General features: G+C 35.2%; 9 protein-coding genes and 1 pseudogene across 17 annotated transcripts; 8 read left to right on the top strand and 2 right to left on the bottom strand.

The window, feature by feature from the left end:
- The first annotated feature begins 12,363 nt into the window (after positions 1 to 12,363).
- LOC108988748 (xanthoxin dehydrogenase-like) lies at positions 12,364 to 16,312 on the top strand. Of its 5 annotated transcripts, none has more exons than XM_018962114.2 (4): positions 12,364 to 12,662; positions 13,110 to 13,136; positions 13,228 to 13,343; positions 15,275 to 16,312. In XM_018962114.2, the coding sequence occupies exons 2-4, from the start codon at positions 13,134 to 13,136 to the stop codon at positions 16,071 to 16,073; spliced, it is 918 nt and encodes a 305-aa protein (XP_018817659.1). In that variant the 5' UTR covers positions 12,364 to 12,662; positions 13,110 to 13,133; the 3' UTR covers positions 16,074 to 16,312. The 5 variants fall into 5 exon arrangements, with proteins under 5 accessions (XP_018817659.1, XP_018817638.1, XP_018817647.1 ...); XM_018962093.2 differs by having other exon boundaries at positions 12,483 to 12,662; positions 13,110 to 13,152; positions 15,275 to 16,307; XM_018962102.2 differs by having other exon boundaries at positions 12,551 to 12,662; positions 13,215 to 13,343; positions 15,275 to 16,307.
- Positions 12,595 to 56,439, top strand: LOC108988790 (xanthoxin dehydrogenase-like). Of its 4 annotated transcripts, none has more exons than XM_018962161.2 (4): positions 12,595 to 12,662; positions 53,444 to 53,486; positions 54,186 to 54,308; positions 55,351 to 56,439. In XM_018962161.2, the coding sequence occupies exons 3-4, from the start codon at positions 54,256 to 54,258 to the stop codon at positions 56,147 to 56,149; spliced, it is 852 nt and encodes a 283-aa protein (XP_018817706.1). In that variant the 5' UTR covers positions 12,595 to 12,662; positions 53,444 to 53,486; positions 54,186 to 54,255; the 3' UTR covers positions 56,150 to 56,439. The 4 variants fall into 4 exon arrangements, with proteins under 4 accessions (XP_018817706.1, XP_035546017.1, XP_018817699.1 ...); XM_035690124.1 differs by lacking the exon at positions 12,595 to 12,662 and adding an exon at positions 51,880 to 52,043 and having other exon boundaries at positions 54,219 to 54,308; XM_018962154.2 differs by lacking the exon at positions 12,595 to 12,662 and adding an exon at positions 51,880 to 52,043.
- LOC108988845 lies at positions 18,746 to 19,519 on the bottom strand. Its single transcript, XM_035690126.1, has 2 exons — positions 19,001 to 19,519; positions 18,746 to 18,826 (listed from the first exon to the last, which is right to left on the bottom strand). Exons 1-2 carry the CDS (start codon positions 19,453 to 19,455, stop codon positions 18,796 to 18,798), a joined length of 486 nt encoding a protein of 161 aa, XP_035546019.1. The 5' UTR covers positions 19,456 to 19,519; the 3' UTR covers positions 18,746 to 18,795.
- On the top strand, positions 19,658 to 23,983 carry LOC108987355. Its single transcript, XM_018960263.1, has 4 exons — positions 19,658 to 19,667; positions 20,295 to 20,513; positions 22,681 to 22,766; positions 23,638 to 23,983. The coding sequence occupies exons 1-4, from the start codon at positions 19,658 to 19,660 to the stop codon at positions 23,812 to 23,814; spliced, it is 492 nt and encodes a 163-aa protein (XP_018815808.1). The 3' UTR covers positions 23,815 to 23,983.
- On the top strand, positions 44,494 to 47,410 carry LOC108987339 (putative disease resistance RPP13-like protein 1). The gene is made up of 3 exons (XM_018960243.2): positions 44,494 to 45,292; positions 45,350 to 47,275; positions 47,379 to 47,410. The coding sequence occupies exons 1-3, from the start codon at positions 44,494 to 44,496 to the stop codon at positions 47,408 to 47,410; spliced, it is 2,757 nt and encodes a 918-aa protein (XP_018815788.2).
- On the top strand, positions 47,758 to 49,441 carry LOC108988741 (putative disease resistance protein At3g14460). Of its 2 annotated transcripts, XR_004801525.1 has the most exons (3): positions 47,758 to 48,409; positions 48,700 to 48,884; positions 49,008 to 49,441. XR_004801525.1 is itself a non-coding variant. In XM_035690125.1 (2 exons), exons 1-2 carry the CDS (start codon positions 47,872 to 47,874, stop codon positions 48,732 to 48,734), a joined length of 573 nt encoding a protein of 190 aa, XP_035546018.1. In that variant the 5' UTR covers positions 47,758 to 47,871; the 3' UTR covers positions 48,735 to 49,441. The 2 variants fall into 2 exon arrangements, 1 of the variants encoding a protein (XP_035546018.1); XM_035690125.1 differs by having other exon boundaries at positions 48,700 to 49,441.
- Positions 52,648 to 53,151, bottom strand: LOC108987331 (CBL-interacting serine/threonine-protein kinase 7-like). Its single transcript, XM_035690329.1, has one exon. It carries the CDS (start codon positions 53,149 to 53,151, stop codon positions 52,648 to 52,650), a length of 504 nt encoding a protein of 167 aa, XP_035546222.1.
- An 11,374-nt stretch (positions 56,440 to 67,813) lies between the features above and the next one.
- On the top strand, positions 67,814 to 72,134 carry LOC108988694 (putative disease resistance RPP13-like protein 1). The gene is made up of 2 exons (XM_018962024.2): positions 67,814 to 71,544; positions 71,856 to 72,134. Exons 1-2 carry the CDS (start codon positions 67,905 to 67,907, stop codon positions 71,942 to 71,944), a joined length of 3,729 nt encoding a protein of 1,242 aa, XP_018817569.1. The 5' UTR covers positions 67,814 to 67,904; the 3' UTR covers positions 71,945 to 72,134.
- A 32,983-nt stretch (positions 72,135 to 105,117) lies between these two features.
- Positions 105,118 to 108,797, top strand: LOC108988733 (putative disease resistance protein At3g14460). The gene is made up of 3 exons (XM_018962073.2): positions 105,118 to 107,793; positions 108,133 to 108,241; positions 108,474 to 108,797. Exons 1-2 carry the CDS (start codon positions 105,135 to 105,137, stop codon positions 108,210 to 108,212), a joined length of 2,739 nt encoding a protein of 912 aa, XP_018817618.1. The 5' UTR covers positions 105,118 to 105,134; the 3' UTR covers positions 108,213 to 108,241; positions 108,474 to 108,797.
- Positions 108,798 to 121,000: 12,203 nt separating this feature from the next.
- Positions 121,001 to 123,106, top strand: LOC108988815 (annotated as a pseudogene).
- The last annotated feature ends 6,617 nt before the right edge of the window (positions 123,107 to 129,723 follow it).

The following is a 129,723-nucleotide window of genomic DNA, read 5'->3' as shown; positions in this document are numbered from 1 at the left end:
AATAATTAATAACACTTTTTATCTTTTAAAAAATTATTTTGGTAAGAACATGCTTTTATTTCTAAGATCTAAAAATAATAATAATATTATATATAAATTCAAAAATAAATTATTGTATTTAAATTTAAAGAATAAAATTAAATTATTATACGATATTGTTTAAAAATAAAAAGTTTCTTCCTATTATTTCTCATAATAATAAATCGTACTGAATAACACTTTTTAAAGTAATATTTTTTTTAATTGAAAAATATTATACTTTCAAAATTAAAATGAATAGCCTATTTTTACATTTTATCATTCCAATAACAATTGTATCTAGTAGTTTTCTATAAAAATTAAAAATTATTATTTTATCTTTTTCATTTATAAGAACAATATTATTATTATTATTATTATTATTATTGTTATATCTAATTGGTCTTATAATGAGTGAAGCAATGCATGTCCTATTATGATTTTAATATAATGAGTTTTAAACATTTGATTTGATATGTGTTTAATAATTTTATATTTTCTATTTCTTTCATTTTCTTAAGTATAATTATAAGAGAATTATTATAAATACAAAGAAATTATACAAAAGTAAATCCGTAAACTTACGTGGCTTTATGAGATTTGTTATATCTATTTTATAATAAAAATAATTTTATCATTTGACGTATCATATCAATTTACGTCAATTTTTTATACTTTAATGTAATTATTTTGTGTCTAAAGAATTTTCCTAATTACAATCACTAGTAAAATTTATTGAATAGATTTATGATTATCTTTATATTTATCATAATACATCTTAAAATTCATACTTACCACGTTAAAAATGTTGTTGCACTTTCATTAGCAAATATGTACCTTGTAAGTGAGCTCTTACCTATATATTTATAACACATTTGTCGTCAAAATCACGATAGTGTTTAGCCATTCTTGTGGGTGTCCAAAAACCTAAAAATCGAAGCTTGGAATGGGTGGTCCAAAAACTCTAGAGTCGAGACTGATTATTCCGACAGTTCTTATTCAATTCAACCTTAACGAGAGATAAACACATATGGCAATACATGAAGGAAAATATACTACACTCTTGAGTTTGTACCTTCAATTTGATTATTTATATATTTTTTGAAAATTATTTTTTCTTCATAATTAACGAAGTTACTACTAGTGTATTGGTATATTTTTAAAAAAATTAAAGATGTTGAGAAAATATTTAAAATTAAAAAAAATACAGATTTGTACCACGGGCAAGGCCAAGAATCAAGGTTGAGCGGCATAATAGCATTACTCAAACTGGAATAATGTTGATACAATCTCAAGCTCACATACCCATTTAAAAAAATGTGATTTGTCTAAAAAAAGAATAATTTTTTCATATAAATCTCGAATGGGGTTATGCTACTCAGACCCCCACACCATATATTTGAAAATTGCTAAAGACACAAAGATATTATACAAAAGTAAACTCATAAATTGACATGGTTTTACTAAATCCGTTAAATCTACTTCACAATAAAAATAACTTTACAAACTGATACCACATCAAGTCACATCAATTTGTGGATTTATTTTTGTATAATTCTTGTGTGGCTAAAACTTAAACTCATTTCAACCTAAAAAAATTAAATACATTTTAATAAGATCCATAAAATACTATTCACAACTCATATCAACGTACAAGTTATTCTTCTCCATATCTTGTCCTAATATTTATTTATGAGCAGTGCTACATCCACTAAGAATTTAGCATGAGACCCGTCCTAATAAGAACAAAAATGTTTATTTATTTATTTATTTTTCATTCATTTTTTAATATTCTAAAACATTTTTTTTTTTAAAAAAATCACAACATCACTAAAAAAACACTTCTTTAATTACTAAAAAAAAAAATGTTGGGATCCAATCGGAACCCAACATTCGATGACTAGCATTTTTTTTTATTTACACTTTACAGAAGCACGAGTATATACGCTTTCCCCTGAATCAATATTGAAAAATGTGAAAAAAAAACACTCCCAGACGATCATGTCTGCTGCCAAATTTGGTGGTGAGTCTTCACTTACAGGCCATAGGTAACCAATAAGACATCTTTCTACCTTTCTCTTCTACTTCATTCCAAGCGATTTACCATTTTGTCTAAAACGTTATGTTTTTTTCTGGGTACAATTGATTTTCAGCTCCTTGTTATCTCCTTATTTTGTTCAATTTCTGACTGAAGCTTTTGGCTTAACCATCAAATCAATTGTGGTTTCATCTTTGTCCGTACTTTTAGATCTTGATTTATACTTGATTGAATGGCGGAACACTATTTTTCGTAGTTCTTCATTTTTTTTACATTTTATCATTCCAATCATAATTGTATCTAGTAGTTTTCTATAAAATTTTAAAAATATTATTTTATCTTTTTCATTTATAAGAACAATATTATTATTATTATTATTATTATTATTATGATGATGATCATCATCATCATCATCATCAATTATAAGAGAACTATTATAAACACAAAAAAATTATACAAAAATAAACCTGCAAACTTACGTGACTTTATGAGATCTATTAGATCTATTTTATAATAAAAATAATTTTATCATTTGATGTATTATATCATGCCACGTCAGTTTTATATTTACTTTTGTGTAATTTTTTTATGTCTAAAGTATTTTCCTAATTACAATCACTTGTAAAATAATTTATTGAATAGATTTATGATTATCTTTATATTTATCATAATACTTATTAAAATTCATACTTACCACATTAAGCACTTTCAAGAGGAAATACGTACCTTGTAAGTGAGCTCTTACTTGTCTATTTATAACACATTTGTCGTCGGAATCATGATATGTTTAAACATAATTGAGGGTGTCCAAAAATCTAAAAATCGAAGCTTGGAATGGATGGTCCAAAAACTCTAGAGTCGAGACTGATTATTCTGACAATTCTTATTCAATTCAACCTTAACGAGAGATAAACACATATAACAATATATGAAGGAAATTATACTATATACCCTTGAGTTTGTCCCTTCAATTTGATTGTTCATGTATTTTTAAAAAATTATTTTTGCTTAATGATTAATGAATAGAGTACTTTTCTTAAAAAAGATTAAAGATGTTTAGAAACTATTTAAAATAATAAAAATACAAATTTGCAATCGGGGCAAGGACAACAGTCAAAGCTTGGGGGCATAATAGCAGCACCCAAACTAGAATAATGTTTTATACAATCTTAAGCTCACGTACTCATTTTAGAAAATGTGATTAGTCTAAAAATAGAATACATTTTTCATAAATCTTGAATGGGTTATGTTATACAGATCCCACAACATATGTATTTTAAATTATTTTTTTATTTTTTTATGCTAAATCAATTGAGGTGTACTACTCATCATCTATACATTACATACTTATTATGAAAAAAATGGGGAAAAAGAAAGATGTGTAGTTTGTGGCATAAGGCTATGTTCGGTTATTGAATTATACTCAACTTATCTCAAACTAATTATTGATGAGATTCACTACTTTTTCAGTTTTTCATAAAAAAAAGTTAAATTTATCTTAACCTACTTCATACATTTCAACTTAAAATTTAAGAGAACGACTAAAGATACAAAAAAATTATACAAAAGTAAATCTATAAACTGACGTAGTTTCACAAGATTCGTTAGATCTACTTTACAATAAAAATAACTTTACAATCGGATGTACCACATCAAGCCACGCCAGTTTGTGGATTTATTTTTGTGTAATTCATGTGTGGCTAAAGTATTTTTCAAAACTTAAACTCATTTCAACCTTAAAAATTAAATCCATTTTAATAAGATCTGCAAAATATTATTACTATTCACACTTCATTTCAACGTCTAAGTTATTCTTCTCCATTTTGGAGATGCTAGGGGCCGGACATGTGAATAGAAAGAATTTACACCCTCTAATAATACGTTGACACCTTTGCATTTCAAGAGAGAGTAAAATATAACTGTCCCCATGTAAATAAAGCCCATTTTAACTGGAACAAGCTCTAACATTTTTGCTTAATTTTCAGAATCAAATATTGAAATTCTCATTTGAGTATGTATAATTGAAAAAAAAATTAAAAAAATGAGGAATAGTAATAAAGAGAGTGACTGAGGGGTGAGAGAAAGTTAGCTTTGACCGGCCACTTGAGGGGGAGAGAGAGAGAGAGCAAACATTTGGTGTTGACGAGAGAGGGAGAGATGAGAGAAAGAGAGAATAATGGGGTGAGGGATTGTATGAACGATACTTACATGAGAGTGTTTCTATTTTTTTTCCTCTTGAAATGCAAATGTGTAAATATATTATTAGTATTTGTTCGAGTCGCGCTCGACATATCGCTCGAGTAATAGACCTAATTTTCTTATCTAACTTTTCACCTAAACTATAGATGAACGAGAAATGGCAAGAAACGGAAAAAAGAAAGAAAGAGAGAGTGAGAGAGCCAAATATCCTTATAGGGACTCTTCACATATATGTGTGTAATACACAAGGAAAAAAATTTTAATAGTAAATAATACTGAGCTCTTAAAGAGCCAAGTTAATATTGAGCCCTCGAATAGCCAGTTTTGTCTTGAATATCTTGTTTTATTTCTTTAATTTCACAACAATATCCTTTAAATATTCTGAAATATTTTAAAGATCATTTTCATGAAGTAGTCACTTTCAAGATACGTGGGCACAAAAACCAACGTTCATTGATATTTAATTATCACTTAAGTTGAACATAAACGTACATTGATAAGTTGAATATAAACGTATATTGGAGTGAGTTGAGTTGAGTTGAATTGAGTTGATAAAATATTATTAAAATATTATTTTTTAATATTATTATTATTTTAGGATTTGAAAAAATTGAATTCTTTATTATATTTTGTGTTAAAATTTAAAAAAGTTATAATGATGAGTTGAGATGAGTTTGTGATCCAAACTCACACTAAGATTTGTCTGGTAATATAACTGTTATTATTAAGTATTTTTAATTTTAAATCTTGAGCTGTTTATCTAATTATTATAATTTTCATAAACTCTCAAACAAAATATAAAATAATACTATTTTTTCAAATTTTAAGATAAAAATAATATTAAAAATAATATTCAAATAATTTTTTTAATATTTTTATTGAACTTTTTTATTTCATTTACCGAAATCAATAAATCAAATTAACTTAAAAAATTTCATTACTATTTACATATAATATATATTGCCCTAAAAAGAATGCAGGTCAAATAAAACAAACCACTAATTTGGTGCCCACTTCTTGGAAAGCAAATGGGTAGGATAATTCCATTTTGTTCATATTCGTCTGGCCAAAACCCTGCAGCATCCATGACAGATCAGATCAGTTTCTTAACTTTGATATGGAAAAGTAAAACTTTTTCTTTCTCAAGTTTCCTATTTTACTTCTCTGAAATCTCGTTGTTAATTAACATTTTTTATTTTATTTTATTTGTTTATGAGTCCATCAGCTACTGCTCAAAGCGCTAAAAACTTTAGCGAAATAAACATTGAATTTGCATATGCGAGGTGCTACTACTTTTATTTAAATTGAACTATAAACTATTAAAAATGGCAATTTACATGATCATAAGCAACTAAAATCTGACAATTTCAAAGGTAATTAAATGGTGAATGATGGTAAAATTTTTTTTTTTTTTTTTTGTCTGGATTGCCATTTCTCTCATTTTCCAAGACAATGTCCACAGGAGCACGGCGTTTTCGTTTCTAATGTTACGTAAAATTTTTAAATAGATAAATTTTGTATAAATTTTTTATAAAAAAGTATATCTTATTAATAAAAAATAATTTTTTTACATTTCTTAAAAAATGTAATCCACTTTTATACAAAAATTTATATAGAACTTGTCAATTTAAAATTTATACAAGTCAGACTATGAATAGGAGAATTGCAACTTCTGGCTGGCTGCTCTGCAGCGATTGATCAAGATGGTAGAATTTAAGACGTTAAAAAATATGAACAGCTGTCATCTTGAAGCAGTGATAATTTTTTCTGAAATATATGATGAACGGATGGGTCTTTCCTTCATTTCCCAGAATGGGATGATATGTATGATGTATGTAGACATTCAATCCACAATTAGAATCAAAAGTTCGCCACAAATGAATCAATTATCCAGAGCATGTGTCAACTGAAAGATAAAAGATTATCTATCTTTATTTTCTGAGGAGGGAAAACAAAAAGGAAAACCAAAGTCGAAAAGCAGGAAAACGAAATTTCTTTGCATCCATGTTTGATTTTTCATGGCGGCTCGTGTTTTTAAATAACAAACTTTTGGGCACATGAGAAGCAAAATACTGGGTTTGCTCTGCTTCTTAGATTTATTAACCTTCATTCCTTCTTTTTCCTTTGATTTCTTTCATTCTAAAGAAAAAAATGTGGCTGAGGTACTGGCAGGAGTGGAAGTAAAATAATAAAAGACTGAATTAAGGGATTATTTTCTAATCCCCTGGCCTCCACAAATACTGAAAGAGTGTTTGAAAATGTTTCAGTTTTATCTATTTATTTATTTATTCAAAAGTCGTCTTCGGCCATGGCAGTGGTTGCTCTTTCCCTTCTTTGGAGCGTTATTTGATAAAATGGCCATAAACTGTTTTATCATTGAGATGAACGGTTTTGAATGTTTTTTTTTTTTTTTTGTCATCTTTTCAGATGTAGTTACTCTCTGCAATTTAGCAACGTGTTTTTACTTTGCTATGATAAAGTAAGTTGTTTCATTAAGTAAATTATTGTAACTAAGACTAGGTGACGTGTGATATTTTAATAAATTTAACTAAACTCCCGTAATTTGATATGGCACTTAAAATCTATCTTTAAAATAAAAAATTACAAATTGGTATACTTTAAATCAATTTGTAATCAGTTTTTTGGAATTCATTTTCTGGATAATTAATATTGTTAAAGTAAATTGTAGTTTACTATGAAGTCACTTGCAATATTGTTAGCTAATAGTTATAGGGAAGAAAGGAGGGCACCATGGATGTATTAAATGGTGAATGGTGGTAAAATGTTTTTATAGATTGCCATCTCTCTCATTTTCAAAGGCAATGTCCACAAGTTCCCATTTCTTTTGGTGGTAGGCCATCTGATCAGGACAAGCATTTTGTTTCAAAATAGGATAAGCGTCTTACATCCAAGCAATGATTCTTTTTCTGAAATTATCAGGCATTGCATAAACATTATTGATGGGTCTTTCCTTCAGTGAAATATTATGATATGCAAAGCTCACCACCAATCAATAAATGATCAGATGACCAGAGCATGTGCCAACTAAAATTTGTAATTGCCGTGATCGGATGGAAGTATCTGTTGGACCACAAATGCAAAAAGTGGTTGTGATCATAATTATCAACGTACAATGTCTTTAAAAACGGAGTAGTACTCTTCTGTAACTCCTCATTCAAAACGCACTAGTCTTCTAGTTCGCCTACAACAAAGCTCCTGATCAAGTTAAGGGCTCACAAAGAGGCGTTGAGATGGTGGGTGAAACGGCAAAGAGTGGTGGTGCTAGCGGTGATCATCGGATCCTGGCAATTCTTCTGGTGATGATTTTGCTGCACAAAGGCCATTGTGGAGCGAGTGTTGCTGCTGCTGATGCTTCAATATTCCAGGACAACGTCACCTCCCTTATTGACATGGACGAACCACACCAATGGTTTGATTCTGAAATAAGCAGAATGCTCGCAGCACATTCTCGATACTCTCTAGACGCTTTAAAGAGACCGCCTGTAGCCAAATGTAGCGGCAGGGGTAAAAAGTACATTTCGTGCGAGCCCCTGAAATCTCAAAGTCGCAGGAGAGGAGAAACGCACTGTGGCCGCTACAAACGCAATTGCTAGACCTGAATTAAGTGTAGGATATAATATGCGTTCTATTTCTTTAAATTTTCTTTTAGTTTTTGCTTTTCCTAATTTACTGAGCATTTTTGCTCAAATATTGTAAGTTTGCACAAAAACAATCTATAAATTGATGTGCTTGATGTGATTTGTCATATTATAAAGTTATTTTTATTATAAAATAAATTTAATGAATTAGATGAAACACGTCAATTATGAGATTGTTTTTGTATAATTTTTTGCGGACGTAGCAATACTCATTAGTTTAATCTTTCTTATTCATGCTATTTATTGTGAAATTGGCATTGAATGAATCATGTTATAATCCAATAGCAAGTCGGCAATTAATATTACTAACTAGCTAGCTAGCATATATGGGGGAACTTTTTTATCACACAAATTGATGAATGCGAGGAATCACTTGCATGCTCGTTCACCCTCGGTCCTGGCCCTGGAGAAGTTCCTGATCCAAGGTCGAGTTAAGAAAAAGGTTACTTCTTATAATTAATGGTACGTGTATGTTCTGGTGATGCTCATGATCATCCTGCTGAAATATGCATGCACACTCATGTATATGTATATAGTCCCTGTGGAGCTGCGCACTGCCAATTCTTCAATCCACCGTTACTTGAACGTTAAAAGCTTAAAAAGTAAAAGTTGTGTGTTAAGGATAAGGCAGTTATGGAGAAGCTGTAGGAAACTAGAGTTTCAAATTCAGTAGATTTAAGGGTACGTTTGGGTAGTGAGAAGTGTTGAGAAGTGTTGAGAATGTTTGTGAATAGTAGTAAAAAAGTAATGAAAAAATAATAATAAAATATTAAATAGTAGTAAAAAGTAGGTGAAAAGTAATAAATAGTAAAAAAATATATAAAAAGTAATAATAAAATAAAGAATAGTAGTGAGAGTACAACTCTCACTTGCCAAACATACCTAGTCATCCAGTTGTATTCTATTTTTGAAATTCCTCTTATCTGTTTGTTATGTTTCCTACTACTAGTATACTTGTATTTCTCTATTAATAAGACAATCCACAACTCTGCAAAGTGTGGAAAACATTTCCTTCAACATGGTATCAAGAGCCTAAGACTCACGTAAGCTATGGCAGATTCAACTCCACCTGTTTCCGAGACTCATGTCTCTTCTCCTTTTGTTCACCCACCCATATTTACAAACACCTTCCCTGCACCCACCACATCCCTCCCCAACTTTACACCCATCAAGCTTACGAGAGATAATTACCTGCAATGGAAAGCGCAGGTCGTCCCCTACCTCAAAGGTCAGCACCTATTTTCCTTCGTTGATGGATCCTCGGTTTGCCCTTCCCCCATGATCACAACTCCTACCAATCAAACCATACCCAACCCTGCCTTCATGCAATGGATTATGCAAGACCAGTTAATCCTTACAACTCTAAATTCATCCCTCTCCGAAACTGTTCTTACTCACGTGATTAAATGCCAAACCTCTCATCAAGTCTGGTCGACACTGGAAAGAATGTTTACCTCCACATCCCGTGCTCGATCCATGAACCTTCATTATCAATTGGCTACACTCAAGAAATGTGGTTCCTCTATCTCAGACTATTTTCACAAATTTACTACCATTGCTGATACATTAGCCGCTGCTGATCAACCACTCAATGAATTTGAGTTGGTCTCGTTCTTACTTGCGGGTCTAGGATCGGAATACGATTCCTTTGTTACCTCTGTAACAACACGAGTTGACCCACTGTCTTTGGAGGATTTATATGGGCATCTGATAGCTCATGAAATTCGGCTGGACCATCATCAATCTTCCACTGATCTCACGCTGGGCAGTGCGAATTTTGTCTCTCATTCGAGTGGGTCTCGTGGCGGACGCAGCCCTGGGCGTGCTCCTGGCTTCACTTCTGGTGCACGTAGTTATGGTCGTTTTAATCGTAACAGGGGTCGTGGTCGAAGCTCGAGTTCATCTGAATCTCGCCCTGTTTGTCAAGTATGCAATAAACCGGGACACACTGCCTTACGTTGTTATCATCGCTATGATGAAGCTTACGACCATGATCAATCCTCTATGCAAGCATATTATACTAATTCATCTTCAGAAAATGATTTGAACTAGTACCCAGACACGGGTGCTACTCATCACTTGACCTCAGATCTTTTTAATCTTAACATTAATGCTGAAGCATACACTGGCCAAGATACAGTCCGGGTTGGCAATGGCACTGGTTTGAACATTACACATCTCGGCACTTCTAAACTATCCACTCCTACCCTTTCATTTTTACTTCATAATGTATTTCATGTGCCACAAATTACCAAAAATTTAATTTCTGTTCAAAAATTCACTGCAGCTACTAATACTTTATTTGAATTTCATCCATCTTATTTTTTTGTGAAGGATCGAGTAACGGGGCAAACTCTACTGCACGGGCCGAGTAAGAACGGACTTTATCCTATCTCCATGTCAAATAAAACTTCTCCTCCATCTGCACTTATTGGTGAACGAGTCTCTCTTCCTCAATGGCATTCTTGCATGGGTCATCCAACTTTTAAAATTGTTCATCATGTTTTGTCAAAATCTTCTTTACCAGTCGCTGTGTCTAAGTCTAATCTATCTTGTTCTGCATGTTTAAGTTCTAAGAGTCATCAGTTACCATTTTTTGAGTCATGTACTCGTGCCTCGACACCACTTGAATTAATTTATAGTGATGTTTGGGGCCCATCTCCTATCCTTTCTCATAATGGTTTCAGATATTATGTTACCTTTTTAGACTCAAATAGTCGATACACGTGGTTCTACCCAATAACATGCAAAAGTGATGTCATTACTATTTTTCGCAAATTTCAACCTCATGTAGAGTGACAATTTAATTGCAAAATTAAATCTGTTCAATCTGACTGGGGTGGTGAATTTCGTTCACTGTCTGCATTATTGGACTCCCTTGGCATCTCTCATCGCAGGTCATGTCCCCACACTCATCAACAAAATGGTGCTATTGAACGTAAACACCGTCACATTGTTGAAACTGGCTTGGCTCTCTTAACTCATAGTCAAGTTCATCTCAAATATTGAGATGATGCATTTGATACAGCATGTTATTTAATTAATCGGATGCCATCACCTGTCTCTCAAAATCAATCACCTTTCACTCGCCTTTTTCACAGTGATCCAGATTATTCTTTTCTTCGTGTTTTTGGTTGTGCTTGTTGGCCTAACATTCGACCATATAATCGCCACAAGTTACAACCTCGGTCCACTCGTTGTATCTTCCTTGGGTATAGTCCTAATCACAAAGGTTACAAATGTCTCAATCAACTCATTGGAAAAATAATTATTTCTCGTAATGTTATTTTTGAAGAGTCAATCTTCCCGTGTCAAGTGCAGTCCTCCCCTCTGAGTTATCATCAATCTCCCTCACCACCTTTCATGATCCCAAATTTAATGTCCCCTAATTACTCATCCCGTGCAGCAGAGCAAGCCTCGTTGGTCTCGGGTCCTTCCAATCAAGCCCAAGCTTCTCTGGCCCGCTTCAACAATTTACAACCTCAAACCGCTTCAACATTGTGAAATATCATTTGGCATTATAATGTGTTGATGTGAGCACTGGGAATTGTTTTGCTCATGACTTAAATTGTGGACTGGCATACTTATCATCCATTCTTTATTTCCTTTTGAATTAATTCATACTTATAAAGAGGATAATAGATTGACTGATGCTTTAGCAAACTTAGGAGTTATTGGTATAGATGTTTTTTTTACTCAATTTTTTACTTACCAAAATACTTATCTTTCATATATTTTTTGGATAATGCAGGACTCCCTCACTTTAGACACTAGTTTTATACTTTTCTACAATGAAAGATATTTCGAAATAATTACTGTATGGATTAGTTTATTCTTATAATATATGATAAGATTATCTTGTATGGAATGGATGTAATAATTAATAAGGAAACGCAATGGATGTAAGAAGCTGCTGTGCTGAATTAATGTAATTAAGGGATGTAAAGGATGCTGCTGTGAGGAATGTAAAGTGAAGGCACGCAAGGTGTTTGAAGAAAAGCTCAAGTGAGCCAACCTCCTTACTGAATTCAACTTAACCAATTTCCAGATGCCCCTACGTTCTTCACCTTTTCCACTATATATTCGATTCCTTCCCAAAACAGACTCTTAACAAACTTCCAGGTTCGATAATTTGACACATGCAAAATAAAAGCTACCTCACTACCCACTAACGTAAAACCTCACAGACACTAAACGCACAGTTTTTGGTGTTTTTAAGTCCCAAAACGCTGTGCTTTACAAACACTACTAATTATTTTTATAATTGAAAAAGAGAAATGCTTGGGAGCAGCCGGCAAGCAGCCGGAAGCGGCAGCACACCGCCCAAATTTTTTTTTTCTTTTTTTTTCCCACTCAATGCACTAGTTGTGCGCCTAACTTTCACGATCAGTAGGCTTACATTTATATTTTCTCAATTGAAAAACGCTGCATACTGAATGACAACAGTCTTCTTAATTCAACTAAACTCCCCGTTTCACTTTTCTTCTCATACGGTGTGCTTTATCGTGACCCTCCACAGGGCGTCGTTTCTTGTTCAAGCCCTTCAACTACTTCACTTCTTCGAACTCAACTCAGATCACCTCCCTTCTTCTACGTCTGCACTGCTTTGTTCTTCTAGTGTTTCCCTTGCCGCCGTTGGATCTCTATCACCATCTCTCTCTCTCTTTCTCTCTCTCTCTCTCTCTCACTCAAACCCTAACTCAAATTCTGAGCCGACATCTCCGTTGTTAGTCACAGAGAAAACGCCGGTATGGTTCTCTCTCTCTCTCTGTTATTTTGAATCGGGTTCTGTGGTTTGGTTCTGATTGGTGCATGTTTCGCTCTTTTGAGTCTTTTTATCTTTTGGTGGTTGAATCTTGCCTTTGCTTGCTGATTAGTGAGATTTAGCATATTATGTTTTGTGGGGTTTTGTTTGATTTCGTATTTTCTGGGATTTTTTGAAGATTTGCTATCCATTTTACAAATCGGCTTGTTTGATTTCTGGGTATGATGATAAATGATTTTCCGGGTGTTGGTGTTATTGATTGTTTGAGAAGTATTGTATGAATCCTCACTTCTCGTGTATAGTTTGCCCTAGCTTAAATTAGAAATGCATACTATTTCCTATTCCAAAATTTCCATAATAATTAGAGTGAAAATATGACACTGTTGGTTTACTGAGTATGCTTGAAGTCTCTCTTTTATTTCTATTGCAGGACTGAAAGTGGCATGAGCTTTGGATGGTTCGTCTTTAATGCAGTAAACTTCTTGCATTTCTTCCTTAGTTTCTCTATTCATTTTGAGGATTGAAAGATATTTAGTTTCTGCTCACAGGTCCACATTGGCTTCAAAGGAAAATCTTTCACGAATGTTCTTTTCAAAGGGATTAGTCTTAACCAGGGGAGGCATCACAGCAACAAAATAGCTTTGGTGGAGAAAATATTAAATGGGTAATGATAGGCTTACTTTCCATCTACTACCTATTTACTACTTATAGTATTTTTATTTTTTTATCATTTTATTTTAAGTATTTTTTTAACATCCTTAATCATTAAGAAAAAATTAAAAAAATATATAAATTTACTAATAGTCACTTCCTTAACCATTAAGTAAAATAAAAAATAAAAAATAAATCAAATATAAAAAGAATTGTAAATGAGTAGTAAGAGGGTAGTAACCCTATCATTTTCCATATTAAATATATGTCATTGGCTTGTATTTTGTTCTTGCATTTATTTTCTCAACATTATTTATATTTATTTTCTTGTAAAAATTTGAATTGGCGATAAAGTTTTTTTAAAAAAAGAAAATCTAAAAAAAAAATTAACACAAAAGAAAGATATTTAAAAAAGGCTATGTAAAAAATTGTAAAACATCTGTACATAAAAGGCCGAGAAATAACCCACAATCATGAATTTTTCACTTGTTTTTTAAAAAATAAATAAATATAAAGACTATAAAAAAAGTCTTATTAAAAGAGTTAAAAATATTTTAAAAAAAATAAAAAAAATCAGGTATAAAACCTGCTGGATAGATATCCGGTTATAACCCGGCCCAAATTCAGATATCTGTCTGTTTTTGGACTGGTTAACCTGGGCAGATATCCTCCCGCTTTTTAAAATCCAGATCTGGATCTGGATCCGGATGCACAGCCCGATTCTCAACATCCAAGTTATTCTTATATCCTAATATTTATTTACGCATTACAAAAGCACGAGTATATACGCTCTCCAAGTGAAGGAAAAAAAACTCTCCCAAATGATCATGTCTTCTGCCAAATTTGGTGGTGAGTCTTCACTTCCAGGCCAAAGGTAACCAATAAGACATCTTTCTACCTTTCTCTTCTACTTCATTCCATGCAATTTACCATTTTGTTTAAAACCTTCTGCTTTTTTCTAGGTACAATTGATTTTCAGCTTCATGTTATCTCTTGTTTTGTTCAATTTCTGACTGAAGCTTTTGGCTTTACCGTCAAACTGATTGTGGTTTCATCTCTGTCTGTAGTTTTAGATCTTGATTTATACTTGATTGAATGGCGGAATACTATTTTTCGAAGTTCTTCCGTTTTTTTTGTAATATGAGAATTAAATCTCGATTTTGATTTCATATTGGCCCGTTGTACGATTTTTTTTTAGTTTGTAAATTGAAGAGCGATCGTGTCAACTGATGAACAACTCTCTCTCTCTCTCTCTCTCCCCTTTTTCTTGTTCCTAATGCTTGAGGTTAGGCAAAATTATGAATCGTCGAAATGCTTAATTTTGTAGCTGAGTGTTTTGCGAGTTGAATAAGTCTAGATTCTTTATGACTTTGTATGGGAGAATCTATATTATTTAAATTTACACATGTTTTACAGTGGTTGATTTTTGGTCTGAAGTTTGAACTGTTGTTTTATAGTGCCTCTACTTGTTCAACTGGTAGTTAGAAAAGGAATTGCTTCCAAATTCTTTGACAGCATATTTGTTCAATTGTATTCAGCAATTCCCTTTGCGTCTAATTCTGAAAGATCTTCGACAAGTATTTACCAGTTATAATACCAACTACCATGGCCTTGTCACAAACTTAACTTTTAGTATTTGATTTCTCCAACTGAATGATATCCTAAATATGAACGATCTACCCATCTCAGAAAACCAATTTCCCTAGGAAAGCCACACTTGTTTTCCGAAATCAAGTGAGTGAAGTAAATTCTCAAAAACAAATTGCTTCATTTCAATAATAATGTTTTTGTTTTTCACTTTACAAGGGGTGAGAGGATTCTGAGTCTTAACTCAGATCGGAAGCTCCATCAGTGGTCTTAATAGTTAATCCCTTAATATATTCTAATATATTGCATTAGATTCCTTGTAGGATATAATACCTTCATTTGTGTTTTCCCCCTCAGATTATTGGGGAAAGTGGCATTGATTACAGGAGGAGCCACTGGTATTGGAGAGAGCATTGCGCGCCTATTCCACAAACATGGTGCAAAAGTTTGTATAGTTGACTTACAGGACAACCTTGGCCAGCATGTCTGTGATACACTTGGTGGTGAACCAAACTCTTGTTATTTCCATTGTGATGTCGCCAAAGAAGATGATGTTTGCCGTGCAGTTGACTTCACTGTCAGTAGATTTGGTACACTTGACATCATGGTCAATAATGCTGGTTTGTCAGGTTCACCGTGTCCCGATATATGCAGTGCAGACATATCGGAGTTTGAGAAGTTATTTGATGTAAATGTGAAGGGAGTCTTCCTTGGAATGAAACATGCAGCTCGGATTATGATCCCATTGAAGAAGGGCTCTATAGTTTCTCTGTGCAGTGTTGCAAGTGCCATAGGGGGGCTCGGTCCACATGCCTACACAGGGTCCAAGCATGCTGTTTTAGGGCTCACCAAGAATGTTGCAGCTGAGCTTGGACTACATGGGATACGTGTCAACTGTGTTTCTCCTTATGCTGTTCTAACAGGCTTGGCTTTAGCTCACTTGCCGGAGGAGGAGAGAACTGAGGATGCCATGGCAGGTTTTCGTGATTTTACTGGGAGTAATGCTAACCTGCAGGGTGTAGAATTGACCACTGATGATGTGGCTAATGCTGTGCTATTCTTAGCAAGCGATGAAGCAAGGTATGTAAGCGGAGCTAATCTCATGGTTGATGGGGGCTTCACATGCTCAAATCACTCACTTCGGGTGTTTAGATGAAATGACAATCAAGAGGCTCATGCCTTGCTTTGGTGTTAGTTGGAGTCGTGTTAACTATGGTCTTTTTGGTGGGCAGAGGGCTGTAGAGTAGAATGGGTTGAGTTGGGTAAGTTCATGATAGAATGTAGCTTTTTGTTTTATCATGTTTATAAGTTGCACTTGGATCAAATGATCTTCACTGATTAAGCAATAGAAATATGGAACTTTTTGTTCAGAGTATAGCTTTTTGTTTCATTCTAGATTAATGGATTCCAGAGTCAAGACCCTTCATCATGTGGAACTTGAAGAGCATAAAGAAAAAAAAATATGGAACTTGAAGAGATTTGTACACTCATTAACATATTGCCAATATGATCAATAGAAATAACAACGGGGGCCAATGCATTAAATGGTGAATGGTGGTAAAATGTTTAATTTACATGGATTGCCATATTCTCTCATTTTAAAAAAAAAAATATACACGAGGTTTTCCTTTGCTTTGGTGGTAGGCCGTCTCATCAGGATAAGCATGCTTCAATCCACAAACAGAACTCAAAGCACACCACCAATCAATCAATTATCAAATGATCTTTGCCACATAAAAGATTATCTGTTTTCATTTTCTAAAGAGAGGGAAAAGCAAAATGGACAAAAAAAGAACAAAACAAAAATAGAAAAGCACGAAAACGAAATTTCTTTGCATCTATGTTTGATTTCATGTCATGACTTATGTTTTTGAATAATAAACTTCATCCATGTTTCATAACCGAACATGGCCTAATCTTTGGGCACATGGGAAGCAAAATATAGCTTGCAACCTGGTTTTGCTCTGCTTCTTACATTATTAACCTTCCTTCCTTCTTTTTCCTTTGATTTCTTTCATTCTTAAGAAAAAAACATGGGGCTGAGGTGGGAGTGGAAATAAAATAGCAGTAGATAGAAAAATAAGGGATTATTTTCTCTCCCTCCGTAAATATTGAAAGAGAGTGTTATCTATTTATTTATTTATTCAAAGGTCATCTTTGATGTGAAGTTGAATGGATGCACATTATTTCATGTTTGTGAAGTGCAGCCCACCTCTAATGACCACATTGATCAGTGGTCCCAAAAGGAATCAAACTAAGCTTTCTTGACTATTCTTTGCCAATGTCTACCTCACAGTTGGAGTAGTACTTATCTAATTAACATTTTTTTGTTTTTATTTATGAGCTCATGTATTTCAATTTTCCTAATTCTTTTCTCCTCAAATTTTAGGGGTGCAAAAAAAAAAGCAGAAAACGAGATTGGACTAAACCGAACCGGTCAAATGGGTCTGATTTTAGGCTGGTCTGATCCAGAACTGGTTTCCGTAATGACAAAACTGGCTAGTAATATATTTAGATAAGGATTTTGTGGAGGATGTTCATCAAGTAAAGAAACTTTTGACTGTCCTTTCTTTCCCTGGGTTATGTTATATAGATCCCACAACATATGTATTTTAAATTCTTTATTTATTTTTTATGCTAAATCAATTAAGTTGTACTACTCGTTATCTATACATTACATACTTATTATGGAAAAAGGGGGCAAAAAAAAGATGTGTAGTTTGTGGCATTGTGTTCAGTTATTAAATCCAACTCGACTTATCTCAAACTAATTATTGATGAGATTCACTACTTTTTCAATTTTTCTTAAAAAAAAGTTAGATTCATCTCAATCTACTTCATACATTTCAACTTAAAAATTTAAGAGAACGGCTGAAGACACAAAGAAATTATACAAAAGTAAATTTATAAACTAACGTAGCTTTACGAGATCTGTTAGATCTACTTTACAATAAAAATAACTTTACAATCGGATGTATTACATCAAGCCACACCAGTTTGTGGATTTATTTTTGTATAATTCCTATGTGGCTGAAGTATTTTTCAAAACTTAAACTCATTTCAACCTTAAAAATTAAATCCATTTTAATAAGATCTACAAAATTTTACTATTCACAATTCATCTCAACATCTAAATTATTCTTCTCCATTTGGGAGAGGCTAGGGCCCAGACATGTGAATAGAAAGAATTTACACCCTCTAATAATGCATTGACACCTTTGCATTTCAAGAGAAAGTAAAATAGAACTGTCCCCATGTAAATAAAGCCCATTCTAACAAGCACAAGCTCTAACATTTTTGCTTAGTTTTCATAATCAAGTATTGAAATTAAATGAGTACGTAGAATTGAAAAAAAATTAAAAAAATGAGGAACAATAACAAAGAGGAACTGAGGAGTGAGAGAAAGTGAGTTTCGACCGGCCACTTGAGGGGGGAGAGAGAGAGAGAGCAAACATTTGGTGTTGGAGAGAGGAAAAATGCTGAATACAAACGCCCAGCGTAACCGCTGGGGAGTCGGTTGCCAGCGTGGAAAAATGGAAACGCTGCGTTTCATTATACATCAAAACGACAAACGAACATAAAGTCCTCCCTCCCAAAGTTGCCCTCCCTTCCTTCGTCTTCCCACAGACGAACACAGTCCTTCGAAGCCTCCCTCCCAAACAGAGTCCTGCGTTTCGCAGCTTAGGGTTCGCAGCTTCTTCTTCTCAGCTTCTTCTTCACATCTTTCAAACAGAGTCCTTCATCTTTGCAGCATCGTCTTCGCATCGTCTTCATAGTTTCGTTTTCTTATCTTCTTCTTTGCATCTTCTTCTTGCATTTACAAATGTCTTTTTTTTTTTTTGTTGTTTCAGGTTGAAAGTATTGTTTTGAGTATAATATCAATGCTTTCCAGTCCTAATGACGAATCCCCTACAAATGTTGAAGCAGCAGTGAGTGATCATTGGCTATTGATTTTTTTCTTTTGACTGCATCTCCTGCACCCATTATTGCCAGAACATCATTTTGAATGAGATACAGACAGCAAAAAGGATTTATTATAAGTGTTGTCATAAATGATTCGGTACTAAAAGTTAATTTGTCGACCTGTGCTCTAAGATCCATGTTTGCATTTTGTATTTGCAGAAGGAATGGAGAGATAGGAGAGATGATTTCAAGAAGAAGGTCAGCAAGTGTGTAAGAAAATCACAAGAAATGTTATAATCCATCTTATGACCTCTCTGGCACCCATAAACAGCATAGAACCAGGAATCGAGTGTGTCGTTGGTAGCACAGGACAAGCACAGATCTGAAGCCACTTCAACGACCCGCGAAGAATGCCAAAAGCCTCTGCTTTTTCTCCTCCCACGAAGACCCACGCGATTTGCTCCCTCCTCCCACGAAGATGACCACTCGAAATCCATGAAGACCCACTCGGTTTGCTCCCTCCTCCCACGAAGAGGACAATAGAAACCAAAGCTCTGCTTTTCTCTTCCCACAAAGACGACAAAAACAAACGTTCTCCCTCTGCCTCTCTCTCCCACAAAGACGTGCTCATCCATTTACCTCTTTTTTTTTTTTTTTAATATATCGACTGACGTGGCTTTAGCCACGTCATCCGATTACCCGGCGGTTCCCCACCGCCGGTTGTACGTAGAAGAACTGTGGAGAGAGAGAGAAAGAGAGGAGAAAGAGAGAACAATGGGGTGGGGGATTATATGAGCAATACTTATATGAGAGTGTTTCTATTTGTTTTCTCTTGAAATGCAAACGTGTAAATATATTATTAGTATTTGCTCGAGTTGCGTTTGACATACCGCTCAAGTAATGGGACCTAATTTTCCTATCTAACTTTTCACCTAAACTATAGATGAACGAGGAATAGGAAGAAAGATAAAAAAAGAAAGAAAGAGAGAGAGTGAGAGAGCCGAATATCCTTACAGAGACTCTTCACATATGTGTGTGTAATACACTGGGAAGAAATTTTTAATAGTAAATAATACTGAGCTCTTGAAGAGCCAAGTTAATACTGAGCCCTTGAATAGCCAATTTTGTCTTGAATATCTTGTTTTATTTCTTTAATTTTACAACAATATCCTTTAAATATTTTGAAATATTTTAAAGATCATTTTCCTGAAGTATTCACTTTCAAGATACGTGGGCACAAAAACTAACGTACATTGATATAGGAGATGTTTGGATTTAAAGATGACTTGAGATGAGTTGAGATGAATTGTAAATAGTAGTGAGATGAGTTGTGAATAGTAATGAGATTTGTGAGTTAAAGTTGCTGAATAGTAGTGAGATGAATTAAGATGAACTGAGATGAGCTGTGAATACAAACGTCTCCTTAATTAGAGTTTTTCTACGGATCAGTTTACTGTTCACAACTAATCCGCAGCATACCTGAGCTGGCGTCTTTTTTTTTTTTTTTTTTATTCCTCTAAACGCTCGTTTTACCCAAACAACAGAACGCCCGTTTCGAAATCCTACGAAGAAGCACATCCCGCGTCTGCAGAACCCGCGTCGCCTGCCCAGCGCCACCCCGCGACGGCCATCACTCAGTCCAGCGACACCCACCGACGGCTCATCTCCACCTGTTGCGATTTCGCAAGTGTTGGTTGGTTCATATATATTTACTTGGTTCTCGGTTCTCGAAAGCAACGTTTAAAGTTGTAGATCGTAAAGTTAAGGTCTTTATGGTTTTATTTGTTTGAATATTAGTTAAATAGTTAGTATCCGAGCTCAAAAGCCTCAGAAACACAAAATTTCAGAACCAGCTTTTGGTACTCTTATATCATACATTGAACTCTGTCTCCAGTAAATTGGTCTCTTTTTTTCTATTTTCATTACTCTTAGCTACAGATGTAGTTCCTAAAGCTAAAGATTTCGAATGCTGATGTTTTTTAAGCCACTGTGATTTTTAGTTTTGTGTTGTTCATGGATAAACTTGAGCTGAAACAGCCTCAAAAACCTCAAAATTATAGCACAAATGGATAATTCGTTTAACTTAGTTTTCTATGAGATATCCGTAAGCCAAATATTGTAAAGTTCAATACTCTTTCACAAGTTTTCAAACACTGTTCGTTAAAGACAAGTATTATGTCTCCCATCTATAACTTGGGTAAAGATCCAGATTTAAGGGACTACGGCATATAAGTTTATGTGCTTATCTATAGAATTGAGCTCATGCAACTTAAGAATTCAAAATCAATTCATCTTACCTACATTAGAGTTTGAATTATGTTGTCGGGAAGTGGAATTGAGTTAATCGTACTAGAAGTTCTCTGTAGTTTTTAAAGTTGAGTTTTTTTGACCCACATCATTTTTTTAACCAAGTAGTAATAATCTTAGCAACGCACAGGGTCAGCGTGTTCTTTCTTGAAGTGTTTTTACTTTTTATTTTTTAGCTTTGTTTACTCTTTAGGAAAATTGAAGACTTTCACCGGTCGGTGATGAAAGCTAATAGAGATAAAACAATTTGAGTTTGTTTTAAAATTATCTGTTGCACCTGAAACAATATGATCATCTTCAAACATAGGTAAAATGATAATGTTTTTGCTAATGGAGTTTGGTATTTCACTCTTTCAAAACAAAAGAAGAAGACATCCATATCTGAGTTACTCTATCCTCAATTTCCTCTGTAGTCTAGGCAGCCAAGCGGAGACTCAGATTATTAGTCCATCAGCAAGTATCAACCCTATGGGAAGTTTCACTTTGGAAACTGCCTCATCAATTATTTTTGCAAGGAACTTTTCTTGTTTTTGTTTTTGCCATATTCCCTTAAAAAGAATGCAATTTTTTTTTTGCAAGTAACTTTTTTTGTTTTTGTTCTTATGAAAATCTTGACTATGGAAAATTTGAGGAAGCGTGGGTCTATTGTAATGTATTGGTGCCATACGTGTAAAATAAAGTGGTGAAGCTTTAGCTTATTTCTTACTTAACCGTGCGGTGGCAAGAATCTTATGGGATGAGATTTTTAGCTGGACCAATCTTGCATGGGTGACATTTAGGAGGGTGGTGGATCTTTTTGTTTGCTGGAGAGGCCTTCATGGCAAACCCCAACTTGGTTGGGCTTAGAAGTTTCTTTTCCACACCTTATTTTTTTGGGTTTCTGCTACTGCATTCAATGGGGCTAGCTGTCATGACTTTCTTATATCAATTTCTTGCTCCTTTAGGCTACATCTATTTACTTGATTCAATAAAAAAGTTTGTGCTTTCTCTTTAAAATCCTTCAAGAACAGCTTTGTTTATCTTTTTTCACTTAATAATGTTTTCATTGCATGACCATTTTAGGACATGGTAGTTTTCATTCTTAACTTATCTGATCTAGAGTTCCCATAGCACTTTTATTTTCTCATGTCACTTCATTTAGTAACTCTAGTTTACAAACTATGTACTAATATTGCTAGACTTTTATACATGGTCTAAGCAGCAAATTTTTTTTTTTTTTTTTGATAAGTTGGTCTAAGCATCAAATATGGTACCACTCTTGGAAAAGTTGCTCTAGGAGAAGACGTCAATCTTGGCTGCTAAATAATCTCCATAAGATATTTGCTCCCTCCAATGTGGCAGACTGCTGTTAAACCCATATTGCGTATTTATAGCAACTATAAAGGAAAGAGCCAAACAAAAGAAAAAAGAATAAAAAGGGCCTCCAAAGATAAGGTGGCTCTCCAGGTGTCACAGTCCATAAGAATCTTGTAATGGTAACCATGTTATCCTGTTTTTCTTGACATCACTGATTTCTTCTGTTGGAACTTGGAACCTCCTTTGCTTGATTGTAGGTTGGATAAGCTTTATAGTAGAGGCTATTACCAATTTAAAGGAACTGAGGGGTTCTGACAGGGCTGCAATTGCTTTGTACATAGAGGTATTTCCACTATTGTGTCTTTCCTTTCGGTTGTGACTTCTTGAAACTATCATGCTTGCAGAAATAAAAACTTGAAGCTGTCAAACTTCATAACATTTAGTGCTTTTAATGAGCGTTTAGAATTATTCAAGTTTTTTTCTTGAGCATATCTCTTTTCAGCCTTTACTTCTTTCTAATAAATTGGTCTTGCTGCTGATAGAAGTGAGATTTAAATGCCTCTTAAGCACAATTCTTTTAACAGAACAAAAACATTATCACAAAATGATCGCTGCTGCTATTTGTGCGGAAATTTAATAATTCATGGAATCACATCAATCAATGATAAATTAATGCTTATTTCTTTTAGATCTGAGGCTGCAGTCTTTCTTTTCAATTTGTTGTCAATTACAATTAGCTGGTATCTAGCAGACTTAATAATATTTCTATTTTTATCAGGCTGCTTACAATTTTCTGTGTTTGCCCTTTAACTTGGCTGTCCATTGTGTGTAGTCTTGGGATACTATGGTTAGGATGATGCATTGGATCCCTAATGCCTCTATTACACCACTCTATCGTGTTCCCTTCCTGAATTTTTTTTCAGAGAATGTTACAATCCCAACAACCCCCCCCCCCCCCCCCCCCCCCCCTTCTCCAAAAAAAGTAACTAATAACTTATTCTGAGTACTAAAATTCACACGAACCCTGTATATAACCCCGACATCCACGATTTACAACTTGGTGGATGTTGTCATACTATCATAGAGAGGTTCTTGTTGACCAATAAGAAAACTTTGTTTTGATTGCCTGTATCTAAGCTGCAATATTTCTACACATTATAGTTTAGTGCCCTTGATGGCTGTTAATCCTAGTTGTATCTTTGCAAATTTTGCAGATGATGGAATTTCATGTAGCAAGAGTATCGAACGTGCATTGGGTCCATCACTGTACTGGTGCAGCTCCATCTTCAGCCAAAATGTCTATAACTGTAAATATGGCTAGGCTTGTAAATGTGGGAAATGGGAGATTGATATGTGAATTGTGTTTGCTATTTTTGGGATCATTTTGTTAAAAGTTCATAGATTTTTCCAAATTTTAGAACTGAAGTGAGAGAAGTAAAAGGCCACCAAAATAATTACATATAGGGACTTCAGTTGCCAAGTTAAATATGTATTTCAGATGTCCTTGCGACTGTCATTTTAACCAATGGAAGAGTAAATGAAGAAAAGAATCATTTTCAAGGGATGTGTGTTTGAATGCTTGGCAGTTATGGCTTACCAAATAGAAGTCCCGTGTTTATCAACTACTGTGTGCATGCATTCACATTTGCGCTTCCTTTTCACCCAATCCCTTGCTATCGCGTGGTTGTTTTCTCACAATGCAATAAGAGATGATCCACAGATTCTCCATTCTTCTTGCACATGTAGCACCAATCCAACACTACACATTCTTTCTTCCTCAGGTTGTCCGTGGTCAATATCTTCCCAAGAGCAGCACTCCAAACAAAAAAAGCTACTTTAGAAGGCACCCGAGAGCTCCAAATATTCTTTCAGGGGAATGGCGTAATATCAAGTTGTGTTGTCAGCATACTATAAAACGCCTTAACTGTACATAACTTGTGGTTATTAGACCTCCACTTCAAACTATCTCGCTGTGCCAAATGAATCTCCATGGAATATAGCAAGCTGAAAAATTCTGAGATAATAGGTAATTCCCAATCATGTAAATCCCTGTTAAAAAGAATATTCCATTGATGCGCACCATAAGAAAATAAACGCACATTTGCCACTGAAGCCAGCTTGTTCACTGCAATACGATATCAGGCTAGAAAAATCCTTTCCAAAGCATGGTCTCCACACCAATGTTTTTAATTTCGTACCGTACCGGCCGGTACGGCTGAAATTTTTCGTTTCGGCCGTCCGGCCGGTACAGGTACTATATATGTTCCGTACCGGCCAAAATAGCGGCCTTACCGAAAGGTACCGGCCGTTTCGGCCGGTACCGGCCGATATTTCGGCCTGTGTTTTTTTTTTTTTCGTTTTTTCAAACTACAAGTTCATTTTTTGACCCCCAATTTAAACTAGACTATTTATAATTTATATGTATGTATGTATTTATATATAATTTATTCATATATAAATTATTATTTTAGAATATAATTGTTATATATATTTATATATATAATTTATTCATATATCGACTATCCCGAAACGGTACACGAAACGGTACCGGTACCGAAATATTTCGTTCCAGCGTCTTGACCGGTACACCATCCGGTACGGTATTCAAAACATTGCTCCACACCACACATCCCTCCAAAATCTAATTCGAATGCCCTCACCAACTACAAAGCGAATTTGGTTTGCAAAACATGGCCATCCTTTCCTGATATACTTCCACAAACCCACCCCATACGCCCCTCTCACTTCCTTAGAGCACCAACCACCTCAAGCGACACCATGTCTAGCGTCAATAATATTTTTCCACAAAGATCCCCCCTCCAACTAATATCTCCAAAGCCACTTACCCAATAATGCTTTATTAAAAGTTCTCAGGTTACACACACCCAAACCCCCATTTACAAGTGTTGCACATACCGTCTTCCATCTAACCAAATGGAATTTCTTCTCCTCCCCCGTACCTCCCCATAAGAATGCCTTAAAAAGTTTATCTATTTTGTTCGCTACCCCTACAGGCAAAGGAAACAACGATAAAAAGTATGTTAGGAGATTAGTGAGAGTACTCTTGATAAGAGTGAGGCGACCTCCTTTTGATAAATACATCCGTTTCCACCCAGCCAACCTTTTCTCCATCTTCTCCACTACCCCCTCCTATATAGCTCTATTCTTAAAAGTTGCTCCCAACGGAAGTCCCAGGTATTTCATAGGGAAATAGGACGCCTTACAATCCAGAAGACTTGCTAAGCTGATGATATTAGAAACTGCACCCACGGGAACCATCTCAGACTTGCCCAGATTCACCTTTAATCCTGACACAGCTTCAAAGCAAAGTAACAATGCTCGTAAAGTTTGGATCTGGCTTCTATTCGCTTCACAAAATACTAACGTCTCATCTGCAAATAGAAGGTGTGAAATGATAATAGGGCCACCAGAACCATTGCCCACTTGAAAGCCCGATAAGAAACCTCCTCCAACTACAGCTTGTACCATCCTACTTAAGGCCTCCATAACTATAACAAAAAGAAGAGGAGGTAAGGGATCTCCCTGCTACAATCTCCACGAACTATCAAAAAAACCAGCAGGTGTGCCATTAACCAATACTGAAAACCGGGCTGTTGAGATACAATGACGCATCCATGCAATCCACCTATCCCCAAAACCACACCTCTCAAGCACATATAAAAGAAATTCTCAATTCACATGATCATATGCCTTCTCCATGTCAAGTTTGCACAGAACACCTGAACCTCCCTCCCGTACTCTATAATCCAAGCACTCATTTGCAATGAGTACTGAATCAAGGATCTGTCTCCCTCGAATAAATGCATTATGGGACTTGGATATAATGTGTTCCAACACCGGGCTAAGTTGGTTAGCAAGAACCTTCGAGATAATCTTATATACACTACTAACCAAACTTATAGGCCGAAAGTCTTCAATAGTCAACGCCCCGTGTTTCTTGGGGATGAGAGTAATAAAGGTCACATTAAGAGATTTTTCAAACTTTTGAAAAGCGTGAAATTCACTGAAAACCTGCATAACTTCACCTTTCACAATGTCCCAACAAGTTTGGAAGAAACCCATTGAAAAACCATTGGGCCCCGGCGCTTTATCCTTTGCCATGCCAACTATGACCTTGTAAATTTCTTCTTCAACAAAAGGTCTCTCCAGCACACTCACACTCTGCGAGTTAATTGCCTCAAAATGCAAGGCATCAAGCTTCGGCCTCCAAGGGGCTGATTCTGTGAGTAGGGTCTCATAGTACTGTACAATACGATTTTCTAACTCGAGAGAAGAAGATAGGACCTGATTACCCGATTGCAATGACTCGATAGCATTATTACACCGATGTGAATTAGCCACTTTGTGAAAGAATTTGGTACACCTATCACCTTCTTTCAACCAAAGGGCCCTGGATTTTTGACGCCATGAAATCTCTTCTGACAACAAAACCCTTTCCAAGTTTGCCATAACCGTGCCCTTCCTCAATAACACATCCTCCGAGTTTTCACCCATTAACTCTTTATCCTCTAAGTCTTGCAATTCCTCCAACAATGTAGTCTTCTGATTGTCAATGTGACCAAAAATCGCCAAGTTCCACTTCTTCAAGTCTTGTTTTAGTGCTTTCAACTTTCTTGCAAGAACGTAACTTGGAGTACCAACGAATTGATAAGAAGACCACCAATCACGCACCATTTCTACAAAACCCTCCACTATTAGCCACATGTTTTCAAACTTAAAATACCGGCGCCCCCTATGCATACCCCCACAATCCAAAAGGATAGGAAAATGATCTGAACTAACTCGAGCTAGTCGTTTCTGTCTTACTTCCGGATATTTAGCTTCCCAAGAAGGAGAAACAAGGAATCTATCCAATCTTGACCAAACTCTCCCATTTGACCAAGTGTACTCACCCCCTGCCAGAGGGAGATCCATGAGATCCAGATCAAAGATGAACTCGCTAAATTCTTCCATAGCCCAAGAATGTCGACATTGCCTTGAGCGCTCACTAGGAAAGCGAATAATGTTAAAATCTCCCCCCATGCACCACGATAACTCCCATAAGGCATACAGACCCGCTAACTCCTCCCACAACCTTCTCCTATCCCTATCCACATTAGGACCATAGGATCCTGCAAATGCCCATTCCCATCCATCAACCACATTTTTTAAACGGGTTGCAACCGAGAACTCTCCAATACACTCCTCGGTCAACTCAACCACTCTTTTATCCCACATAAGTAATACTCCACCTTAGGCTCCCAATGAGGCCAAATAGGTCCAATCCACGTACGAGCACCCCCATAAACTTCGCACTATTTTCCTATCAATAAGTCATAGCTTTGTTTCTTGAAGACACACCACATCACCCTTCCACATCCGCAATATTGATTTAATACAAAGATGTTTATTACGATCATTGAGCCCCTGTACATTCCATGATAAAATCTTAGGCTTCATGATACAACTTTATTGCCCCTCCCTTTCGTTCTATCTCTTCCGCCACTCCCTTCTTTCACATCATAATTAATAGAACATGTTAACTTTTTAAGTTCTCTATCCCTCTTAGAGGCTGACTTCGAATGGTTAGCCTCAAGTGCTACAAGTAGGGCCTTAAACTGTTCTTCATAACCTCCAAATGAAATCCCAATGACAGCTTGAATCTCTTCTAATTTTTTGAAAACCCACTTTGACGAACAACTCCCATAATTAGCGCTGGGATGGAGTGTACGCAACGGAGTTAGAAAATCCCCCTCCTTTCCAGCAGGAGTAAAAATAGTCAATTCCGAAACACACACTGAATCTGGTTCCCCACTGATAGGAGCAAAAGATTTTAATTCTTCAACCCCATCTCCACACTTTTCACATTTTTTCTCCTCCAAGAAAACCATATCCAGTGGAAAAGACTCTGTCGAACACCCCATTACTGAAAAATCTTGCTCCAACTCATCTGACTGCATTGGAATCACCTCAGGGCCTTCTTCCACCTTGCACAGGTGAGTCTGTGCCATCTCCCAATTCAAGCCGCAAGCCGGAGACATTAGACTCAAAGAAACCTCCTCTGCCAGAGAGAGAACATGCACGGGAACAACCTCAAGAGCAACATGCGCCCCTTCGACCACCACACACGAGTCAGGTTGTCCAATTTCTAGCCCCAAGACAGGTGGCAGCGACGCAAAATCTTCTCCAGAGATCTCCACCCCATTCGGCTCCACCACGATCTCTCCCTCCTTCGTTTCTTCTCGTCGGCGTAACCCTACCTGCTTGCCAGCATTGGCGACGGAGACCGGCGGTTTTTTCTGTGCCGGTGGGGGTGCTGACAACCAGTTTATCGGCTCCGTAGGAGTCCGATACGGTGCCTGGCCGGATATCTCGGCAGACACCCGAGATGCAGGCCTCCAAATCTTTTTTGGGCCTGCGGCCTGGCCCATCCCAAGGCCCATCTCACCAGATTTCTGGCCCGTAACACTCGGCACTTCTGGCTTGCATTTCACGCCCATTTCAGGCCCAAACTCTCTGCAATTCTGGCCCATCAAAGCCTTGCCCTTGACGCAGCGTTTCAGGTAAGTAATTTCTTCTAAAACAGCTTCCACTTGTTCCTCTAGACAGACAATTACCCTCAGAGTTAATTCCTCATTTGACCCCAACAGCCTGCTCCCCTCTCCCTCCTGCCTCTGCACGATGGGCACGTCTGGCAGCACGGCCCTCACGTCTCGAGACAGTCCCTTCCTCATTTGGAGCACCTTGTTGTACGACCTTGCACCTCCTACTCTCGACGTTGTACGTCTAGCAGCATGATGCACCTCGCTGTAACCTGCCTGAGCTTCATGAATAACTCTGTTTCCCAAGCTCAAAGCAGAGGGTGAATGGAACTCCATTAAAGCATCTCCGAAGTTCTTCCACCCCTCTCCCTTCCACCCTTCCAGTACCACTATCAAACCTCTCCTCTTATTATGACCAAACTCTGAGATAATGAGAAAACTACCATTGCTGTTATGCCCTTTCCGCACCATTAACATCGTGTCTCCATTTCTATGAGTTCTCAGAAACTCATAAGCTCCCCTTGACACTACACATTCCTTCACTGTAGAGCCCAGCTAGCCCAATGCTTCATGGTCTAATGATATATATTTCACCAAACGGCGACTACTTTCTATGATATTCCACCATCTATCATTCACCTTCCTAAACTCAAATAACTTCTGATCACTAAGCACCTCGTTGCACAGCCCCATCTTATCCAACCCACTATGTTAAACCAATGCTGCTGTGATACGCTAATCTCCACAAAAAGCCATTAACAAATCACCACCAACAGAACACAAAAAGAAAAGAAACCAGGAAAGTGTACAGAGAAAAAATCGCACTGTACGGAGAGAAAAATTGCAACACAAAATTTGAATTGGTCACAAATTCATCCAAATCCCACTGTAAACCCACGCGATAGCAAGGGATTGGGTGAAAAGGAAGCGCAAATGCGAATGCATGCACACAGTAGTTGATAAACACGGGGCTTCTATTTGTTGGGTAGATATTGCTTGGGTTATGCCTATGAGGGTGGTGGACTTGTTGGGTTGTTGGTCCAAGATGCAAGGATGCCATCAAGTGGCAGCAGGGTGGAAAATTATTCCGTTGTGCATAATGTGGTGTATTTGGATAGAAAGGAATGGACAATGCTTTTAAGATAAGGAACGCACTACGACTGAGCTGAATAATTTTTTTCTCCACACTTTAATGCGTTGGTTTTCCACTATTGTATTACATGGAGATAATGTTCAGGAATTCTTGTCTTTAATTTATCGTCCTTAGAATGTAATTAGGAGTTCTTATGTATACTTCCTGTGTACAAGGGCTATGCCTATTTCATTTATATATATAATATCTATCTTTTACTGATAAAAAAAAAAAATGGATGAGGAGATGAGATGAAATGATTTTAGTTGAAAGTTAAAAGTTATATAAAATATTGTTAGAATATTTTTTTTAATATTATTCCAATGTTGCGAATATTGGAATGCCATTCTTAGGCATGCACTGCTTCCCTGTTTCTTCCGCCACAGGAGAGTGAGGGAGGAGGGAGCTTCCATTTTCTTTTGACGAATAATAAATCTCATTCAAAAGGTAAAAACTAAAGCAAAATGCTTTATAATACAATACAATATACAGTATATGACTTCCCTTATTATGAAGAATCTTCCTCCAACCCCATGCAGTATCAAACTCCATAGCCTTCCTAATCTTTTTCAGACAGTGCAATATATTTATTTAGTCCACAAGAGCTTTACCACATATTATGTACAACGGAGAATCTTGCTTTTGGGCAAGCAAGAACATGTCTCTATCACCTTTCTATGGTTTTGCCTTCATATTGCCCCTTATTCGTGACAAAAGAATGGCACAAGAAAAGGAATAATATTTTGAGTAATTGTACATGTTTGACTATCAAGGCAGGCAAAAAGAAGGTAACCTTGGTTCTATTTCTTCCTAAAAAATGTTGATGTAGCACCAAAATCCTATCTCAGCAAGCTTTGAGCAAGCTAGCAGTAAACCTTACAAACACAAAAGTAGCAAACAATTTCACGTCTCAAAGAACTAAATGCCTCAACACCATAATCTCCTAGCCTATCAACATTTGTAAACTGTTCATAGCCTTTATATTCCTTTCTATTTTCCTAGTTAATTGACTCAAAAATCTATAAGTGCAAATAGCACAGCAAATGGTGTCCTCAATCATAAGCCAATAAGCCCCCTATCCTTTAACCGTAAACACCAATGTGAATTTTTCTTAATCAACACCAAGAGCAAAAACTTTCTCATCTTACTTTAAACCCATGCTAGCCTCAAAGAAATAAGAGGATAAAGCCTAAAAAAACTGCCTTGAATGGAGTTTTATCCGGTGGAAAAATAAACAAACCATGGTGAATGAAATTTGACAATGATCGTGAATGAAAATACGGGCCAATAGGTAACCAATACATCAACATAAGATTCTGGGGGTTTTGGTTTGTACAAGACAAGACATGTAACATACCAAACCAGATCGTATTTGTGATATGCTCAAACAAACGAAGAATTGAGATTTTTCACTTTCAATATAGCACGACAAGCACAAATTTGGAGAGAATCATTCTCAGTAAAACTGGGATCATATAAAAGCACCCGATAACAGTTCCCACTAACAAAATTCTCATTTCCCATTAATCTAAGACGCCATTATTCTACATCAAAAGACTAAATCCGAAAAGTTCAAAATAATAATAATTGTCATTCCAATACCACAGTAGAACCCAAGTCCTTGAACTTGGCAACAATGGAATCGGCCTCCTCTTTGGTGAGTCCCTTCTTCAACACCACGGGCGCTTTCTCCACCAACTCCTTGGCCTCCTTCAGACCCAAATCCGTGAACGTCCTCACCTCCTTTATTATCTTAATCTTGGACGCCACGTCAAACTTCTCAAGCTTGATATCGAACACCGTCTTCTCGACAGACTTGGCCTCATCGGCAGACGCTGTACCGTTTCCAGCAGGATCGTACTTGTTGAGGCCCATCCGGAAGCCCCCACGTGAAACCCGAAATGGGTTCTCCTAATGGTTTGCCGCTGCTACCGCCGCCGTCGTCAGCCTCCAGCCCCACCGTCGAGCACCACCGAGCCCCTTGACCTCCCCCTTAGACTCTTTGAGCATGGCAGCTCTCTCCCTCTCTTTCCCAAAAATGGGTTTCACCCATACGAGTTCTGCAGTGCCACCGAGCCGTACGCCACCACCCACGGCTCCAGCCGCCACCTCAAGCCTCCCTCAGCCACCAGCAGCTCCACCACACCTCCCTTAGCCCTCCATGCTCAGCCATGCCTCTCATTTGGCCTACAGGGGGTACTGGTGGGGGAGAGGATGGCGACACTGGGTGGGGGTGGAGGTGGGGGAGAGGATACCGACGCCGGCTGGGAGAGAGGATGCCAACGCGGGCAGGTGGTGGGGGTGGGGGGAGAGGATGGGCGAGGGGCGGGGATGGCGGGGCTCGGACGACACGAGGTAGAGGGAGCAAGAAGAAACGTAAAATGAGAGGGAAGTTGGTTTTGTTGTGGGGTTTTTGGTCATTTTACTTGGGACACGTAAGGTGTGTCTCGGCTGATCCAAAATAGGGGCTGATACGAAGATTTATTCATTTAATTATCACTTAAGTTGAACATAAACACTTAGACATTAAGATTTGTCTGGTAATATAACTGTTATAAAGTATTCTTAGATATATTTAGATATTTTATCCATAAATATCATTTAAATATAAAATATTTTTAATTTTAAATCTTTAATTGTTTATCTAATTATTATAACTTTCACAAACTCTCAAACAAAACATAAAATAATACTATTTTTTCAAATTTTAAGATAAAAATAATATTAAAAATAATATTAATTAATATAATTTTTTACTTTATAATATTTTTATTTAACTTCTTTATTTCATTTACTGAAATCAATAAATCAAATTAACTCAAAAATTTTTATTGCTATTTACATATATACTATTACGAGATATTGCCCTAAAAAGAATGTTTGTCAAATAAAACAAACTAGGGCTGAGCACCGACCCTTTCGGAGTCGGAGGGCCCAACCTCCGACTCCGACTTTGTCAGAATCCGACCTCCGACTCCAACTTGTCAGAGCGGAGTCGGATTTTTTTATTTTTGTCTTTTTTAACTTCTTATTTGACCCACTTTTTTTATTAAGAAGAAGAAGAAGAAGAAGAAGATTGGAAGGCTTTCAATTTTCTCAACATTATAATCTAAAGTAATTAAACTTTTGATTATAACAAAAAATACAACTAAATAAAACAAGTAACATACTAACATGCATTCAAAAATAAAACAAGTAATACACTAATGTCTAATACTAGTATATCACTATAGTTAATAGTACCCTATAGTAATATAACTATATTAGTATTAGTTATAGTGATTTAAATTTTAGTATAACTATATTATTATAAGTTATAGTGATTTAGTATAGTTATAATACTATAAGTTATAACTATAGTCTATATTAATATTACTATTAGTTATAGTGATTTTAAGTTAGTATAACTGTATAATAGTATTAGTATAAATATTATACTAACTATTTCACTGATTGTATTAGACTATTAGTACACTAATGTCTAATACTAGTATATCACTATAGTTAATAGTACCTTATAGTAATATAACTATATTAGTATTAGTTATGGTGATTTAAATTTTAGTATAACTATATTAGTATAAGTTATAGTGATTTAGTATAGTTATAATACTATAAGTTATAACTATAGTCTATATTAGTATTAGTATTAGTTATAGTGATTAGTATAATTATATATTAGTATTTGCTATAGTGATTTTAATTTAGTATAACTATATAATAGTATTAGTATAAATATTATACTAACTATATCACTGATTGTATTAGTACACTAATGTCTAATACTAGTATATCACTATAGTTAATAGTATCATATAGTAATATAGTATTAGTAATTAATACTATAGTGATTTATATAGTAATTTATATATAGGCTTAAAGTGGTTTACTAATTTATATATAGTAATTAATACTATTAGTAATTTATATGAATAATACTTTAGTTATTATACATTAGTATTATATGTTATTATAAATTTATAGATTAGTGTTTATTCATTAGTATTACAATATTACATGTTGATGTTATTATGCATCTTAGTGTTTATAGTAGTATATTATAGTCATATACTAAACTATTATTAGTCAATTTAGTCTATATATTATACTATAAATATATTATTTAACTAGTATATTATTGAGTTTAACTAACTATATAAGATATAGTTGTATAAAATTTAAATAATTAATATATAAAAAAACATATCTTTTTATAGAATATGTATAAAATCGGAGGCGGAGGCAGAGTCGGAGGTGGAGGGTCAGAGGCGGATCGGAGCGGAGCCAAAGTCAGTTCATCAGTGACTCCGAATCCGACTCCGACTTCCAAGGGGAAAAAACCTTCGACTCTGCTCCGACAAGTCGGAGTAGAAGCCGGAGCGGAGTCGGAGCGGAACCGGTGCGGAGTCGGATTCGGAGTCGGATTGTCGGATTTTTACTCAGTCCTAAAACAAACCACTAATTTGGTGCCCGCTGCTTGGAAAGCAAATTGGTAGGATAATTCCATTTTGCTCATATTCATCTGGCAAAACCCTGCAGCATCCATGACAGATCATACAATGATCAGTTCCTTAGCTTTGATATGAAAAAGTAAAACTTTTTCTTTCTCAAGTTTCCTATTTTACTTCTCTGAAATCTCGTTGTTAATTAGTACGTAGTTATCTAATTAACACTTTTTATTTTATTTTATTTATTTATGCGTCCATCAGCTACTGCTCAAAGCTCTAAGAACTTTAGCTAAATAAACATTGAATTTGCATATGCGAGGTGCTGCTACTTTTATTTAAATTGTCCTATAAACTACTAAAAATGGCAATTTACATGATCATAACCAACTAAAATCTGACAATTTCAAAGGCAATTAAATGGTGAATGGTGGTAAATTAAATGGTGAATGGTGGTAAAATGTTTTTTTATTTTATTTTCGATTGCCATCTCTCTCATTTTTCAAGGCAATGTCCACGGGACCACGAAGTTCCCTTTCTAATGTTGCATACAATCTTTATATAGATAAATTTTGTACAAATTTTTTATAAAAAATAGATTTCACTAATAAAAAATAATTATTTATACTTTATTTAAAATGTAGTCCACTTTTATACATAAACTTATATAGAATTTATCTATTTAAAATTTGTACAAATCAATCATCTTCTTGGTGGTAGGCCATCTGATCAGGACAAGTATTTTGAAAAAGCAACTATGAATATGGGAATTGCAACTTCTGGCTGGCTGCTCTGCAGCGATTGATCAAGACGGTAGAATTTAAGACGTTTAACAATATGAACAGCTGTCATCTTGGAGCAATGGTAATTTTTTTCTGAAATATATGATGAATGATGGGTCTTTCCTTCATTTCCCACAATGGGATGATATGTATGATGTATGTAGACATTCAATCCACAATTAGAATCCAAAGTTCGCCACAAATGAATCAATTATCCAGAGCAGGTGCCAACCGACAGATAAAAGATAATCTCTTATGTAGACATTGATCAGCTCACGTAGCTTGTCGTGCACGGGAGCTCCCATCCCCCCGCCAGACGGTGCCGATTGGATCGCTGACAGATTCTGCAGGCCCTGAGGTGGTCTCCGACCACCATGGCGGTGACGGTAATGGTGGAGACGGACAGAGACAAAGAGGGAAAGGGGGAGGAGGGGAGGGGAGGGAAATTGCACGGGTGGAGAAAGAAAAGTAAGGAAAAAAAAGGGGAGGAAACGTGGCGCACTCACATTAGTGTGTAGTGATGTGAGTGGGATCCCTTTGTATCTATAGTGTTTTTCTTTATTTATTCAAAGGTCATCTTTACTGTGAAGTTGAATGGATGCACATTATTTCATGAGTGTGAAGTGCAGCCCACCTCTAATGACCATATTGATCAGTTGTCCCAAAAGGAATCAAACTAAGCTTTCTTGACTATTCTTTGCACCATTTCTACCGCACAGATCTAGTAGTAGTTATCTAATCAACAGTTTTTGTTTTAATTTATGCGCTCATTAACTCAGACGTTCTTTCGGCCATGGCAGAGGTTGGAGTGGCATTGCTCTTTCCCTTCTTTGGAGCGTTATTTGATAAAATGGCCATCAACTGTTTTCTCAGCCCTTATTATGAGTACAAATGTTTCAACAATATGCCATGATTCATTGAGATGAACGGTTTTGATTTTTTTTTTGGTCATCTTTTCAGATGTAGTTACTCTCTGCAATTTAGCAACGTGTTTTTACTTTTTCCTTTTTCTTTGCTATGATAAAATAAGTTGTTTAATTAAGTAAATTATTGTAACTAAGACTAGGTGACATCTGCAAATTTAACAAATTTAACTAAACTCCCGTAATTTGATATGGCACTTTAAATCTATCTTTAAAATCAAAATTACAAATTGATATACTTTAAATCAATTTGTAATCAGTTTTTTTGAAATTCATTTTCTGGATAATTAATATTGTTAAAGTAAATTGTAGTTTAGTATGAAGTCACTTGCAATATTGTTACTAATAGTTATAGGGAAGGAAGGAGGGGCCCGTTGGGGCCGTTGATATTAATATTTAATTAACGTTGTGAAAGAAAGGGCAGAGATAAAACTTTGTGGAGGAGGTTCATCTATGTCAGACACTTTCTGACTCTTCTTAGATATTTAGCTACAGTTTAGAGGTTGATATAAGTTGATTTTAGATAAAAAATTAAAAATAAAATAAAATATTATTTTTTAATATTATTATTATTTTAAAATTTAAAAAAATTGAATTATTTATTATATTTTATATAAAAATTTAAAATAATTATAATAATGAGATGAGATGAATTGATATATTTCTCAATGCAAACGAGACCTTAATAAGGGTCATGCATGCATCAAGACAGGGTAGAATTGAAAACGTCTTACATGAACAGCTCTCATCTCCGAGCAATGATTCTTTTTCTGAAATTATCAAACATTACATAAACATTATTAACGGATCTTTCCTTCAGTGAAATGTTATGATATGCATAAATTCAATCAACAATCAGAATTCAAAGTTCACACCAATCAATAAATGATCAGATGACCAGAGCATGTGCCAACTAATAGATAAAATAATAAAAGACAGAGAAACAAGGGATTATTTTCTACCCCTCTATAAATACTGAAAGACTGTTTGAAATATTGGCTGTGTTCACTCCACCGACGCAGAAACAATGGTAAATGTTTTCTTTGAGAGCTGCCAGATGTGAAAAGGTTAATGTAATGAAGCAGTGAGCAGATGATTTTCTCATGGGGAAATGCTTTTTGAATCGATGAATTGGATCGATGATTTTTATCGACTTTCTTTTTATAACAGTTAAATAAATGAATATTATTGAATTTATATATATTTTTAAAACTTTTTTAAACAAGATATTCATGATTTTTCTCAACTCAATATCTTTTTATACGCGAGACTTAAAATATTTTTCAACTTCACATATATACATCTAAACACATCTTAAATGAGTCCCACAAAACTCAATCTATCTTTTTTTAACTCAATGCCCACCGCCTCAATCACTGCTAGTTATCTAATAAATAATTTTGATTTATTTATGCCTTGATCATCATCTCCAGTTGTATTCCACTTGTCTAACTCTTGTAACTCTATTCATTCGTGTTGGCTTCTTTGGCTGTGATGGGAGGCTGTGAGGTGGTGGAACTAGCTACGGCCTCATGGCTTTCCAATGTGAACCTCTGTGCATGTACTCCTTCAATGCAATGACTAGGTGGTGATGGTGGCTTTTTGGCATAGACTGAGGTGTTGGCAGCGGTGTGAAGCTTGGCATCACAAGAGGGTCGGCGACAAAACTAGATTGAGGAAGAAAAAATGAGGTTTGCATGAATATATGGGTATATATATATATATATGCCCTGTCGTGAACCCTAGCGGGATGGAGAGATGCATGGAGAGGCAACGTGCACCGGCGTGGAAACGTGCATGAGGTGGAAACCGATCCCTGGGTTCTCACAGGCTTGGGTTTTGGGTAGTTTGGACTTTTTTCGTGAGTTATGGCCCCCGACTTAGCCTCTAAAAATTATACAATTTGTCCCATAAATCTTTCAACCAATTCCCACTTGGTCCATTAAAATATTTTAACCCAATTATCAAGTCCAATAAAACTCATACTCTATCAAATTAAATTTTGCACCAATATAGCCTACTCCAAAATTTACTCGTTAAATACCAAGTGAGCTTTTCATACATATTAATCCAAAAGAAAACTTTTATAAAACCTACGATAATTTATTACTTAGTAAGTAGCATAATTTAGGCTTAATACAAATCTTTAAATAAGTCTTTGAACTCAATTTATAAAACAGGTCTAGCCATAATTTATTACTTAGTAATATATATTAAATACTTAATTGTGATAGGGAACAAAGGGTAGGGAACCGCCACCGGGGGGGTGGGCGTTGTGGCCGTTGATAATGTTTAATGTTGTGAAAAAATGGGTTGAGATAAAAATTTTGTGGAGGAGATTCATCTAAGTGAGACACTTTTGAATAAGAGTGTGCATCTCGACCTTTTTTTTTTGGGTCTAGTCCGGAACTCAAAAATTCAGGTGAATTTAGATGGTTATCCATCCGATTTGGATTTAGGTGCGTCCGGATCCGGTTATGGATATTGGGTAAAGATCCGGATATCCATGCCCCATTTTTTTTTTTAAATAAAAAAAAAATCTGTTGATTTTAATATGAGCCAAACAAATAGAGGAACTCTCCAAGTTCGGCCTTCCCAATTTCATTTTCCCATTTCTCTCTCTTTCAAACCCTAACTCAAATCCTGAGTTGACATTGCCGTTGTTCTTCATAGAGAAAATTGCGCCATCCCAATTTCATTTTCCCATCTGATAAGATTATCTTGTATGGAATGGATGTCATAACTAATAAGGAAACGCAATGGATGTAAGAAGCTGTTGTGTTGAATGAATGTAATTAAGGGATGTAATGGATGTAAAGGAAGCTGCTGTGAAGAATGTAAAGTGTAGGCACACAAGGTGTTTGAAGAAAAGCTCAAGTGACCCACAGGTATATTGATACGGGTTCTTTGAGGGATACCCTTCACTGCATCCCGCCCTGCACTATGCGGGGTGGTGTTTTTTCCCATGCACCCCGCCCTAGTGTCGGGGGGCAGGGGAAAAAATCTCATCCGCCCCGCCTCCTACCTAGACCAACACATTGGGTTTAAGGATGACTATTGTATTATCTTGACCTCCTATATAAAGGTTGGTATAGGAGGCCAAAACAATCTAATGATTTGAATACAATTTCAAGTCTTTAATAAATTGTCTATATATATACACAATATATTTATTTGCCAATGTCTACCTCACAGATCGAGTAGTAGTGGTTATCTAATTAACATTTTTTTTTTGTTTTTATTTATGCGCTCATGTATTCCAATTCCCTAATTCTTGTCTCCTCAATATTGTAGCTGCCCAGTTCTTTTAGCCAAGAAAACATGGCTAAGGTTGGAGTTGCATTACTCTTTGCCTTCCTTGGAGCTAGCGTTATTTGACAAAATGACAGACATCTCGCAAGGTCATTGTCTTCTTGTAGGGATGGAAATTTGTTAGACAAGGTCGTTGACGCGGTTGATTATTTGTTTCTTTAATTCTTGAGGAATATAGAAATATTATCTAATGTTATCACAAAGTCAGTTCATTGATGTTAATATTTGTGTTGTCAAAAGCTCTCAAAACTTTCACTAAATAAACATTTAGACCCTGTTTGGTTTCACAGATGGTCTCACTACAAGAAATCAGGCCTTTTCCAGCGATTTTAAAATCGTCACAAAAAAATTCGCTGCAAATAAAGGTTATTTCCGGCGATTTTAAAGTCGCTGCTTAATTTTCGTTGCAAAATTGAAAAATCACTGAGGGAAAATATATAATTTGCTTTTGCGGCGACTTTTGTCGTCACAATAAAATTATAAAACTGTAGCGGTATTATTTTACGTCGATTAAAGAAAATCGCCGCGGTATTAACTATTTGCGGCGAAAATTGTCGCTGTAAAAACACATGCTCCCATTTTAACTTATTAGCGGCGAGTCAAAAGCGCCGCAAAAGCTCATTAAATTAAATCCCCCGCGTTAGGTTTTCAATTCTCATTTCGTTCCCTCCAGCCATCTCTCCCCCTTCCCCCTTTCTCTCTGCAGTCCCTCTTCTCCCTCAACCCTCCGCCGCGCACAGCCCGTCGCCAACGGCCCCAGCAGGCCACCGCGAACTCACCTCGACGGCCACCCCCTCCTTCTCACCCCCATCACCAACCCACTTACTCTCTGGTTCCCACTTCCGCCAAAGCGTACGACGCCAAGCCCCTGATCACTCGCATCTCGGCTGTCCATGCTGCAGAGCCCTCGACCAAGCAGATCGGCTCCATTTGAGGAGAGGGATGGTGTGAAACTGCCGAGTTACAAAGGAGACAACATAAATGGAGATGCTTTTAATGAGAAATCAAGGATTCCGGACCCCTAGAGATTGATAAGGGCTTATTGCCAATCCGCGGCGACTCTGAACCTTCTTAGGGCCTTCGCCACTGGAGGATATGCTGCAATCAGAGGATTAGCGAATGGAATCTTGATTTTGCTGAGCACAGTGAGCAGGGAGATAGGATATGCTTTCTTAAACCTATCTTGGTTTAATTTCTCCACACTAAACGTGAGCTTGTCAAGTTTTAGCTTTTGGTACTTTACAATATTCAACGAGCCTGGATCATTGCGTGAAAATTTGAAGCATAGCCTAGAACGTGTGTACCCAAAAAACAGGAGAAAAGATATCATTGTGCTTGTTCATAGTCTGGTGTTTTGTGAGTACCATGCCTATTAGATAGAAACAGGAGAAAAGATATCAATTCAGTACTGAATTGATCATTTTCTTAGTAATTTAGAGGTTACTTAATTTTATTGCGCTCTAGAAGGAAATAGATTGCTATTTTCACAGGGATTTTCTCAGTTGATTCATAAGCACTAAATTAGCATGGATTTTCTTCTAAATACAATCTCATTTGATTAGAATTGGTGATTGGCTTATATTTATAACGTGAGCACGTGCACGTGCGCGCACACACCTTTTATTTGTTCTCTGGCTTAGATGAGATGTGCATATCTTGTTTTGAACCATGTATTAATCTGAATCTCTTAATTGTTCATAAGACATTACTCTTACATTTTTCGTTTGCACTATTCTTTTTTGGTATTAGACCTGAGTCATCTTCTTAGTAATGAAAAAGAAGTTGGTCCTTTTGGTATTCACAAAATTTTTTCTGGTCAGCTTGCAATTTGCCTATTAATTATTAAATTGTTCCTATACTATATAGTATATATCTTAAACTATTTTTTGTTTTTCTTTCTTTGTCTACAATTTGCATGTGGTCCTATCACTCGAACCAATCAACCATGCATATACTATTAATTTACATGTATTAATATTTATTATTTTGTTTCTTTCAAGTCTAAGAGGAAATTCATGTGCAATTAATATATATTAATGTTCTATATATAATATGTTAGAGTAGTATTACTTTTGCAAGTAGCTTTTAGTTTAAATATTATAGGTAACATATATGAGGACGATTACAAAGACTAAGACTCCAGCTTGCACTTCTTGACCACGAGTTTGATGACCTAAGTATTTTCATTTTTGTTGAAATGTATTTGTTAGATTTTTATAACGGGGTCACCTCTTGGAAATTGATGGTCCACATGCACATAGCAAGGCTATGTTTGTGTTCCAGTTTAGGTTGAATTTCAATATGTGATTTTTTCTGTGGATGAAAAGTTCTGTTCATTTTGGTTTAGATTATGATACTCTCAGAGCACTGGACTCTGATAATACTTCCACAACTCCTTCGATGAGTGATGAAGATATAAATGCATTACCAGTTCACAAATACCAGGCTGCTGGCTCTCAGAAGTAAGTTCATTTATGAGCGGGAATGCGTCTTTAAGCATATGGCAACTCCTTTTTAGTCTGCAGTTATCTATAAATTGATGGATCTAAAGACTGATATCAACAATTCAGAACTGAACCTAAGCTTAGTATGTTCACCTAGTGGAAAGTTACTAACTGCTTGTTACAATGACTATGTTTATGGTGAAGAAAGGAATGAACATCTAATCCCAGTTGATCCCAGTTGATCCCAGTTGGTAATGGATGAAGGGGTATTGAATGAACATTAATGACTGCTGATTGGTTATAACTTACCAAGAAAATCCTTAGAAAATCTTCTCTTTTATTTGCATCACTTAACATTGGAGTTTGATTAAATTGGATGGGTGGAGGAATGCATTCTTCCACAAATGCACAGGGAATATTCCTGTCTAAACTGCTGTCTATTATAATTTATGTTAGGTTTTTGTGAATTAACTTTGAATTTGACTGCTACTTTGCAAAAGTTATTTATAAAATTTGTGCCAACCTGGATGAGTGTAGGAATCTTCTCTTTTATTTGCATCACTTGACATTGGAGTTTGATTAAACTGGATGGGTGGAGGAATGCATTCTTCCACAAATTTGGCTACATCACATTTCAATATGAGATGAGATGATCTCATCTCATATTAACATCCAAAAACTATCAAATGCAAACACTTTTCAAGTTCAAATTTTCAAATTTTTTATCTAATCAATTACCGAATCATTACAATTTTTTAAAACTTTTAAATATAAAAAATAAATCAACTTTTTCAAAATTTAAAACAAAAATAATATTAAGAAATAACATTTTAACAATATTTTAACTTTATAATATTTGTATTCAACTTTTTCTCTTTTATTTTTCAAAATCTCATAAAACATCTTAATTCAAACTATTTTACTACTATTTACAAATTTTTCATTTCATCTCATCTCTTCTATATAACTAAACGTGGCCTTAATTTGCATTTGCGAGGTGCTACTACGTTTCTTTAAATTGCACTATAAACTGTTAAAATTGGCAATTTACATCATAACCAACTAAAACCTGACATTGTTAACCTATTGCCCATATGAGCAATAGAAATAATAATTTATGGATTGACATCTTTGTTTTTTCGAAGGCAATGTCCGCGAAGTTTCCCTTTCTTTTGGTGGTAGACCATCTGATCAGGACAGCTTATTACATCTTACATGAACAGCTCTCATCTCCAAGGAATGATTCTTTTTCTGAAATTATCAACATTGCATAAACATTATTAACGGGTCTTTCCTTCAGTGAAATGTTATGATATGCATATATTCAATCCACAATCACAACTCAAAGTTCACACCAATCAATAAGTAGAGCATGTGCCAACTGTTAGTATTTTTTAATAAAATTTATTTCTATCCGTTTTTTTTTACGTTTTCATTCTCTCATAATTTGTTGGTAGTTTAATAGCTTTTTCGTTGGAGATCGTACCGTTTTGAGTTTCAAGCAATCTCATAATTTTTTTTTTTTTGGACGTTGGTTTTAACGGCTTGTAATAAAGCTTCCGTTTCTCTATGGTTTAACATGGCATTGATGGGTCGTTAGCTACTTTATTTCATTTTATTCTTTTTACCGGTTACGTCTATCAACTATATATATGTATATATTTGTGTAGTCTTGCGGTTTGGTACGTAGAGAGGAATATACTTTGGAGAAAGTGTGATAAGAATAACAAGCTTCGTGAATATATATTTTTGAAAGTATTTTCAGATAAAAGAGAAGTGTTCTTTTGAGTCGAGCTTTGGGCTCAACCACTTGTGCAGATTAGGCTTGAGTTATACGACGATGAGTCGGGCTGTTGTATCCTGGAGGAGTTAAATCAAGAGGAGTTCTGTTGCACCTATTAAATTTGAAATTTTGTACACCGTAGAGGGCTTGAATATCCTTAAAGAGAGTAATATTCCTGTGTCTCAGTCTAAACTGGTTTCGTTTTAATTTTATTTTAATTGTAATTTTTATTATATTATCGTGTATTTCACCAACATCAACTGATAGATAAAATAATAAAAGACAGAAATAAGGGATTATTTTCTACCCCTCTGTAGCCCATTTTACTTGTATAAAACCTGGTTGTATTTACTTTCTACGCAATTACCAAGCTTTTATTTCCAAACTAAGCTTTCTTGACTATTCTTTCTTTCCTTGGAGCGTTATTTGAAAAAAATGGCATCTCACGAGGTAATTGACTTCTTGCGGAAGAAAATTAAACGGCGTCAGCCATTTTTCCCATTTAATTTAATTTTAATAAGATGATCTCTTTTCATGTTCGACATATATAAAATGCAACATACAGCTTGCAATCTAGTCTTGCTTTGCTGTTTGCTAAAAAAACCTTCCTTTCATTTCCCTTGATTTCTTTCATTCCGAAGAAGAAAAGCATGGCTGAGGTGGGCTTGGCATTTCTCTCTGCCCTCCTTGGAGTCGTATTTAATAAAATGGCTTCTCCAGGGGTCGGTGATTTCATTTGCAAACAAAAATCAGCCAAAAAACTCTTAGAGAAGATGGAGAGCGCATTGCAGTCAATGAATATGGTGCTGGAAGACGCAGAAGAAAAGCAAGTTATGGATTCTAATGTGAAAAGGTGGATTGATAAGCTGAAAGATGTTGCCTATGATGCAGAAGACATATTGGATGAGATTGCTACTGAAGCCCTCCAACGCCAGTTGCGTGCTCAATTCAAACCCGTTGTAGGAAAGGTACGAAACTTTATCTCTAGTACTTCCCTTGATCCTTTTATTCATCGCCTAGAGCCAAAGATTCAAGAGGTACTTGATACACTACAAGATCTAAAAACACAAAAGAATTTTTTGGGTCTACAAGCTGCAGGAGTTGGAGGAAACCAATATCCTGAAAGGTTGACCACTTCTTACGTCTCAGAGTCAGACACTTTTGGTAGGGATGAGGACAAGAAAAAAGTCATTGACTTTTTGCTCTCTTCTGATGCGAGAGGAAATGAAATGTGCGTGATTGCCATCGTTGGCATGGGGGGAATTGGCAAGACTACCCTTGCTCAACTGGCATACAATGACATGAGTAGGGTGAAACAACATTTCGACCTTAAAATGTGGTTTTGTGTTTCAGAAGAATTTGATAGGCTCAAGATAATGAAATCAATTATAGATCAGGCTGCAACTTCGTCAACTCGTTCTATTGAGGATCCAGAGCAGCTTCGAGTTATACTAGAGAATAATTTGACGGGGAAGAAATTTCTCCTTGTTTTGGATGATGTCTGGAGTGAGAACCCCATTCATCGGGAGTTCTTAAGCCAACTCTTGCACTATGGGACTTGAGGAAGTAAGATCCTTGTCACCACAAGGAATGAAAGCGTTGCATTGGCAATGAAGGCAATTGAAACTCATCATCTAAAGCTATTACCAAAGGATGATTGTTGGTCACTTTTTGAAAAGCATGCATTTCGTAATGGTAGCTCTAACGTTGATCCAAAGATAAAAGAAATAGGTATTCAAATTGTGGAAAAGTGCAAAGGTCTACCTTTAGCAATCAAAGCCACTGGCAATCTTTTGTGGTCTAAGTCAGATCATGATGAGAGATATTGGACGACTATATTGAAGAGCAATTTATGGGATCTTCCCATGAAGGGGACATACATTCTTCCGGCTTTGAGGTTAAGTTATAAGTATCTCCCCTCATATTTAAAAAGATGCTTTGCTTATTGTTCAATATTCCCAAAAGATTATATTTTTAAGAAAGATGAATTAGTTTTGTTATGGATGGCGGAAGGCTTCTTGCAACAATCCGAAATAGAAACAATGGAAGAAGTTGGCAAGCGTTACTTCAATGCTCTTGTATCAAGATCATTATTTCAACAATCAAGTGAAACTAACTTGGGTTTTGTAATGCATAATCTTGTTAATGACTTGGCAAAATTTGTGTCTGGGCAATTTGCCTTAGAGGGTGATGGTTCAAAAGAGATTGTGAAGATGACTCGCTATTTATCATATTTCGGTGGAAGTTTTGATAACTTTAAGAAGATTGACAAGGATCTTTACAATGCCAAGCGGTTACGCACTTTCCTGACATTAGATTCGTCAGGATGGGATGGTGAAATCAAAATGCCAAGGGCATGGTGCTTAAGAACTCTCTCTCTATCCGGCAGACAGGGGATAACTAACTTGCTTGATTCAATTTGCAAATTGAAACATCTACGTTATTTGGATTGTTCTTCCACAAATATTATGAGGTTACCCGATTCTCTGTGTAATTTGTGCAATTTACAAACGTTGAACTTATCAAAATGTCAGAATTTGGATAGATTGCCAAGAGATACAAGGAAACTCGTTAATTTACATCATCTTGAAATTGATGAAACTAACCAACTAAAGGAGATGCCGGTACAAATGGGTAGACTAACATGTCTTCAGACATTGACCAAATTCATCGTCAGCAAACACAGTGGGTCTCACATTGGAGAATTGGGAAAACTAATAAAGCTTGGGGGAAAGCTTTTAATTTGGGAGCTCCAAAATGTCAGATCAGCCAAGGATGCTTTGGATGCAAGCTTGAAGGATAAGGGTTACCTCGAGGAGTTGGCGTTACAATGGAATCCTTCAAACGAAGTTGGTATTTTGCAAAGTCTAAGAAATGTACTCGAAAATCTGCAGCCCCATGAAAATTTGAAAAGTCTCACCATCAACAACTACAGCGGGAAAGGTTTTCCAGATTGGATAGGAGGGCTTCCTTCAATGTCTAAGATATCACATGTGGAATTAAGAAATTGCAAGTATTGTAGTGCCTTGCCACCACTTGGGCAGCTACCCTCTCTTAGTGAACTCTATATTGATGGGTTGGATGAAGTTGTTACTGTGGGTCCAGAATTTTATGGAAATTGTTGTAATTCTTCAATGAAGCCATTTGGAAGTTTGAAATTTCTAAGGTTGGAAAATATGTTGAATTGGGAAAACTGGTCTCATTTGGGTGCCGAAAATGAGGTTGAAACTTTTTCACAACTTGAAGAGTTGTATATTAAGAACTGCCCCAAGCTGAGAGGACGATTGCCTGTACATCTTCCTTCGTTAGCCAAGCTTCAGATTAGCAAATGTCAACAACTCGAGGCTTCGCTCCCCGTAGACTTGTTTGCAAAATTTACCCGTCTGGATATAACCGGGTGTGATAATTTGGAATCTCTTGCACTTCCAGAACAACATAAGCGTGATGGAATAATGGACTTCAATAATTGTCTTCAAGAGCTACGAATCCGTAAGTGTTTCTCGCTCGTGTCCCTTCCCAAGGCCGGTTTGCTCTCAAAAGTGAAAATACTTCTGATCTATGATTGTAAGAAGTGTGAGCTCCCTATGCACAGGCAATATTCTTCCCTTGAAGAATTGTACTTGAAGGATTGTTGTGATTCCCTAACGTCCTTTCCATTAGACCTATTCCCAAATCTAAAGAGTATTCGAATCGAAGGGTGCAGGAATTTGCAATCTATAGAACAACATGAAGTTGATTTAGGCCTTGTTTGTTTTCCAAAAACATCTCATCTCATCTCATCTCATCTCACCTCATCATTACAACTTTCTCAAATCTCCACACAAAATAAAACAAACAATTCAACTTTTTCAAATCCCAAAACAACAATAATATTAAAAAATATATTTTAACAATATTTTATTCAACTTTTTAACTTTAATCTCAACTAATCTCATCTCATCTCATCTCTAAAAACAAACGGGCACTTAGTGATATCAAATATAGGAATACGAAGATGTCCTAATTTTGTATCTTTTCCAAAAGGAGGATTGCGTGCCCCTAACCTTGCAACCTTTTCCCTCGAAGATTGTGAGAGTCTGAGGTCAATGCCTGATAAGATGCACCTCTTCATTCCGTCTCTTCATTATTTGGAGATAAAAGATTGTCCAGAAATTGAGTCGTTTCCAGAAGGTAGATTGCCTTCCGATCTGAAGGAAATTGAGATCCACGGCTGTAAGAAACTCATTGAAAACTGGACGGGATGGGGTTTGCAAATGCTCCACTCTCTACAATTATTGAGAATAGGTGGCGATTCAGAAAAAGTGGAGTCTTTTCCTGGGGTATTGTTGTTGCCCAGCACTCTTACCTATCTTTACATATATTCATTTAAAAATTTGAAATCTTTGGACAAAGAGGGGTTTCAACACCTCACCTCCCTTGTACAATTGTTGATCAAAGACTGCCCCAAGCTCAAGAACATGCCAGAAGAGGGCTTCCCTGCCTCCCTTCGTTTTTTACAGATGAGAAAGTGTCTCGCGTTGGAGAAACAGTTGAAAAGGAAAGAGGGAAAAGAATGGCTCAAGGTGGCCCGCGTCCGCAACATAGTTATTGATGACGGACAAATTCAAGGAATTGAAAGGACAGGTGAGAGCCCCAACATCATTTACCATTATATGCTCATCATGTGAGCATTGCGAATTGTTTTGCTCACGAAATATCCAAAATCGATGCCTTTTTTTATTGCCGAATGTTTTTCAGTAATTAAACCTATCAACCATTTGGAAAACAATGGAAAGCCAAGAAGTTAAATTTCATATATGCTTTCCTACCATTTTTTCTTGTAATCGGTTTGTCTTTCTTTGTTTTCTAACTGTCCCATTTTTTTTTCCTTTTCTGTTTGATTAATCGTATTGAGAATTAATTTTCTATAACAGCTCCCCAAATGTCGTGGATGACATGTAGCCTTTGAGCTCCAGATGGTTAGCACCAATAACCCGATGGATTTTCTCCGTGTAGTCAGTTTCTCTTTGTTTGTACGTAATTTGGTCAGTTCATCGATCTTCCCCAACATTTGCAACTAATTCTGGCTTGCTACACAAAAGGGAATGATCAAGACAAGGTACGTATAATGTGAGATTGCCATCCACTTTCTGATTCGTAAAAAATTGCATGGCAATGTTCCTTATTCCTTTCTTCAACATTTGGAGCGAGTGTTGTTGCTGCTGATGCTTCAATATTCCAGGACAACGTCACCTCCCTTAACTACCAATGCCACATTATTGACATGGACGAACCACACCTGTGGTTCGATTCTGAAATAAGCAGAATCCTCGCTGCAAAACCTCGATACACTGAAGGCACTTCTAAAAGAACGCCAGTATCCAACTGTGGCAGGGGTAAAAAGTACATTTCGTGCAGGCCCCTGAAATCTCAAAGTGGCAGCATAGGAGAAATGTGTGGCAGCTACTACAAACGCAATTGCTAGACCTGAATTAAGTGTAGGATATAATATGCGTTCTATTTCTTTAAATTTTCTCTTAGTTTTTGCTTTCCCTTTACTGAGCATTTTTGCTCAAATATTGATGTGGCTTGATGTGATTCATCAGATTCTAAAATTATTTTTGTTATAAATGAGAACTAACGAATAAGATAAAACTACGGATTGTTTTTATGTAATTCCTTTGTGGACGTAGCAATATTCATTAGTTTAATCTTTCTTATTCCTGCTAGTTATTGTGAAATTGGCATTGAATGAATCATGTTATAATCCAATTGCAAGTCAGCAATTAATATTACTAACTAGCTAGCTAGCATATATGGGTGAACTTTTTTATCACACAAATTGATGAATGCGAGGAATCACTTGCATGCTCGTTCACCCTCGGTCCTAGCCCAGGAGAAGTTCCTGATCCAAGGTTGAGTTAAGAAAAAGGTTACTTCTTATAATTAATTAATGGTACGTGTATGTTCTGGTGATGCTCATGATCATCCTGCTGCAATATGCGTGCACACTCATGCATATGTAATTATGTATATAGTCCCTGTGGAGCTGCGCACTGCTAATTCTTCAATCCACCGTTACTTGAACGTTAAAAACTTAAAAAAGTAAAAGTTGTGAAATATCATTTGGCATTACAATGTGTTGATGTGAGCATTTGGTATTCTGTTTCATCGTAGACACCTCCACTCTGCCTTCTCACTGCTAACCTGGCCACCTAGAGGCACCTGACTGTCACTAGCACTAGTTCAAGCAAGGAGTTCGCTCCCATCCCGTTCACATGTTCTTTAGGACCCATGATTCCTTCCTTTTTTGCCCTTGTGACCAAGTGATCTGCATCCACCAATGAGCAGTTATCCTTCACATTCTCCTTAACACCCTCTGACCCTCCCATTTCCCTTCCCTTCCCTTCCAGCTCCCTCCCTTCCCGAATGCTGGCCAACTCTTCTCCTCACTCACATAGCTGCTTTTGAATTTCTTCCCCCCTCTTCTCTGGCTATCTTGGGCCCATATTGATAAGATTTCCTTCTTGTAGCTGTATCTGTGAGGTACTACTATTTTTCTTTAAATCGCACCATAAACAATTTATAAAACTTGACAATTTGTACTCTCAGTACTTAACATATTACCATATGATCAATATGTTTATCACGTACGTAATGTATGTTAGTAATTAGTGATTGGAATATTAAACAGAATGGGATTTAACAAATTGACTTTTAATGCAAAAGTTCATTTACTTATTGGTACTGAATGATCTGGTAAATCTTGATTTTTAAATGCTATATGTGTGTGTGTGTGATGAAATTGGGGTTCGTATTTGAATCTGAATTGATAATTGATTTGTTTTTATTTAGGTTCAAGTTGATTTGATTCATGCGAAGTGAAGATAAATATTTGTTTAAATCTTGTGTACTTTTTTTTTTTGTTTATAATTTTATACACAGTTTTTATTGTCAGTACTTGCACTATTGTAAAACGAATGTTTTTGCATGCTAAGTTATGATCGATCATGTGCTGATCTATCTAAAAGCACTTGGCTTGCTTTTTATATATATGCTATCCGCTAGATGAACTTTCTGTTTTGAAATGTGGTTAATTTATTATTATGGTATCATATGCAAACTTTAGAATTAATCGTGGAGACAGATTCTTTACTTGCCGTGAACTAATCTTGTTTAACAAAATACAAGAGCCTCCTTGGAAGTATTTTAAAATGTGGACTGACATACTTAATATCCATTCTTTATTTCCTTTTGAATTAATTCATACTTAAGAGAAGATAATAGATTGACTGATGCTTTAGCAAACTTAGGAGTTATTGGTATAGATGCTTCTTTTTTCTCAATTTTTTACTTACCAAAATACTTATCTTTCATATATTTTTTGGATAATGCTGGACTCCCTCAATTTAGACACTAGTTTTATACTTTTCTATTATGAAAGATAGTTCGAAATAATTACTTTATGGATTAGTTTCTTATTATATATGATAAGATTACCTTGTATGGAATGGATGTAATAATTAATAAGGAAACGCAATGGATGTAAGAAGAAGCTGCTGTGTTGAATGAATGTAATTAAGGGATGTAATGGATGTAAAGGAAGCTGCTGCGAGGAATGTAAAGTGTAGGCACGCAAGGTGTTTGAAGAAAAGCTCAAGTGAGCCACAGGTATATTGATACGGGTTCTTCGAGGGACCCAACCTCCTTACTGAATTCAACTTAACCAATTTCCAGATGCCCCAACGTTCTTCCCCTTTTCCTTCCACCATATATTCGATTCCTTCCCAAAACAGACTAACAAACTTCCAGGTTTGATAATTTGACGCGCGCAAAATAAAAGCTACCTCACTGCCCACTAACGTAAAACCTCACAGACACTAAACGCACAGTTTTTGGTGTTTTTAAGTCGCAAAACGCTGTGCTTTACAAACACTACTAATTATTTCTATAATTGAAAAACGCTGCGTACTGAATGACAACAGTCTTCTTAATTCAACTAAACTCCCCGTTTCACTTTTCTTCTCATACGGTGCGCTTCATCATGACCCTCCACACGGCGTCGTTTCTTGTTCAAGCCTTTCAACTACTTCACTTCTTCGAACTCAACTCAGATCACTTCCCTTCTTCTGCGTCCGCACTGCTTTGTTCTTCTAGTGTTTCCCTTGCTGCCGTTGGATCTCTATCACCATCTCTCTCTCTCTCTGACTCTCACACTCAAACCCTAACTCAAATTCTGAGCTGACATCTCCGTTGTTCGTCACAGAGAAAATCGCCAGTATGGTTCTCTCTCTCTCTCTGTTATTTTGAATCGGGTTCTGTGGTTTGGTTCTGATTGGTGCATGTTTCGCGCTTTTGAGTCTTTTTATCTTTTGGTGGTTGAATCTTGCCGTTGCTTGCTGATTAGTGAGATTTTGCATATTATGTTTTGTGGGTTTTTGTTTGATTTCGTATTTTCTGGGATTTTTTGAAGATTTGTTATCCATTTTGAAAATCGGTTTGCTTGATTTCTGGGTATGATGATAAATGATTTTCCGGGTGTTGGTGTTATTGATTGTTTGAGAAGTTTTGTATGGATCCTCACTTCTCGTGTATAGTCTGCCCTAGCTTAAATTAGAACAAAAAAGCTACTTGCACTCTAGATGGTGGACACGCCGAGTACCCGAGTTACAAGTCAACATTATTTAAACGGTGCATTTGCACCCTAAGTTAAACGCATCGTTTCTCTGCTTAGTCTTGTTTCTAAAATCAACACTTATAAAATCAAACTGACCCCACGATTCACGAAGATGAGACAATATCTTCAGACTGAACCAGGAGGTTCTGTGGCTTCACGTCGCGGTGGGTGACGCCGTTTTGGTGGCAGAAATGCAGCGCCGGCTTCATGTCGCTGTGGGCGACGCTGTGCCATTTTGGTGGCAGAAATGCAGCGCCGGCTTCACGTCGTTGTGGGCGACGCCGTTTTGGTGGCAGAAATGCAGCGCCGATACCAGCTGCTGGAAGTACCGCCGCGCGGACGGCCCAGCCAGCTTGCCGCTGCGCGAGATCTTGGAGAACAGCTCATCGCCCGTGGCGAGCTCCATGACAAGATTGATCTTGGTCTTGGTGGCCATGACCTTGAGGATTTTGAGAATGTTGGGGTGAACCTGGAGGCGACGCATGGCCATGATCTCTCGGATTCTTCGTGGTTCCATGGCGGCGTCGACGATTTTGGACTTGTCGATGATCTTCACGGCCACAACTGTGTCATCAACTATTGACAGTGCTTGGTACACCTTGGCGAAGCTGCCTCGTCCCAGTAACCACCCCAATTGGTACTTCCCCAGTAGGGTAGTGGTGTTGGATGCTGGTGATGGTGTTTGGGTAGGCGCAACCCCTGGTTCCATGGCTCAAGAGGTCGAGAGAGAGAGATAGAGATGGAAAAGAATCCAAGAGATGCACGGAACGGGTTTGAAGAATCGCGATATTTTTTTTTTAAATAATAATATAAAGCTGACGTGGCTAATACCACGTCAGACGATTCCGCTACGGGTTCCCATGACGGGTACCTGTAGCAGAATTGAAATTAGAAATGCATAATATTTCCTATTCCAAAATTTCCATAATAATTAAGAGTGAAAATATGACACTGTTGGTTTACTGAGTATGCTTGAAGTCTCTCTTTTATTTCTCTTGCAGGACTGAAAGTGGCATGAGCTTTGGATGGTTCATCTTTAATGCAGTAAACTTCTTGCATTTCTTCCTTAGTTTCTCTATTCATTTTGAGGATTGAAAGATATTTAATTTCTGCTCACTGGTCCACATTGGCTTCAAAGGAAAATCTTTTACAAATGTTCTTTTCAAAGGGATTAGTCATAACCAGGGGAGGCATCACAGCAACAAAATAGCTTTGGTGGAGAAAATATTAAATATATGCCATTGGCTTGTATTTTGTTCTTGCATTTATTTTCTCGACATTATTTATATTTATTTTCTTGTAAAAATTTGAATTGGCGATAAAGTTTTTTTTAAAAAATGAAAATTTTAAAAAAAAGGTAACACAAAAGAACTATAGAAAGATATTTAAAAAAGGCTATGTAAAAAATTGTAAAACATCTGTACATGAAAGGCCGAGAAAAAACCCACAATCATGAATTTTTCACTTGTTTAAAAAAATAAATAAACATAAAGACTATAAAAAGAAGTCTTTTTAAAAGAGTTAAAAATATTTTTAAAAAAATAAAAAAATCAGGTATAAAACCTGCAGGATATATATCCCGGTTATAACCCGGCCCAAATTCAGATATCCGCCTGTTTTTAGACCAGATTAACCTGGGTGGTTACCCGCCCGCTTTTTAAAATCTGGATCCAGATCCGGATGCACAGCCCTAATCTCAACGTCCAAGTTATTCTTATCCTAATATTTATTTGCGCATTACAGAAGCATGAGTATATACGCTCTCCCCTGAATCAGATATTGAAAAAAGTGAAGGAAGAAAAAACTCTCCCAAATGATCATGTCTGCTGCCAAATTTGGTGGCGAGTCTTCACTTCCAGGCCAAAGGTAACCAATAAGACATCTTTCTACCTTTCTCTTCTACTTCATTCCATGGGATTTACCATTTTGCCTAAAACATTCTGCTTTTTTCTGGGTACAATTGATTTTCAGCTCCATGTTATCTCTTGTTTTGTTCAATTTCTGACTGAAGGTTTTGGCTTTACCGTCAAACCAATTGTGGTTTGATCTCAGTCTGTAGTTTTAGATCTTGATTTATACTTGATTGAATGGCGGAATACTATTTTTCAAAGTTCTTCCTTCTTTTTGTAATATGAGAATTAAATCTCGATTTTGATTTCATATTGGCCGGCTCTACGATTTTTTTTTTTTTAGTTTGTAAATTGAAGAGCGATCATGTCAACTGATGAACAACTCTCTCTCCTGTTCCTAATGCTTGAGGTTAGGCAAAATTACGAATCGTCGAAATGCTTAATTTTGTAGCTGAATGTTTTGCGAGTTGAATAAATCTAGATTCTTTATGACTTTGTATGGGAGAATCTATATTCTTTAAATTTACACATGTTTTACAGTGGTTGATTTTTGGTGTGAACTTTTGTTTTATATTGCCTCTACTTGTTCAACTGGTAGCGAGAAAAGGAATTGCTTCCAAATTCTTTGACAGCATATTTGTTCAATTGTATTCCGCAATTTCCTTTGCGTCTAATTCTGAAAGATCTTCGACAAGTATTTACCAGTTATAATACCAACTACCATGGCCTTGTCACAAACTTAACTTTTAGTATTTGATTTCTCCAACTGAATGATATCCTAAATTTGAACGATCTACCCATCTCAGAAAACCAATTTCCCTTGGAAAGCCACACTTGTTTTCTGAAATCAAGTGAGTGAAGTAAATTCTCAAAAACAAATTGCTTCATTTCAATGATAATTTTTTGTTTTTCACTTTACAAGGGGTGAGAGGATTCTGAGTCTTAACTCAGATCGGAAGCTCCATCAGTGGTCTAATAGTTCATCTCTTAGTAGATTCTAACATATTGCATTAGATTCCTTGTAGGATATAATACCTTCATTGTGTTTTCCCCCTCAGATTATTGGGGAAAGTGGCATTGATTACAGGAGGAGCCACTGGTATTGGAGAGAGCATTGCTCGCCTATTTCACAAACATGGTGCAAAAGTTTGTATAGTTGACTTACAGGACAACCTTGGCCAGCATGTCTGTGATACCCTTGGTGGTGAACCAAACTCTTGTTATTTCCATTGTGATGTCGCCAAAGAAGATGATGTTTGCCGTGCAGTTGACTTCACTGTCAGTAGATTTGGTACACTTGACATCATGGTCAATAATGCTGGTTTGTCAGGTTCACCATGTCCCGATATCCGCAGTGCAGACATATCGGAGTTTGAAAAGTTATTTGATGTAAATGTGAAGGGAGTCTTCCTTGGAATGAAACATGCAGCTCGGATTATGATCCCATTGAAGAAGGGCTCTATAGTTTCTCTGTGCAGTGTTGCAAGTGCCATAGGGGGGCTCGGTCCACATGCCTACACAGGGTCCAAGCATGCTGTTTTAGGGCTCACCAAGAATGTTGCAGCTGAACTTGGACTACATGGGATACGTGTCAACTGTGTTTCTCCTTATGCTGTTCTAACAGGCTTGGCTTTAGCTTACTTGCCAGAGGAGGAGAGAACTGAGGATGCTATGGCAGGTTTTCGTGATTTTACTGGGAGGAATGCTAACCTGCAGGGAGTAGAATTGACCACTGATGATGTGGCTAATGCTGTGCTATTCTTAGCAAGCGATGAAGCAAGGTATGTAAGCGGAGCTAATCTCATGGTTGATGGGGGTTTCACATGCTCAAATCACTCACTTCGGGTGTTTAGATGAAATGACAATCAAGAGGCTCATGCCTTGCTTTGGTGTTAGTTGGAGTCGTGTTAACTATGGTCTTTTTGGTGGGCAGAGGGCTGTAGAGTAGAATGGGTTGAGTTGGGTAAGTTCATGATAGAATGTAGCTTTTTGTTTTATCATGTTTATAAGTTGCACCTGGATCAAATGATCTTCACTGATTAAGCAAGTCTTATGAATTCTGAAAGAGACAAGATTGTTCTTTCCGAATTTGCTGTTAACAACAGGTATGTACAAAGAGGTGATGCAAAGCAATTTTTGTTTTTTTATATTAGGTTTTATGATTTTTTTTTTTTTTAGAATCATTGAAACCTTTTGTCAATCATTTGGGCTTTGCTAATGAGCATTTCTACTTAGTTTCTCCCAAAATCATGATCCCAAATGATGAAATAATGGAGTAGCTAGAAAACTTTAGGGAATGCTGCATAAATGGAAGCCATCTATCTAATCTCTACGATCATGCTTATTAATCTGAGCGTTAAAAGTCGGTAATGATTGATAAAGTTTCCCAGATTTCTACAGAAATGTACAATCTGGATCATTCTTCACATAGCAGTTGAACAATCTCATGTACCAAATCCTTGTTTTTTGGGATTTGTGTCCTAAATCCAAGCACAAAAATGCCAATACCCGTGTCTCAAGAAGCAGCGTGTTTTAAATCAAGGCGTTTATTTCTTCTTTTTTTTGTTTGTTTCTTTTCTAAAACCAAATGCATTTTTCGTTCTATTCTCATTTCTCACTGAACTTTGAAAAAAAAAATTGCTGTACAATTTGATTTTCTGTGCTCTACGAATTTATGGGTGTAGAAGGCCTTTTCCCAAATTTTTCTTGTCTATTTTCTTACAGAAGACTTTTCAACATTACCCACTTGTAATTAGTGGATGGGCTGAAAGTTTGTAATTCTATTTTTTACATTTCCCACTTGTATGTTCTCATAAGTCATAATTGTGATTATAAAATTCGTACCAATTCAACTACTGAAGTGTATATATATTGCTGCTTAGTATTTTTATTTTATAAGATTATTGTACTTAATTTATCAAGAAGGGGACTGCATTAAGCGGTTTAATGTCGTCCAATAAGCGGACTGAAAGATTATCGTTCAACAGTTTAAAAAGAAAGGCATTCTGGTTCTATGTAAAAATAGTAAGGAGAGTTGAAGTATCAGCAGCATGTTTACTTCTAGCACATGGTATAAAGATCCCAATGACACAAGCTTGGAAATCAACGTATCTTTTTGGTTCATTACATCCTATACGCGGATGAGAGCATTATAATCAAATTAAATAATTACATTTTATTTTTTTCATTCTAGATTAATGGATTCCAGAGTCCAGACCCTTCATCATGTGGAACTTGAAGAACATAAAGAAAAAAAAAATGGAACTTGAAGAGATTTGTAGTCATTAACGTATTGCCAATATGATCAATAGAAATAGCTACATGGAGCATGCATTACATGGTGAATGGTGGTAAAATGTTTAATTTACATGGATTGCCATATTCTCTCATTTTCACAGAAAATATCCACGAGGTTTCTCTTTGTTTTGGTGGTAGGCCATCTCATCAGGATAAACATGATTCAATCCATAAACAGAATTCAAAGCTCACCACCAATCAATCAATGATCAAATGACCTTTGCCACATAAAAGATTCTCTCTTTTCAATTTCTAAAGAGAGGGAAAAGCAAACCGGACAAAAGAATAACAAAACAAAAATAGAAAAGCTCGAAAACGAAATTTCTTTGCATCTATGTTTGATTTCATGTCATGACTTATGTTTTTGAATAATAAACATCATCCATGTTTCATAACCAAACATGCCAAATCTTTGGGCACATGGGAAGCAAAATATAACTTGCAACCTGGTTTTGCTCTGCTTCATACATTATTAACCTTCCTTCCTTCTTTTTCCTTTGATTTCTTTCATTCTAAAGAAAAAAATGTGGCTGAGGTGGGGGTGAAGTAAAATAACAAAAGATAGAAAAATACTGAAAGAGAGTGTTATCTGTCCATTTATTTATTCAAAGGTCGTCTTCACTGTGAAGTTGAATGGATGACCACATTGATCAGTTGTCCCAAAAGGAATCAAACTAAGCTTTCTTGACTATTCTTTGCCAAATTCTTTCGGCCAATTAGAAAACATGATATGGCTGAGGGTTGGAGTTGCATTGCTCTTTGCCTCCCTTAATTAATTGCAGCGTTGTTATTTGACAAAATGGCATCTCACGAGGGAGGTCTTTCATTCACTTCTTGCAAGAAATGGTGAATGCTGGTAAAATGTTTTTATGGATTGCCATCTTTCTTTTTTAAAGGCAATGTCCACGAAGTTTCCTTTCTTTTGTTGTAGGCCATCTGATCAGGACAAACACTTTGAAAAAGTAGGATAATTGCAACTTCTGGCTGGCTACTCTGCATCAAGACATTAATTTCTTGCCCACCGGACTTTGTGGTCCACTTAGCACCACAAGGGATGATTTCCTTTGAGATATTTAATAAGGGGACCATGCATGCATGCATTAAATGGTGAATGCTAGTAAAATGTTTTTATCTTTCTTTTTCAAAGGCAATGTCTACGAAGTTTCCCTTTCTTTTGGTAGTAGGCCATCTGATCAGGACAAGCATTTTGAAAGAGCAACTATGAGTAGGATAACCACCAGTCAATAAATGATCAAATGACCAAAGCATGTGCCAACTCACAGATAAAATAATAAAAGATAAAGAAACAAGAGATTATTTTATTTTTTACCCCTCTTTATAAAATACTGAAAGAGACTGGTTCACTCCATATACAGCAGGATATTCAATGAAATTCAAAGTAAAAATTAAAATAAAATTAAGTTTGTAAGCTATTTCTTCCTTCTGATCTATATATAATGATATATGGATTTTGTGGACATTTTGAAAAGTCGAAAAGAAAAACTAAATAATTATTTCATTTTTTTTATCTCATTTTTTGGTCTAAATAATTTCCCATTTTCTTACTCCCCCACAATTTGTTTTCCCCAATTCGAATGTGGTTTAGTTTTAACAATGAATAATGATATATACAAACTCAAAATATATAAGATTCCCGTAGATCTTTTATAAAATAATAGACCTTATCATAAAAAATGTAAAAAAAAAAAATCACTTTTTATGGTAATGTCTACTTTTTTATCAAAGTCTTGCACAATGTTTGTGTATATAAGACTTATACCTTATATTACTCTTTAAAAATTAATGTAACACCACTACCCAGTCTTCTTTCAATTAATATATCCCAACAGAGGCGAAAAACCAAAACAAATAATTAAAAAAACATTCGTAATTAAATGAAAAAATCTATTATTATATTGTACTTCACTAAGTTGTGTGCAAAAGTAATGGTTTTTAAAGGTTTAAACATCATATCCTTTAAATTATTCTCAAATATTTTAAAGATCCTTTTTCTGAAGTCTTCACTTTTAAAGATACATACGCACAAAAACCAACTTTGATAATATCACTTAAGCCGAACATAAACACTTTCACGTTAGCGTCCGTTTGGTATTACAATTGCTATCAATATTTTTAGATATTTTATTCTTGAAATATCACTCAAGCATAAAATATTTTTAATTTTTAATTTTTTTATTTAATAACTATTTAATAATTACAACTTTCATAAACTCTCAAATAAAATATAAAAAATAATACTACTCTTTAAATTTTAAAATAAAAATAATGATTAAAAATAATAATATTCAAATAACTTATTGCCCATAACCAACTAAAACCTGACACTAAGTTAACCTATTGCCCATATGAGCAATAGAAATAATAAATTTTATGGATTGCCATATTTCTTTTTCAAAGGCAATGTCCACGAAGTTTTCCTTTCTTTCGGTGGTTGGACAAAGCATTTTGGTTTGTCATATTCTCTCATTTTCAAAGGAAATATCCACGAGATTTCTCTTTGTTTTGGAGGTAGGCCATCTCATCAGGATAAGTATGATTCAATCCATAAACAGAACTCAAAACTCACCACCAATCAATCAATGATCAAATGACCTTTGCCATATAAAAGATTATCTCTTTTCAATTTCTAAAGAGAGGGAAAAGCAAAATGGACAAAAGAATAACGAAACAAAAATATTAAAGCACGAAAATGAAATTTCTTTGCATCCATGTTTGATTTGTCATGACTTGTGTTTTTGAATAATAAACTTCATCCATGTTTCATAACCAAACATGGCCAAATCTTTGGGCACATGGGAAGCAAAAGATAGCTTGCAACCTGGTTTTGCTCTGCTTCATACTTTATTAACCTTCTTTCCTTCTTTTTCCTTTGATTTCTTTCATTCTAAAGAAAAAAATATGGCTGAGGTGGGAGTGAAGTAAAATAACAAAAGATATAAAAATAAGAGATTATTTTTCTCCCCCTCCATAAATACTGAAAGAGAGTGTTATCTATCCATTTATTTATTCAAAGGTCATCTTCACTGTGAAGTTTAATGGGATTTTGGCCATGATTGATTTTGGCCACCAAACTATTTTGTTGGCATCATTATGAGTACAAAAGTTTCAACCATATGCCATGATTCATTGACATTAATGGTTTTGAAGAGAAACAATGGAAGATGGTTAGGGGAGCTCATTATCGAAGATCAAAATGGCATCTGAGCAGCAAATTCGGCGGATAGTGTCATCACCAACCATCTTAAAATTAGTCATCTTTTTACTCTTAAACAACTTTGGCTCGAATGCCTTCCATTTGGTTGATTTTTTTGAAATCTATTGATGTTGATATTGGACTCTGTTGATTATTTGTTTCTTGAGGAATATAGAAATATTATATAATGTTATCACATAGTCAGTCCATAGATGTTAACATTTGTGTTGCCAAAAGCTCTCAAAACTTTCACTAAATAAACATTTAGGCTTCGTTTGGTTTTACAGATGGTCTCATCTCATCTCATATCAACATCTAAAAACTATCAAATGCAAACACTTTTCAAGTTTAAATTTTTAAATTTTTTATCTAATCATTATCGAATCATTACAACTTTTTCAAACTTTAAATAAAATACAAAAAATAATTCAAATTTTTTAAATTTCAAAACAAAAATTATATTCTAACAATATTTTAATTTTATAATATTTATATTCAACTTTTTCTTTTTTATTTTCTAAAATATCATAAAACATCTTAATTTGCATTTGCGAGGTGCTACTACTTTTCTTTAAATTGCACTATAAACTATTAAAATTTACAATTTACATCATAACCAACTAAAACATGACAATTTGTACACTCAGCTAACCTATTGCCCATATAAGCAATAGAAATAATAATTTATGGATTGCCATCTTTCTTTTCTAAAGGCAATGTCTACGAAGTTTCCCTTTCTTTTGGTAGTAGGCCATCTGATCAAGACAGGCATTTTGAAAGAGCAACTATGAGTAGGATAATTGCAACTTCTGGCTGGCTGGCTACTCTGCATCAAGACAGGGTAGAATTGAAGGTGTTTGAAATATTAGCCACGTTCACTCCATTGACAGCAGGATATTCAATGAAATTTAAAGTAAAAATTAAAATAAAATAAAATAAAACAAAAGAGGGGAGTAGAATAAAACGAGACACGCAAACAAGGCATGCTTTCCTCGAATTTGTCGAGTACACAAAATTTCTTTGAATCCTGTATGATTTGTCCACGCAAATATGTTAAAGAACAGTAAGTTAGACGCTGACTTGACAAAATCCTGATTTTAATAAATAATTTAGAAACCAACCATGCTAAAGTCATCTTGGTATAGTTAAAAGAATTGCTAAAAACAAAAACCAAATACATTCTACAATCTATATAATTATAAATTTAACCTACAAGATTGCTAAAAGAAACAATCTATTGTAAATTCTTTTTTATTTGTCTCATAAAATAAGTTTGATCCTATTGAGTTGTTTTTGTCCAACTCATTATTTTATAGATTTTGTGTTTGTAAATGCAACATTTTGGTTAGGACTAGGTGACTAGATGGATAAAGATTATTTGATTTTTTGTAAGTTGGATGAATGTAAAGCACCTTGATTTTATCTATAAACATTTGTAGTGTATCTAAAAGTTATTAGATAATGTTTTAGATAAGTCAAGAATTTGAATGGAAACTACATCTGTGGAGGAGACTTAGGGCAGGTTTGGGAGGTGAGATGAGAATTTTGTGTTTTGTTTTAGTGTTTAAAATATTATGTTTTGATATTATTATTGTATTGGGATTTAAAAAATGTGTATTGGGATTTGAAAAAGTTGAATTATTTATTATATTTTGTATGTGGATTTGAAAAAGGTGTAATGATGAGATGAGATGAGATGAGAATTTTGTGTTTTGATTTTGGCCCCAAATATTGCAAATCAGCAGAGTCATTCCATCAGCATAGTCCTATTGCAAATCAAATTCCTACCAGACTCATTCGTTCAACAGAGTCTTACTGCAGATCAAATACCGATCGGAATATTTATAATTGGGATTCCGATTGGAAGATTAATTTTTTGATGATTATTCTTAGAAGTTGGAAGAGTGATCCAAGTGCTTGAGTGTGAGAAAATGAAGAGAATTTTCTAGTTCCTTGTTACTCATTCTCTCATTGAGTGCGTGCTTACTCCATGTTGGAGATTGACTGATCGAGTTTAGCCGCTAGAGGTTCAGTAGAGAAGTCAATATTTGAAGATCGTCAGAGATTTTGGCTGCTACTGAGGTAAAGACAAATGGGTCATTTGTCGGGTCATGTAAGAGAGTCAATTAGCAAGAAATTTTGTAATTGAGAATTACTTGTAACTAAACTTCAAATAATAAAATTGATTTTTCTAGACTTAATTGTCCCGTAGGGTTTTACTTTTGAGGAGTTTTTCAAAAGCTTTTCCTTTGTAAACAAATTTAGTGTAACACACTTTTTTTACTCTATGTATTTGATTGATTACCAAATTATTTCATTATTGATCATTAACTAATTTGTTGAGTGAATTGGTAGCACGTGATAATATAATATAGGAGTACTTGGATAATTTTAGTGTTTATGATCTTGATTGTTTAATTAGCTTATACATATTCAGATTTCTTCCTTCTCTATAATGATATATGGATTTTTTGGACATTTTGAAAAGTCGAAAAAAAATCTCGTCTGTATAAGTAAATATTCGATAAAATTCGATTGGGCTAAGTCTCTTTAAGACCCGCTCATTTATGTTTGAGTTGACTTATTAGCTCGACTCAATTAAAGATCATTTATATATTGATAAATAGATACATACACCAATATATATATATTCATGTACATATATATGTATTAGTTAATAATATAAATATAACACTTTTATAATTGAATATGTAATATGTAATCTAATTAGTTATGCTTATATATTGAATAGATATTTTATAATTTATAAAGTAATTAGTTGATAAGATTTAATAATTTCATATACTAGTATATAAGAACTATATATAAAATAGATATATGATATCATAATATGTGTATGTATTAATAATTTATGTAAAACATATAATTTATTGTTATTATGGATAAATATCAATTAGTTGATATTAATTATTTATAAAACTTATCAAAAAAAAGGTATTTATAAATTTATAAAATTTTATAATTTAATAGAAGTTGTACTTGCTAGTTGTACAAATTCAATATTAATTTTTTTATCTAATTTATTAATTATTAAATTTTATTCAAAAAATAAACAATTCGAGCCAAGCTGGAGTTGAAAGTTTGACTTATTTAGTCGAGTTTGAACACAGATTTAATAAAAATTTTGAATTCGAGCTTGAATTTTTTGAGTCGAGCCGAGCTTTGCAAGTCAAAGACTAGCTAAACTCGGCTCGATTACAGCCCTACAGGAGACTACAAAAACTTCTTGATGGCTTTGCTTGGATTTGAAGAGATTTGTACACTCGGTTAACATATTGCCAATATGATCAATAAAAATAATAACGGGCGCAAGCATTACATGGTGAATGGCTGTAAAATGTTTTTCTTGGATTTCCATCTCTCATTTTCGATGGAAATATCTTGCCTTCCTTGGAGCTAGCGTTATTTGACAAAATGACAGACATCTCGCAAGGCCATTGATTTATTGCACGGATGAAAATTTGTTAGCCCAAGTATCATTGAAAATCTTAAAAAAATAAAAAAAACCTGCAACAAATTCTTGTTAAACCGGGCCATGATTGATTTTGGCCATCAAACTATTTTATCGGCATCGTGCAAAAGTTTCAACAATATGCCATGAATATGATTCATTGACATTAATGGTTTTGAAGAGAAACAGTAGAAGATGGTTGGGGGAGCTCATTATTGAAGAAAGAAAATGGCATCTGAGCAGCAAATTCGGCAGATACGGTCGTCACCAACCATCTTAAAACTTATCTTTTTACTCTTAAATAACTTTGGCTCGATTGCCCTTTCATTTGGTTGATTTTTTCGAAATCTATAGATACCCTTTAGATTATTTGTTTCTTTAATTCTTGAGGAATATAGAAATATTATATAATATTATATAGATGTTAATATTTTTGTTGTCAAAAGCTCTCAAAACTTTCACTAAATAAACATTTAGGTTCTATTTGGTTTTACAGATAGTCTCGTTTCGTCTCATCTCATCTCATTTCATTTCATATCAACATCCAAAAATCATCAAATATTACAAACACTTTTCTAGTTCAAATTTTCAATTTTTTTATCTACTCATTACCGAATCATTAAAATTCTTATAAACTTTCAAACAAAATATAAAAATTAATTCAACTTTATCAAATTTCAAAATAAAAATAATATTAAAATATTATTATATTCTAATAATATTTTAATTTTATAATATCTTTATTCAATTTTTTTCTCTTATTTTCTAAAATCTTATAAAATATATTAAATTATTTCATTAATATTTATAAATTTATCATTTTATCTTATCTTATTTGTATAATCAAACGGGATCATATTTGCTTTTGCGAGGTGCTACTACTTTTCTTTAAACTGCACTATAAGAGCATTAACATTGAATTGGTCATCCTATTATTCAAATTTTGATTAATATGTAATTTTTTTACTTTTAACTAATCATTCAAAATTTGAAATTTACATTGATTTAGTTATCACATTCTTTATAATAATAAAATTTTTTTATTTTTTATTTTTTAATTATTTATTTATTTTATTTTCATCATTTTCAATAACCTTCAATAATCATATTCATTTTTATTTCTATAATATAATAATCTATAATATAATAATTTCATATAATAGAATTTATTTTCTTACGATACAATCTATTTTTTTTATAAAAATTTATATAAGATTTATTTATTTAAAATTTATATAAATTATTTCTCTGAAAATAATAATTTATGGACTGCCATCTTTCTTTTACGGAAAAGTAAGTTCTGGCTGGCGAGTCTGCATCAAGACAGAGTAGAATTGAAATCGTCTAACATGAACAGTCATCTCTCCTTTTTATGATATGCAGAGAGTCAATCCACAAACAAAATCCTTCACGAGCAATGAATAAAAGATCAACTGACAGATAAAAAGGACAAAAGAGGAATAAAACAAAAATAAATAAAAAAAGCGGGAAAGAGAAATTTGTCATCCATGTTTTTGATTTGTCATGAGGTGTGTTCAGTTAGTAACAAATCGAGTTATAAGTAGTTATCTATTAATTAAAAAATTTATAATTATTATTATTTATGCGTCAGTCCATCACCTACAGCTCATCTTGTATTCCAATTTCCCTAATTCTTGTCTGCTCATGAATATTCATGTAGCTGGGTAATCTGCATCAAGATAGGGTAGAATTGAAAACGTCTTACGTAAATACTTGCCATCTCTCTTTTTAAATTATCAACTGTGCATAGACATTATTGACGGGTCTTGAGCATGCGCCAACTGACAGATAAAATAATAATAAAAGAAAAGTAGAAAAGCAGGAGAAAAATATATTTTCCAGGCAAAAAAAGATACTGGTGTCGGTTTAAAAGAGATTGGCAATAATGTTGACCAGAGCTCTACTATCTAAAGTCTATGTGGTTTTTATTTTATTTTATCTCTCTTTCTCCTGCCTTGACCAGAGCATTTGCCAAATGACAGATAAAAAACAATCCATCAATAAATGACCAGAACATGTGCCAACCGACAGATAAAAGCACAAAGTAAAAAGAAAAAAAAAAAGAACGAAACAAAAGTAGAAAAGCAGTCATGAGGAGAAGAAAAAAGTAAATGACTTATTGCTCTGGTGGGGGCAATGAAATGTGTGTGATTGCCATCTTTGAGAATTGGTAAGACTACCCTTGTTCTATTTTATATCGTCCAATAATAATCGGACACATATGAAATCTATATATTATTTACAGTAGAATCAATCTGAAGAAATAATTTCTCAACCTTTCAGTTTCTTTCTCTTGAAGCCTTTTCTCTCTCTTATGCAGAGAGTCAATCACAAACAAAATCCAAAGTTCACGAGCAATCAATAAATGACCAGAACATGTGTCAACTGACAGATAAAAGGATAAAAGTAAAAAAATATATCAGAACATGTGCCAAGTGACAGATAAAAAGACAAAAAAAAAAACCCATCAATAAATGACGAGCATGTGCCAACTGACAGATAAAAGGACAAAGTAAAAAAGAAAAGAAAAAGAAGAAGAAAACAAAAGTAGAAAAGCAGTCATGAGGTGTAAAGTTGATTGGATGCACATTATTTCACGTTATCATGGGTCCCCGAAAGGAATCGAAATTAGCTTTCTTGACTATTCTTTGTATTAATATTGTCTCCCGCACAGATCGAGTTATCTATTAATTAACAATTATTATTATTATTATTTATGCGTCAGTCCATCAGCTACAGCTCATCATGTATTTCAATTTCCCTAATTCTTGTCTCCTTATGAATATTGTAGCTCCTAGAAAACATTATGAATCGTGCTACAGCCCCCGCTCCCTCTTCCGCTCTCAGTTCCGTTCAGTGTAAAATATAGTATTTTTTTATTTTATTTTTATATATATATTTTTTTAACACTATAAAATATTTTTTAAAAAAATAAAAAAAATTATAATATCATTAAAAAATATTTACTTAATTATTAAGTAAAAAAAATATATATTAAAAAATTAAAAAAAATATAGTAGAATCGAGAGTGGTGAGAGTAGCATTATTCAAACATTATATGGCTGAGGGTTGGAGTTGTATTACTCTTTGCCTCCCTTAATTAAATTGGAGCGTTGTTATTTGACAAAATGGCATCTGATCACGAGGGATTGCCATCTCTCATTTTCAAAGGCAATGTCCACCAAGTTCCCTTTCTTTTGGTGGTAGCCCATCTGATTAGGACAAATATTTTTAAAAGAAAAATTCTTCTGCTCACACTACTGTGAGAAGAAGCCCCAGCACACTTAACGTGCTGGGGTAAAAATAAAAAATAAAAAAATATTTTACAAGGAGATGGTGCGGCTTCCAGCTGTTCCCCAGAAATGCTCTTTTTAAAAAGAGAATGATAGAGTTATTAAATAATTAATTTTGATAAGGTTATTGCCTAATTAATTAAACCACGTCAGCCATTTTTCCCATTTAATTTTATTTTAGTAAGATGATCTCTTTTCATCTTCAACGTATATAAAAAGCAATATAGCTTGCAACCTGATCTTACCTTGCTGTTTGCAAAAAAAAAAAACATTCCTTTATTTCCCTTGATTTCTTTCATTCCAAAAGAAGAAAACATGGCCGAGGTGGGAGTGGCATTTCTCTCTGCCATCCTTGGAGTGGTCTTCGATAAAATGGTATCTCCCGAAGTTGTTGACTTTATGCAGGGAAGAAAGTTAACCGAAGGACTCCTAAGGAAATTGAAGACAGCGGTGTTGTCCGTGAATGTAGTGCTCGAAGATGCAGAGGAAAAGCAACTTACGAAGCCTTTTGTGAGAGATTGGATTGATGAGCTGAAAGATACTCTCTATGAAGCAGAGGACATCTTGGATGAGATTGCTACCAAAGCCTTGCGACGCAAGTTGGATGCTGAATTCCAAACCACTGCAGGAAAGGTTAGAAACTCCGTCTCTGTTTTCCTTAATCCTTTTATCCATCGCCTAGAGCCAAAGATTCAAGAGGTACTTGATAGACTAGAACATCTAGCAAAACAAAAGGATTTTATGGGTCTACAAGTAGGAGTACTTGGAGGAAAACAATATCCAGAAAGGTTGTCCGATTCTTTTGTCAGAGAGTCCGACACTTTTGGTAGGGATGAGGAAAAGAAAAAAGTAATTGACTTATTGCTCTCGTCTGATGCGAGTGGCAATGAAATGTGCGTGATTGCCATCGTTGGCATGGGGGGAATCGGCAAGACTACCCTCGCTCAATTGGTATACAATGATAGTAGTGTGGAACAACATTTCAACCTTAAAATATGGTTTTGTGTTTCAGAAGAATTTGTTGTGCTCAATGTAATGAAATCAATTATAGATCAGTCTGCAACTTCGTCAGCAGGTGACACTAAGGGTCCAGAGAATCTTCGAGAGAGACTACAGAAGAATTTGAACGGGAAGAAATTTCTCCTTGTTTTAGATGATGTTTGGAGTGAGAAACCCATTCATCATGAGTTCCTAGGCCAACTCTTGCAATATGGGGCTCAAGGAAGTAAGATCCTTGTCACCACAAGGAATGAAAGCGTTGCATTGGCCATGCACGCGATTCCACCTCATTATCTAAACCATTTACCAAATAATGATTGCTGGTCCCTTTTTGAAAAACATGCATTTCGTGATGGTAGCTCCAACGCAGATCCAAAGATAAAAGAAATAGGTACACAAATTGTGAAAAAATGCAAAGGTCTACCTTTAGCAATCAAAGCCATTGGCGATCTCTTGTGGTCTGAATCAAATGTCGAGAGATGGACGAATATATTGAAAAGCAATTTATGGGATCTTCCCATGGAGGGGACAAACATTCTTCCAGCTTTGATGTTAAGTTATAAGTATCTTCCTTCATATTTAAAAAGATGCTTTGCTTATTGTTCGATATTCCCAAAAGATCATATTTTTGAGAAAGATCAATTAGTTTTGTTATGGATGGCGGAAGGCTTCCTGCAACAATCCAAAATAGAAACTATGGAAGATGTTGGCAAGCGTTACTTTGATGCTCTTGTATCAAGATCAATATTTCAACAAACAAGTCGTGTAACTAACTCAGGTTTTGTAATGCATGATCTTGTCAACGACTTGGCAAATTTCGTGACTGGGCAATTTGGCGTTACGCACTTGGTGGGTGATAGTTCAAACGAAATTGGGAAGAGGACTCGCTATTTGCTATTCAGTGGAATTTTGAATAACTTTAGGATTGAAGAGGATCTTTTCAAGGCAAAACAATTGCGCACTTTCCTTGCATTGGGATTGGTGAGGAAAATCAAAATGCCAAGGACAATATTGTGCTTAAGAGTTCTCTCCCTAATTGGCCAAGAGATTACTAAGTTGCCTGATTCAATTTGCAAGATGAAATATCTACGTTATTTGGATGTTTCTGGGGCAACATTTAACAGGTTGCCCAATTCCATATGTAATTTGTGCAATTTGCAAACGTTGAAGTTAGCAGGGTGTTGGAATTTGGATAGATTGCCAAGAGATATGTGGAAACTCATTAATTTACGTCATCTTCAAATTGATCAAACCAGCAAAATTAAGGAGATGCCGATAAAAATGGGTAAATTAAATTATCTCCAGACGTTGTCAAAATTTGTTGTCAGTAAACATGACAGTGGGTCTAGCATTGTAGAATTGGGAAAACTAAATCTTCGGGGAAAGCTTTTAATTGAAAATCTCCAAAATATTAGATCAACCAAATATGCCTTGGAAATCTTGAAGGGTAAGGCTTACCTAGAGGAGTTGGAGTTAAAATGGAATGCTCCAATTGGTATTTCGGAAAGTCAAAGCGGTGTACTTCAAAATCTACAGCCGCATCAAAACTTGAAAAGTCTCTCCTTCAGGAACTACTGCGGTAGAAGTTTTCCTAATTGGATAGGAGGGCTTACTTCATTGTCTAAGTTGGCTTTAATTGATTGCAATTATTGTAGTGCCTTGCCACCCCTTGGGCAGCTATCTCTTCTTAATCAACTCTTGATTGGTGGATTGGATGGAGTTGTTACTATGGGTCCAGAGTTTTCTGGAAATATTAGTAATTCTTCAATGAGGCCATTTGGAAGATTGAAAATTCTGATTTTGGCGAATATTTCGAATTGGGAAAACTGGGTTCATTTGGGTGAAGAAAATGAAGTTGAAACTTTTTCTCAATTAAAAGGGTTGTATATTCAGAAATGCCCCAAGCTGAGAGGAAGGTTGCCTGTTTATCTTCCTTCGTTAGATAAACTTGTGATTAGTGATTGTGAACATCTCGAGTCGCTCTCCATAGACTCTTTCCCAGTACTTACCAGTATGAAAATAATTAGGTGTGATAATTTGGAATTTGTTGCACTTGCAAAACAAGATGAACATGATGGTTTACTCTCAAAATTGAAAATACTTCTGATTGATGATTGTAAGAAGTGTGAGCTTCCCATGCACCAACAATTTTCTTCCCTTGAAGTATTGTTCTTGAAGGATTGTTGTGATTCTCTGACGTCCTTTCCATTAGACCTATTCCCAAATCTGAAGAGTTTTCAAATCGAGGGGTGCAGGAATTTGCAATCTCTAGAACAACATGGAGGTGATTTAGTGATATCAAAAATAGGAATATGGAGATGTCCTAATTTTGTATCTTTTCCCAAAGGAGGATTGCGTGCCCCTAACCTTGCACTGTTTTCTCTCAAAAATTGTGAGATCTTGAGGTTAATGCCGGATAAAATGCACCTATTGCTTCCGTCTCTTCGTTATTTGAAGTTAGTAAATTGTCCAGAAGTTGAGTCGTTTCCAGAAGAGGGATTGCCTTCCAATATGAAGAAAATTAAGATCTTGACATTTAAGAAACTCATTGCAAACCCGTGGATGGAAACACTCTCCCGCATTGAATGGTTGAAAATCGGCGACTACGAATTAGAAGATCATGTGGAGTCATTTCCTGGGGAGTTGTTGCTGCCCACCACTCTAACCTATCTTTGTATCAAATCAATTGGAAATTTGAAATCATTGGACAAGGAGGGGTTTCAACACCTCACCTCTCTTGTACAATTGGACATCATCGACTGTCGAAAGCTCAGGTACATGCCAGAAGAGGGCTTTCCTGCCTGCCTTCGTTTTTTAGAGATAAGGAACTGTGATCGTGTGTTGAAGGAAGAGTTGAAAGATAAAAAAGGAGAAGAATGGCTCAAGGTGGCTCGCGTCTCCAACATAACTATTGATGGCGGATACATTCAACAAGATTATGAAGAAAGGTGGTCAGGTGAGAGCCCCATGCAACCTCAAAGCTTTTAATTGAAGTTATAAAATCAAATTTTCTTAAACAATAATAAAAGTAAAAAGAAAATGAAAAATGATTTGGCGTTATAATGTGAGCATTGGGAATTGTTTTGCTGATCGTGAATTAATTGCCTTTTTTTTTTTATTGCCAATCTAATTTCTATTTTTTATATATACAAATTCTTAGAACCCTCTCGCTCATTTATTTTCCATACATATATATACATTTTCTCGGTGTTGTCAAATTAATTCTCTTTCTTTCTTTTCTAACTGTCTCATTGTTTTCATTGACAGGTCGGTATAAATATCATGATTTGAAGTTCGAACTACTCTTCTATGATATAAAGTTAAAAAGAAGCTTATATGATTTAGAGTTCGAATGACACTTCTATGATTTTTAAACTATATACGTATTTGAATATGTAATGATAATTGAATTGTTTTTATTTAGGGTAAAGTTGATGGTTTGGAAAATTTGGGAGCTGTGGATGTGAGACCACATTTGCTTCCGTTGCACAACTTCCGGCTAAATGGTTGCTAATTCGATTACATTGATGGGCTTCTTTTTACTCAGTTTTTCACTGACCAAACACTTATATTGCATGTATGTTTTGGATTATGCAGGACTCCGCCTCACTTTAAACACTATTCTATTATGATAAATAGTTCGAAATAAGTATTGTATGGATTAATTTTTAAGATTATATATATGGTATTTGTAAGACCTTTGGTTTTGGGATTTATATAATCCTCAAAGTACTTCCTTCCTTGTAAAAGGTATTCTTCCGTCATAAGTGAGGGTTATCAATAAAATTGAAGATAACATACCTCTTATGGAATAAAAAAAAAAAAAACAATCAGGCTTATAATTGGCATCAAATTTTGACATTAGATTTTGTTATTTAGTTAGAATAATACTTATTTTTCTATATGGCTACTGCTTTGTATGGTCTTAATCATTTTAGAATGGTTATAATTTTAGAAGGCTTTACTATTGTAGGATTTAATTAATCCCTTTTTTTTTTTTTATCATTTGTGGCGTTCCTCTGTCGCAAGTTAACAATATCAATAAAATTTCTTTTATAATATCTATCGTATTTTTACACTAAAAGAGGTTATGAACTCATGAATAGAGGATTTTGTTTGTGTTTACACTATGCATAATTACATTTTTATCCTCTAATTCATCATTAAGAATATAATTAAAATTTTTATTATTATAATATTAATTAAATTATAATAATAATGAAGTATCAAATAATCTAAATTGAAAGATTTTTGTTTATTGAACTTCTGGAACAACTTAAGATTTTATTATATTTTCTCTTAGATTTAAAAATAATTGTATCTTTCATATATAATATTATTTAAAAAGAAGAACAATTATCTTCATATTATTTTTCATAGTAATTCATAGAAATAAATTATAGTCATTGGCTTAATAATATTTTCATTTTACAAAATTCAATTATTATTTTTAGGTTCTAATCTATGCATGTGCAACAATTTATAATTGGCCTTTAATTCATCATATTCACTATTATTATTTTGGCAAGAACATGCTTTTATTTCTAAGATCTGAAAAGAATAATAATATTATATTTAAATTCAAAAAAAAAAAAATATTGTCTTTAAACTTAAAGATTAAAATTTCATTATTATACGATATTGTTTAAAAATAAAACTTTTCTTCCTATTATTTCTTATAATAATGAATCGTACTGAATAACACTTTTTAAACTAATATTGTTTTTTTTAAAGAAATATTATACTTTTTCAAAATTAAAATGAATAGCCTATTTTTACATTTTATCATTCCAATAAAAATTGTATCTAGTAGTTTTCTATAAAAAGTAAAAAATATTATTTTATCTTTTTCATTTATAAGAACAATATTATTATTATTATTATTATTATTATTATTATTATTGTAGTCTTATAACGAGTGAAGTAATGCATGTCCTATTATGATTTTAATATGATGAGTTTTAAACATTTGATTTATTATGTGTTTAATAATTTTATATTTTCTGTTTCTTTCATTTTCTTAGGTATATATAATTACAAAAAATGTTCAATAATTTTACATTTTTTGTTTCCTTCGTTTTCTAAATATAATTATAAGAGAATTATTATAAACACAAATAAATTATACAAAAGTAAACCCGTAAACTTATGTGGCTTTATGAGATTTGTTAGATCTATTTTATGATAAAATAATTCTATCATTTAACGTATCACATCAAATCAAGTCAGCTTTTTTACTTTTGTGTAATTCTTTTGTGTCTAAAGTATTTTCCTAATTACAATCACTAGTAAAATTTATTGAATAGATTTATGATTATCTTTATATTTATCATAATACATCTTAAAATTCATACCTACTATATTAAAAATGTTGTTGCACTTTCAACGGCAAATACGTACCTTGTAAGTGAGCTCTTACCTATATATTTATAACACATGCATCGTGGAAATCACGATATCATTTAGCCACAATACTTGTAGGTGTCCAAAAATCTAAAAATCGAAGCTTGGAATGGGTGGTCCAAAAACTCCAGAGTCGAGATTGATTATTCCAATGGTTCTTATTTAATTCAACCTTAACGAGAGATAAACACATAACAATACATGAAGGAAAATATACTATATTCTTGAGTTTGTACCTTCAATTTGATTATTTAGATATTTTTTAAAAAATATTTTTGCTTAATAATTAACAAAGTTACTACTAATGTATTGGTATTTTTTAAAATAAAAAATTTAAAGATGTTTAGAAAATATTTAAAATAATAAAAATACAGATTTGTACTGGGGGCAAGGCCAAGAATCAAAGCTTGGCAGTATAATAGCATCACCCAAACTGGAATAATGTTTTATACAATCTCAAGCTCACATACTCATTTTTAAAAAATGTGATTCGTCTAATAAAGGAATACTTTTTTCATATAAATTTCGAAAGGGGTTATGCTACTCAGAACCCACACCATATATATTTGAGAACTGTTAAAAATACAAAGAGATTATACAAAAATAAATCCACAAATTGACGTGATTTTATGAGATCTGTTATATCTACTTTACAATAAAAATAACTTTACAATCTGATGTATCACATCAAGCCACGCTAGTTTGTGAATTTATTTTTGTATAATTCCTGTGTGGCTAAAACTTAAACTCATTTCAACCTAAAAAAATTAAATCCATTTTAATAAGATCCATAAAATACTATTCACAATTCATCTTAACGTCCAAGTTATTCTTCTCCATATCTTGTCCTAATATTTATTTACGAGCAGTGCTATATCCACCGAGGATGTAGCATGAGACCCGTCCCGATAAAAACAAATATATATATTTTTTATTTTTTATTTATTTTTTTTATATTCTTAAATTTTAAAAAAAATTTACAACATCACAAAAAAACACTTCCTTAATCACTAAAAAAAATTGTCGGACCCAATCGGAATCCAACATTCGATGACTCTAGCATTTTTTTTTATTTACGCTTTACACGCTTTACAAAAGCACGAGTATATACGCTCTCTCATGAATCAATATCGAAAAAAGTGAAGAAAAAAAAAAACACTCCCAGACAATCATGTTTGTTGCCAAATTTGGTGGTGAGTCTTCACTTCCAGGCCATAGGTAACCAATAAGACATCTTTCTACCTTTCTCTTCTACTTCATTCCATGCGATTTACCATTTTGTCTAAAATGTTATGCTTTTTTCTGGGTGCAATTGATTTTCAGCTCCTTGTTATCTCTTATTTTGTTCAATTTCTGATTGAAGCTTTTGGCTTAACCATCAAACCGATCGTGGTTTCATCTCTGTCCGTAGTTTTAGATCTTGATTTATACTTGATTGAATGGCGGAATACTATTTTTCATAGTTCTTCCTTTTTATCATTCCAATAACAATTGTATCTAGTAGTTTTCTATAAAATTTAAAAAATATTATATTATCTTTTTCATTTATAAGACCATTATTATTATTATTATTATTATTATTATTATTATTATTATTATTATATCTAATTGGTCTTATAACGAGTGAAGCAATGCATGTCCTCTTATGATTTTAATATAATGAGTTTTAAACATGTGATTTGTTATGTGTTGCTTGGCTTTTGTTTTGGGGATCCTCAAACAGAAAACAAAAGCGTAAGTGGGTTGCTTGGCATAAAGTTTGCTCCCTGATTCAGGAAGGGGGTCTGGGTCTTTGAAAATTAGAGGAAGTTCAAGATTCTTTATTTATGAAACTAGCTTGGAATTTATTGACAGACGATTCTTTATGGGCTAATTTCTTCAAGAATAAGTATGTTAAAGATAAGCATGCAACTTTGGTGGACCATCAGAAAGGAACTTTATTTTGAAAACATATTGTGGGTATGGTTCCCAAAATTTTAGGCAATTCTTAGCGGCGGGTTCGAGTTGGACATGTCTCATTTTGGCGAGATCCTTAGCTGAAATCAAGTATCCTTTTGAATTCTTGTGAGGTATCTGATCGTCCTCTTCTTAAAGGAAGGGAATGTAGGCTTCATAATGGTTGGGATGTGGATCTGTTACATAAATTGGTGAGAGATTCCAAAATGGAAGAAATTCTAACTTGTCTAGGTGAACAAAAAGATGGAGAAGACTTGTTGATTTGGATGCCATATATGAATGGAGAATAAGTCGGCTTGGGATTGTGTTTGTGTTCGTGCACCAAAATCTGAATAGGCTTCTTGGATTTGGCATTCAGCGCTTCCTAAAAAATATTCAGTTTCCACTTGGAAGGTTTTTAATTTTAGCCTTACAGTTGATAGTCGAATCAGTTCTCTGGGCATTCCTTTAGCTTCAAGATGTGAATGTTGTATTCAGGGGTGTGTGGAAGATCAAGATCATGTCCTTGCCAACGGGATGGTTGCATAGATATTTGGAGGCGTGTCTCTTTACAACTGGGGATGCCATATGACCCGATTAGATCATGGAAAGCAACTATGGAATTATGGTTTCGGCGAGCTGCTCATTCGACTCAAAAAGGTACATTGCTTGCTCTTGTTCTTATTATTGTGACTTGGTCTCTTTGTGTTTGGAGATGTAAAGCACTTATGGAAGGTAAAATGATTTCTGAGGGTTCTCTGTGGGGTTCGATTAAGGCTGCTATTGCCTGTGTGGGATTTCGCTTGCGTGCTAGTAAAAAGATGAATGATGGTGATGAAAAAGTGTTGAATTTTTTTTCTATTCCTGTTAAACTTGTTAAGAGACAAAGATCTTGTCTTGTGAAATAGATAAAATGGGTCTCAAACTGGTTTATATTAAACGTGGATGGAAGTTCTTTGAGAAATCCAGGTGGTATAGGTGCAGGTGGTTTAATTAGAGATGATGAGGGGAATCTTACTTGGGCTTTTGCCAAAGAACTGGGACATGGCTCTAATAATGAAGCTGAGCTCATTGCACTTTTCTATGGTCTTCAATATTGTAAGGATTTGGTTATTCGAAGAGTGGAGATTGAATTAGACTCTTTGTTAGTGGTTCATTGGCTAGAAAAAGGGAAATGTGGTATATGGTATCTTGAAGATTATTGGGAAAAGATACAAACTCTTCTTTCTACCATGGAAGTTAAGGTAAGACATATTTATAAAGAAGGAAATGCAAGAGTAGATTTCATAGCACGTTGGGCTTTAGATTAGAAAAATGGTACGTGGAATAATTACAATGAAGTGCCTCATTTGATAAAAGGGATTTTGAAAGTTGATAAAGCTAGTCTTCATGCTATTCGCCTATAGGTGGTCAATAAGGTGCGTATGGATAGAATAAGAGCATCAGTTTGCTTTTTCTTTTTTTAATAATTTTTTTACTCAGGCTTGTTTAGTTTTTTCGAGTATTGATGGTTATTTGTTTTAGGCTTGTTAGAATTTGATTTTTCCTAGTTTTATTATGATTTTATTGGCTTGTTTTGACACTTGATTTTGGGTTAGTCTATAGCGTTATATCTTGTAAACCCCCCAAATGTAATAATGTTACCATAGTATTCATCCGCTATAAGTGAGGGCTTATTAATAAACTTGAGACGGGATGACTATGTATGTGGCTACCAGCTCTTCTTAAAAAAAAAAGTGTTTAATAATTTTATATTTTCTATTTCTTAAGTATATATAATTATAAGAGATGTTCATTAATTTTACATTTTTTGTTTCCTTCATTTTCTTAAGTATAATTATAAGAAAATTATTATAAATACAAATAAATTATACAAAAGTAAACTCACAAACTTACGTGGCTTTATGAGATCTGTTGGATCTATTTTATAATAAAAATAATTTTATCATTTGATATATCACATCATGCCACGTTAGCTTTAGGTTTATTTTTATGTAATTCCTTTGTGTCTAAACTATTTTTTCTAATTACAATCACTTGTAAAATTTGTTTAATAGATTTATGATTATCTTTATATTTATCATAATACATCTTAAAATTCATCCTTACCACATTAAAAATGTTGTACCACTTTCAAGAGGAAATATGTACCTTGTAAGTGAGCTCTTACTTGTATATATATAACACAGTTGTCGTCGGTATCACGATATCGTTAAAACATAATTGTGTCCAAAAATCTAAAAATCGAAACTTGGAATGGATGGTCCAAAAACTCCAGAGTCAAGACTGATTATTCCGACGGTTCTTATTCAATTCAACCTTAATGAGAGATAAACAGATATAACAATACATGAAGGAAAATATACTATACCCTTGAGTTTGTCCCTTTAATTTGATTGTTTATGTATTTTTTAAAAATTATTTTTGCTTAATGATTAATGAGTCATACTTTTCTTAAAAAAAATTAAAGATGTTTAGAAAATATTTAAAATAATAAAAATACAAATTTGTACTAGGGGCAAGGCTAACGGTCAAAGCTTGGCGGCATAATAGCAACACCAAAACTAGAATAATGTTTCATACAATCTTAAGCTCATGTACTCATTTTGAAAAATGTGATTAGTCTAAAAAAAGAATACATTTTTCATAAATCTCGAATGAGTTATGCTATATAGATCCCACAACATTTGTATTTTAAATTTTTTATTTATTTTTTATGCTAAATCAATTGAATTGTACTACTTATCATCTATACATTACATATTTATTATGGAAAAAAGGAAAAAAAAAAATTAAAAAAGATGTGTAGTGTGTGGTATAAGATTGTGTTTGATTATTGAATCCAACTCAACTTCTCTCAAACTAATTATTTATGAGACTCACTACTTTTTCAATTTTCCATAAAAAAAGTTAAATTCATCTCAACCTACTTCATACAACCCCTGGGAGTGGGAGTACACCTTGCCCCACCCCCAAGCCCACACAAAACAAGAAAATTGTTTCCGTAGTTTGGTCTCATTTTACCAAACTAGAGGGTGGTGACCCCAATAACCCCTAAGCTAAATGTAATTATTGTGAAAAAATTTATGGATGTCACTGTAGGAAACATGGTACATCACAGTTAAAGGTCCATTTAGAGGAACAATGCAAGAAGAGTCCAATATTAAAATCCTTATTAGAGAAGAGTCAATCTAGACTAGAAATTGGATTGAAAAAAATGGCGGATGTGAGTAGTGGGGGTCCAACGTTGAAGGAGTTTACAAAGTATAATGCTAATGAGTGTAGAAGGAAGTTAGCTCGTATGGTTATCATAGACGAGCTACCTTTCAGTTTGTGGATGAGAGAGGGTTCCAAGAATTTGTCCAAGAATTGGAACCTAGATTTACACTCCCTTCTCGCCACACTGTGGCAAAGAATATTAAAAAGATGTACTGGAAAGATAAAGATGTTTTGAGGGGCCAATTGGCGGGTTTGGTAGTTTGTCTCACTACTGATACTTGGACTTCTATCCAAAATTTTAATTATATTTCTTTGACTGTCCATTTCATTGATTCTGATTGGATTCTTCATAAAAAGATTATTAAGTTTTGTCAAATAACTGATCACACGATTGAGAAGGCCTTAGAGGCCTCAATAAAGGAGTGGGGGTTAACACGGGTTTTGACAGTTTCGGTTGACAATGTCACGTCTAATGATGTCGCCTTGGGGTATCTAAAGATTAATCTTAAATAGGCAAATAAGACATTCTTGGGTGGTGAATATTTGCATGTTAAATGTTTTGCACATATCTTGAATCTAATTGTGACAGAGGGGTTAAAAGATGTTGATAACTCGGTTGCACGAGTTAGACTGGCTGTGAAATTTGTGAGGTCTTCTCCTTCTAGATTGGAGAAATCCAAGATTGTTTCGAAGACTGTGGACATAACATCAAAGAAGGGTCTTTGTACTGATGTTCCTATGAGATGGAACTCAACCTTCTTGATGTTGGAGGCGGCCCAAGAATATAAGGCAGCCTTTTAATTATTAGGTGATGAAGACATTCAATATATCAAATACTTTGATGAGCACGAGGGTTTAGGAATGCCTAATGATGATGATTGGGAGGTAGTTGTTACATTTGTTGATTTTCTCGGGCTTTTTTACGATGTCACGTTGAAGTTATCTGCTTCTTTGCACCCTACATCCCATGAATTTTGTCAACAAATATGTAGGGTGAAAGACAAATTAGACGACATGTGTAGGTGTTCCAATCTAAGGATGAAGGGATGTCATTGACCATGAATGTCAAATATGACAAGTATTAGGGAGATTTAATTAGACTAAATATTTTATTATATGTGGCTACTATTCTTGATCCTCATCTAAAAATTTCAGGCATGTTATATGGTTTGAAACTTGCGTATCATCAGGCATGGACTGATCTTATTGGTGAGATGGCCCGAGATACCCTTTATAGATTTTATGATGAGTTTAATGCAATTAAGAGTGGTACTGCATTTACTACACCTACACCTACACCTACACCTACACTTACCCCAACACCTCCTCCAGACACCGGGGCAACAAAGAAGCGTAGAATGACATGGCCTAAGACTCTCGTACATAATCTCACACTAGTCCATCAATCTACGAAAGTGATTTCAGAGTTAGACAATTATTTGTCAATGAATCTTATTCAAGATGATGATGATTTTGAAATATTAGGATGGTGTAAGGCAGCATCAAAGAAATATGTCATCATTTCTGAGATTGCCCGTTGTATGTTGGCCATCCCTATTAACACCATTGACTCGGAGTCTGCCTTTAGTATCGGAGGGTGTATATTAGATCATTTCCGTAATTCATTGTCTCCTACAACTGTGGAGGCATTGATATACATACAGAGTTGGACGATGGAAAATGATATTTATGTTCCAGATGTTATAGATTTTAAAGAGACCGACGAAGAGGGTGGTGATCAGTCTGGATCTGGACCATCTGGTAATTATTGTTTTTAGTTTATTATTTTGATTTATTTATATTTATTTCAATTTTATCAGTATTAATATTAGTATTGACTGTTGTAGCAACACATGAGACGACTCAGACGATGTCTACCTCCACTGCAATATGACTATGTGCTCAAGTCTCAAAAGAGTCAAAGATTACCCATCCGGCCGCCCCAAATGTCACAATCAAAGACCCAAACAGCTCGCCTCTTTTTTTAGATTATTAATTTATTAGAATATTGAAATTTGAATCAGATGTATGTTTTATGTATTTGCTTTGTAATTTTGTAATGTTGATACAATGTCTTTTGGACAGTTTTTTCTTTGCCATTTTGTAATTGTTTAGACTTTCCATTTTATTTTTGTAATAGCTTAGTTATTATTAGGGTTAATTACACTTTGCCCCCTTCAACTATCACTCAATTCACAATGTGCCCCCGAAACTATTGATTGCATCAAAGCGGACCCTCTTATTTTTATAACATCCCAATCCCCCCCTTCCGTCTACAATGAGAGTTAAATCAAACGGAATACTCACCCACGTGCTTCTCACATGCTAATCTTTTAATGCAAAGACAAAATCACCCCTCACTCCATCGGTTTCCATTTCCCCAAACTGAACTTCATATTCGAAAATCTCCAAATCCAAAATTCGAAAACCCTAACTCGGAAACCAGTGACCATCAATCGATTGTTGTTCGCATTGGTGTTCGTTCGTCTTCGCACCAATCTTAGTGGCTTCATAAAATATTTTCGTTCATCTTCATCGAGTTGGTATCTGTCTTCTTCGCGCAGTGGGTGTCGCAGAGGTGAGTCCATCTCAAAATGACTCAATCTTTGTCTTCATCGAATTTGTATATTTTTCGTGTAAAACTGAGTAATTTGGAATGTCAAAGTGTACTGTTTTTTATTATGTCCCCCTCCAATATTGCACATAGGTGGGTCCAATGTTGTATGCTTCCTAATATGACGCTAGTGCATTGCTGAGTGGCGTTAGTTGTCCCAGTTTGAGAACACAATAACATGAGTGTGTTGTTGTTATCTTTATTGTCGGGTTGTGACAGAGGGACCACAGAGGTGGTCTCTTGCATAGGAAAATGACCAAATTTATCCGTTTGGTCCAATAGTTTACTTTTGTTTACTTTATGGCTGGGCTAATAATTGACTACGGTCCATGACTAATTTAATAGACAATATTATGTAGGATGGCTATGAGGAATTTGTTATTTCAAGTCCATCATGGTGGGATAATTGATAGGCGGCAGAATGGGGAATATGTTGGGGGTAAGACTGATGTGTACCATGAACCATATGATGAGGATCAGCTATCATGGATTGAGATACAGACGATTATGGCCAAGTATGGTTACCATCCAGGTGACCTAGTCTACTATAGACACCCTAGCTTGGAGATGCACAATGGCCTTAAATTGCTTACATCTGACCATGATGTGCTGTTTATGGTGGCTGCGCTTCAGGATCAACAAGTGGCTCATTTGTATCTTGTGTCTCATTCTCGAACTTCAGTGCACCAGTCTTCTTTGCATGATCATCATGTTGAGGAGGATGTGAGTGAAGATGAGGAGGAAGCAGAAGCACGTCGCCTTGGACTTAATGATCCATTTTGGAAAGAAGTGTTGAGTAGTGAGGATGAATTGTATGACATTGATGTCAATACAGTGGGAACATCGAGGTCAAAGCCTGCACAACCAAGGAGTAAAGGTGTTGAGTCTCAAGTGACAGTTGATGATAAAGAGCCACAATCTTCCTCAGATGCTGAGGATGAGGAGGATGAAGGGAGGAATCAAGACAGAAGTGGTCTAAGGTGGCCAGAGGAGGATGACATAGGTATAAAATACCCTTCTATTTTCTTGTTTATTATTTTAGTGTTCATTTTTCAAAACTTGCTAAACAGTGCTTGCTTTCACAATTAGCAGGTAATTGTTCTGATATGACACCAAGTGACGTCCTTCAATCTCCTGTCCCTAGTGGTGACGAAGGACATCGTGATTTTAAGTTTCTCGAGTTTCAAGCTATTGACTTGGAGAAGCCAAAAATATCTGTTGGAATGAAGTTTGGAGCTACAACACAGTTTAGAGAGACAATAAGGAGGTTGAACCTAAATATAGGTAAATCAATAAAATTTGCAAAGAATGATGGGGATAGGGTTACTGTAGTCTGCAATACCCCTAAATGTCCTTACCAGGTTTATGGGTCTTGGATTAGAGGGCAACAAACTTTCCAGATAAAGTCTATGAACCCAAGACATGATTGTAGTAGGAGTTGTAAGAACCCCATTGTCACATCATCTTGGATTGCAGATAAGATGATGCCACTGTTTATAAGCCAACCTAATGTGCCTATCAATGCACTTGCTGATGAGATTAAGAGAAAGTGGAGAGTGGAAGTTCCTAAAATGAAGTTGTATCGTGCTCGAGCGAAGGCTCAGTTTACCATATTTGGTAGCCATAGAGAACAGTATGCCAAGGTATGGGACTATTGTGAGACCCTAAAACAAAGGAACCAAGGAAGTTGTTTGTTAGTTAGGGTGGAACGAATAGCTCCTAAGTTACCTCCTATTTTTCAAAGGATGTACGTAGGATTGGCAGCCTGTAGAGAGGGTTTTAACGCTGGTTGTAGACCATTGATTGGTTTGGAAGGTTGTTTCTTAAAAGGACCATTTAAGGGGCAGCTCCTATGTGCTGTTGATAGGGATGCAAATGATAACATGTACCCAATTGCAATGGCCATTGTGGAGGCAGAGTTAAAAGATAGTTGGGGATGGTTTATTGAGACACTTATATCCGATCTTGGACAGCAACCTGAAGGCGGGTGGACATTTATCAGTGATAGACAAAAGGTAATTTTGTAAATATTTCAATATATTCTATTAACTAAAACTTATTAAATGAGCCACTCATTGAATATTTTTTATAAGGTTTAAAGCCAGCAATGGAGGAGTTGGTGCCTTACAATGACAGCCGTATTTGTGTCAGGCATTTATATGCCAATTTTCGAGATGCTGGCCACAGGGGTGTGGCTTTAAAGGAGAAATTGTGATAGGCAGCCACAGCATACACGAAGAGGGACTTTGAGAGAGCTATGGAGGAACTGAAAGCCCTCAGTCAGCCTGCATATGACTACCTAAAGGTTATAGACCCATCACAATGGTCTAGAGCATGATTTAACACATTTTCAAAGTCTGACTTGGTAGTGAATAATTTTAGTGAATGTTTCAACGCGTATATTCTGCAAGCACGTGATAAGCCAATTGTGACTATGGTGGAGACCATACGGAAGAAACTAATGGGACGATATCAGTTGAAAATGGAAGCAATTGATAAATGGGAGAATACAATCACGCCTCGGATAGTTGCAAAGCTTGAACTTATGCATGACTTGTCCATCTATTGTACTCCAACGTATGCAGGATGTGGTCAGTTTGAAGTTAACAATGCTGGTGGGCAATATGTGGTTGATTTGAAAAAGAGGACCTGTTCATGTTTGAGATGGGACATCACAGGTATTTCATGCCCGCATGCATACACATGTATTGTGTATTCTGACCAAGATCCCAAGGGATATGTGCATCATTACTATAGTGTGGAGATGTGGAGGGCAGCATACGAGCCTTTAATTTACCCTATGCCAAGTGAGGATCAGTGGCTCACTACCACATACGAGAAGCCCACTGCTCCTGAGGTTAGGAAACAACCCGGGAGGCCAAAGAAACATCGAAGAAGAAATGAGGACGATCGACAAGGAGCAAACAAGTTGAGGAAAACTGGTGTGCATATGACTTGTTCGAGATGTAATCAAGTTGGTCACGACAAAAGAAAATGTCCGCGTGGGAACGCAGGCACACCCTCCTTCACTTCTGCAGCAGAATTTCAAGCTCCTTCATTTCCAGATGAACAAGTTAGTGGCTACTTCTTCTTTATTTACTATACGGTATTCATTTACATATTGATTGAAAATGTTGAAAATGTTAATTTACATTTAAATGTGATACTAGGTCATTTCACAACCTCCAATATCAGAGCCTTCACAGCCAACAACCCAATCTATGCAAACTGGGAACGCTCCACCTTCATCGCTTTCACAGGCAACATGGCAAACAAGTCCAACAGTACAGACTCCCTTGTCAGAGACTTCGCAGGCAAGCCAAAGTAATCAATTGCAAGTCAATGTGGGTCGTGTAAAGATGTTGGCCAAACGACCACCCAGGAGGCGGTCTGCAAGACTTGGGGGCCACCACTCACAGACTAGTACACGTAGACTTGTGTTTGTGGACTTAGACGTTGATACAAGCAATCCAGCACAAGGAAGACTGTGTTCTTGGGGCAATCCTGGAAGGGGAGGCATGCAATTCAGAGTTGGTTAACTGCCACCCAACACCCAAGTGCCTCCTGCCAAGGCTAATGCATCAGTGCAAAAAGGGAAGAATGTAGAGTCATCTTCACGTGTGGAGAGGATGAACGAAGATAAAAAGGGGAAACATAAGCGACCAAATTGGCAATATTGACTTGCTGTTGTAATGGTGTAGTTAGGGCTTAATGACATTACTGTTATTAAAAAACTTTTGTTGTAATGGTCTATAGTAGGGTGACATTATTAGAGTGACATTATTTGTTGGCAATATTGACTTGTTGTTCGAATTGAGAGATTTTGATATGTAGGTTGATATTATTATTAATCATTATCAACACAGTAAGTTGTTGCCACAAAATTCACTCCATAACCAAATTACATATAAGATCAACACAGTAAGTTGTTGCCACAACATCCACAGTCAATACACATCCAAAAAATTACATTAACCAATCCTACGCTATCATCAAGTAATGACGACCTTCATCAGTATAATGAGACATTTTCATGTAGATAACAGCAAGAACTAGAACAAGTACAATGACACCACACCATGTGCAATTATTGTATTTCTTGTGCAAATATTTAGATTTTTCCTTCTCCTCATACAAAAATTGTTGGATATGTTTCATGTGCTCCCTCTCCATCACTAACTTAGCCTCCAATTCCGTAGATTTTTCCTTCAACTTATTGCATAACTCTTGGATATGCTCCCTACGCTCCCTCTCCATCACTAAGTTAGCCTCCAATTCGGATTTCTTAATTTTGAACTCACGACTCCGTATCCGGAGTCTATCTCGTAGCTGGCCAACAACATCTCCGCACGTGGAGCAATGGTCATCATCTACCCAATAAAAAAATGTACAAAACCTGTCTGCACCCCCATGTTGACAACCAGGAGTCCAATATGGGCATCTCCAGAACTTCCTTTTGTAGTTATCATCCGTAGTTGACACTCTTAGACGTGCTCGTAGATTGCAACGGCAAAATGGGCCATCTAGTGGTGCTTTACCACCCCAGCTTGTGCTAGATGAACCAATAGACATCTTGCATAACCTGCTGAAATATGTCAGGATTATGAGTGTAGAAAGGAAATAGTCAAAAGAGAGGTTGATGAGCCAAAAAATTTCTACTCTATAGAATTGAATCAATATTATTCTTTATAGACTACTGCAGCTTTATACAAAAGGAGAAAAGAATCTTAACAAACTAAACTAGAACATTATCTAAGCATGGTATTGAATCAATATCATGGCAATTAAATTGGAACATTGTTGAGTTACAATGTACAATCATTTATAGCATTCTTGAGCTACAATAAACTCGAATCATTTTTTCACCTTACAACGTACAATCATTTATAGCATTCTTGAGCTACATCAAGGCGGGAGATTTGTTATCAATATTAACAATCATTGAGGTACCTGTGATGGAGAAAACAATTTGAATGAGAGCTCTACAAAAAAACTCCTCTGCAATGGAGTCACTGACAGCTCGAAGGGGACGCCGACGTCGTGGTTAGCAGCTCACACCGTGGTCAGCAACTTTGTTAGGGTTCGTCGTTGCCCACCTTCTTTGCAGTCTACCCCAGCTTATCTCTCTGTCGCTCCTAATGGCTTCAAGACAGACGTTCTTCACTTTGAAACAAAACCATTTTTCGGCATTAATAAAACGAGTCGTTGGCCATGGATTTTGGGATTTTCGAATATGAAGTTCAGTTTGGGGAAATGGAAACCGATGGAGTGAGAGATGATTTTGTCTTTGCATTGAAGGATTAGCATGTGAGAAGCACGTGGGTGAGTTTTCTGTTTGATTTAATTCTCATTGTAGACGGAAGGGGGGGATTGAGACGTTATAAAAGTAAGAGGGTCCACTTTGATGCAATCAATAGTTTCGGGGGCACATTGTGAATTGGGTGATAGTCGGAGGGGGTAAAGTGTAATTAACCCTTATTATTATTATTTATTAGGTAGTAGACTTGTAGTCTATAGTAGTACTTCATTAGAATCTTAATTATATAAAATTGTGTATGTATATATTATTTTTATTCATGTAATTTTTTTTCTTTTTTAAACTCTTTTTTTCTTTTGTCTTTTTTGAAAAAATACAATTCTATTTTTATGGGCCCAAAATGGCTTAGAAGCTGTTTCTGGGCCAAAAATGATCCAGAAACCGTTTCAGGGCCTTTGGCCCAGTAGGATGCGGGGGGGGCAGACGGAGGACCCCTCCACCCGCACCCCGCACCCCACACTCTTGGAGTGGGGGGCGGATAAGAAAATCGCCCCCCCGCCCATGCGGGGGCGCGCCCCATCAAGGGTGGGTAGCACCCCTAGCCACAACACAACTGATGCGTGGATTGACTGATTTGCTACGTCTGATGTGGTACAGTGAGTTGCATAGGTAGGTAGAGGGGAAAAACAAATGAGCGTACAGAAGAGGAAAAAAAAAAAGTCAGCTCAGGTGTGCTACATGCTACAATGGACTACTTTATAGTTTTACTTTTTTTTAATCTATAAAGGCATGTAACTTGAAAGCATCGTCAAGCGGGAAGAGGGAGTGGGACGAAGGAGCGATGGGCGTAATTTTTTTATTTAGAAAAGTTGTTTTAAAATTTGAAAAAGTTGAATTGATTATTATATTTTATATATAAATTTTAAAAAAATATAATAATTAGATTAAATGAATTAAAATGAATTAAGATTCATTTTAAGGAAAGAAAATTTGTGCTAATTGACAAATAAAACGACAAAGGATGATGCTACAGCTCTCGTTGGACTCCCGCTGGAGCTGTAGCATGTGTTTATACGTGTTTTTTTAAGTTATTTTTTATATAAATTTTTTTAATAATTTTAAAAAATAAAATAAATTTAGAATATCATTAAAAATATTTTCTTAATAAAAAAGTATAAAAACTTATTAAAAAATATTTCTTTAATTACGAAATAAAATAAAAATAATTTTTTATGATTTTTTATTTTTCTTCGTAATTAAGGAAGTATTGTTTAATAATATTTTAAATTTTTTATTTTTTTAAAAATATTAAAAAATATTAAAAAAATTTATATAAAAAAAATTAAAAAATATACATAATAAAACACACTAAAACTTCAGCGAGAGCTTCCCGCGAGAGCTCTATTATTTTTCAACGAGAAAGCAAAAAGTAGCACTTACAATTTTCGAAAAAATATCTCGAATGATTATTCTGTAAAGTATATTTTATTTATTTTTTTATATATTTTTTTAATCATTATAAATATTTATAAAAAAATAAAAAAATTTATAATATTTTTTAAAAAATATTTTTTTAATTACTAAATAATAAAGAAACACTCATTCGAGACACGAACCATCAATAAATGATCAGAGCATGTGACAACTGATAGAGAAAGGGATAAAAAGTACAAAGAAAAAGAAAAGGAAGTTGCTACGTCCACGTACCGAAATTCTCTACCGATCACTCACAATTTTTGTTTTATTTTTTTTACATTTTTTTTTACTATTTTTTTGAATTATTTAAATATTTTTTAGAAATAAAAAAAACGATAATAAATATTCATTTAAAAACACTTAATTTAAAAAAAATAAAAAAATAATTGAGTAGAAAGTTTCAATAAAAATTCTCTGTAGGCATAGTGTTTGAAAAAATAATCAATAAAAGAAAATACTACACGCCCCGTTGGGGGCTCTCGTTGGGAGCTCTCGCTGGGGCTATAACATTTATTTATCTATTTATTTTAATTTTTTTTATATAAATATTTTTAATATTTTAAAAAATAAAATAAAAGTTATAATATTATTAAAAAATATTTTTTTAATCACGAAATAGAATAAAAAATAATATTTATTCTATTTCGTGATTAAGGAAATATTTTTTAATAATTTTTTTTTTTTACTTTCTAATTAAGGAAGTGTTTTTTAATGATATTCTAAATTTATTTTATTTTTTAAAAATATTTAAAAGTATAAAAAAAATCTATATAAAAAATAAATTAAAAAAAAATATATAGAAAAGTACATGCTAAGCCTAACGGGAATTCTCAGCGAGAGCTGTAGCATGTCCATTTTAAATATTTAAAAAAAATCATAATATTATTAAAAAATAATTTCTTAATTAAAATAAAAAATTATAAAAAAATATAGGATCATGAATTAGTAACTGCATCCAATCTCCAAAAAAAATCTCAATTGTTTCGAACTTTCTATTTTTGGAATGGAATATTTACGGAATCCTCATGAATAGGATAAAACCTTATTACATGGTATTTACATGGGATTCCTCTTTCTTATTCTTAAGCAGGTCTCCGAGAGGGCTTAGTTGATACATGATTATGTTTCGTCTTTCGTTTATTTCGATAAATATATCAATCACTTTCTTTTTCTATTGATTCTTTTTCGATTGAGATGTATGGATCCATGGGTCTATATATATTTTTTTATAATTTTTTATTTTAATTCATAATTAAGAAAGTATTTTTTAATATATATTTTTTTACTTTCTGATTAGTATTTTCTTAATAATATTTTAAATTTATTTTATTTTTTTAAAATATTTTAAAATATTAAAAAATTTATATAAAAATTATTTAAACAAAATAAATATAAAATAATGCTACAGTCCAGCGAGAGCCTAGCGGTGCTGTAGCATCACCTATCAATAAATGATCAGAGCATGTGCCAACTGATAGATAAAAGGATAAAAGTAAAAAAAGGAAAAAAAAGAAAAGTAATCAATAAATGATCAACTGATCGATAAAAGGACAAAATTTAAAGGAAAAAAAATAATCAATAAATGATCATGTGCCAACGGACCTATAAAAGGATAAAAGTAAAATGAAAAAAGAAATTTATCAATAAATGATCAGAGCATGTGCCAACTGACAGATAAAAGTAAAAAGCAAAAAGAAGAAGAAAACAAAAGTAGAAAAGCAGTCATGAGGTGTAAAGTTGATTGGATGCACATTATGTGCACTGCAGCCCATGTTATAATGGGTCCCCCAAAGGAATCCAAATTAAGCTTTCTTGACTATTCTTTGTATTAATATTGTCTACCGCACAGATTGAGTTATCTATTAATTAACAAATTTATAATTTATTATTATTATTTATGCGTCAGTCCGTCAGCTACAGCTCATCATGTTTTCGAATTTCCCTAATTCTTGTCTCCTTATGAATATTGTATTGCTCCAAAAAAACATGATACGTCTGAGGTTGGAGTTTGCCTCACTTAATTAATTGGACCGTTGTTATTTGACAAAATGGCATCTGATCACGAGGTAGGTCATTCATTCACTTCTTGCAAGAAATAAGAGATTTGTTAGCCCAAGCCTCGTAATTGAAAATTCATACATCTATCTACTATATATATATATATACACGAATATTAGATGAACAGTATTTTCATCTAATATTTTTTTTTTCAATTTTATCTCTGCTTTTATATTTACTTTTCTTTACTGTCCTTCATTTCCATTTTCTATTGTCCATACTTTTACAATTTTACCCTTCTTTTGCCGACTATTGATCTTTATCCCTCATTTGTTTTATTTTATTCCTGTTTTTACGTTTATCTCCCTCGGTTTTATTGGCATATTTACGGATTTCCACTTACTTTTATTACATTCTTCACATAACCGACTTACTTTTTGGTCTTTTTCTTTGTCATGCTTAACTTCTGTTTTGTCTATTTATCCACCGTCTTTATATCCAATTTTTGGTCTTCTTAAACCTACAGCTCTATCTATTTACCAAAAAAATCTCTGAAATCTTTGTGATCTGCTTCATACGGTTTGCATCGTTTGGTATGATTTCTTATTTTCCTTCTTCTAAGTTAAATTTTTTTGATAGCTTATTACATAATTTGCTCATAAAGCACTTAGATGTAAAAAAAAAATTACATAGGAGGAACATTACAAGGCCAGGCAAGAACAAAGTCGAACAACAGGAACAATTGAAATTTTTGGTTGTTCACCGCTCTTATTTGTTATTCAAGTTTGCATTTGTCTGTCCATTTCAGTGTTATATCAGAGGATGCTTACTGTAACCTATACAATATCCCCGAAAAAACAAAGTAAAAGTAAGATCCTCATATATGAAATATTACAATGACACGTGGAAAAGAAATAAAATCAAAAAATGTTGTACTTGTGTAGATCGAAAGAGATTTGTTAAACTCGGAAAAAACTCATACTGAAAGAAAAAAGATCAAATATAGATTGGAAAAAATTATGTTTTTCAAAACCCACGAATTATACAAGTATAGATCACATCCAAACAAATATGATAAAATATCCTAAAACAAGAGAAAAGTATATATAAAAACAGAAATAAGAATGAGTTCTGCTGGGGAGCAGCCGGAAGCCGCACCATCCCCAGCAAATTTTTTTTTTTTTTTCATCCAACACATGGTGTGTTAAGGATGTTATGCACAGTAGGATGTTTTTTATATTTTCTGAATAAGAATATAAGAATATTTTCAAATCTAAAGAGAAGAACAAAGCGAAACAACAGGAACAATCGAAATTTTTTTTTGCCAAACTAAGCTCACCAGTATTATTTGTTGTTCAATCTTCGATTTCTATCTCTGTTACTGTCTCTATTACTGTGTTAGATAAGTTGTTGCTAACTGGTGACATTTTCAAAAATTAATATACAAACACAAATAATTAAAAAAAAACAAGTTTCAAATCTACAAAAAAAAAAAAAAAAAAACGTAAGAGGAAAATGCATATCGAAAGGAAGAGAAAAAACCTCAAGCAACAATCAAATAAAAATTAAACAGAAAAGTCCATGAGACATTCTTTCAGACGGCTCCACAAACAACAAATAAACATCAATCGATAAACCAAAAAATAAAACATAGATCTGAACAAGGTCTCTTCAAGTGTGCGAAGGTGTGCTCAGATCTTTAGGGAAATAAAAACAATAGCAACAAGAAATGTGAAAAATAATCTAAGTGTGTAGACTAACAAATCTAAGGCAAAACTTCGCAGATCTAGACTAGGATGTCCAGATCTGTCAAAGTTTATAAAGATAAATAAAAAATAAATTTGAACAATAGATCTAAAAAATAAATACAAAGGTTTATAGGAGAAATATTTTCAGACAATTTCAGAAACAAGAAATAAGTATCAACTGAGAAGCCAAAAAAAAAAAACCCTACAGATCTGAACATGCTCTCTTAAAGTGTATAAAGGTTTGCTCGGATCTTTACGGAAATAAGAACAATAGAAAGAGAAATGTACATCAACCGAAGAAAGTAAAAACCTAAATAAACTACAACAGAAATAGATTAAACAAACAAGAAATACCAAACCATTACATATCAAACGCAACAAAGTAGAAATTTTTTCTACATATCTGAAAAATAGAATCTCGGATTCGCGAAGTTTGAAAAAATGGATTACAAAATTAATGGACTATGATTTTACAATTCAGTATAAGCAATGACGAGAAAACAAAGTGGCTGATGCTCTTTCTCGGAGGCATGAACCATATCTGATTAAGGGGGGATTTCTAGGTATGCTTACATTTCCCCCTCCGATGTGGATAGATGAACTAAAAGCCACCTATGCAGCCTCTCCCGAGTTGAATAAGATTATACATCAGCTAACTACAGGTCAGCATGGGTCTACAAGTTATGCTCTGAGACAAGGATTACTCTTCAAAAAAGGCAGGTTGGTAATTGACCCTCAATCCTTGTTCAAGGCTAAAGTCCTAAACTATATTCACTCAGATCCACAAGCAGGCCACTCGGGCTATTTGAAGACATACCAAAGAGCAAAAAGAGACTTTTATTGGCAAGGGATGAAAAAGGATATCAAGCGTATGGTCTGCGAATGTGATACATGCCAGGTAAATAAAATGGAGACCATTTTACCCTTTGGTATGCTCCAACCCCTTCCAATTCCCTCACAAGTTTGGGAGGAAATCTCACTAGACTTTGTGGAAGGTTTACCTAAATCCCAAGGGTTCAATGTAATTTTGGTAGTCATTGATAGACTGATCAAATATGGTCATTTTGTAGCATTGGCACACCCATACACAGCTGTTGGGGTTGCCCAGTCATTTTTTAAGGAAAATTTTAAACTACATGGACTGCCAAAGGTTATCCTCTCGGATCGTAATCCTATTTTTCTAAGTACTTTTTGGAAAACATCATTTCAGTTGCAAGGAACTGTGTTACACTACAGCTCAGCCTACCATCCACAAACAGATGGTCAGACTGAAGCCCTCAACAAGTCCCTGGAAGGCTACTTACGCTGCTATGCAGGTGATAAACCTAGAAGTTGGGTACATTGGTTACCGATGGCTGAATGGTGGTATAATTCATCATACCACACTTCGACCAAAATTTCCCCATTTGAGGCCTTATATGGGTATTGCCCACCTAGACTCAACTCTTATAATCCCAGGACAGCTCGTACTGAAGTTGTGGATCAACATTTAATTACAAGAGAACAGATCAAGACTCTACTCCAACATAACTTGCAGCAATCGCAACAGAGAATGAAATACTATGCAGATAAAAAAAGATCAAAGTGTGAATTTGAGGAAGGAGATTGGGTTTACCTCCTCTTGCAGCCTTATCGACAGAGTTCCATCACTGCACGCCACAACCTCAAACTTTCCCCCCTATTTTATGGCCCGTTCCAAGTACTACAAAGGGTGGGGAAAGTGGCCTACAAACTAGATTTACCAGAGACCTCACGCATCCACCCCGTGTTTCACGTTTCTTGCTTGAAACGCAAATTGGGGAACCAAATCTATCCTCTTCCCACACTCCCTCCAGTAAATAATGAAGGTGAAATACAGCCCGAGCCTGAGAGTGTCATTGAGCGCCGTCTCAAGCGGCAGGGCAACAACGCCGTCACGAACGTCCTCATCAAATGGGTTGGGGCTTCCTCGGAGAACAATAGATGGGAATCCATCTAAAAAATGAAGGACCTTTACCCGCACCTTGTGGGCAAGGTTCTTTAATGGGGGAGGATTGTTATGAGGCCATGGAGAAGGAGATGACATACAGGAGGATTAGGGTTACACTGCTTCGAAGACAGTTGAGAGACAAGGGGGAAGTGAAGTGAAGTGGAGTTGACTTCGTATGAAAGTCAAGTGAAGAGAAATAGCTGTTACCAAAACGCACAGCAGCAGACCAGATTGAAGCTCACCTTTCGTCCACGCTGCACGCACCGTTTCATTATGTCCAAGGCGCACCGTTTCGTGGGTTATTAAAACTCACCGTTTGCCTTTAGTTCAGTATTTGAATTTCTTACTTGTATTCCTTTTAAGTGTTCTAGAACGTTGTATTTCATTTCCAGCCTTATTCTGTTAGAGTCAGGACAGGTGTCCATATGTTATTACTTTTGGTTAGTTGCTCCTACGTGGGTATTAGAATCAGTCCTGGCACAAGAAAACATTATCTGACATTTTATCCTAAAGAATATTGAATCAAGCTTTTGGGAGGTTAAGGGGCCCTCTAAGAACCCTATATCCATTACATTTTCCATTCCAGTTTCAGAAACCTTTTCACAAACAGATCACCTGCATGCATTTTTTCCATCATTTATCAACCCAGATTTACATATTTCCCATCCGTTTACAACATATACATCACAGGGACATTACAAGCCTCCCGTGCCGCACGATTGCAACCGTCGCAACATGACATTAGATGTGGGATGGCTCTGATACCATTTGTTATGAACCCACTAGGTAGAACTTATCCTTAAAAACTAGCTTACAAGGGAATGGTGTTTAGGGACTTATAAACCATCAACCAATCTCATACTTAATCAATATGGGATTGTAACAATCTCTCCCAAAATTCCTCACCCAGAAAGTCTACACCGTAAATGCTATGGTGAATTTTGGCCATCAAACAGTTTTCTCAGCCCTTATTATGAGTGCAAATGTTTCAACAACATGCCATGATTCATTGAGATTTGAATATATATATTTGGTCATCTTTTCAAATGTAGTTACTCTGTACAATTTAGCACCGTGTTTTTACTTTTTCCTTTATGATTTCCTACCCTCTGTACAAGGGATGATTTCCTTTGTGATATGTTTAATAAGGGGGCCACATTAAATGGTGAATGCTGGTAAAATGTTTTTTTATTGTCATCTTTCTTTTTCAAAGATGTCTACGAAGTTTTCCTTTCTTTTAGTGGTAGGCCTTCTGATCAGAAAGGCATTTTCTCAGCCGGAGCTCTCAGCGGTGAGAGGAGCACCGCCCTTAAAAAGAGAGATGATAACTGTTGATGTAATACGTCTGATGGGTCTTTTCTTAAGTGAAATCATCAAAGCAAACCACCAGTCAATAAATAATTAAAATGACCATAACATGTGCCAACTGACGGATAAAATAATAAAAGATAAAGAAACAAGAGATTATTTTATTTTCTGCCCCTTTATAAAATTAAAATAAAATGAAGTTTGATCCTATCGAGTTAGTTGTTTTTGTCCTACTCGATTATTATTTTATAAAGTTCGCGTCTTTATCTCGAGTTTAATTAGCTCATACATATCCAGATTTTATCCTTCTCTATATATAATGATATATGGATTTTGTGGACATTTTGAAAAGTCGAAAAGAAAAATTAAATAATAATTTCATTTTTTGTATTATTTGTTTGGTCTAAAGTGGCGGTCTTGACTACCATTCAGATACTGATGTTCTCTTTGAACAGAGCAGCCAGGTTTGAAAAGGTAAATGCATGGAAGGAAGCACTGAGCAGAGGATTTTCTCGTGGCTACTATTCTTGTGGGATATGATTTTTAAGAAACCTCTTTTTCAAGAAGGTTTTGCCTCCCATTTAAATTTTCAAAATGTCAATTAATTGCAGAAGTACAGTGTAATTGTACGTTGTTGACACAGTATAACACTGCCCTTAACTTGATATTATTCCTTAATTAATTTGATTCCTTCACATGGTTTGACTCCAATTAATTAATGAATCGATAGAAATTTCACCGTCAAGCATCGGAGCATGCATGATATGCCAACTGAAAATAAAATTATCAAAGTGTCTACAAATCGGTTTTCGCACTCTCATTTTTCTTTGATTCTGTAATTTAATTAAATAAATAATGTGCCACTTTCATTTATGTATTTAGAGTTGTAAATAGGATAGTCTTTGCTTATCTTATAATAATGGAGTTATAATTTCTTGCCCACAGCCTCGATCGATCACTACTAGTTAACTAATAAATAATTTCGATTTATTTATGCCTTCATCGTCTCCAGTTGTATTCCACTTGCCTAATTCTTCTCTCCTCATTGATGTCATTGGATTAATATTTCATCTGTTGACTGAATAAGCATGATTCAATCCACAAACAGAATTTAAAATTCACCACCAATCAATCAATGATCAAATAACTTTTACCACATAAAATGTGATCCCTTTTCATTTTCTAAAGAGAGGGAAAAGCAAAAAGACAAAAGAAGAATAAGTTCTTGTTTAGATTTAGAGATGAGTTAAAATAATTTTAAATGAGTTAAATAAAATATTATTATTATTTTAAACGATAGATGGCTATTAGGATCCTCGTTGTAATCAAAGGCTTGGGCGGACTAAACGTGCAAAGCTTTTTTCTTCTATCTTTATCCTTTTCAAGTGTCGGAAACTCGCGAGGTCGTGCTTGGGAGGTCATGCTTGGTTGAGGGCTTCGATGGCTGAGGTTCGAGAGGGCTTTGAGGGCTTGGGGTCGGGAAGGTAGAATGAGGGTTGGAACAAATTGGTTCAGTGGTGTAAGTGAACCGGTCTACACGTCATGTGTGCAACGGATGCAGCCAAATAGTGGCTGCTACCAAGACTTTTTCTTTTCTTGAAATATTGTTAGCGTTCACTACAGCAACGACGAGATATTCAATGAAATTCAAAGTAGAAATAAAAAAAATAAAACATTTGAGAGGAGAGTAGAAAAAAACGAGACACAGAAACAAGTACAGTCTTGTTTGTTTTCCAAAAACATCTCATCTCACCTCATCATTACAACTTTACCAAATTTCCACACAAAATAAAATAAACAATTCAACTTTTTCAAATCCCAAAACAACAATAATATTAAAAAATATATTCTAACAATATTTTATTCAACTTTTTAACTTTAATCTCAACTCATCTCATCTCATCTCTGAAAACAAACGACCCTAGAGACCCAGTAATAACTTATTTATTTTTATCTTCATCTTTATATTTATATAATATATCTTTAAATTCATCTATATTAATTTATGCATTTTTAAATTTTTACATAGATATGAATAGTGATTCTTCAAGTTTGAAGAAGCACTGCACTATTCACTCTCTAAATATTATTTTTAATGTCTTTCTCTCTCCTATTCATTAAAATCAATTTTGTGAAATTTGTATTAAAATGATTTTAATATATGAAATTTGTATTAAGTTGAATAATACAAAATAGTTTTTAGTACATATTAATATTTATTGATAAAATTGGTCATTTTGATATATGAAATTAATAATATTTAAATATATAGAATTTATATTTTTGAACACATGGTGTTAATTATAAAATATATAAAAAATAATAATTTTAAGAAAAAAATTAAAAATAATAATCTAATGCGAATGTTTTTCTTGATTTGCAAAACTAATTTTAAAAAAAATATGATTTTGAAGATACATGTAAAAAAAACTAATGCTAATACTCTATAACTTACAAGGGCGTGCTGATTAGGAAATGTTAAATCATTATTTGTCTCAAAAGCTTAAACTGATGGGAAGAGATATATTTTATTATTTTATATCTTAACATTCCCCTCACTTGTGGGTCAGACTTTCCCTCAATGAGTAAGCCTAACAAGTGGAATATTTAATTAAATGGGATAGAGTGTAGAGTTAGGGTTCGAACTCAGGACCTCTGCTCTGATACCATGTTAAATCATCACTTGTCCCAAAAGCTTAAGCTGATGGAAAGAAAAAAAGTTACAAGGGCATGCTTTCCTCGAATTTGTCAAATACACAAAAACGAGACACGCAAATATTAAAAAACAAAAAGTAAGTTAGAACTAGACTCTAAATTGACAGAGCAGCCAGGTTTGAAAGAGCAAGTCTTTGTTGCATGCATTCATCCATCTTTATATTCATTTTTATATTTATATAATATCTCTTTAAAATTAGGTGTTACAAATAGAAGAAGAGCACAAGAGAAATTGGAAGAAAGAAATATAGAGAATTCTTATTTCGTGTAAAAACTTGCTCTGCATATTACAAAATACGTACCCTGCATGTTACACATAACTTTCCTTTTATACAGGAAAGTAACTAAGGTTATAAAAGTAAAATCATAGCAACCATAATAACAGAATTACATTTAACTCTCTAATAACAGAATTACATTTAAAATAACAGAATTACATTTAACTCTCTAATAGTCCCCCTCAAGATGATGTGTATATATTATGCACATTCATCTTGGACAAAAGAGGAAAGAATGAACTGGAACCTAATGGCTTAGTTAAAATGTCTGCAACTTGATGAGCTGAAGAGATATGCAAAGTTTTGATTAGTCCAGCTTGTACTTTCTCCCTTACAAGATGACAATCCAACTCTATATGTTTTGTCCTTTCATGAAATACTGGATTAGAAGCTATATGCAAGGCTGCTTGATTATCACAAAAAAGTAATGATGTTTTCGAAGATGTTTGCTGAAAATCTGCAAGTAAAGAATGGATCCATGTAATTTCACAGACTGCACATGCCATAGATCTGTACTCAGCTTCAGCTGATGATCTTGAGATTGTCTTCTGTTTCTTTGATTTCCAAGACACAAGTGAATCTCCAATAAACACACAAAAACCAGAAACTGATCTTCTTGTGTCAGGGCAGCTAGCCCAATCTGAATCAGCAAATGCTTTTATGTGAATTGAAGAGGATGCTGAGAAGAAAAGTCCTTGTCCTGGAGCCCTTTTGATATATTTTAAAACTCTCAAAGCAGCTTGCAGGTGTGGCATTCGAGGTTGGTCTAGAAACTGACTTAGGTGATGAACAGAAAAGGTGATATCTGGTCTAGTGTTAGTGAGGTATATCAGCTTGCCAATAAGTCTTCTATAGATTGTAGCATCTTGCAATAATTCTCCACCTTCCTTGCTGAGTTTAGAATGAGTGTCCATAGGAAAATTTACTGGTTTAGAACCAAGTAAACCAGCCCCATCTAACAGTTCTAAGGCATATTTTCTTTGACATATTGAAATACCTTGTTTTGATCTAGCAATTTCCATCCCCAAAAAATATTTAACAGGTCCAAGATCCTTCAATTTAAATTGATTATTGAGAGCAGTTTTAATAGCCTCCACTGTTGATATATTATTACTTGCTAGGAGTATATCATCGACATATACTAACAAAGCCACAAAAACATTTCCTTCTTTCCTTGTGAATAATGAATAGTCTGACTTGGACTGCTGAAAACCAAGCTGAACTAAAGCTGCTGTGAATTTTGAATTCCATTGTCTAGACGCCTGTCTTAGACCATAGAGTGACTTCTGCAATTTACACACTCTAGTGTCCCCCTTTCGAAGATATCCAGGTGGTAACCTCATGTAAACATCCTCATCTAAATCTCCATATAAAAAGGCATTGTTGACATCAAGATGAATGAGATGCCAACCATGTATTGCAGCTAGGGACAAAATACATCTTACTGTCACCATCTTAGCAACAGGAGAAAAAGTTTCAAAAAAATCAAGACCCTCCTTTTGAGTATACCCTTTTGCTACTAATCTTGCCTTATATCTCTCAATGGAACCATCATTATTATATTTAATTTTATAAATCCACTTACAACCTATAGGGACTTTATTTGGTGGAAGGTCAGTAAGTTTCCAAGTATTGTTTGATTCAAGAGCAGCTAGTTCAAGAGACATAGCTTCTCTCCAATGACTGTGATGTACAGCTTGATGATAGAATTCAGGCTCCACTTGAGATGAAATGGAAACACTAAATGCACGATGAGAAGTTGATAGTTTGGAATATGACACAAAATCAGAAATGTTGTAAGGAGTTTTAGAATGCTTACATGGCATACCTTCAGAAGAGTTGTTAGAGGTAGAAGCTGCTATATTACAATGATAATTCTGCAAATACCCAGGGGCTTTATGCTGTCGAGTAGATTTTCTCAAACGAGGGAATTGAGTCTCATCTTGTATGTCAAGTTGAGGGGAGGAAGTGTTTGAGGAACTGTTAGGATCATTATTTAAAGGGATATTTGGTGAAGAATTAGAATGAGAAACTATTTCAGGTATGTATTGCGGTATGACAACTTGAGATGAAATAGGATTGGATTGAATGTCAGAACAGAAAGGAAATATACTTTCATGAAAAACAACATCTCTGGAAATGAAGAAGACTTTATTCTCAAGATCAAATAATTTGTATCCTTTTGTGGCAAAAGGATATCCAATGAATATACATTTTCTAGCCCTAGGTGCAAATTTAGACCTATTTTGAGTTAGAGTTGAGGCATAACACAGTGAGCCAAAAACCTTTAAATTTTTATATGATGGAGGGATTCCATTTAAAACTTCATGAGGTGATTGATTATTTAGAACAGGAGAAGGAATCCTATTGATTATATATGTAGCTGTAAGTATACACTCACCCCAGAAATTTAGAGGTACTTTTGATTGGAACCTTAAGGCCCTAGCAACATTGAGAAGATGTTGGTGTTTGCGTTCAACTATTGAATTTTGTTGTGGTGTTTCTACACAAGACTTTTGATGGATTATTCCTTTTGAAGAGAAAAATTCTATCATGTTAAATTCTGGACCATTATCAGTTCTTACATTTTTAATTTTTGTTTTGAATTGAGTAAGAACAAGATTATAGAAAGATATGAATATAGGCCTTACATCTGATTTGGATTTCATAAGATATACCCATGTTGATCGAGAGTGATCATCAACTATTGTAAGGAAGTATTGAAAGTTATCATGAGTAGAAACTGAGAAGGGCCCCCATATATCACAATGTAAGAGATGAAAAGGAAAAGTGGCAGTGTATTTATGTGTAGAAAAAGACAACCTTTTTTGTTTTGCTAAGGGACAAACAGAACAATGGTTCATATGTACATCTTTATTTTGACAAACAAGTTCTGGAATTGATTTAGAAAGAACCAGCAACCTAGCTAGAGATGGATGGCCAAGTCTACAATGCCAAAGATAAGGTTTGGAGTCTATCACTGAATTAATATTTGGCAAATTAGAAAATCTGTCAACATCATTAGCTTGTGGTTGTTGCAACAGATATAGACCAGCAATTCTTCTACCCTTCCCAATCATCCTCCATGGGGTAAGGCCCTGAATATAGCACTCATCAGCCAAAAAAATGAAGCAACATTTATGATGATTTGTTAATTTGCTAACAGAGATCAGATTATAGGAAAAAGATGGCACACAAAGTACATCCTTTAGAATTAATTTGTCAGATATTTGAATACTACCAATATGTGTAACTGGAGCACTATCACCATTTGGAAGTTTCACAGATGAATTGACCTTTTGAGTAATATTTGTAAAGAAATCGACAGAATGGATTATGTGGTCTGTGGCGCCTGTATCTATGATCCAAGTGTCTTGATTAAAGTTGTTTTGAAGACTTAAAATGGAAAGGCATGTATGTACAGAGTTTATACCTGCTGAAGAGGATAACAGGTTTGGATTTGAGAAAACAGTTGCTGCTTGATGATTTGTATTGGATGTTTGATTGTTGTGGATTAAAGCAAGTAGTTGCTGACATTCTTCTTGAGAGAAAGGCAGTGAATTTGTTGAATCAAGGGGATTATTCACAGGTTGAGTCATGACTTGATTTGCTGTAGAAAACTTTCCTCTCTGTTGCTTATAATTTGGAGGATAGCCATGAATCTTGAAGCACTTGTCCACTGTATGATTGGTCATTCCACAGTGAGTGCATAACAATTTTTCCCTTCTGCCTTGCTGCCTTACAAAGTTTTGTCTTGGATTCTCTGGTTTCTTGCTCAAGAAAGCTGCTGTTTGCGTGGTATTGATTCTTAAAGATCCAACTTCTTGTTGTTTTTCTTCTTGAATGATTAAAGAAAACACTTTTGTGATTGTTGGCATTGGATCTATAATCAGAATCTGACCTCTAATATGTGAAAAATTGTCATTCAATCCCATAAGAAATTGAATAACATGTTGCCTATGTTGATATTCTATAAAGAATTTAACAGCTCCACAACTACAAGATTTCAAAGCCCCACACGTACAATTTGGAATCTGATTGTAGTTAAGAAGTTCATCCCATAGACATTTAAATTTTCTGTAGTAAACACTTACAGACATTTGATCTTGTGATAATGAAGCCAATTCTTTTTGTAACTGAAAAATCCTTGGGCCATTGCCTTGAGAAAACTGATTCTTTAATTCTTCCCACATTTCTTTTGCAGTAGTAGCATATATGATTGTTCCAGCAATATCTTTCGATACAGCATTTAGAATCCAAGATAAGATCATACTGTTGCACCTCTCCCATGCCTCATACGAAGAACTGGAACTATCAGGTTGACTTATTGCTCCATTGATAAATCCCATCTTATTCTTTGCTTTCAACGCAATCTGCATTGATCTACTCCATGTATTGTAATTATCCCCTGTGAGGACTTGAGAAGCCAAAATAGATCCAGTCGAATCACCATTCTGCAGATGGTAAGGATTCGCTGATTGATCAGGGTTTAGAACTTGGAAAACATTCGAGTTTGGCACCTCGTCTTCCATCGCAGCAGTAACAAATGGATGAAGCCCTAAATTTACACTGATACCATGTTACAAATAGAAGAAGAGCACAAGAGAAATTAGAAGAAAGAAATATAGAGAATTCTTATTTCGTGTAAAAACTTGCTCTGCATATTATAAAATACGTACCCTGCATGTTACACATAACTTTCCTTTTATACAGGAAAGTAACTAAGGTTATAAAAGTAAAATCATAGCAACCATAATAACAGAATTACATTTAACTCTCTAATAACAGAATTACATTTAAAATAACAGAATTACATTTAACTCTCTAATATTAGGCATTTTCATAATTTTATATAGTTGTAAATAATATCTATTAAAATCAACTGTATTAAGATGCAATTCTGCAGAGAGTCAATCCACAAACAAAATCGAAAGTTCACGAGCAGTCAATAGATGATGAATGACCACCAGAGCATGTGTCACTGACAGATAAAAATACAAAAGGATAAAGGAAAAAGAAGAACAAAACAAAAGTAGAAAAGCAGTCATGAGCTGTGAAGTTGATTGGATGCACATTATTTCATGACTGTGCACTGCAGCCCATCTTATCATATCATGCGTCCCCGAAAGGAATCCAAATTAAGCTTTCTTGACTATTGTTTGTATTAATATTGTCTCCCGCACAGATAGAGTTATCTATTAATTAACAAATTTATAATTATTATTATTTATGCGTCAGTCCATCACCTACAGCTCTCCACATTTCATCTCATTTTTAAAAAGCAACAATGAGTAGTAGGATAATTGTAACTTGTGGCCGGCTACTCTGCATCAAGACAAGGTATAATTGAAAACATCTTACATGAACAATTGTCATCTCTCTTTTTCTAAATTATCAACTATGCATAAATATTATTGATGGTCTTTCCTGAAAGCTAACCACCAGTCAATAAATGCTCAAATGATCAGAGTATGTGCCAACTGACAGATAAAATAATAAAAGATAAAAGAAACAAGGCTGACATTTCTCCCTTGTGGGCCATGCCCACAGCATGTGCCACTGACATTTCTCCAATTTAATTTTATTACAGCAACAATTTTCTTGCAACCTGAGCTTGCTTTGCTGTTTGAAAAAAAAAAAAAAAACCTTCCTTCATTTTACTTGATTTCTCTCATTCCGAAGAAGAAAAACATGGCTGAGGTGGGCTTGGCATTTCTCTCTGCTTCAATCAGCGTGTTGTTTGACAGAATGATATCTCCAGAGGGAAGAAAACTACCCGTAAGACTCATAAGGAAATTGAAGACAGCAGTGCTGTCTGTGAATGCTGTGCTTGCAGATGCGGAAGAAAAGCAACTTACGAATCCTTTGGTGAAAGACTGGGTTGACGAATTGAAGGATGTTCTCTTCGACGCGGAGGACATCTTGGATGAGATTGCTACTGAAGCCTTGCAAAGAACGCTGGTCGCTCAATCTAGTACCACTGCAGTAAAGGTACTAGACAGCATCTCTCGTACTTTCCTTGATACTTTTGTCATTGAAGTAGAGCCAAAAATACAAGAGGTACTTGATAGACTAGACGATCTAGCAAAACAAAAGGATTTTATGGGTCTACAAGTAGGAGTTGGGGGAAAACAATATCCAAAAAGACTGTCCACTTCTTACGTCTCAAAGTCCGACACTTTTGGTAGGGATGAGGACAAGAAAAAGGTAATTGACTTATTGCTCTCGTCTGATGCTAGAGGAAATGAAATGTGCGTCATTGCCATCGTTGGCATGGGGGAATCGGCAAGACTACCCTTACTCAACTGGCATACAATGACAGTCGGGTGCAACAACATTTCAACCTTAAAATATGGTTTTGTGTTTCAGAAGAATTTGTTGTGCCCAATGTAATGAAATCAATTATAGATCAGGTGGGAACTTTGTCAGCTCCTTCTACTAAGGATCCAGAGCAGCTTCTAGTTATACTAAAGAAGAATTTGACGGGGAAGAAATTTCTCCTTGTTTTGGATGATGTTTAGAGTGAGAAATCCAATCATCAGGAGTTCCTAGGCCAACTCTTGCAATATGGGGCTCGAGGAAGTAAGATCCTTGTCACCACAAGGAATGAAAGCGTTGCATTGGCAATGAAGGCAATTGAAACTCATCATCTAAAGCTATTACCAAAAGGTGCTTGTTGGTCACTTTTTGAAAAGCATGCATTTCGTGATGGTAGCTCTAACGCAAATCCAAAGATAAAAAAAATAGGTACTGAAATTATGAAAAAGTGCGAAGGTCTACCTTTAGCAATCAAAGCCATTGGCGATCTCTTGTGGTTTGAATCAAATGTTGGGAGATGGACGAATATATTGAAGAGCAATTTATGGGATCTTCCCATGGAGGGGACATACATTCTTCCGGCTTTGAGGTTAAGTTATAACTATCTCCCCTCAAATTTAAAAAGATGCTTTGCTTATTGTTCGATATTCCCAATATATCATATTTTTCAAAAAGATGAATTAGTTTTGTTATGGATGGCGGAAGGCTTCTTGCAACAATCCGAAATACTAACTATGGAAGAAGTTGGCAATAATTACTTCCATTCTCTTGTATCAAGATCATTATTTCAACAATCAAGTCATGAAACTAAGTCAGGTTTTGTAATGCATGATCTTGTCAGCGACGTGGCAAAATTCGTGGCTGGGAAATTTGGCACTGATAATTTAAAAAAAATTGAGAAGATGACTCGCTATGTATCGTATTTCAGCAAAAGTTGGGGTCCATTCCATTATATTGAAGATAATCTTTTAGAGGCCAAACAATTGCGCACTTTCCTTGCATTAGGATTTTCAAGCGGATGGGTGAGGAAAAGCAAAATACCAAGGACATTATTGTGCTTAAGAGTTCTCTCCCTAGGCAGCATAGGCTATGAGATTACTAAGTTGCCTGATTCAATTGGCAAGATGAAATATCTACGTTATTTGGATGTTTCTAAGGCAATTAGATTAAACAGGTTGCCCGATTCCATACGTAATTTGTACAATTTGCAAACGTTGAAGTTATCATGGTGTAGGGAGTTGGATAGATTGCCAAGAGATATGTGGAAACTCATTAATTTACGTCATCTTGAAATTGATGGAACTTCCAATTTAAAGGAGATGCCGATAAAAATGGGTAGATTAAGTTGTCTCCAGACGTTGCCAAAATTCATTATCAGCAAACATGATAGAGCCAGTGGGTCTAGCATTGGAGAATTGGGAAAACTAAAAAATCTTCGGGGAATGCTTTTAATTCAAGAGCTCCAAAATGTTAGATCAGTCGTTGAGGCTTTGGATGCAAGCTTGAAGACGAAAGGTTATCTCAAGAAGTTGGTGTTAGAATGGAGTCCTCCAGAAGAAGGACTTGGTATTTCAGAAAGTCAGAGAGGTGTACTTGAATATCTGCAGCCCCATGAAAACTTGAAAAGTCTCTCCATTTGGCACTACGGCGGTAGAGGTTTTCCTGATTGGATAGGAGGGCTTACTTCATTGTCTGAGTTGAAATTAATTGATTGTAAATATTGTTGTGACTTGCCACCCCTTGGGCACCTACCTTGTCTTAAGAAACTCTGGATTGATGGGCTGGATGGAGTTGTTAATGTGGGTCCAGAGTTTTATGGAAATAGTAGTAATTCTTCAATGAAGCCATTTGGAAGTTTGAAATTTCTGTGGTTGGTGAATATGAGGAATTTGGAAAACTGGTTTTATTTGGGTGCAGAAAATGAAGTTGAAATTTTTTCTCAACTTGAAACATTGTCTATTGAGAAATGCCCCACGCTGACAGGAAGGTTGCCTGTATGTCTTCCTTCGTTAGACAAGCTTGAGATTATGGATTGTCAACATCTCGAGGCTTCACTCTCCATAGACTCTTTCCCAGTACTTACCAGTATGAGAATAATTGGGTGTGATAATTTGGAATTTCTTGCACCTGCAAAACAACATGGGAAGTGTGAGCTCCCCATGTACCAACATTTTTCATCTCTTGAAGAATTGTACTTGAAGGATTGTTGTGATTCCCTGACGTCCTTTCCATTAGACCTATTCCCAAATCTAAAGAGTATTCGAATCGAAGGGTGCAGGAATTTGCAATCTCTAGAACAACATGGAGGTGATTTAGTGATATCAAAAATAGGAATATGGAGATGTCCTAATTTTGTATCTTTTCCAAAAGGAGGATTGCGTGCCCCTAACCTTGCAATGTTTTCTCTCAAAAATTGTGAGAGCTTGAGGTCAATGCCCTATAAGATGCACCTATTTCTTCCGTCTCTTTTTTATTTGAAGTTAGTAAATTGTCCAGAAGTTGAGTCATTTCCGGAAGAAGGATTGCCTTCCAATCTAAAGAAAATTGCGATCTTGACTTGTAAGAAACTCATTGCAAACCGGAAGGAAACACTTCCCCGTGTTGAATGGTTGAAAATCAACAACGACAAATCAGAAGATCATGTAGAGTCCTTTCCTGGGGAGTTGTTGCTGCCCACCACTCTTACTTATCTTTGTATCAAATCAATTGGAAATTTGAAATCATTGGACAAGGAGGGGTTTCAACACCTCACCTCCCTTGTACAATTGGACATCATCGACTGTCCAAAGCTCATGTACATGCCAGAAGAGGACTTCCCTGCCTCCCTTCATTTTTTAAAGATAGAAAACTGTCCTGCATTGGAGGAAGAGTTGAAAGATCAAAAAAGAAAAGAATGGCTCAAGGTTGCTCGCGTCCCCAACATAGTTATTGATAATGTACGCATTCAAGGACGCGAATGGCCACCAGGTGAGAGCCCCCGAGCTCAATGCTTTAAATTAAGTTATATAATCAACTTTTCTTAAAACATTAATTATAAAAATAAAAGTAAATTAAATATGATTTGGCATTATAATGTGAGCATTAGGAATTGTTTTGCAGATCGTGAATTAACTGCCTTTTCTTTTTATTATTGCCAATCGAATTTCTGTTTTCCATATACAAATACTTAGATCCATCGATCCCTCTCATTTATTTTCCATATACATGTATATATATATATATATACACACACTTTACTACCATTTTCTCCGTGTTGTCAAATTAATTCTCCTTCTTTCTTTTCTGCCTCATTATTTTTATTGACAGAATGGGCAAGTCGGTATAAATATCATGATTTAAAGTTCGAACGACTAATGAATTACTACAGATATCAGAATGTGGAGTAGGATGAGTACTATTAACGAGTTCTCGATCGGTACGTACAACTTTTCTTAAATAGGGTCACTTCTATCACATTTACTTAAAATTCACACTAATGAATTACTTTTATTTTTCAAAAACAAATGCAATATATGACTTTTCTTCATGATCTTGGAAAAATCGTGATTGATGTTACTAATTAGTGATTGGAATAATTAATTCTTGATTTCTAAACTACATACGTATTTGAATCTGTATGTATTGATAATGGAATTGTTATTATTTAGGGTAAAGTTGATTTGATCCCTGAGAAGTGAAGATATTTGCTTAAATCTTGTGTGCGCGAGCGCTAGAAGCAACCTCCTACGTACCTAATTTCCACGCACATTATTGCCTTCCATTTCTATATGCATTTCCAGATCCATGAAGGGAATGGTTTGGCAGATGGTTTGAGAAATTTGGGAGCTGTGGATGTGAGACTACCTTTTTGGACGTGGCATGGCTAGTTGTGGACGTGTGATTAGAAATTATGATGCTAAGTTTGTTTATGGTTTTTCTTGTCATATATATATATATATGGTTCAAGGGACAAACATTTTTGCTCAACATTCCTGGTTTGAAATATGGTTTATTATTATTATTATTATTATGCTATCATTTGCACTGGTATATATAGATGCAGCTTCTTTTTACTCGGTTTTTCACTTACCAAAACACTTATATTGCATGTATGTTTTGGTTCATGCAGGACTCCCTCGCTTTAAACACTAGTTTTATACTTTTTTTATTATGATAAATAGTTCGAAATAAGTACTGTACGGACTAGTTTCTAAGAATATATATATATATATCTCTATATATATAAAGAACCTATGAAACGGAATTTTCTTGTTTTAACAGAAATTTATTGTTTTAACGGAATATGCTGGTTTTCATTAACTTTCCATCCGTTTGTAATAATTACAGAACACAGGGATACAATTGTATTTTCATTTACATTATATTTATGGCTACTTTTATGATTTTTGTTAGTTTCTATTCCACTATTAATATGTTTAAATATGCTAATAAAGCAGATTTATTATAATAATAATCATGGATTCAATTTCCAATTTGAAAATATGTTATAATAGGAAAACAGATTTATGTAGATTTGTCTTTTTGTATTCATTATAATAGGAAAGCATTATAATAATTTACAAATAGCCTATTTTTTAATAGTTTTTAAGATATATATTAGTAATAAAATAATAAGATATATGTACTTTATTTTTATTTTAATAAAATATATTAGTACTTTGAACTGCACATACGTGCCTCAGGCACGTAACATCTTACTAGTATATATATATATATATATATATATATATATATATATATGGTTTTTGCAAGATTGTAAAGTTTTATACAATCTTAAGCTCACATACTCATTTAAAAAAAAATTATTAGTCCAAAAAAAAAAATACATTTTTCATAAATCTCGAATGGGTTATGCTATTCAGATCCCACACTATATATATTTTAAATTTTTTAGTTATTTTTTATGCTAAATTAATTGAGTTGTACTACTCATTATCTATATATTACATACTTATTATGGGAAAAATGAAAAAAGAAATTAAAAAAGATGTGTAGCGTGTGATATAAGGCTGTGTTTGTTTGTTGAATCCAACTGATCAACTTATCTTAACCAATTATTGATCAGACTCACTACTTTTTTAATTTTTCATAAAAAAGTTAAATTCATCTCAACTTACTTCTTACATTTCAAATTAAAAACTTAAGAGAACTGCTAAAGACACAAAAAGATTATACAAAAGTAAATCTACAAACTAACATGGCTTTACGAGATCTGTTAAATCTACTTTATAATAAAAATAAATTTACAATCTGATGTACCACATCAAGTTTCACCAATTTGTGGATTTATTTTTGTGTAATTCTTGTGTGGTTAAAGTATTTTCCAAAACTTAAACTCATTTCAACTTAAAAAATTAAATCCATTTTAATAAGATTTACAAAAGATTATTATTTACAACTTATCTCAATGTCCAAATTATTTAGAAGGGGAGAAGCTAGGGGTCGGATGTGTGAATAGAAGGAATTTATACCCTTTAATAATACGTTGACACCTATGCATTTCAGAAATAAAAATAGAACTGTCTTCATGTAAATAAAGCCCATACAATCTCCCACTCGTTCTCTCTCTCTCTCCCTCTTGCTGACGACGAAAGTTTGTTCTTTCTCTCTCTCTCTCCTCAACCCCTCAATCTCTCTTCCTGCAAGCCATTGCCCATCACTTTCTCTTAGCCTTTAGTTCAGTGGTATCCTAACCTCAATAAGTTGCTAAGTGTGCCACCTAATAGAGCATTCGGTACCTAACAACTATCCAAGTTACCAAGATCCAACTCAACATACAGAAAAATAACTAGAGGCAAAGAAACATATCTATCCACCCAGTCTAGCTGGTACAAGCTCTAACATTTTTGCTTAGTTTTTAAAATCAAGTATTGAAATTCTCATTTGAGTATGTAGAATTGAAAAAAAAAAATGAGGAACAATAACAAAGAGAGGGACTGAGGGGTGAGAGAAAGTGAGCTCCAACTGGCCACTTGAGGGGAGAGAGAGAGAGAGAGAGCAAACATTTGGTGTTGGCGAGAGAGGGAAACAGGAGAGAGAGAGAATGATGGGGTGAGGGATTGTATGGGCGATACTTACATGAGAGCGTTTCTATTTTTCTTTCTCTTGAAATGCAGACGTGTAAATTTATTATTAGAGGGTGTAAATCTCTTCTATTCACCACGTCCAGTTTGAAGTTAAACTCTTATTGTCCTAATATTTATTTACACTTTACATAAGCACGAGTATATACTGTCAACATAGGCACAAATCCTGTTACAAGGAGAATAATAAAAGAATAAAATCTGAGTATAGAAAAATATTAAAGTGTCCTTAGTGTATTTACAACAGAATGATCTAGGTTAATATATCAATAATTCTAAATACAATCGAGTTTTACACCAGCAGCGAAACCGGCTGACACGTCAGCGTGTAATATTATAATTAAAAAAATGCGGAAGAAATGAGGGAAAACCAAAAACAGAAAGAAAGTAGAGAGGGAGAAAACGAAAATGAAAGCTTGTTGTTTGTTCGAAACCAGAGAGAGGAAGAAACTGAAAGAGGTCCCATCGTGCGTTGGATGCATCTTGAAGTGCCATAGTGCGTTGGAGTGAAATCGAATCCAAAAAGCTACGTTAGGTTGGATGTTGTAGATCAAAACCAGAGAGGGAAAGAAGAGAGGTTGTGCGAAACCAGAGAGGGAAACCTATCTTCGTGCGAAACCAGTGGGTTGGGCTGTCATGCATTGGATCCGTCTTCGCCATCATGCGTCTTTGGTCACTGTCGTTCATCCTGCGTCACATCCTACAAAAAAGAGCTGCTTGATTGGGTTGAGATTTATAGTTGAGATTTTGCACCCAGCTGTATAGCGAACGCAGAGAGCGAAACCAAGTACATTCGGTTGAGACCCAGTCCTCCTCTGAACATTCTTGGTGAATTTCATCAACAAAAATTTCTTCAGACATTGATATTTTTTGTTTTAAAATTTTTGTCAATGACGGCTTTTGTATTGAACGGGTTGTTGGGTACTTTAACACAAGCACTGCAGGGTTCGTGGGCAAATCTAATTCAGGCCATCATCTCAGTTAAAATCTTTCGAAGCACTGGGTGATAACAAGTCATCATATTGTTACTTTTATAGCATTAATGGAGATAGCATATTTCTGTAGTGGTTTTGAAAAATTTAGAATGCATTAAAAGGGACCCAGAACACACCATTAAAAGAAGCTGAAAAAAATTGAAATCATTTGCTAATAAAAAATTTTGTAGTGGTTTTGAAAAATTTAGAATGCATTCATCTTGTAATTTTTTGCCCCAGATGAAAGCCAAACTCATAAAGTTTGCAAAACATCATAAATTAATGGTTTTTCCTTTTGCATTTATACTTACAAAAAAATGAACTTCTTAACAACAAAAGTTTAAGGTTCTTTGAAACATGACATTGAACCAAGAAGCTGTTTTTATGTTCTTTATAAGCTTCAAACTCATGTGCATTAATTAGTGTTCTGGTGAACATACATTGGTGGCGCCATTGTTCCTCATGAGAAGATCATAAATTATATTTGTGATATATAATTTCATTAGTTGAACTGTACAGGTTAGATTTCTTAATTTGTTGTTGGGGGTTAACTTTGTTTCTTCGTTTACAAGTTTGCACTTATATATTGCTCTAAAAATACTTGCTGGTTACACATTGATCTAAAAATACTAAATTCTTATATATTGATCTAAAAATGATTAACTTGAGTTATATAAATAATATATATATTTATAATGCATTTGTCTCCCTCTTAGCATGAGAAACGGGAAAGAACAGCCATCAACGCTAACACCATCTAGCTCAAATCCTTCATCTGCGGTATATTATATCGTTGAATATATCAATAACATTGGAATTTCAGAATACATCAATAATTTTATCTAATAACATGTTAGGACATACCATCAACTTGTCCAAACATCCCAAATTACATGACTGGTTACTATGGACCAGTGCCTACGTGGTCATCGACTTTTCTGCCATATCCAGTTGGCAACCAATATCCAATCAACATACATGTGGTAATATTTATCATGTATAATTTTTAATAAGTTGGCTTCTTTTAAGGAGTTTAATTGCAGTTATTTTTGTACTTTTTGTAGAATGTTGGTTATTCACTTCAGAATGACATGGACCTTTGAGCCCTCCCATTAATACAAGCTCTGCTACCAGCAAACTAGTTGGTTCAGATGATAATAGACCTGATGGTGGTCAAACTGATTCGCCATGTACATCTAGAGTTGAAGAAAGTAATGAGGATAGACCAAATCCACGAGAAACTGAGGATGGCAATGCCGGGTCATCTCAGAATGTACAGTTAGATTGTGATGATATGATTGAGGAGCCAAAGTCGGGGATGAAGTTTAATTCCTTAGAAGATTTAATCAGTTATTATAAGGAATATGGTAAGAAATGTGGGTTTGGGGTGATGACAAAAAGGACTGAGAGGGGAGATGATGAAACTGTTAGATATGTCACATTTGCTTATGCCCGTGGTGGGAAGGCTCGGAATAAGACTTTAAATGTCGCAAATCCACGTCGGACAGGAAAAACGGAATGCAAGGCAAAGATCAATGCGTTAAAAACTGAGGGAAAGTTTCAGTTGACTTCAGTTCATAACATCCATAACCACGGCCTCAGTCCAAAGAAATCTCGGTTCTTTTGATGTAATAGAAAAGTGAGTGATGCCGTAAAAAGGGTCTTAGATACAGATAATTTGACTGGCATCAAGATGAATAAGAGCTTTGGATCTCTTGTTGTTGGTGCGGGTGGCTTTGAGAACCTCCCTTTTTGGAAAAAGATTGTTGTAATTATATAGACAATGCAAGATATCTAAGACTTGGTGCAGGTGGTGCAAGAGTGCTTCAAGACTATTTTTCACATATGCAATACAGAAATCCTGAGTTTTTTTCATTGATGGATTTGGATGATGAATGGAGGTTAAAAAATGTCTTCTGGGCAGACCCCTGTAGTAGAGCATCCTACAAATATTTTGGGGATGTGGTCACATTCGATACCACATACTTGACGAATAGATATGGGATGCCCTTTGTACCATTTGTTGGTGTAAACCACCATGAACAATTAATTATGTTGGGAGTAGACTTGATTTCTAGTGAGGATACCGAGACCTTTGTGTGATTATTCCAAACCTGGTTGCAGTGCATGGATGGTTTAGCTCTGAAAGCTATAATCATTGATCAGGACAGAGCCATGAAAAATGCAATAGCTATTGTTTTTCCCAGAATCCGATATAGATTTTGTCTGTGGCATATATTGAAGAAAGTTCCTGAAAAGCTTGGCTCCTATGGATCATACAAAAGTGGAATGAAAAATGACCTGATGAAATGTGTGTATGACACCCAAAGCGTTGAAGAGTTTGAGAAATGTTGTGATCATTTAATTACTACCTACAACTTGCATGAGAATGTGTGGTTGCAAAGTTTATACACAGAGCGTGAGCATTGGGTTCCAGCATTCTTGAATGAGTATTTTTGGGCTGGAATGTGTACAACGTAGCGGAGTGAGAGCATGAATGCCTTCTTTGGCGGTTATGTTCATGCTAAGACAAACATGAAAGCTTTTGTCGACCAATTTGAGAACGCATTGAAAAAAAAAAATTGAGAATGAAAATGCCGCGGACTTCCACACATTTAATATCATAATTCCTTGCATATCTAGATCTCCGATTGAGAAGAGGTTTCAATATTTGTGCACGAATGTTAAATTCAAGGAAGTTCAGCAGCAATTTACTAGCATCATCGATATGGATCCAAAATTACTTAAGAGGGATGGTGTAGTACATACCTATTTGCTAGAGGATGAAATTCGTTTGGAATAGTTCAATAAGCTCGTGATGCATTATGTGGACTTTATTGAGGAAGATGCATCTGCAAAGTGTTCTTGTGGTTTATTTGAGATGAGGAGCATATTGTGTCGGCACATTTTAGCCGTATTCAAATGTAACGAGATTAAATCTTTGCCAGATAGGTACATTTTGGATCGATGGAGAAAGAACATAAAAAGGAGATACACCTTGATGTACAACAACTATGACGGGGGGGAGCAGCGCGTAGATTGTAATAGATATTCAAGTCTGCTGAATATATGTTATTAGATGATAACTCATATAGCGAGTTCGAAATCTAATAATGAGGATGCAACTACTAAGTTATATGCGATGATTGACTTGTATAGTGCCAATCAAGAACCCTCATCGATGACCCAAACAGGTTCCAATATCGAAAGTACGACAAAGGACACAACCACAATTGGTAGTTCTAAGCAAGTACTCAGTCCTCGTGTTGTGCGAGGGAAAGACAGACCCCCATCTCTGAGGAGAGCATCTAGGATGGAGAATGACATGCGGAAAGCTAAAGCAAAGACAAAAAGCGTACCAGGAAATGGAAAATGTAAAGAGGTGCAGATATTTAATACCTGGTTTTTATTTATATTTTATAAATGCAACTATCACTAATGTATCTTGTTATTTCTTACTCGATTAATAGCTGGATGGAGGAGATATACCAGTTGTAAGACAAACATGTAGGAATTTATTCCTTACTCTAGAGATCGATATGTCAAATATTGGTGGCGTCCAGGTATATTGGGTTTTTTTTATTTTTCACGCCTTAATATTTGGTTGTGATTTAACAAGTACTTCTAACCAAGCTGTTCCAGAAAGCGCAGCTATTGACATCAATGGAACCCAAAACCAAGAAACAATGTTTCAAAGTCAAGAAAGTGTAAGTGGATCCTAAGTATTTTCGATATATTTAATTCTAAAGATCAACACCACATTAGTAATTGGGTTTTTTTGTTTACAACTATAATTTGGGTTGGATGGATCACAACCAATGCACTTTGAGTTGGATGCATTATAAAATTTGTTATAGAGGTTGAATATGCTAGCTTAAGTGTCTAGATATTAATTGCTAGAGTGTTTGTGATATTAATTGCACATTTGGGTTGGATGCACTTTGGTTTTAAATGATTTCATGTTAGGAAGATGAAAATATAAATTGTATCCAACTCTACAAACTTCTCATTGGCATATTCTTTGAGAATATCCACTCATCCATACACTTTTTCAAGAATTTAAGCCCTTATAGCACTTTTTTATCAGTAAATGCATATTTCTGTAATAGATATTGATAGGCAATTTTTTATAAGTATATTTATAGGCATTTTAAGTCCTGATGAATTTCGTTGTCACTGTTGCATCTTATAGTTTCCTATGTTGGTTTATCATTTCATTATAATTTTTTTTTTCCTACAAGACAGTAAGAATATAGAATAAACAGAAAACCACTCTTTTTTTTTAGTATCAGAAAATTACTTTTATTCAAGGTTCTTCATCTACTGATCTATCTCCCTTTGGTTCTTTTTGGTGGAAATATTTCAGACATCTTTGGAATTACTCATAGAAAGCATTGTTTAAGGGGCTTCGACTGCTTTATTTCAGGGGCTGACTGAAGCAATAAATATTTCAAACATCTTTGGAAGAAATATGGAAACCATTGGCATACAATGAAATTGTGTCACCGGCAATTTTTTGGGAACTTATGTTACATTTTGACTCTCATTTGGAATGAAAAGCAATTTGTGTAATGCAATATGTGTAATGCTTTGAGAAGAGGAAATGAAATCTATGTGATGCATGTATAATGCTCCGATAACTGCCTGGAAGCTTAGAGAAGCCTAATGAAAACCAATTTGTGGAGTTTGTGAAAGGCAGATTTAATGCTCATATGCAATTTAATGCAACTTAATGCAGTTTGTGAAAGGCAGATTTAATGCTCCGATAACTGCATGTTTAATGCAATTTGTTTATGTTCATTTGCAATTTTGAAAGGCTATTTGTTTCCGTGTTGATCAATTTATTATATCATGATCAGTCATATGCAGATTTTAAACTCCACAAATCAACTCAAAATTCAGACAAATAACCAGTCAAATTCATATTTCAAATAGATAACCATTTATCATAAAACAATCCCAAAAACATTCCCTATTTCTCGTAGTGTGACACAGTTTAGCATGTCACTTCACGTCCCGACATCTCATTGCCTGTAGGAAATGGCATTGCGGTGCACTTGGGCACCAACCTTTCAGTGTCGTTGGAGTTGACATCTCCCTACATTCGCCTCTTATCACATGGAATAACTAAATATGTTTCTGCTAACAACAAAAATGACATAAAAACAGCATTGTAAAAGAAACAAAAGCAAAAGACAACGACCCCACAATGAATACAGGAAGGATAATATCTTATTATTTGGATAAATAAACTGCAAGAGCAATATCAGATAACATAAATACATCAAGTGACATTATCCACATGGACGAGCAGATCTACATTCAAATTTAAACAAACTAAGGAACAGATTTCAAGTGAGTTTAAGATTACAAGTTAGTCACCAACTTTGGGCAGAACCTAAGAACTTAATATATTTACATTAAGTACGGAGTCCAATACAACAAGCAAATACAAATACAAAAGCCCAATAAACCCATAGTAGTGCACGTGAACGCGACATTTCAGCTTCACGTACAACAAGCACCAACTTCTTCTTCCGAACCTCCTCATTTATATTGGATAGCAGCATTTCTCTCTTCTCGATGTCATCCGATCTCTTACTGAGCTCAGTCTCTCTCTTTTCGACATCGTCGAGTCTCTTCTCGAGTTCTCTCTCATTCCTTAACAGTTCATTTGTTCTTTCTTGAAGTTGGAACTCATTCACTTGATTACTATCTACCCACTTGAAAAACTTATAGTATGGTAATCCTTAATTATTTCATACAAATATAAATATAGGAAATGTTAGATGTACAACATATTAATCATTAAATATTAAAAATGTATTATGTAAAGCAAAGATGTAGTCACCTCTATGTTGTAGTTTGGACACCCTAAGAAGCGTCGTCCTAGATTTTTTATAGTATTTGAGAATTTTAGTATGGCTTTCACATCACAGAAGCAGAATGGTATGCCCAAAGTGTGTTTAGCAAAGGATGAGCCAAATGTTGTTGATGATAACGACGACGACATTCTAAGATGAACCAAAATATTCTTGTCGTGAAATTGTAAATAGAGAGAATATACAAAACAACTTTGATAAAAAAAATTATAGTCTCTTGAAAGCTGTTTTGTATATTCATGTCAGAAAGGAACAGGGTTGAAAAGGAAGGCCTATGTAATCATAACCATGTGTGAGGGTCCATGCTACACGTCTAGTTGTAGCAATTTAACCAATATGAGTTAAAAGGCTTAAGTTCAAAAAACACCAATAAAAAATACAGCAGTTAGACATGATCTGCATATTTCCACAGCTGCCAAAACAGGGTAGAAAAAAGTCTGAACTATAGATATCGGTTTGCCAATTAAAACAACACTGGGTCATATATGGAACACAAGAAAAGCTTAAACAAGTAGGTAAGTTTTAACTTGGCAGTAGACTCCTTAACAAAATATTGCTACAATCCCTAAATTATTTTTTGTGTGTAAAAAATAATCCACACAACCTAACCAACTTAATTAGCAAAGGCAAAAACAATTACATATTCACAAATAATTCTGTATGTATTGATTCTCTATGTATACAACTTATAAATAAGAAACAATCATTTTTCTTTACACATATCAAAAACCATCAAGGTTCCATGTAGGTCATAAATCATAAAGGAGTTCTCCAATTAGTCGACACATCCAAATTGAACATATATCTGAGTACATCTTGAAACATCAGAACAACCTAATAGTATTGGCACCCAACTAATCATAAAACAAATTATTCATAGAACTAACAGAGAAACAAGATGCACTCAGATATATGTTCACCAATCAGAGATAAAATAATGAAAAGGGATATAAGAGTGTAGTGTGTATAAGTATGAAAAGTCTATTAAAAATTATCAAAGGGTTCACCAATCAGTCAACACATCCAAACTGAACATATTCTGAGTGCATCTTGAAACATCAAGTACAACCTAATAGCTATGGCACCCAACTAATCAAAAGAAAAATTATTCGTAGAACTTAGCTCATAGCTATCAACAGCGAAACAAGCAAATGAATAATTATTTGCAGCAACTATGATTCCATCGAATTATAAAAAAAAAAAAAATCAATTCCACCTCTACCGAGACATATAATTGAGCTATTCAAAGACTATGATTCCACCGAATATATATCTGAGTTGTTCAAAGAATTGAAAAAAATTTAAGGTTAGCTAAGGGTTGTTTGAAAAAAATATGTGTGCCAAAAATGAGAAAAAAAAAATAGGACAATGGACATGGAACCTTACTTGGGACAACCTGTCTTTGTGCGTTAGGGTATGGAGTGTGTTTGAAGTTTTGAACTTAGGAAGGGTACGGGTTAGGTTGTGTGTGGGTTTCGAGTTAGGGTTAGGGTTAGGGTTTCAGGGCTCTGTGGGAAGGGGATTTCACACAACGGGGACGCAGGTCGTGCGTTAGGGTTTCGGGGCTCTGGGAAGGGGATTTCAGGGTGTCGTTGCGGCTTTCTCAAAAGGAGAAAACGAATGGAAAAGACGAAGGGGGGGGGAGAGAGAGAGAGAGAGAGAGAGAGAGAGAGAGAGAGAGAGAGAGAGAGAGAGAGAGAGAGAATGTTGGGCGAAACCAAAAAGGGAGACCAACTGAAAGGAGAAAATTTCATTGTGTTTGAAATGGTTGGAAACGACGCCGTTTTCAATTTTTGCCACGTAGGATGGCGATGCCGGAATAGGCTGCCACAAGCGGTTGTATACATAATTTTTGTTAATATATACGCTCTTGAGAAAAGCTAGATACAACCGGCCTGTGCACACGTCGGGTAACCGCCACGTAATTTAAATGAAACGCTGTGTTTTATTTTATGTTGTGGAGATGAAAATTGCTGGTGGGCATTCAGGATTTCATCTTTAATGAAACACACCATTTCACTTGAGTCTTTCCTCCTTACTAACTTCTTCTTCCTTTTTCGTGCATCCCTTTCTCCTTTTTCCCTTCACATTCATATGCTTTTTCCTGGAATTCCCTAAGCCCATGTGTCCCCTTCTCCCTAACCTGTGTAACCATCGAAGTCCTTTCTCGGTCGCTCTCACTCACTCCGAAATGAGCTTAACTAGTTTCTTGCGATGCATGGCTCTGATTGTAACGATCTGGACAGTGACAAAAGGAAGACATAATTAATTCGTAAGAAAATATTAAGATTGGAATCTTTAAAAAATTTTCTTATAGCTCATAGAAAAAACAACAACTCCATGTATGAGTGAGGAATGTAAATTTACCCCTTGGCTGGGCAGCCAATTCCATGGGGGAGAAACCATGGGGCCCAACTTTGTCTATTCCTCAAACTTCACCATCTCAACTTTTGGGCTCCTATAAATAAATCAAACGGTGACACTGCAAAACAACCCAGTGAAGGCAAATGGTTTTTGTGAGAAATATTCCTATTAATGCTTTTTCCGGAAAATGGGAAAGCTCGCTGGAAGTTAAAGAGTAAAATGCATAATTCACCATCTGTGGACCTGCAATGTATTTGATGCTTCTGCACTTAACCATAAGTTTCCATTACTCCCGACTGATTGTAGATTAATGTTGGATGATGAAGAGGTGGTCTGCCCTCCGCACCAACAATTATTTATAGATTATTGAGTTTGGGCAAGAAAAGAAAAAGGTGTCAGATGGGGAAACGGGAACCAAATGGGTGGTTGCTCTGATGACGACAACGGTGCTTCTCCTTCTTCTTCCTATTGTTGTGCTTCTGGTTGTTCCTCTAGTTTGGGCGTTTCCCTTCTCAAATGGTCTTCTTCCTTTCAGTCAAAATGGATTTCGGCATTTGTGAACGAAAGTTTCAGTCCCATGTATTCTTCCCGAATTTCACTCGAAGAACGAAAAATGAAAGATGGAAAGAATGAAATGCTTTTCGAACGCACAAAATGCTTCTTACCAAGTTTCAACTTGAAGAACGAGTTTCAGTTGGCTTTTCGGATCTCTTCTTTCTCAACTTTCAGTTGATTTCTCAATTTTTTTTTTCATTTCTGATAGATGTTGACTTGGAAAAATTAGCAGGTTGCACGCCGATTACAAATGTCGGTTGTATGTAGCAGAATTGTATTGAAAAAAGTGAAAAAAAAAAAACACTCCCAACCGATCATGTCTGCTGCCAAATTTGGTAGTGAGTTTTCACTTCCAGGCCAAAGGTAACCAATAAGACATCTTTCTACCTTTCTCTTCTACTTCATTCCATGCGATTTACCATTTTGTCTAAAATGTTCTACTTTTTTCTTGGTACAGTTGATTTTCAGCTCCTTGTTATCTCTTGTTTTGTTCAATTTCTGACTGAAGCTTTTGGCCTTACCATCAAACTGATTGTGGTTTCATCTCTGTCCGTAGTTTTAGATCTTGATTTATACTTGATTGAATGGTGGAATTCTATTTTTCATAGTTCTTCCTTTTTGTAACTTGAGAATTAAATCTCGATTTTGATTTCATATTGGTCTCTACGATTTTTTTTTGTAGTTTGTAAATTGAAAAGCGATCATGTCAGCTGATGCACAACTCTCTCTCTCTCTCTCTCTCTCTCTCTCTCTCTCCCCCCTTTTTCTTGTTCCTAATGCTTGAGGTTAGGCAAAATTACGAATCATCGAAATGCTTAATTTTGTAGCTGAATTTTTTTGAGTTGAATAAATCTAGATTCTTTAGGACTTTGTATTGGAGAATCTATATTCTTTAAATTTACACATGTTTTACGGTGGTTGATGCTTTGGTGTGAACTGTTGTTTTATATTGCCTCCACTTGTTCAACTAGTAGCGAGAAATGGAATTGCTTCCAAATTCTTTGACAGCATATTTGTTCAATTGTATTCAGCAATTCCCTTCGAGTCTAATTCTGAAAGATCTTCGACCAGTAGTCACCAATTATAGTACCAACTACCATGGCCTTGTCACAAACTTAACTTTTAGTATTTGATTTCTCCAACTTAATGATATCCTAAATATGAACAATCTACCCATATCAGGAAACCAATTTCCCTAGGAAAGCCACACTTGTTTTCCGAAATCAAGTGAGTGAAGTAAATTCTCAAAAACAATTTGCTTCATTTCAATAATAATGTTTTTGTTTTTCACTTTACGAGGGGTGAGAGGATTATGAGTCTTAACTCAGATCGGAAGCTCCATCAGTGGTCTTAATAATTAATCTCTTAATAGATTCTAACATATTGCATTAGATTCCTTGTAGGATATAATACCTTCATTGTGTTTTCCCCCTCAGATTATTGAGAAAAGTGGCATTGATCACAGGAGGAGCCACTGGTATTGGAGAGAGCATTGCGCGCCTATTCCACAAACATGGTGCAAAAGTTTGTATAGTTGACTTACAGGACAACCTTGGCTAGCATGTCTGTGATACCCTTGGTGGTGAACCAAACTCTTGTTATTTCCATTGTGATTTCACCAAAGAAGATTATGTTTTCCGTGTAGTTGACTTCACTATCCGTAAATTTGGTACACTTGATGTCATGGTCAATAATGTTGGTTTGTCAGGTTCAATCGTGTCCCGATATTCGCAGTGCAGACATATCGGAGTTTGAGAAGTTATTTGATGTAAACGTGAAGGGAGTCTTCCTTGGAATAAAACATGCAACTCGGATTATGATCCCATTGAAGAAGGGCTCTATAATTTCTCTGTGCAGTGTTGCAAGTGCCATAGGAGGGCTCGGTCCACATGCCTACACATGGTCCAAGCATGATGTTTTAGAGCTCACCAAGAATGTTGCAGTTGAGCTTGGACTACATGGGATACGTGATAACTGTGTTTCTCCTTATGTTGTTCTAACAGGCTTGGCTTTAGCTCACTTACCAAAGGAGGAGAGAACTGTGGATGCCATGACAGGTTTTCGTGATTTTACTGGGAGGAAAGCTAACTTGCAAGGAGTAGAATTGACCACTGATGATGTGGCTAATGTTGTGCTATTCTTAGTAAGCGATGAAGCAAGGTATGTAAGCGGAGCTAATCTCATGGTTGATGGGGACTTCACATGCTCAGATCACTCACTTCGAGTGTTTAGATGAAATGAAATTCAAGAGGCTCATGCCTTGCTTTGGTGTTAGTTGGAGTCGTGTTAACTATGGTCTTTTTGGCGTGTAGGGATGTTGAGTAGAATGGTCTTGATAGAATGTTTCTTTTTGTTTTATCATGTTTATAAGTTGCAGCTAGATCAAGTCTTCACTGATTAAGCAACTCTTATGCTGTTAACAATCATGATATATTGAGTAGAATTCTGAAAGATATATAAGATTGTTGTTTCTAAATATGCTGTTAACAACAGTTATGTACAAAGAGGTGATAAAAAAGTAATTTTTGTTTTCTTTTTAAATTTAGCTAAAACAGTAAAAGTGAAAAAATCATGATATATTAGGGTTTATGAATGTTTTTTTCATAATCATTAAAACCATTTGTCAGTCATATGGGCTTGGCTAATAATAATTTCTACTTAGTTACTCCCAAAATCAGTATCCCCAATGATGAAATAATGGAGTGGCTAGAACGCTTTAGGTTGCACAAATGGAAGCCATCTATCTAATCTCTCCAATCATGCTTTATTAATCTGCTCAATAAAAGTCGATATGATTGATAAACATACCTTGTACCAAATCCTTATTTTTTGAGATTTGTGTCCTAAATCCAAGCACAAAAATGCCATAATGGGTGATTAGTGGATGAACTGAAAAGCCCGGAAGGTAGCCACTTGCATGTTCTCGTAAGTCATAATTGTGGCTATAAAATTTGTACCAAATTTAACTACAGAAGTGTATATTGCTTAGTAAGTTTCAGTAGAGAAGACTACTTTTTATTATGAGTTTTGCTATATACAAACAAGTTTGCGTACTAATCTGCGTATTAATATTATTGTCTTTATATTCTAAATTTAAATTAGCACTGTTTTCAATAAAGTCTATTTTTTGACCAATCATATTGAATGAGTGCACGTATTAGTACGCAGAATCGCTTACAACTAGATTTTTCCTTTTATTATATGTTGGTGCAAAGAAGATTATTTTGGTCATTCCTAATTTATTATGCTTCAAAGAAAATGCATATTCCCAATAAGATTTTAATTTATCAAGAAGGAGACTGCATTAAACGGTTTATTGTCGTCCAATAAGCGGACTAAAAGGTTGTATGTCCAATAGTTAAGAAAGACATTCTGAATCTATGTGAATGTCTCTTTTATGGTTGAAATTTGAGTTCAATATTCATGAATCTTCAAGTTTCCATAGGGAGAACTAACCTAGCAAGAAAGTCATAGAAATCCCATTAGAAGTGAGAAGAAAAATTCAAATGTTTTGAATTAAGCCTAGGCATTGGAAATGGATGGTGGCATCTCCTAAGAGTGGACCCATGCTTGAATATTAATCTCTATCTAACTATATATGCTTTTCATTGGAGATCGGGAAGAGGAGCGTCTGCAGCATAAAATGGACTTTAAGCCCATTATAGCCAACCACTCGACTTGTCTTTTGTATAGTGCTACCGTCCAATCTTATTATTCAACATGTAATTACATGTATCTAATAAACCAAAAATAATTGCCCATTTTCTTAATCCCCACAAAATTTTTAAGAACTCCAATGTGTTTTAGTTTTTAAAATGACTATAGCACCACTATCCAGTCTTCTTTCAATTTTCAGCTAATATATTCGAAAAGGGGAGAAAAAAACACAAGAAATAATTATAAAAATATTCATAATTAAATGATAAAATCTTTGTTCATTTCTATAATTTATTGTATTCACTAAATTGTGTACAAAAGTAATGATTAAAGTTTTAAGCATCACATCCTCTAATTATTCTGAAAGATTTTAAAGACCCTTTTCCCGAAATCTTCACTTTCAAGATACAGTAGGCACAAAAACCAATATTGATATTTTAATTATCAGCTTAAGCTGCACCTAAACACTTTTGACATTAAGGAGAATGCATGTCATAGAAAACCTATCTGATAGAAATCCATGTTTAGTGGCCCATGGCCAAGGCCCTAGTCATGTGGGGACAAGGCTAGAGAACCCCAAAATAGCCTTAGGGGCATGCCATGGGGCCTGCCTTGACATGCCCAGGGTGCCCAAGGGGGCTGGTGACCAAACCAGCCCATTCAGCATGCAGCCCGCACGCCCAGCGCGCACAGCACGCCCAGCGCGCGCGCCCCGCACGCCCAGCACGCCCCGCGGGCGCACGCCTCGGCAGCGCGCAGCGCGCAACAGTCCCGCGCGCAGCACCCACACCTGCGCGCACACACCCGCACGCGCGCCCCAGCGCCCAGCACCCTAGGCAGTGCCCAGGCAGTCTGCCTGGGCCATGCCAGCCTGCCCACACCCAGACCAGCCCAGGGCCCTGCCAGCCACATCCCAGCAGCCAACCTAGCCCACCCATGGGCTCATGCATGCCATGGGTCAACTTGACCCATGCCAATATGTTATTTTTAATTATTTATTTTTATTTAATTATTTACTTTACAAGGGACCTATTGGGGGTTTCCAAGTTGTATTCTCTATAAATAGGACCCTTAATCATTTCATTCCCATCTTTTGGCAAAACTCTTAGAGAGAGAACATTGTTTGAGAGATCATCTTTCGGTGCAAGTGCACTTGGGCAATTTGGGTGCAATCCGTGAATCCCAAATTGATTTATCATTTTATGAAGTTTAATCATTCCTTGTGCAATACGTGAATCAAGGCTTGATTGTTTATTAGTTCTTTGTTTGATTCTTGTTTATCTAAGAGCAATAGTGTTCTATATATTGTTCTTGGAAGTTCATATTTGTTCTTGAAGTTCTTCTTTAATTGTAGTCTCTCAATCCATTTGATTCTACATTTCGACTTAAAAAGGTGTTAGTCAACTTTCCATAAGTTGTTCTAACCCCTTTTGGTTACCCTAGCCGAATAGCAACATTTGGTAGGTCAAATCCCATTCGGCCACCTATTGCCTTATTGGGACTTGCCTAGCCGCCACCCTACATTCCTTTTGCATCCAACATAATTAGGAAACTTTCCTAATTCCAGCCCTATCCCATTTCGGCAACCCTAGCTATCCCTTTCCATATCCTACTTTGGTATCCCTAGCCGCCCCATCCTTTTCCCATTTTGGCAAACCCTAGCCGCCACAACCACTTACCATATTGAGCTAACCCTAGCCGCCCATCCTCATTCCATATTTGGCCAACCCTAGCCGCCCATCCTCATTCCATATTTGGCAAACCCTAACCTCCACACTCTCTTACCATTTGGACCAACCCTAGCCGCCCATAATACCTTCCATTTACATCCCAAACAATTAGGAAACCTTCCTAATTTCGGCACTATCCTATTTGGGACAAACCCTAGCCGCCACACTCATTCCCATATTGGACAAACCCTAGCCGCCACATTCATTTACCATTTTTAGCAAACCCTAGCCGCCCACCTCATCATCCATTTCGGGAAACCCTAAACCCACACCATTGCAGTGCACCCTTACCACCTTCCTAACCATACACTTTCATCATCCATTTCGGGAAACCCTAAACCCACACCATTGCCGTGCACCCTTACCACCTTACTAACCATACACTTCCATCATCCATTCCCAACACCCCACTCCCTTACTAGCCGAAACACTTAACCTTACATTGGCATATTGGTCACCTTGACCATCTTTGGACGTGGACCAAGCAAGAGAAGAACATAGACTCGGTCATTTCAAGGCTACCATTGGATTGGTGAACCAAGTGTTTAGGGACTAGACCGGGGTCCCTAACACTATCACACCAAATTATATGTGTTAGTTTACAAACTCTCTAGTACTGTTGGATGCCATTGAATTATGAGAATTAAAGAATCATTGTAAAAACCCGTCCCCTTGGGGCTCATCCAAGCCTATTAACATTAAATTATCTACCAAACAGCTACAATCAATGTAATAGAACTAGCCTTCCATTCAAGCCTTTAAACTCATCAAGAAGCAAGTTTTATTGTATAGAAACATTGATGCCATACACAGTTAGAGAACTTAAATGGGAATAAATAAAGACTCAAACTCTTAAGTAATATGGGTTTACCAATGCTTTAACATATGTGTATTATCCATTATTAGACATATCACTCCACCCTCAGCAAATGAAGAAGACACCTTAGCAAATGCAGCAATCCCTCGTGAAGAATAGTCTAGAACTTTATTTGTTGTATACGTGTCCCACGAATAACTTTCTGTTATACCGAATATTCCATACTCATTTGTCTATATATAGACCACTGTGTAATACAGAAATTCAGTGAACAAAGATAACAAATTCTATTCTTTATTTCTTGTCTTCTTCTGCTTCCTTTATGGTATCCAGAGCTGGTTAAAGGACTCATGTCCAAGGCTAATCCATGGCCGAATCCCAGGCTCCCAAATTTTCCCTCCCATCTCCCTCCCATTGCATTACAGTAAAGCTAAACCATGATAATTATCTACTGTGGAAGGCTCAACTTATGCCTTACCTCAATAGTCAAAATATCTATGGATATGTTGATGGGTCCATTACGGTACCTAAACTGCTCGACGAAAGTCCTACACAAGAAAACTCTGATTATTTAATCTGGAAACAGCAGGATCAAGCTATTATGACCATTCTGATTTCCTCTCTTTCCGAAAATCTCATCGCTCATGTTGTTGAAGCTTCTACCTCCAGAGAAATCTGGTTGATACTTGAAGATTTATTTGCCTCAAAATCTCAAGCCCGTGTCATGCAACTTCAATATCAACTCTCCACACTTAAGAAAGGTTCTGATAGCATAGCCGACTACTATCAGAAGGTCAAACTCATTCGAGACACCCTTGCAGTGGCTGGAAAAATTTTATCCTCATCTGACTTTATTGCTTATCTCTTGGCTAGATTAGGCACTGATTTTGATTCGGTTGTTACATCCATTACAACCAGAGTCGACCCACTCACTCCCTCTCAAGTTTACAGCCATTTACTTACTCATGAATCCCGAATTTCTCATCAACAAACTACTCTCACTGCCTCACCTGAGTTATCAGCCAACATCACCGTAGCAAATGTTAACAGCAACAGTCCTAGAGGAAGGGGTCAATCGAGAGGCAGAGGTAGTTACAGGGGACGTGGGCGAGGTCGCAATGGAGGCCGGTTCCAATCTAATCATTTTTCACCCAATCGTTCTCCGTGTCAGGTCTGTCATCGTCATGGCCACACTGCTCTTCAGTGCTACTATAGGTTTGACCATAGTTACCAATCTCCCTCTCCCCCCACATTATCTGCCCACTACACTTCAGCTCCTTCGTTTACCTCTGATAATAGTTCCACCATTGATAACAATTGGTATCCGGACTCTGCAGCAACACACCATTTCACTCACAATTTCTCTAATCTTTCTTTGAATCCTTCTGAGTATAAAGGAGAAGAGCAGGTGCGGGTTGGAGACGGGACCTCTCTGCCCATTCATCATGTCGGCGCCTCTCATGTTCCTTCATCATCTGGCAATCTTCTACTCTCTCATCTTTATCATGTTCATTCCATCTCCAAAAATTTAATTTCTGTCCGAAAGTTTTGTGAAGATAACTGTGTATTTTTTGAATTTCACTCATCTTGTTTTTATGTGAAGGATTCCCGCACCAAGAAAACTCTTCTCAAAGGCCATACTGACCATGGCTTATATGTCTTTCCTCCACTGAAGAAGACACCTCAGGCATATCACGGTTCCAGAGTCACTCCTTTTCAATGGCATGCCCGTTTGGGTCATCCATCCATGCAGTTAGTTCATAAAATAATTTCATAGCTATCCCTTCCTGTGAAATCCTCTCCACACAATGGACTGTGTTCCTCCTGCTGTCAAGCCAAACTTCATCAACTTCCATACGTGTCATCTCCATCTTGGACCACTGCTCCTCTTCAACTCCTGTTTGCTGATGTATGGGGACCAGCTCCCATTTTGTCCAGAGGTGGTTTCAGATATTATGTTTCGTTTGTTGATGACTACAGTCGGTTTACATGGATTTTTCCTTTAAAATGCAAATCAGATGTAGTCAATGTTTTCTTATCTTTTAAAAGTCTTGTTGAGAATCTTCTTAATACTAAAATTCGTGCTTTACAATCTGATTGGGGTGGAGAATTTCGTTCCCTTAATAAAATTTTGCAAACCTTCGGCATCTCACATCGTCTATCTTGTCCCTACGCACATTCTCAAAATGGATCTGTTGAAAGAAAGCACAGGCATATTGTTGAGACTGGTCTCTCTCTGCTTGCACATTCTCATTCTCCTCAAAAATACTGGTCTGATGCGTTTGTCACTGCTGTCTACTTAATAAATCGGCTGCCAACATCTGTTTTAAGGAATAAATCACATTTTGAGTTAATATGGAATAAAAGCCCAAATTACACATTTCTAAAGACATTTGGTTGCCTTTCCTGGCCCAATCTCAGACCATACAACAAGCATAAAATGTCCTATCGTTCTTTACCATGTGTTTTTCTTGGGTATAGCTCAAATCATCATGGATATCTCTGTTATCACATTCAAACTTCCCGAATGTATGTGTCTCGGGATGTTCTATTCGATGAAGGAGTCTTCCCATTTCAACAAACCACCTCCAGCCCAAAAAGATCTACACACACTTACCTTCCTATTCTTATCCCTTCCAGGCCCATACAAACATCTTCAACTACACACTCTACGTCCATCCCCTCACTTCCGACGTCAATACCCAATTCTGAGCCCATTTCCCCTTCCACTTCAGTACAACAACCTGAGCCCAGTTCCCCCTCCACCTCGGTTCCTCATAATGAGCCCATCTCAAATTCGACTCCCGTACCCGTCCAAGACTCACTTACCCATTC

The sequence above is a fragment of the Juglans regia genome, chromosome 5 (assembly GCF_001411555.2).
Source record: "Juglans regia cultivar Chandler chromosome 5, Walnut 2.0, whole genome shotgun sequence".
Lineage (NCBI taxonomy): Eukaryota > Viridiplantae > Streptophyta > Magnoliopsida > Fagales > Juglandaceae > Juglans > Juglans regia.
The sequence above is the reverse complement of the archived record's forward strand: the minus strand, read 5'-3'. Positions and strand labels throughout refer to the sequence as shown.

Bases quoted from the DNA above. Each gene is read 5' to 3' on its own strand.
- LOC108988748 (XM_018962093.2), top strand. From the start codon at position 13,123: ATGAGCTTTGGATGGTTCGTCTTTAATGCA. The intron at 13,153-13,227 runs GTAAACTTCTTG...TTCTGCTCACAG, and splicing joins GATGGTTCGTCTTTAATGCA to GTCCACATTGGCTTCAAAGG. The intron at 13,344-15,274 runs GTAATGATAGGC...TTTCCCCCTCAG, and splicing joins GTGGAGAAAATATTAAATGG to ATTATTGGGGAAAGTGGCAT.
- LOC108988845 (XM_035690126.1), bottom strand. From the start codon at position 19,455: ATGGATGAGCACGTCTTTGTGGGAGAGAGAGGCAGAGGGAGAACGTTT. The intron at 18,827-19,000 runs GTCGACAAATTA...CAACATTTGTAG, and splicing joins ACATGGATCTTAGAGCACAG to GGGATTCGTCATTAGGACTG.
- LOC108987355 (XM_018960263.1), top strand. The intron at 20,514-22,680 runs GTTGGTTCATAT...GCTTGATTGTAG, and splicing joins TTGCGATTTCGCAAGTGTTG to GTTGGATAAGCTTTATAGTA. The intron at 22,767-23,637 runs GTATTTCCACTA...CAAATTTTGCAG, and splicing joins CAATTGCTTTGTACATAGAG to ATGATGGAATTTCATGTAGC.
- LOC108987339 (XM_018960243.2), top strand. From the start codon at position 44,494: ATGGCTTCTCCAGGGGTCGGTGATTTCATTTGCAAACAAAAATCAGCC. The intron at 45,293-45,349 runs GTGAGAACCCCA...ATGGGACTTGAG, and splicing joins TGTTTTGGATGATGTCTGGA to GAAGTAAGATCCTTGTCACC. The intron at 47,276-47,378 runs GTAAGTGTTTCT...CCCTATGCACAG, and splicing joins TCTTCAAGAGCTACGAATCC to GCAATATTCTTCCCTTGAAG.
- LOC108988741 (XM_035690125.1), top strand. From the start codon at position 47,872: ATGCCTGATAAGATGCACCTCTTCATTCCGTCTCTTCATTATTTGGAG. The intron at 48,410-48,699 runs GTGAGAGCCCCA...TTTCTATAACAG, and splicing joins TCAAGGAATTGAAAGGACAG to CTCCCCAAATGTCGTGGATG.
- LOC108987331 (XM_035690329.1), bottom strand. From the start codon at position 53,151: ATGGAACCAGGGGTTGCGCCTACCCAAACACCATCACCAGCATCCAAC.
- LOC108988790 (XM_018962161.2), top strand. From the start codon at position 54,256: ATGATCATGTCTGCTGCCAAATTTGGTGGCGAGTCTTCACTTCCAGGC. The intron at 54,309-55,350 runs GTAACCAATAAG...TTTCCCCCTCAG, and splicing joins TCTTCACTTCCAGGCCAAAG to ATTATTGGGGAAAGTGGCAT.
- LOC108988694 (XM_018962024.2), top strand. From the start codon at position 67,905: ATGGCCGAGGTGGGAGTGGCATTTCTCTCTGCCATCCTTGGAGTGGTC. The intron at 71,545-71,855 runs GTGAGAGCCCCA...TTTCATTGACAG, and splicing joins TTATGAAGAAAGGTGGTCAG to GTCGGTATAAATATCATGAT.
- LOC108988733 (XM_018962073.2), top strand. From the start codon at position 105,135: ATGAAGGCAATTGAAACTCATCATCTAAAGCTATTACCAAAAGGTGCT. The intron at 107,794-108,132 runs GTGAGAGCCCCC...TTTTATTGACAG, and splicing joins AGGACGCGAATGGCCACCAG to AATGGGCAAGTCGGTATAAA.